Below are 128,405 nucleotides of genomic sequence, written 5' to 3'. Positions count from 1 at the left end.
ATATCAAGTGACTTGAATGACTTTTCCTAACTTGTTTGCAACCAATAGATCATATTGAATGTTTTTATGTAAACTTTGTATTGTTGGGGAAGAACTACCCAATCAGAGATTTATATTTTCATAAATGTTAAATTTAGTTAAATTTTGTTACAGAGTTGTTAAATTAGAAATCTATTGCTGTCTTCAAACAATATACAGTCTTGTGTATGCATTGTTTGTATGAATAAATATAAACTACATAATGAAACTAATGTGGGCTTTCTAATTTTATTTTATTAGAAAACTATATTCCCACTAGTGCAGATTTATATTTAAACAAATAGTATATAGGGAGGCTCAGAAAGTGGTAACAAGGGAGAGAGCCTTCTCAGTCATGGCCCCCCAACTGTGGAATGAGCTCCCCACTGAGGTCCGCTTGGCGCTGACACTGTCATCTTTTCAGCACCAGGTAAAGGCCACCCTCTACTCCCAGGCATTTAATGATATATTACGAGGCATGTATTGTCTGTTGTTTTAGAACAGATCTATTAGGGGGGGAACATTGTTTATTTTAAGCTGTTTACATTGTTTTAATTTTTCTATGTTAAACATTTATACTGTTTTTATTATGCTTTATTTTGTATTTTTATCAATTGTTTTAAACCCCCCAAAGAGCTTCAGCTATGGAGCAGTATAGAAATGATGACGATGATAATAAACAGTAACAACAATAATGAAAATTTTAACTCAATTTCTGTGTTTTGTGCCACTGCTCCACAGTGATAATGAGCAGCAATAATAATAATCTTCATTAAAACCGGTTCCAAAGGTTTTGTGACATACTAATCTCACACCAAGCACTGAACCAAGAGCAGGGATTTATGACTGACCCTCACTGAATTCTACGAGACAAAATATAAGCATTGCAACGGGCATGGTTATTGGGCGGGGTGGAGGGGTTCCTCTTCCTCGTATAGTGCAATCCTATGCATGTTTAGACAGGGAGGAAAAAGTCCTTCAACTCTCAGCATTCATGCATAAGATTGCACTCTTAGAAACAGAGAACACAAGGTTCAGGGGACAGGCTTAGCCCCAACTTCACCTGACTATACGTTTACTGTTGCTGACTACACAACTTTACTTCTCATATAATACTTTGCTTTATACTCATATAATATATGCCCCCGTTCCAGTCTGTCATAAGGCAACACTTGGTATTTATATAGTGAACACTTGCCCTAACCTGCTCAAAGCACTTCACATAAAAACAATGTTGTAATGAAGACTAGTATTATTGGATCCACATTGGTAAGAGAGAGTGGCTTCGCTAAGGCGACAAGGGTGAATTTAGGGCCAAGCCAAGATCTGAGATGTGAACTGTGCACTTTGTAGCTCACATTCTTAACCACTGCAAAAGCAACTAGGCCGGAGAATTCTTAAGAGCGGAATCCTTAAGCAGAAATGGGTGTTGGGAGGCTGAGAGCAATGGACTTTAGTGAGAATGTGGAACAAGGAGTTGTGGGGAGGAAACTTAACAGGTCAAGAGATACAATAAAAATGTAGGCCTTAAACAAGGAGAACATGACATTGGCTTGGGGCCCTTTGGAATACATCTGAGAACGACTGCTGTGGACAGAACCACAATTTTGTTCTGCTTGAAGACACCCATTAGGATTGAGAGATAACAAATTATCTGACACCGTCACCTTGTTTTATGTCTAAATAGGAAAGGTTGCCACCAGATGGCAGACTTGCCTTGCTCTCTCTACTCCTTCCCAAGATGCCTACCATGGCAGTTCCAATGATGTCACAAATCAAAGAGCTCTGTTTACCTTCTCAAAGCCAATGTCCGAATTGGTAATAGCTGTAACAAGTCAAGATTGCACCCCAAATACATTATCATTTTCATTGGGGTAAGGGGAGAACCAAACGTGAAATCCTACTCACCCTCTTATTACGAGGGTCTCGATCACAGCCAATAAACAGTGCTGAGCATAAGTAAATTATTACAGATTTTATCTTCCACAATTTGGCATGATTCTCATTCTTTTCATTCATCAAGAATGTAATAAGTGGGTCTAGACAACTAGTATATTTGTAGAAATGTGAGTTTTCACAGCTGAATTATTTACATCATAGCCTGTGTTATCTCAAAGGTTTTGACAGACTGCACTCCTTTAATTATCTTCAATAGCCCTTTGGCACAGAATGCTATTCCTATTTAACAGATGAGGAATTAAGGTTCAGAGAGAGCGCAAGCGACTTCATGACTGAGCTTTTTGAAACTTTTCAAAATCCACCACTAATGCTGCCTACCTGAACCATATCCTATCTCTCAATTAATACATTTCATGTGGATTTTTCTGCCAAGGAGATTCTATGCAGCTGCTCTATAATCTGAATTGAATAGGATTCTGGAGCAAATTCTAGTGTGCTCATAACAGTTTGCTGGTCACACCTTTTGGGCCTAGATTGGGCCTGTTCAGACAACGTGCTACACCGTGGTTAGGCCGCTAACCCTTTTGCAGTAAATGGTTGGTTAATGGGTATGTTTAAACTGCGTTTATGTAGTCACTGTGGTTAGGAATGGTGCATACAACACACTAAGTCATGGTTCACATGACACATTAAGCCGTAATGTTTAGCTCAAAATGCTTAACAAACATGGCTTAGTGTGTCGTCTGAACAGGGTCTTTGGGTGTGTGTTTCCTAAAATATACTCCATACTGCCCTGCAGCTTCACACTACAAAATAAGATTGTTAATCACAGTCTTTTTGCTAGCAATTTTTCAGCTATTACTTACTTGCTTTATTTATATATCATATATTTAAACTTCCCAACAACCAAAGATCCTTGGGCAGTGTCCAAATTAAAACCAAAATAGCAATAAAATAATGCTAAAACAAGTTGGATTTTTTAAAAAAGATAAAACTAGCAGAATATAATAAAATCAGAAGTAAAACCAGCAGCAGGGAGAAACCAGTGTAGAGGTCTAATAGTGCTAAAAACAGTTTCTAAAATGCCTGCAAAAGTTTTTTTTTTTTTTAAAGTATTCACCTGGCATGAAAAAGATTACAATATAGGTTCCAGGTGAGCGTCCAGGAGAGAATATTCCACAGATGAGGTGCCACCAATAAAAAAACCTCTCTTGGAGTGAACTCATCTTGTTTTGTGGCACCTTTAAGAGGGTCTCAGGTAGGTGGATATGGAAGATATCCTTCCAGCAATCTGCCTCCAAGATGTTTAAGGGGTGGGGGGCATAGCTGCTTTTTCTTCAAAATAAAAGTAGCCAGTTTCAGCACACTTTTTTAAAAAAACCTGAAGAATGTATCATGTACTTTGACCCTTATTGACTAATCTCTTACAAGCTAAGGAACCACTTGGTTTCTAAAAATACTGTTTTGGAAACACTGTAAAAGCCTTACATATAACACAGGCTGGAAGAACCTGGAGAAAACCTACAGCTCATTATGTCAGCATCTCATCAGTTGGAAGAAGAAGCAAAGAAAAGGCATTTGTCATGCAAATGAGCATTCTGGTCCATGTAGGTTATACATTTGCATTATAAACCGAATTAAGACAAGAGCTGCTTTAAGCCTCCTATGTGAAACGTCCCTGGCCTACAAAAGTGCAAAGAAACGCAGGATGATCCTACAATTTGAAATTACCCCATCCCACCCCAGGAGCCTTTCCATATTCTGAATTTGCAGCCTCTGTTGTTTTGTTTTGTTTTTCTCCTTGCAATTAGATTTATTTATTTATTTAATTTATATGCCACATTTTTTCCTCCAAGGAACCCAAGGCGGTGTACATAAGCCACCTCCTCCGCTCCATTTTATCCGAACAACAACAACCCAGTGAGGTAGGTTAGGCTGAGAGTCTGACTGGCCCAAAGTCACCCAGTGGGTTTCCATGGCTAAGAGGGGACTAGAACTTAGATCTCCCAACTCCCAGTCCAACACTTTAGCCACTACACCAGCTCTCTTGATGGATTCTTATGCTTATGACTCAAAACACCACCAACATTTTGGCACAAGGCATGTTTTCGATAAGACAAAAATCTTGCATGCCAAAAGGCTACACAGTGGCACTGGCCTGTAAGCCTAATTGCCTGTAAGCCCCCTTGTCTGAATAGGTCCACCCTGACTCATTAAAATGTGTCTCTTCCTGGCTGCATTCCTTACCTGGAAATAAGTCTGTGACTGAAATCAATGGGACTTGTGTCGCAGAGTAAACATTGTTATGCTCAGGCTATGAAGACCATCCTTGGTTTATCTCTATAGCAGGAGAAACTATTTATTTATTTATTTATTTATTTATTTATTTATTTATTTATTTATTTATTTAATATCCCACCCAATATATGCCCCCAAACCCAAACAACAATAAAGTATCAACCAAAACAATTAATGCAACAATGAAAAGATCCAAATATTAAAACATTAAAAATAATTAAGAGCCAGCTTAAGAATCAGTGCACCAGATTTGGAATGGAATGCCTGTTGCATAACATTTAAACCTGGCATTTAAATGTATACAGAGAAGACACCAGGCAGATCTTCCTGGGAAGTCCATACCATAGCTCAGGGCAGGGGGGAGGGGGCCGGGGGTTACTGCAGAGAAGACTCTTTACCTTATTGCAACCATTGCACTATTGTGGAATGGTTGCAGCCAGAGAAGAGCCTCTGAAGGCGATCTTCAATTGATCTGGCAATTGAGCAGAATCATAGAAGAAAGTACTCCTTCAGGTAGACTGGTCCTATGCTTTTTATGGCTTTAAAGATCAGAACCAACACTCTGAACTGACTGGCAACCAGTACAGATGATAAAGCTCTGGAGTAATATGTTCAAACCAGCCAGTCCCAAAGTAGCCTCACCGCTCTATTCTGAACTAACTGAAGTTTCCAGACCATCTTCAAGGAGTAGCCCCAAGCGTACCAGTGCATGGATCACTGTAGCCAGGCTGTCGCTGTCCAGATAAATGCATAGCTGGTATATCAGCTAAGATGAAAGGCACTTTGTGCCGCTGAGGCCTCGAGTGATAGAACCAAATCTATGGGCACTCACTGTGCAGCAACTTCTGTACATCTATTTGTTCTTAAACGCACACAAGAGCAGTTCTGGACTAGAGTTTCATTCTGGTCATTTGGCAACTGTATTACTTGTGATTGTAGGGAGTTCCACTGCTGGTTCCAGGTTTTGGAGGGCCCTTGGGCAAGACACCCTTATTGGGGGCCCTCCCTCAGTGAGTATATCTTCTCACTGCCATCGTCACTACGCACTGCTGCTCTTCATCCTCTTTCTCTACCACGTCCTTACTTGACAGGCAGAGAGCTTGTGAGCCAATGGCATCTACGGCTTCTCCTTCCCATCATCACCATCACTGTTGTCTGGGGCAGAAGCAGGTGAGCAAACAGATTGCAATGATGAAGACGAGAAGCAACTCCAGGGGACTCTAGTCAGGGGACCCCCGCTGGGGTGTGCAGTCCATTGGCAGCTGCCTAGCCTAATAGTTTTGCCCTAGCAAATGCCACACCCAAAGCAGTTGTTCCATGATTACATGTGGACAATGCTGATGGCATTACTTTGAGGAGAAACGGTGCAGGTTTCTTTGGCTGCAGTCCTATGTACTGGGGTGGGCAAAAGGGAGACTGAGATTTCCTGGTAGATCTCTGACTTGCACTAGATGGGCACAAAAGCAGTAGATCCTGGGCAAGGTCCCTGAGCGGGTGGTGGCGGGCCAGCTCCAGACACTCTTGGATGAGACTGATTATCTGGATCCATTTCAGTTGGGCTTCAGGCCTGGTTTTGGCACGGAAACAGCCTTGGTCGCCCTGTATGATGACCTATGTCGGGAAAAAGACAGGAGAGGGAGTGTGACTCTGTTGATTCTCCTCAACCTCTGGATCCATTTCAGTGGCTTTTGATACCATTGACCATGGTATCCTTCTGGGACAACTCGCTGAGCTGGGAGTGGGAGGTACTGCTCTGCAGTGGTTCCGCTCTTATTTGGCAGGTCGGATACAGAAGATGGTGCTTGGGGAACATTACTCGGCCCCGTGGACTCTCAAGTATGGGGTCCCGCAGGGCTCGGTTTTGCCCCCCATGTTGTTTAACATTTACATGAAGCCGCTGGGTGTGGTCATCCGGAGCTTTGGAGTGTGCTGTCATCAGTATGCTGATGACTCGCAGCTCTATTTCTCCTTTTCATCTTCAGCAGGAGAGGCTGTGGATGTGTTGAACCGGTGCTTGGCTGCGACAATGGAGTGGTTGAGGGCTAATAAACTGAAACTCAATCCAGACAAAACTGAGATGCTGTTAGTAGGTGACTCCGCTGACAGGATGGGGGGTGTTCTACCGGTTCTGGATGGGATTGCACTCACCCTGAAGGAGCAGGTTCGTAGCTTGGGGGTTCTTTTAGATCCATCATTGTCACTTGAGGCTCAGGTGACCTCAGTGGCACGGAGTGCCTTCTACAAACTCCGGTTGGTGGCCCAGCTATGCCCCTATCTAGACAGGGATAACCTGGCTTCAGTTGTCCATGCTCTGGTAACCTCCAAGTTAGATTAGTGCAATGCACTCTACGTAGGGCTGCCTTTGAAGACAGTTCGGAAGCTGCAGCTCGTGCAAAATGCAGCGGCCAGATTGATTTCGGGAACCAGAAGGTTCGACCATATAACACCTGCTCTGGTCTGCTTGCACTGGCTGCCTGTATGTTTCTGAGCCCAATTCAAGGTGCTGGTTTTGACCTATAAAGCCTTACACGGCTTGGGACCACAATACCTGATGGAACGCCTCTCCCGATGTGAATATACCCAGTCACTACGTTCAACATCTAAGGTCCTCCTCCGGGTGCCTACTCCAGGAGAGGCTCGGAGTGTGGCAACGAGGGACAGGGCCTTTTTGGTGGTGGCACCCAGACTGTGGAATGATCTCCCTGACGAGGCTTGCCTAGCACCAATGCTGCTATCTTTCCGGCACCAGGTTAAGACTTTCCTCTTTGCCCAGGCATATGGCGGCACATCTTAATCACCCACATGTTTAGTTTTTTTAACGGTTTTTAATGCTTTATGTGTGTATGTTCTGTGTTTTAGAATTTAAAATTTTGTATACTCGTTTTTATCTTAATTTTAGAATTTCTGTAAACCGCCCAGAGAGCCCTGGCTATGGGAGCAGTATATAAGTGCAATAAATAAATAAATAAATAAGCCTGACCCACCCCACCTTATCCCGAAGAGATTGATAAAAAGGAACGCTTGGGGGAGGGGGAGGGGGGAGAGAGAGAGACCAGGAATAGATTTGCATTTCAAAGGACTTCTGAGCCTGGTTCTGGTACCAATCACAGATTCCTGGACCGAGTACATGCTCAGAGGCACACTGTTCCTTCCTTCTTGGTGTACATCTGTCTGTGCCATCATTTGGCACCTGACTCTTCTCGGTGGATCTCAGGATTCTAGTAAAAACAAAGTAGATCCTGCCAGCCTGAAGTCTACTGGTGGTGCCAGGCAAACTTACCTGAGAGTGGGGCCCATTGGCGTCAATAGGGTTGGCACCTGAGTAGACGCGTGTAGCAGGGCAGTGATAGGCTGCACTCCTATGGACATTCTCATCTTACCTAAGAGTAAGCCCCATTGAACTCAATGGAGCTTACTTCAGAGTAGACACGGCTAGTTGGGCGCCCTGCTCAGAATGGCAGGGTGCCTAATTCCTAAGCTGAAGTCTCCCCACAGAAGGCGGGCTGTGCCGCCCATGCTTCGAAAGAACCCCGTCCCAAGAACACACACACACACACACACACCCCGACGCGATCACAAGAACCTGCTGGGATGGTTACAAAACGCCCCATTGTGTAGTAAAGCCGTCACGTGGGGGCCGTTTGGTGTTCGTTTGGCTGAGGTGTGGGCAAGTGTCGTCGTGCCCGGCCTGCCCGCCGCGCGCCCCCCCCCCCCTCCGGGAGCTGTAATGAGGTTCGGCAGGTTTTCCATCTCCAGCTTGCAGGTAAAGGGTTACAAAGTCTCTTGGAAGTCTGACATGCAAACTTTAAAGAGTTTTTTTTTTTAATTATTATTATTTTCACCGGCGGTCACATGATGCCGGGACACCCAATGACACCAACGACAGTCTGTCTCATTAAGAGGTCATGCAAACTCTCTCTCACACTCACACACACACACTGGTTCCATAGTTGCCATTCAAATGCAGAAGCCCGGCTTGAGTCATGGGAGATTCTCCTCAGCAGCCGGCTTCGCTTCCTGAACAGCGCCGAGGCTGCAGGTAGGAGCGGGGCGCCTTTCTCCCTCGAGGGCTTTTTTTTTTTCCCCCGCTTTCCCGCTGGGGCACCTGGCGGAGCATTCGCGCCCCGCCTTCTCCCCTTCGCCTGCGGTTGGGGTTTTCCTTCTTCCTGAAAGGGCCCAAACTTTGGGAAACTTTTTATTCGTTCCTTTATTTAGTTGACTGCGGTGGGGGAAGAGAGGAGGGGGCTAATGGGGTGACATGGTCTTCTATTCAGCCTTCCCTGGCCTGGTGCCCTCCAGCGGTGTGGGGCCCCCCAGCATCCAACACCACTGGAGAGCACCATGTCGACGGGTACAATGCCAGGCGAACAACGGCTGCCCGACTTTGTACTCTGTGGAAATTCTTCAGAGCTCTTAATAAAACCCATTCGGCCCTGGTTTCTGGAAAGGCAGGGGCTGCAACAGGAATCCTAGAATTGTGGAGTCAGAAGGGACCACAAGGATCATCTAGTCCAACCCTCTGCAATGTGCAGGAAACCAATTAAACCATCTGTGAGAGGTGGCTGTCCAGCCTCTTCTTAAAAAACCTCCAGAGATGGAGGGCCCTTAACCTCGGCAGGTAGACTTTTCCACTGTTATACAGATCTTACAGTCAGGAAGTTTTTCCTTATATTTAATCGATATCTCGGTAGCTGTAACTTATACCATTATTTTGGGTCCTAATTTTTGTAGCAATAGAAAATAGTTCTCGGCCATCTTCTCCCTTGTATGTACCTGAACACTGCTAAAATGTCTCCCACAGAAAGCTGCTTCACCCACAGATTTGAATTCCATTCAACCTAGTCATGACTAAGAGTAAAATCCAACAGAAGTCCTACTTGGAGTTTCCCATCAAGATGAATAGAACTTCAGTTAGTCATAATTTACTTAAATCTCATTCCTTTCAATGGGTCTACTGTAAGTAGGACTTGTGTTGGATTTTAACCTAGGTTTCCTGGAAGTCATGGGAACCAGGAAGTCACAGCTACACTTCTTCAGCCTTTAAAAAAAGAAAGAAAGATTAGTGAATGCAACAAACCGATGTTTGCAACTTTCCGAACCTGGGTCTGCTACAGTGTAATGTGTGAAAGGTCCTCTGACAAGGAATGAACTAAAGTGGCTTGTGATTGGATGGAAGGAGAAAAAGTTTACAGGGGAAGTGGAAGGATGGAGAATGGCTAATTATAAAGTCTGGGAAAATAATACGTATTTGATACTAGATGGGATGCATCTACCAATGGAGATTCTATGTGTCATGTGAAGAGGGGACAATGTCAGAAGAAAGTGGGCCTCTTTTCTCCTTTCCCGGCCCAATGTTCACCAGTGTTTTAATAACCTTGGGATTTCTCTGTCTCCTTATTTCTTGACACCTCAATTAAGGAACTCCCTCTCCTGACTTACTTGCCAAACCCCAAGAATATTTTGACAACTCTACTTGAAGGATGGGATGGGAGGACAAGTCTTCAATGAACACCTGGATTTGATGTTGTTGTGTAGGAGATTGCTTTTATTATGCCTGCTTTTGGGAGGATGGAAAATCAAGAGTCTTGTGGCACCTTAAAGAGTCAGTGAGGAGTTGTGGTTAGAACACTGAAATTAGTTACTTTTGGATGGAGTGCCCTATACATGTGAAGTCAGGATTGTTTTAGAACATAATGGCATGGCTTGTGTTTTCCTACACTCCATTCCCTTTGATATTGTTAGTAGCTGTGTTTGACAACCCTAACATTTATTTTTCTATAAATTATTTCCTTTAGAGATTTGGGGAAACTTACATATACAAATTGGTTGGAAGCATAGTAGATGGTTACACGAAGCTATTTTTTATTATTATTCTATTAGGGTGGAAAGATTTAGTAGCAGTTTTTCTACTCTTGACTTCTTATCCAGTACATTAAAAAGAAAGCTGTTGTTGTCTGCATTTAATAAACAATACAGGCATGTTGTGCTGATAGAACACAATTAAAATGTTTAGGGTGAAATTTTCAGCAGTGCAATCATTGGTAACTCTCTGTAGACCCATGTGTTAGATGGAATTGTAGTGATACAAATATTAACTGGCCCTGTGGCTGTCTACAATGAAGTGACTGAAAATGTTTCCCCTCATCAGTAACTGTACCTAGTATAGATGATAATTGTATGTTTTGCCCCACAGGGCAATTAGAAGAAGGTGGCAGTAAATGTTGTCAATTATAGGGAGCATATTTCACCAGTGCTGAAGGAACTGACCTTCTGCACATATTTCAAATTGCTGGTCTGGTGTTTTAAACCCCTCTATTGTTTGGGCCTTGTGTATCTTGAAGAAGATACTCCCATACAAACATCCCCGCCTTCTGAAGTCAACTAGGAAAGCTTTGCTCTGTGTGAGCCTCATGCGGGGCCTTTTCTGGTGGCTCCACATTTTTGGAACTCCCTCCCTAGAGAATTGTTCAGGAAAAACATAGGAGCCCAGCCAGAGGGAATCCTACTCAAATCTCAGAATCACTATGGATGTCATACTTCAGAAGATTGGATTCGTCATCTGTAACATAAGAATATTACTGGCTCGCTGGGAGAGTTAATAAAATATGGCAAAGTTGCTAAAGGAGTTTTTGAAGGGTGATCTTGCAAGACCTGTCTGGTCAGCACTCTCCTTTGTTTTGGGTTGTTAATGCTTGCAATCTTCTTATCGGTTAGCTGGAACAGAGGGGAAATAGGCAATACAAACAAATCTTGATCTTTATCATGGAGATAAGGGTGATCTGGTTGACACTGTTTGGGTTTCCATTGGCCATGGTAGCTGGGACTGATGGGAGGTGTAGCCCAGCACAGGTTGATGTACCCTATTCAGGCACAATGCCTGAATAAGGCTATAGACTCTCAAGCAAAAGTTCCTGCATAAATTTAGCAGTAATGTAATAATAGGACACATCATCTTGCAGATCAGTAATGGTTTCCCCACTAAATTCCCCCCAACTAATTTTCACCCCACAAGGAGAGAGAGAGAGAGAGAGAAAGAAAGAAATGCCCACCCCCCTGGTTGTCTGGTACCCTGCAAAATCAGTGTTCCTATTCTGGGCTTTTGGGAGAGAGATTGGGAAACCTTTGAAATACATGCACAAGAGTCTTTAAGCATTTTCATCCTTCTCTCACAGGTGTCTAGCCTTGGGTCAAATGCATTTTCACATGCATGCATTTGTAGAAGAGTGCACCTACATGTAAATTCACACGCACACACAAAAACAGAATGCCCATTCACTGGCTCCCTTCCACCACTTCTTTTCATAACAATGACCAAAATGTGTTTGAACTACAACTGTTCTATAATAAGCACAAGCAGATTCATTGTGTGATTAAACATTATAGCCAGTGTAATAACACACCTTGCTTGAACAGCTAGGGCTGGAGAGCTGTTGCAGAGTCCACGTGCACAATGTAAAGGAAGTAGAAGAGAGACACCAGCAATGTGTAATATTGGAAAGAGGCCCTCAGGCGTAGATCCTTGGTGTGTGAGTAGGAATGTTACAAGTACATAAGGAGGGTTGCTTGACAGGTCATCAACTTTAGTACTTTAGAGCGAGTGTCCAAGGTAGTATTTGATTTACTGGAAGGATTTATTTACTTGGCGGTTTTTATTCAATACTATTCCCGCAGGGTAAGTGCTAAAATTTGGAAAACTTTAGAACTTCTAACACTGAATTCTTGGTACATGGAGCTGTGGTAAAGAACCATGGCAGAAAAATGGACTTCCTAACTGAAATGAGCTAATGGCAACATGAAAGTATCTAATTTTTATAAAATACAGCATGATTTATTGATATACAAATCAAGAACATAGACAGCAATATTTGTCAAAGCCATTTCTCAGATTATGGAAAAGAGACTAAATATAAGTTGTTGCTATGTAGAACCATAAAGACCTCTCCCCACACACACAAGCAGCCAATGGATTCCACTTATATTTTCATCCATAAATTAAAGGCAGTGGTAAAGTTAAATGTACTGCTGTATGTCAACAATTAGATATAAATCCAATGTGTTTGTGATATTCAGTACTATTCACTGCTCTTGAAAGGTTGTATTCAGATTATCAGATCCTGACTTAATAAGCTACTCTTTGTTTTTTCTGCCACTTCACTCCATCCTTTGCGCAATGTTCAAAGAAGCCAGGAAGCCACAGTTAACCGCGTGTTCGCCTGATGTACAAATGAGAAACTAGGGTGAAGGCTTTCAAGGAAACCAGGGTTAAGAAGCCAACTATAGTACCTCGATTTGTTTGGAAGCAATTAACTATCATTTCCCAGTTTCCACACTCACGTGAAGGGAGGAGCAAAGTGGGATGGGAGCGCAGGGGCTGAGCATGGATGTGCAAACCTCGCACATATCCTGGCTTGATCATCCAAACCCAGCTACTGTATGTGAGAAATCTTGATTCAAAGCAAACCAGCAAGACAGATTCTTTTATTGTATATGTTATGCCAAAGGCATGGAACAGTTGTATTTACCTCCCTGACCAAATATTTGTTATGCTTTTTTAAGTGTTCCAGGAATATTACGTAACTAAACATCTGTTGCATTACCCTTTTCAGATACTCAATATTGGATTACCAGAACCCACCCAGTTTATGTACAATCATGATTTAAAACAAGAATAGAAGTTATAACAAAAGGGACCTACTGCCACCCCGCCCAATGCCAATTGGCTGTGTAATATGTCAACAGTAGCAATAATAGGTCTATAAAAATAGCATGTCTATTAAAATAGTCATGCAAATGATCGCTACCACTCACGATTGGGTCTGCTGCTATTAAATGTATAGGCCAAAGACATGGAATGTGTGGCCTTCCAGATGTTGGTGGACTGCAACTCCCATCAGCCATAGACAATGGTGAAGTATGATGGAAATTGTAGTCCAACAACTTCTAAAGGGCTACACATTCTCCTGATCCCTGACATAGGGCATCCTTAAGATAAGCACTTACTATCCGATATTTTCCAGTGACAGATGTTTGAAGTGTATTTGTGACTTTGTCCTTGAAACGAGTAAAATTCTGAAGTATTTTGAAATTGGCTGGCCCCTGCTGTGATCTATTTCACATAGCACAATGTGTGCAGGTCTACTCAGATGCAAATCCAATGTGTTCAGGAGTGATTAAGACTACAAAGGGGATGTTGCTGCTGGTCACTTTTTAATTAAGATTATTAAAGATAAGAACACGCAAAAATAAATTCAGCTAGAAATAGGATCCACAAAAGTATAAAAAATGCAAGGAAAACCCAGAGCAGAATCAAGCCCATCTGAATCATGTCTCAGTCATTAAGAGCTCTCTGAAAGAAAGATGCTTTGGTGGCAGGACAAGCTGACAGATGGCGGGTTGGATTTCCCTGGGAAGCAGGTTCAAAAACATAGAAAAGAAAGTCAAGAGTCTAACATCTCCCTGATGCATATGGCTTGGAATACTGCCTGCAGCTCTGGTTGCTGCACCTAAAACAGAACATTGCAGAGCTGGCTGGAATGTACTGGTATTTATGGTATTTTGGTCCCACCCTTTTTTTGCCTTTGGTCCCGCCCACCTCCGAAATGGGATTTAGCCCTCAGGCTGAAAGTGGTTCTGCACCCCTTGCTTTAGCTGCTGTGTGCCTGACAGATATTTAACAGGTGTGGCCTTTCTGATGGCTGCATCTCCATGCTGGGAAAATCCTGCACCTGTTGAAGTTCTGTTTCTGTTTCTTATGCCACAGCGAACTGCAGCTTGGGGAGGAAGAGCAAGACAAAGCTGCTTAATGGTTTAATTGGTGTTAAACAGTTATTTAACCCAGCACATAGAACAAGGCTTTGAAAATAAAGCAGGCTGCACTTCTGTTGTAAAAATTGGGCGAAATCCAACAGAAAACTTATTTAGAGTAGGCACATTGAAATAAATGGGACAACTTAGTCATGATGAATTTAAATCCTATTCATTTCAATGGGTCTACTCTAAGTAGGACTTGCATAGGATTTTACCCAATTAAATGGACTTGTGTCCTAGGGTTGCCTCCAAAGGCAGAAATCCCTTTGCTTAGAAAAGATGCTGATTTTTTTGGTAATAACTACAGCTAGTAGTAAGGATTTTATGTTCTTTCCTTGACATGTTGTGTAGGGTGACCATATGAAAAGGAGGACAGGGCTCCTGTTTCTTTAACAGTTGTATTGAAAAGGGAATTTCAGCAGGTGTCATTTGTATATATGGAGAAACTGGTGAAATTCCCTCTTCATCACAACAGTTAAAGCTGTAGGTGCCCTGCCCTCTTTTAAATCTGGTCACTCTAGTATAGCTCCTGCACTTTAACTGTTGTGATTAGAGGGAATTTCACCAGGTTCTCCATATATACAAATGGCACCTGCTGAAATCCCCTTTTCTATGCAACTGTTAAAGATACAGGAGCCCTGTCCTCCTTTTCATATGGTCACCCTAATGTTGTGTGACCGTATGGATTATTTTTTCCTTTCTTCTCCTTGCTGTGACCTGCTTAAACTCCAGTAGTGTTCATCTATATATCTAGATATAGATATATATTCTCCCTTATCAGCATGTACAGGTAAAGGTTTGATTCCAAATAGCATGCCATGCACGGTTGCAGACAATATGATAATTAACAAAGAATAGCTGCTTATTGTTTGGGTACAAATGCCGAAAACAAAAGCTAAAGAGATTAGTCACCAAGTACTTTTCCTGCTCGCAAGTTGATGATTAAGAGCAAAGGTGCCACTTTGTTTTCTTTCTGGCAGACTTCCTTTGCCTTTTAACAGTTGCAGGACAGGTAGAAAGTTAGTACTAAGCAGTGGAGGCTGGTGGCTCTAATGTCAGTGGGGCTTTCAGTCAGAACCAGTCAGAAATCTATAGGAGCTCTCCAAAGTGACAGCTCCTTTAGAGTTCTCACTGCCCCACTAACATTGGAGCCACCAGCTAATACTGGTACAAAGAATCACAGAACTGTAGAGTTGGATGGGGCCAGGAAGGTCCTCTAGTTCAACCAACTGGCCAATTCAGGAATGTGTCTTGCAGCTACAGCATCCCCATTGGATAGCTGTCCTGTCCCTGGTTAAATATCTCTAGCAAAGGAGACCCCCCATCCCTTCATTGTCAAACAATTCGTAATATATTGGGGGGAGGGGTGCAACTTGTGTCCCTCCAGATGTTTTGGCCTACAACTCCCATCAGCCCTAGCCAACATAGACAATGATGAGAGATCATGGGAGTTGTGGCCCTTCAGAGATTTTTAGCATCTTCTGCAAGTTACCCATCCAGGAGGCTTTGAGGAGGGGGAGGGAAGGGGGCTGGGGCATTTGTCATATGGCTGCTGCCCTGGTCTCCTCCCCTTCCTGCCCCTAGGAACACCCTTTTCCCCACCTCCGCACTCTATTTTGCAAGTACAAAGAGGTAGTGGTGCGGTTTGTGATGTTCTACTGCATTAGACTGTGTTGTTAAGTTTGATATAAAGTTTACTAATAATAATTATTGAAAAAAGTTTAAAGAAGGTACTCTTTGTAGCAGATTGGTAAGTATAAAGCATGAGTGCTGGATGGAAGAAGAGTGCTAATTGGATGTTGGTGTGGAGCGTCTGGATTGGCCATGAGACAATGGGTGGGGTCAGAGGACTGTGTGAGTATATATGCTTCTGCTGACAAGACAGAATATCTTTGGGTTCAGTTTTCCTGTTCTTGCAGAACACTCTAGCAGTTTCCTCGAACATGGTGCCCTCTAGATGTTGTAACATCAACTCCCATTAGCCCTAGCTAGCATGGCCAGTGGTCAGGAATGCTGGGAATTGTACAACTGGTGGAAGGCTGCTCTAGCCCAAGGTGTAAAAAAATGAGGGGAAAGGTTCTGCTATTTGTTAATAATTGTGTATTATCAGAATTTGGTTATTGTTGGCTCCCTTGAGCACTATTTTTAGTGGTAAGACAGGACATCAGTTGGAGGAGGAGGAAAAGAAGAAGTGCTTTTCTGTGAACTGAAGCCACCTTCTGCATATGGAAAGGAAGAATACTTTGGACCTAGTCCTGTATTTGCAAACTCTAAGAGGAAGTTATGAGTGGTTCTTGTTATTTTTTCAGTTGGATTTTGTAAAACATTCCCCCTCATACAATCTGCTTTCCCATTCAGTTTCTTTTTTTCCTTTGACATTTTTGTACTTTGGTGGCAATCCCATCAGAGATAAAAAGTGTGGGCACACTCAAACACGTACAAATGGTCCCCTGGCCTAGTGCTTTTCCAGTTGCTGTTGGTATGTATATCAATCGGAAATATGTGTGTGTATGTATGTGTGTCCCATGCATATGTGTGTCCCATGTGTATGATCTTTTTATGACACAATATATCAGGTCTATGCACTCATCCACACCTCTCTTCCCTCTGAGACTGGAAATTAAAAAGCCTTATAGAAATGCCTGAGGATCACCAGTTAGTTGCCCATGATATGCAGGTTCTAGCCAAGGTTCTTCTTTAATGTATAATAAAAAGTTAATTATCACTATAAAGTCACTATCAAACAGTAGTAGGTTCTGTTAATACTGAGGTAGTTTGCCTTAATGTGGTCATGACTTAGTTGTCCTTATTCTCTCAGTAAACACCAGAAAGAACTGGTAATTACAAGCACATTGTCCTAAGCTAGCTTTTCAAGGAAAATTTCCAACCTTATACCAGTGGTTCAGATAACCAACTCTTCACAGCATTGGTTATTTGCATTGGTTATTTCAGTCAAATAACCAACTGTTGGTTTAAAAAATCTCCCACCGCACAACATGATAACCCACTGTGGGTTAAATAACCAACTGTCAACTATTTAAACCATCGTTTGTTATCGTGTTGTCCAAAACCAGTCGTTGTCTCAGCGGGGAGCTCAAGCCAACTGAAGTCTTATGTAGGCTAACAAGACCTGCAGTGCACTTAGCTCTGGCACCTCTGGAGGAATTGACTGGAGTATTAAAAGGCTCATCTAATTTTGTAGTCCTAGACTTCTGTGAGACTGGAGAGATGGAGGTTCTGCCAAGGATTTGTCCTGTGAATCAAATGGTGAGAAGGTCTCAATGAGCACCTTCATTGGCTTCAGGCAGGCTCATGTGGTCAAAGGCAGGCCTTCAGGTTCTCAAGACATCTCTGATATGGTATCTGTGACTGCCATCTTTTCTTCTACCATGCTGTTGCACATTTAACAGCTGCATTGTAAGCAAAAACTCAATAGCTGAATCTTTCTGTTATTGCATTTCCATTCTGGGAAAACCTTCTCCTGTACAAGACCTAGATGGTGCCATTCTTTTTTTACTACTTGATCTGCTGCGCCTGAGAAAACCCACAGAGCTGTTGATTTAATGTTGTTTCAGTAGAGCCTCCATCAGCAACATGTTTTGCCAGGGTGAATATTCGAATCTGGACATAATCTACTTGCATGCTTGCAGTTCATTTTGACATCAGTGGGGCTACTCTGTCCTACAGTGTATCTGAAGAGGGAAAGGAAATAAGGTGTCCTGGATTTCAGTGTTTTGAATGATAAACACACTTCATTTCTACTGCTCGGTGTTTGAAAGAGGTTATTGTCTCTTTAAAGGTAAAAGAAGCCCTTGTTATCGTATTGATGCTTGTATTTTCGGCCTGCCTGTTCTGGGTGGGGCATGGAAAAGGCAATATTTGCCTGCTGTGTAGTTCTATTCTTTTCATGTTTGTTTTTTGCATTATCTTTCCCCTCCATGAATTTACCAGATGCCTTATGGATTTATGTCAGGCTTTCACAACAATTGTCAGAATTCATGGAGACATTGGATGAATTTTTAAAAAGTAGCCAGTAGCATCTTGTTTGTATTGCTAAGATATGAGTTCAAATGCCAACATATGATTCAAAATGAGGGGAAAGTGCAGTTGTTGTTGTTTTTAATTAAGCCCAGAAGAAGTTCCTTCATCCAGATCCATAAGAAAGCCTCACCAAATTATTTTTGGGATGTTTCTTCTACCCCAAGCTAAATTCCAGTGTATCTTGTGGTAGTGAAATGTCCATATTTATTTATTTATTACATTTATATACCGCCCCGTAGCCGAAGCTCTCTGGGAGGTTTACAAAAGTTAAAAACAGTGAAGATTAAAAACAAACATACAAAAAAATTAAACCATCAAAAAACATAAAAACAACAATTTTAAAACAAGTATTCTGGGGTCAGTTAAAAAAAAAACCCCTCAGCACATGTCCTTATCTGCCTGGGAGAAGAGAAAAGTCTTGACCTAGCGCCGAAAATATAACAATGTTGCCACCGGACGAGCCTCGTCAGGGAGATCATTCCATAATTGGGGGACCACCACTGAAAAGGCCCTCTCCCTTGTTGCCATCCTCCAAGCTTCCCTCAGAGTAGGCACTCTGAGGAGGACCTTAGATGTTGAGCATGGTGTAGGGGTAGGTTCATGTCAGGAGAGGTGTTCTGTCAGGTATTGTGGCCCTAAACAAAAGCCAGGGTGTGATGTTGGAAATCGTTTGCTTCCCTGGATTAGCTCTTGTTTGAAAAATGCCATGGGACATTTTATTTAATCCCAGTGGCTGGAACAAAATGTCTGCCTGCTTGCCCAGCTGTTGAAGGAACAAGCTTCTTTTGGAGCAAAGTCTGGCAGCATGTAATAGCTCAGCCTTTCCCAATCTGGTGTTCTCCAGGTGTTTTTGGTCTACAATGCCCAGCATTCCTGACTATGGGCTATGATGGGTGGGGCTGATGGGAGTTGAAGTACAAAACACCAGGAGGACACCAAGTTAGGGGAAGGGTGACATACTTTATACTTCAGCAATGAGGAATTTTCTTCTTTTTTCTAATAAGGGCCACATAACCCCTGCGGTTAATCTGTTGGGGGTTGCATGCCAGCAGTTGGCAGGACCACCCCATTTTCACTTCCTTTCCTTTTCTCCCTCCTCCCTCTTCCTCCCAACGGATTTGCAGTGGAGGCAGGCGACTCTGATGTCAGTGGAGCTGTGAATCCACTCTAGATTTCAGTCAGAACTCTAAAGTTGCTATCCAAGGTGCTGAATCCAACCCCCACCATAGGTTCAGCACCTGGGACAGCTCCTTTAGACTTCTGGCTGGTTCTGATTGAAACCCAGAGTGGATTCACAGCAGCCAATGGTAGGTTGCCAGGTCAAAGTCAGGTGGCTCTTGACTAAATTCTGAATTAATCATGTGCAGACGGCCTTTGAAATTAGACTGAGGGTTATATCTGCTGAAACTCTGGTGATTTATACAGTGCTTTAAAGTACTCAAACTAGAAAGCCAGCCTGTAACCTAAATATCAGTGCTATTCCCAGACAGAATAGAGAATTCAGCAGCTAAGGCTTCTCTACACAAATTTGTTAGCAAGTGACCTCTCTGAATATATCCCCATACATATGCTCAGATCTATGTGTCCAAAGGACCCTTTGGAGTTGGTTGTGCCACATCTAGGTAGATTTATTCCAATTGCCCCCCCCCCCCCCCCGGCAACACACACACACATTGATTCAAACAGGGAGGTTGGTTTTATCGAGCAGGAATCAAACCGCCCAGAGAGCTTCGGCTATTGGGCGGTATAGAAATGCAATAAATAAAGTGTACAAATGATCGATCGTGGGGAGTTCACTCACTGCAATAATAATGAGGAGTCTCATCTTCTAATGTGGATTCAATTAGTTCATACAAGATGAACACTCCTAAATATACTAATCAAGGAAAATATACAGCAAAAATAAGGTAACCTGTCCATAAACAGGGCTTGAAATGTCATAGTCAATGTCCTTGTACACCACATTTTCCACAATAAGTTGTGCTTCAAGTGGTTCGCAAAACAAACCAGTGCAAACAAAATGTAGAGGAAATGTTTATTTATTTGTTTGTTACATTTCTGTAGTCTCTGGACAGTTTAAGAGAAAGCTTAAAACCATAAAATACATTAAAATTGTAAAATATAATATAAAACTGTAGGCTTGTGGCTTTGAGTAATTCTGACAGTGGGTCCAACAGGGCTGATACAGGATGGACCCAGATCCAATCCCACCAGTGCTTCTCGGTGGCTGCTTAAAACTGTCTGATCACTGTCCTTAATACCAATTTTGGTGGAATAAAAACAACCCTGGGAGTATGGAAATGTGTCTGGGTGTATTCAAATCTGTTTCCTGATGACTATGCCTTAAGCTAATCATGAGGCGTTTCATTTGGGGCTGTTTGGTGAATTCATATATATTTTTATCTCTTCCTGCCTGCGTGACCACATGCACAAGGTCCCTTGAGAAGACCACTAGCCAAATGTGCCCCATTAGCCCAAGATCCAAGCCCCATGGGCTCATATTGATGTCAAGTGCTGAGATGAGCTTCTTAAAGCAACAGTGTCATTTCAGGTCAAAAAACGGCATGACCTGGCTCTTCTGGTCTGTATCAAATGGATTGCCAACACACCCCTTTGGTGTACATTTGTCCCCTGTCTGCTGTTGTGAGCAGGGTTCCATATGTACCTTCAAAGAGGTGGGGGGGGGAGGGATGACTTGGATTAAACGACCTGGTGGAGTATGGAAGCAGGGGTAGGTAGCAGAAGTTGCCGCTGCATTAAGGAATTTAAATGCATGGCTCCTCTCTTTTCTGATGCATTCTCCCTTCTCTCAAAAACACACACCAAAAACACACCTGGGAAAGTGCTCTTTAAAAACAGAAGTGAAACTAGAGGGTGCATATTTTCTCTCCCAGCAACCCTACTTCAAAGCCATGCAATATCTCAGTAGCTAAATTACTGAGATAAATTTACAGATAAATTAATAACAATATGAAATCTATTTCCTCTTTCCCCTTTCTCCTTCATACCCCTTCCAGAACAAGAAATGGCTGCCTTTTTAGAAGCTTGTAAACTTTCATCATGATGTGACAAGAAAGACTGGACTGAACACACGCCCCTCTTTATTTCCTATCAAAAACATTTACAAGAAACAACAGCCTTAATTAACTGTCCACTCATGATTTTATTATGTTGACTTCACTACAATAATGAGATTGCTTTCCATGTTTTGGGCTAGTGTGGAATAGCCAAGATTATATGTTTGCATAGCCTGGAAAATACAACCAAGACACTTGACTGTATCTACCCCAAAGTGAATAAAATGCAGCAGTATTTCCAATTACTGTATTTCTATGTGAAGGTTTTCCATACAGTGAGAAAAGTGATGGAGAAACCCAGGCCAGGGTCAAGGGTGGTTGGGTGGCAGCTGATGACCCACATCTCAGCAGGGGCCCACTGACAAGAGGCCCCTGGAGTTACTCCTCTACACCAGCGGTCCCCAACCTTTTTGATACCACGGACCGGTTTGGTGGAAGACATTTTTTCCACGGACCAGGGGGAGTTGAGGGGATGGTTTTGGGAAGCCCCCCCCCACTCCAGCATACTGGTTTCGCTTTGGCTGGGTGAGCGCCCAGCTGAAGCGAAGCCAGGATGCTGGGGCGGGCGGCTTCGGAATGGCGCACCCATGAGTCGCTCTCCCAGAGTGGCTTCTGGCCAGGCGCACCGTTCTGTAACCGCCCCAGCCCAGCCCAGCATCCTGGCTTTGCTTCATCTGGACAGGCGAGATGGCGCCCCGCACCCAGGTACACTGGGGTGGCTGGGTGAAAGCAGCTCACCTGCACTGCCTGGTTCCGTGGCCCTGGGGTTGGGGACCCCTGCTCTACACCATGGCAACCTGGTAGTGGTGACAAGGAGGAGCAGAGGATACCATGGTCTAACTGCTCAATGGCTCTCCACTGGTCAGTCAAGTAAGTGGTAGGAATAATGAGAAAGAGGATGAGGATGACAATGGAACCAATTACCTAGGGAGGTTGTGGCCTCTCCCACAATAGAGGCTTTCAAGAGGCAGCTGGACAGCCATCTGTCAGGTATGCTGTAAGGTAGAATCCTGTAATGGACTTGATGGCCTTGTGGGCCCCCTTCCAACTCTACTATTCTATGATTCTATGAGTAATAACAGCTGGTGGTAATGGCAGTGAGAAGATGGACTCACTGAAGGAGTCCACTCCCATTGAGAGTGTCTTGACTTGACGGCTCTCCAAAACCTGGAACCGACACCTTGAGAAGCCTTAATTGTTTTAAGTCCAGCTACTGTTAAAGTCTTAGGAGTGGGGTCGAGGTGTCTGGCAACTCTACAGCAGGGAGTTAAAGAATAAAGGGGAGTATTTCCTTATGCCCACATGCCACTCCTGCTCATTTTTACAGTCAAGTTATAAACAAGCCCTGATTGGAAAAGTTTGCACACGACTTAGGAACATGGGCATCGAAAGCTACCTCACTATATTTGAGCCTGAAGTAATTATGTGCCGTTTTAGTTGGTAACTTTGGATGAACAGAGACCCTATTCTTCTCAAAGGGTGGAGGGGGGTGGGGAATGGATTAAGTGGCAAGTTGGCTTGACTCCAGACAATACTAAATCTCTTAAAGGAACAAATGCTTTCTTCAGCTTTTAAGCATTGTTCCAAAGCAAGGCTGCGAAAGACTGTAAATAACATTAAGATAAAGAAATCAAACACCTTTCCATTCAATAGCAGGATGAAAATAGAAACTCTGTTTCACAGAGGCCTCTCAGTTATTGTGCTTTGCCTGCCTATGGATTCCAGCCTGCCCTGTGATCAATAATGTGGCTTTACAATGCACTGCAGAAATAATTGCTCTGATTTGAACATTGTACTCCAAATTGTTGTGGATTATGAGAATGCAAGTCCTCTTGTCACATCTCTCCTAAATCTGTCAAGGAAATTGTCTGGAGAACAATATCATAGGCATGTGATACAGATTAAATTATGCTTGTTCTGCACAGTTGTTAAATCCTGTATTTATTTATTTATTTATTTATTTATTTATTTAAAAATGGGACAGAATTTAATATGATGGTGCACTGAAAGAAACACACTGAAGTGGGGAGGGATCATTTCATAAGTTCTTTTATGGTAAATGTTGAGATGTTTCTTTGCATGCAGGACCATTGTTGGAGGGGCTGGGGGCTGCTATCTCCACCCACAGTCAAATTGAGTGGGGTGAACTGGGAGGCTCATGTGCTTATTGAAATACCATTCTCAAAGAGCCAGGGTGTTCTGGCAAGTGTCTCAATCATCAGATGGAGCCCTACTCAAAGTCATTCGATTGTTGGTTGATGATGTGCTTAATGCTAGAAGGTGCAGGGCCTTCTCAGTGGTGGCATCCTTGCAGACAGATTCCTTCCCACAAGGGGCTTGGGAAGCCTGTTTGGTTTTGGTTTTTAAGAGGATGGTTAAACTATTGTTCCAGTGAGCATCTGGGGATATGTGATGTCTAATTCTAGTCTTCAGAGGTTACATTGGAATCTCCTCATAGTATGGGTTCTGAATTCTACTTTTGTGTGTGTGTGTGTGTGTGTTTTAATCTTAATGTGCTTTTATTGTATTTGTTATCCACCTGAGACTTTTTGAATCATGTGTCAGGATACAAATTGAAATAAGTGATATGATTATTTTGGAGGCTAGGGACTCATTTACCCAAGTTTATTTATTATTTATTTTTTAACATTTATATACCACCTGATCTACTAAAAAAAATCAAAGCAGTGTATAATGATTTAAAACAATAAAAACAAGAACATCAAAAACAGTAAAAAAAACACATTGGAACAAAACTTTTTAAAAGTACACAATTTAAGAGGCTAAATTGAAGTTAATGATCTTTAAGCTGATTGCATTATTCTGGAGAAAACGTTGTATAGCACTTCTTAGCCTTTTGTAGTACTAAGTCATTAATACTCGTAGTAGCATCTGTTCTCAAAAAAACGTCGTTTCATGATTCATCACACCTTGCAATAGTCATTTTCAACCACAACTGGGTACATTCCCATGTAGGGTTAGCACCTCTTACACCAGATGGAAACTTTTACATCTCCCATTTTTGGGGAGACAAGGCAGCTGCAACTACTGCTAACTGGTCACCCCTTGGTTGTTTCGTCTGCCTTTTTGCTCATCTGCTGTGTGGAAGACCTGGGGATCTGTTTGCCACAGGAGGGAGGACTAGGAAATTGGACATGGGAGCAGGTGCAGTTGTCTTGTCTAATGCTGCACTGGGAGACATAAAGGTCTGCATCTGAGGTAAGAAGTTAACAGAGCTCTTCTACATGAGGAATTTTTTGAGTACTCGTCATTCCTCATTCACAGTTTTTAAGGGTTCTTTAAATGATGTTGTGACCCTCTCATTTCACTTCTGTTTTTAAAGAGCACTTTTCCAGTTTCTTTTTTTTTTTTTTAGACTAGGGAAAATGCAGTATTATTTCTGAAAGCAAAACAAAATGCATTTCTCTACTTGTGCAATTACATTATTCTGGTATATTGCACAGCACCACCTAGAGGTTATATAGTGGAAAAGTAGAAAGAAAAAGTCCATTGTGTAGAGCTTGGATCTCAATTCTACAACCAAACCAAAAGTAGATTCAGTAACAGCCTTGCGTAGAATGTTTTTTATCTAACAAACCTCAGAGAGTACGCTCTTTGAGTCAGAGACCTATCTTGTATGCTCATGTTGAAATGCACATGGGCACTGAGTTAAGAACATTTTAAAATCTCTTATGTGCAGGACAGTCTTTATCCTGCTTGATATCAAATAATTCTGTAAACTCTAGAGTATCCACAGTTGGATTTTGTAGTTTTTTCTTATGGACCAAAATAGCTACTGTTGGTTTTTCTGTAAATATTGTTACTCTGCTTTGAAGAGGGATGAGGTAGAGCTGGGAGGCAGTGACTTCATAGAATCATAGAATAGCAGAGTTGGAAGGGGCCTACAAGGCCATCGAGTCCAACCCTGTGCTCAATGCAGGAATCCACCCTAAAGCATCCCTGACAGATGACCAAGGCCATCCCAACAGGCCCATATGTGAGCTGGGGATGTGAATCCAAGTCTAGGCCAAGCATATAGTTGATTAGGCCAACATTGTTTCCTATGCCTAGTACTCTTCAGTGGAAAGATACAATGGAAGTTATGACCTGGCTGTTTTTCCTAACTATCCAGCTGATTATGTTTTTCTTAGCCTGAGCAAGAGAGATAAGTACAAGTGAGACCAGTAATGATATAGTGTATCTTCCATCCTAAAAGTTCTAGCCAGTTAGGGGTAGGGATGTATGCATTGTATAAAATCATTCATTCTGCGTTTCACGGATTGTCTGGTGCCTTTTGTTCCATGATCCACTCATTGACATAACTGGACGGGGGTTAGTTTCCAAATTTGTACAAATTCGCATTTGTGGAAATTCGTATTTGCGAAAATGCACAAATTGTCCCAAAATGTGCAAAAAAAACCACAATACACATTGAACCTGAGGTGGGGGTGAGTGTTTTGGCTGTTTTGTTTTGTTTTTAAAATGCATATTTTTCTATTACTAAATTTATGCAAAATTCCAGAAAAATAGGAAAACAGTTCACAAGTCTGAGGAATCCACCTCACTGGGGGAAAACCAGTCCGCAGCAGAATCCATGGATGGGATTCTTAAAAATCTGAACTCATTTGAGTCCGTTGCGGGTTTTCCCAATAACCTTTAACTAGCCTTTCCAGCTCTCATATCCCCCCCTTTTCTGTAACTAAACATTGTATAGATGCTTCATAAACAATCCTCATTGGGCTTTTTATTAGGCTGTTTGTCCCTTAGCATTATTTTTCAAATAAATTTTTGGTACTTCTGGATTCCCCTGATCAGACTGATTTCTGCATTTTGGTTTTCAGTGGCCCTGTTTCAGCTACAATGCTGTCGACAGTCACCACCTGTGTTTGCTATTGGAAGGAATGCTATGTCCATACATGCACACTTAAATTTTAAGATATGCATAGACAATGGTTTTTTTTTCTTTTTAAAGGAGATATGACAGCCTTTGATACTAATGATTTAAGATAACTACAGGGAGTGGTGTATAGAATTACAGCATGTACTTGCTGTGTTTTGTGTTGAAAAGACTGATGGTTTTCAACACCGTAACCTGTGAAGCAAAATACTTACAAATCATCAGTCTGGTTCACCCATTTTGCCTGTAAAGCTGTCCTGCACTCAAATGACCCTCTCCTGCTCCTGCTTTGCCTAACCCACCCAACATTATTAATCTAGAGGATGAGTATTACCAGATTCTGGCACTTTCTCTTCCAGTTTCGCTGGGAACCTTATTCTTGGACTTGACAAGCCACTGTTCATAGTATCCATATTGATGGCTGTATCGTAGCCAGCCAGGGTGAGCATTCTGCAGAATCAAGTATAGCCTGAAGTATTAGAATTTGGGTTTCACGACTTCATGTTGGCGATGGGAAACTATATTTTTTAATGTTTTTCCCACATTAAAACATGAACACAGCCTGCCTGTATGTAGCAACCACTATATCAGGAGAGAAGGGAGATTAGTGTATGCCTTTCAGATGTGTTAGCTTGCTCCACCTTTTTGTGTTTTCATGTTGGGAAAACTAATTAACACACACACACACACACACACACACACACACACACACCTATAGATTGAAATAGTGCAACAAATTAGACTACTTTCTTCATAATCTTCAACTAGTATCTTAGCTTTCCTTTATGGGGCACATGCAATTCTGTGGTTTTTGTTTTTATTAGATTCTGGACACTAACCAATGAACTCATGAAATCTTTTAATTTGTGTTTTGCCTTCCAGCTTTAAGATTTGATAGTCATTTATTATCCTCTCTAAAGATTTTCCAGTCTGTCAGCATTGAAAATGTCCTCTTTCAGCTGTTATCTTTGTTTCCTTTTGAAATAACAAATCGAGACAAGAACACAGATATTCTTCTCTGCCCCTTGTCCATTGCAGGACTAAATATCCTACTTAATCTTTTAGGAATTAGCATTATTCCCTACCCCACACCTTTCAAAATCCTGTTTAAGTCTCTTAAAGTCTGTCTCATGATGATGGGGTCTGCAGATCATTACTTCTATAAATTTCATGACGTTTCACCACCACCACTTGTTCTAGTGTGATGGTGGGCAGGTGTGTGAAATTTGCAAACAGTTGTTTCGTGTTCCTGATTTGGACATTGAAGGCAAATTTTACAGATAAATTCTGTCTATTGCAAATTCTTCCATTTGGAAGAGATGGAACAACTGGAGCCCTGCAATGCAATGTTACAGCGTAGGGTGCTACTGTTCACAGTTCCAGCCATTTCTTTCCATTTCCCATCTGGGTTTCTGGATTTGCCCAGCACCACCACCATCCCATGCTCTATTGAGCATGCCCAATTATCATTAGGCATTCATGGTGTTTCACTTTTAGGGTTTTCTTCTAAAAGTTGTTTTTTGCTTTTGTTTTGTGGTACTTCCGTCAACCCCAGGGAAGCTCCAAGTCTGCCATTACCTCCCACTTGAGCATTCGTGATTGGCTACATAAGCATGGGCACCCAAAGACTCTAAGTGGTATTAGAATTCAGATTATTACTGCAGTAAACATGCTTTACTGCAAACAGGACCGGCCCTATAATGAAGCAGCCTGATAAGGGTGGATGAGGCAGTGCAGAATAGGAAAAGCAGTGAATTCCGCCAATCTCCCCACCCATAGGGCCCACTGCACCAACTGACTGGCCAACCAGATGCTCTCTTTCTCCCTCCCTCCCACTGCGAAGTACTGCCACCTCTGTCACCCGCTTGCCCACCAATCTTTTGGCTGGCTGGGAGGCATCTTTCACCTTCCTCCTCAGTGGCAGGGGCCTCCTGGCTGGGTCAACCAAAATATTGCAAGAGGTCTGACTGCACCATGGCCAGGACCCTTGCTATATTTCAGCCAGCTCTATCAGGATGCTCCCACAGCTGGTATGCAGGTAGGGAGAGGGAGAGGAGCCTCCGCATGGTCACTTGCTCCTGCCCACCCAGCCGCTCTCGCAGTGTGCCTCAGCTTCAGGGCCCCTGCAAGAGTTCGCCTCCCACACCAGCAACAGAAATGGAGATGTTGGAAGGGCAGCCCTAGCCCAGCCCCACTCCCACCCAGTACATGACAGGGTCGCTTGCCAGTGCTTCTTGTATTAATTGCCAGGGCAGGGAAAGGAGATCCCAAGAGGGTGGCCACAGCAGCGGTGGGTACAGTAGAGATGAAGGGAACAGCTGGCCAACTGGCTGGCTGAGCAAGCATGGGCAAGTGGGCAGCAGTATCACTTCTCTTCAATCAATCAATGATTTATTATGGTCACAGACCAGCAAAATCAATATAAAACACATAAAAGATAAATAAAAAGTGACATTAAAATGAAATACAGCTTTATAGCGTTCCTTCTCTCAGGAGCATTGCAAAAAAAAAATCTAATTTGCATTGAAGTCATACAAAACGTAGAGACCCTTTCAGTAATATGGGTCCTTGCCTCACTTGAGGTGGCAGTCCTTCTTGGGCCAGGCCTGAATGCAGACAAGACTGAACTGCTCTGATGTTAGTTTACTGTAAAGCAATTGTGAGCTTGACCAAGTAAAGGGTTGGTATTGTTATATCCTGTTTTATAAAGACACTAGATTCATGTACTCTGGACTTCTTTGAGTAAAATAATTTTGTTTGTAATACCAGCGTAGTCCCTCTTTGTCTTATATTAGGGTCCTATGGCACTACCATTTCTCACCCTTACAGAAATTAGTTTTAACAAGTTGTAACCTAATTGAATTTGGTGAAATATCAGCAAAATCAAGTTTATTTTGTTTACCACTAGGTTCACAAAAAGGGCCTTTTCTGCTACACCATGTAACTTTTTAGTAAGCGTACCTTCCCAAGGAGTTCATCCAATATTTATCCTCGCAATAACTCCGTGAGAGAGAGGCTAGACTGAGAGATTGTGACTTTATTTATTTATTTATTTATATTTATTTATTTATTACACTTATATACCGCTCCCATAGCCAGGGCTCTCTGGGCGGTTTACAGAAATTCTAAAACTGAGGTAAAAACAAGTATACAAAATTTAAAACTCTAAAACACAGAACATACACACATAAAGCATTAAAAACCGATTAAAAACTAAACATGTGGGTAATTAGGATGTGCCGCCATATGCCTGGGCAAAGGGGAAAGTCTTAACCTGGCGCCGGAAAGATAGCAGCGTTGGTGCCAGGCGAGCCTCATCAGGGAGATCATTCCACAGTCTGGGGACCACCACTGAAAAGGCCCTGTCCCTCGTTGCCACCCTCCGAGCCTCTCTCGGAGTAGGCACCCGGAGGAGGACCTTAGATGTTGAACGTAGTGACCGGGTATATTCACGTCGGGAGAGGTTGTGGTCCCAAGCCATGTAAGGCTTTATAGGTCAAAACCAGCACCTTACCCAAAGTCACCCAGACATAGGGACTCAAACCCAAGCCAAATACAATATTATGTGTCTGTTCATATTTATTTATTTATTTATTTATTTATTTATTTATTTATTTATTAAACTTATATACCGCTCCCATAGCCAGGGCTCTCTGGGCGGTTTACAGAAATTCTACAACCAACCCTGAGAAGTTTAATAATTGGGGGGGGGGGATTGCCACAATGCCAGATTTTTTTTGTCCCTCAACAACTCCATGATCATTCTTCATATAAGATCCAAATATTGAAGGCCACCCACTTAAATACCTTTTTTACTTTAAAGCTTACTTAGAAACAGCACTGTTATGCATGTCTGAATAGATTCACATGTGGCAAGGGCATCATGTGATTACTCAGTATTTGGGTCTCAATTGGATGCATAAACTAATTTCACTGAAAAACACTGCTTTAGAGCAGTGTTCTTCATCCAAAGCTCTCAGGCCACTGGTGGCTTCCCCATAACCATAAATGTGGCTCTCTGCCCCCTTTCTTTTGTTGCAATAGCGGCTCACTCTTAACAGAGTTTCTGTAGCTATGTCTTGTTGTTTGCTTTAGTGTTGGGCTGGTTGCTGCGATCTGGGCGACTGGAATTGGCTTTGCAGGTGTGGAGTCAGGAGACCTGCCGCTCTTATCAACTGTAAGGTGGCAGGAGGAAGAACAGAATACAGAGGCAACCAGCCAATTAGCTGGGCGGGGGGAGCCCAAGAGGCAATGAGCAATGTGATTGGCTAGCTGCACAGATACACTGTGCAGGTTCTGAAGGTGAAAGAGCAATTGAATGTGCAGATGAGAAAGACAGCAATATAGATATGCACTGAGAGATTTTTCAGCACTGAGTAGATTAGAGCACATTATTATTATTATTATTATTATTATTATTATTATTATTATTATTATTATTATTGAATTTATATCGCACCTTTCCCCCCTGCCACAAGGAACCCAAGGCAGCATTCATAATCCTCCTCTCCATTTTATTCTCACAACAACAACCCTGTGAGGTGGGTTGGGCTGAGAGTCTGTGATTGGCCCAAAGTCACCCAGTGGGTTTCTATGGCCAAGTGGGGACTAGAACCTGGATCACCTGACTCCCAGTCTGACACTTTAGACACTACACTGTGATAAGAAAAAGATCCATCCAAATCCAAAGACCAAGTGATCCTGTCAGAATTTTTCTGACTGGTGGATTGGTGATTGGCTGATGAGGCCTTGCTTGGATCACGTGGTGGGAGATTGAGAGGAAGAGCGGCCTAGAAAAGGCTCATGGAGCAGGACCCACAGTGGCTCCTGACTGGAAAATAGTGTTTTAGAGGATCTGCCTGTCCTATTAAACCCTTCACACATACAAGGCATCACTTCAAGTTGCAGCCATCCACTAATGAACATCCATGCATGAAAAAGACCGTCGTCTTACAAGGAGGCCTCTTGGTTGACTGTGACCTCATTGTTTTTTTGTGGATTATGTGCAGCTTCTTCATATCGGAGAAATCAGGAAACATACAGTACTCATTAACTGCAATGTCAGCAGCACCAAATGCTCCCTCTGCTCCCTCAGGCACAGTGTGTGTGTTTTAATCAGTGTTTTACTCGAGCTACAGCAAAAGCAGTCGTAATTAATCAGCAAAATACATGATTAATCACAGTAATTAATGAATTTAATGCTTTCACCCCTAATTATTGCTCTCATATTCATGAATCAGGACAAACTGAGGCAGTCACAAGGAAGCAACTCATACAAGGTCACCCTGGAAACCGAGCAGAGGAATACACTGCACATAACCACAAATTATCCTGCAAATGGAAAATACACTATATTTGCCTGCTGGATGTTTTCTAAGCTACTGGTACTAAATTAAGCTTGCATTCTGTAAACCTAGATATATTCCTTGCTCTAAGCAGAACGTTCAAGTCTGGAGGCAACAGAATTCCCTCAGGCCATGCTGTGCTACAGCTTTGCTTGTGCGCTCTGCGCAAATGGCTGCCGTTGAGAGGTAAATATCATGCCCCACGTTTTGACCACTAGATGTAAAATGTCCCAATTTCCATACATATCTAGTAACTGTGTCATCTAGAATATCTATGGATATTATGCATGGTGTGGAGAATGTGGATAGGGAGACATTTTCCCCCTCTCCCATAATACCAGAACACAGGCCATCCCATGAAGCTGTTTGGTGGGAGATTCGAGACAGATGAAAGGGCTTACTTCTTCACACAGTGCATAGTCAACACTGGAATTCACTACCTTAAGATGTAGTGATGGCCACCAATGTGGATGGCTTTAAAAGGGGGTTAGATAAGTTCCTGGAGCAGAAGGCTATCACTGGCTACCAGTTCTGATGGCTATGTGTTACCTCCAGTATCAGAGGCAGTAAGCCTATATACCGCAATTGCTGGGGAACATGGGTGGGAGGGTGCTGTTGCACCATGTCCTACTTGTGGGTCGACACCTGCTTGGCCACTGTGTGAGCAGAATGCTGGACTAGATGGATCCTTAATCTGATCCAGCATAGTTCTTCTTATGTTCTTATGCTAAACTTAAACTACTGGGCTATACAGGGACAGAAAGGAGGAGGGACTGTTTCTCAGTGGTAGACCACCTTCTGTGTATGCATGTGGTGCCTGGTTAAATCCCTGGCATCTCCAGGTAGGGCTAGGCCAGGATCCTCCCTGAAACCTTGACAAGCTGCTGCCAGTCAGTGTTTTCAGTGAGGGTCTGGCATGGTCCAGCGCTGAGTTTGTTGTTATAGTTGTTTTTAAACAACAGCATCCTTTGCTCCTTTGCGCAGCATCGCCCCAGCCCAATTGCGCAAATGTCTCCTCTTTTTTTAAAAAAATGGCACCCGCAAACATCCCTCTTTACTTCTGGGACAACTTGCTGGCGTGTGGCCCCTGAGGGAAGATCCCTCCCCAAAGGGCTGCAGGTGTAGCTGAGCCCCTGGTCTCCAGAATATTCAATGAAGCGATACTAAAGCAATTACCTTGCTTCTGCTTAAGAATTAATTACTTTTTTGTTATTATTGTAAGCTCTTAGTAATACAGTAGCAATTGCAAAGCAAAGATCCGAGTCTCTTATCTGAGTAACAAGCTACCTGAGCCCCAAAGAACTCTCTACTTAAAAGTAATGACAAGGTACAAAGGCGACTTGAGACAAACAAGTGAGGATCCCGTGGAGGGAGGCAGAAGGCATGCTGATTAAGTCTCTCCTGTTTACACAATGAGGACGCCACCTTCCTCGGTAGAGCCTACAGCTGTTTTCTCCAAAGTGCATCACTCCAGGAGAGTGCAAAGAGCCAGCCAAGGCAGGGATTTTGCCCTTGGAATGCAGCTTGACTTGCTAAGCCATAGGGACAACTACAGCAGGGGAAATAAATAGGCATTGGGCAGAGCAACACTGACACCAGCGCCTGTGGAACTGCATCAACTTTACACTAATGAATGCAGTTTCTTCCTCCCCCACCCCACCCCACCCCACAAACTCCTGACAACTGGCACACTTTTCTGAATTAAAAATTGAGGGCACAGATGACCAGAAAGGTTTGTTGGTAAAAGGTTTGAGTGAGAATACAAATTGCCCACACTCAAAAGAGCTCACACTCACCCCACACCCTGCCATATCTCTGCAGGAGTCCCTGTTCTGGGTGTGCCTCCTAATTGGAGACCTAAATGAATTAGTCATCCCCATATGCAGTAGGTTTACTCCTTCCCAACAGACTGACTGAACAGAGGGGAAGGACTGTAGCTGTAGAACTCCTCCTTTGCATGCAAAAGTTTCCATGTTCAATACTGCAGGTTCATCTGCGTTTATGGCTGGAAAAGACTCCTCTGTGAAATCTTGCTTTGTTTGTTTTCTCATGGCACAGCCCTGATCCCCCAAGACACAGTTTGGGTAGTACTGGATTGATGATTCCAGCTGCAGCCAAAATCTTCTAGTTAATTTTATTTTAAAATGTGGCCTGTCGTTTTTAAGCTCTCGTATTCACAGAACAGAAATGTAAAACATGTAAAGGGTTAACAGGAGTCAATGTAATAAAAGGGGGGGAGCGATGTTTGCACAGATAAACCTGCCAGAGCAGACAATGCTCTATTTGCATTCATGAAAACTCACAAAAAGATCTTGCCAATGCGGAAGTCCAAAGGTTAAGACTTCAGTTGCACATCCCCAGGCTGAACCTGAGGGTCAGGTTTTCCAGTGTTTTAAACGCCAGATTTAGAACTCCTGTATGAAGACCGAATACAAAGGTCACACACTTTTGAATGTCTGGTTTATATTGTATCATTCAAAGGAATCATTTTACTTTCAAAGAGCTGTTGTGAAGTGCACATTCCCAAGTTTGTCCATGAACTCACTGGAGAGCTTTAGGCAAGGCAGTATTTATTCTCTTGGACTCAGCCTCCCTGTTTGCAATATGGAGCCGGTAAGGCTAAACTACCTTGCAGGGTTGTTGTAAAAACTAATAACATCTATGAGTCAGATTGCCAACTCCTGAATGACACAATTCTGGATCTGGGCAGGGTCCTGAGAAGAAAACCTTGCAGTTTGTGGGGGGGGGGGGAAGGTGTCAAAGTGACAGGGGTGTCACAACAGTGGAACCAGCAACAGCTGGGGGGAGTTGAAGCAATAGTTCTTCTTCTCCTGTCTTGCACCACTAGTACTTTAAAGCAATATAGAACATAGGTGTGCATGGGGATGTCCAGATTTTGTGACATCTGTCCCGTGCGTGTTTTGTGGATTGTGAGGTGTCATTCATTCACAGTTGGATTTGAATTTTGCCTCCATTATGCAGAAAAATATGTAAATTCCATAAGAGAGTTCACAGCAATTTACATAATTTATGTTAGTACATAACATTTAACATATTGCTCCCATTCCAATCACTTTTCCCCATGTATATTTTCCAGCGTGGCATATGTCTCTGCAGAAACTTGAATATTTTCCTGCGATTGAATGTCCATAAATTTGGGGGAAATTAAAAAAAAAAAATAATCCTGAAGATGGCAGACCCAGTGCGGACTGGGGAGGCTGGTCCACAGCAAATCCTACAGTTCGGATTCTTAGAAATCCAAACTCATTTTAGTCCATCTCGAATTTCTCCAGCACCCCTAGGTGTGCATCACTTTAGACAAATCCTGAACCAAACCAGGCAGCTTCAGAAAAATTCAGAGCTGGTCTGAAGCAAAGCAGCTATCTTCCGAAACAGCCCACCTCGTATCTTCAGACTCTCTTCAAAGATTCTTTGGGATGCATAGACCAAAGCATTGTGGGTGTGAAAGTGGTTGTATTTCTCTCCGTATAAGGAAAATGCCTGGGAAAGGGTGTAGTTTTTTGACTGACGGCTCTAGCTTCAAATGAGGGAATAACTTTACAAGGGGCTCTCTTTTCTTTAGTTTCTAAACACAGAGCTTTGGGTGCAGAAGGAGCAGAAAATGCGGTGTCAACTGAGCAGAAAATAAAAATAAACCCTCAAACTATTTTTCATTCATCAAAACTCCCTGCCTCACAGTCTGAAATGTTGCAGGTTGTGTACCTAGAGTCATCGCTACCATGGATGTCATTTTCATACTAACGGCCCACAAAACCACAACGGTGTGTAAGGGGAGGAAATCTCTTTTAAACATTCCCAAACTTTAAAGACTTTTCTTGCACATAAAAATGCTTTGCAAGGGGCCGCTGTGCTTGAAAACTTCAACCAGCTATGTCAAACAGTAAAAAAAAGTTATAGCCCACACATACACTCTTTATAAGCAATGGGGGGGGTGTAGCTTCAGATTTTCTGAAGCAAAATTCCAATTCAGACCTGAGGCAAAGTGGCCATTCTCCAAAACAGTCCAAGCCAAATTGACCAGCTTTTCAAAGTGGCAACCAAACCAAATATTCATTCCACACCACTATTATTTGATGATAATATTTTAAGCCATAAACTTCTTTCTTTATTAATAAAATCATCTTGAATTCTTCACAAGCTTTATGTTTGCACTTGCCATATACTTAAATAGGCACTTTCTCACTGTGGGTGAAGACTTGTCTACTTCCAAATGTTAATTTATCCATCCTCATACAAAATACAGCTATTTAAAATATCCATTGAATAGTGCCAAACAGTGTCTCACACAACCAATCATTTCCCCCAAAAATATAGAAGAAGCATGAAATTATTTTACAGGAACTTGCTTTTTATTATTTCTTATAATAAAGAGTCAATGGGATGCAAAAAATAATATTCCAGGTGCCCAGTCACCTCTGACAACCTAGTTGCTAAATAGAACAGAAATCAGGCGTGTCATCTTTGCAAATGTAATGTAAGATACCTGGTAATTATTTCTGGGCGACATTATATTTTCACACAGAGAATGTCATTGTAAGGAGAAGAGAGCATGTACACCTTTTAATCCAGATACTCACACTGTTCTGCAGATGTTATGGTGCACATATTGAAAATGTAATGTTTATGGGATAATGTGAGCCGAGTCGTTTCCAGTTATTACTATTAATGCAGTGTCTTTCATTATGGACACACCTCTTTACCTGCCATTGCTTCTGTGCCATTAAAAACAGGATGAATTTTAGCTATTAGCAGGTGAAACTTGAGTAAACGTGATCACTTGTTAATGTTTGGATGAAAGCGGTTATTAAACGCATTGCGTAAGGGCTAGTTTAAAATGTTGGCAAGTAACTATCAGTCTGTGTGGAGCTCTGCAGAGTAACATACACAAATGACTTTAAGGGCAATAGGGTGATTATATTCAATTCTGGCTACCCATTTCAGCTTCTTTTTAGTTTAATGCCAGACCTGAACCGCATTTTCTTCTTCTCATCTTGGCCATGACCTTGCCTTTAGATAAGCCATGATTCTCTGGAGTCCCGCACCTGACTGCCTGTCTGCAATATGAGGATAATGCCTTACAAGGCTTTTCCAGCGATTACTGAGTGAATGGATGTGAAGCACTCTGACACTTGAGATGTGCTAAATAAATGGGAAGTATTTTATTATTATTGTTAAAACAAGCACACCTAACATATGTTCAAGGGCATGGCAGAACACAGCACATCAACATTGTCCTTTTAATAGAGTCTGGTGTGGGACCTGAGGGAATAGGAGCTGACAGCTTCTTCAGCAGAGCAACTCAAATGATTGCCAGTTCGTTTTTTGCATGTGTACGTTGCACTTCACAAAGAAATAACTCTCCTCACAATTGCAGGAAGAGATCTGTTGTGGATTGTTTTGCTTAATAAAATCTCCATGGTGCGCATGAACACATACACACACAGATGTAGAACTCTAATCGTACAATATCTTGGTGCTAGAACACATTTTTTCACCATAACAAGTCCTCTCAACACTTCTGTATGTTGTGGCTTCCTTTTGAAATAAAACCAGGATAGAATATGTAGGAAGTGAGAACTTGTGGCTTAGTTTTGATTCTATTCATCACCATAGCACAGCGTCCCAAAAGCATTTATTTTGCAGCATCCTGGTCCTATGACCAGTGAGCTGGACCGTGCTGGACCAAATGTTTCAAGTAAAATTACTGGATAGGATCTCCTTTCATCAGCTGGTTTCCTTGCATGCAAAAGTGGAGATTTTGATTATGCTTTCTAGTAACTACTTTGGAATTGGAGATCACAATCTGTCCTGCCACAACCTCAGAAATTCAAAAAAACAAACAAACCATACTTTATTCTGTAAACTAAAGGAACAGACGGTCAGTGCTAGAGGAAAGGTAATGGCAGAGTCTTCTTTAGGAGGAAGATATAGTTGCTCTCAGATGTCGCTTAGAGAATTCTATTTTATAAAGCGACTAAAGGAGCTAATGAGGAAAAAGAGTGCTAACTCCTTTGTATTATTTTATACCTATTCATGAACCAAGGACATCCCAAGGACACAGGGCTGGTTGGGCCATGCTGGAAGCTATAGGACTTTTTTCTTCTGTCTAAACATGCATAGGATTGTGCCCTAAACCAATCTTTGGGAGATGGGAGGCGGGTTTCTTGTCTTGAATAACTTCTCATAATTTCAGTGACTAACAAATTCATGAGTGGTGATCATAAATAAGGTGTTCATAGCTTTGTATTTAAGCCCTGGTAGCCAGTGCTTGGTAGCAATGGGCAACAGGGAACTGCATACAGCTGTACGTGAGCTGGTGAACAACTGCCTGAGAGCTCTGTCCCTCCTCTGTGCATAGCAGAAAAATGTGCTGAGCTGGCGGAGGAGGTACAGAGCTCCATGTCCCACCACTGCCAGCCCCATGGTGCCTCCTGTTCTGTTTTGTTCTTAAATTAAACCAATGCAATGCAAACCACCAGCCTGCAGTACCCTCTTTATTTCCATTTATGCCCCAGAGTGACACGTGAGCCTCATAAGCATTTGTGGAGAGAAGTCCTATGTTCCCTGGGTGAGTGTCCCAGAGACTGTAAGACTCTTTAGATTACCCCTTCCGAGGTCAGAGCCAATGCTCAACCTGCGGAAGGAGCGGTCGGAGATCTACCTGCACTCCCCTGTGCCTGTTGCCCTCTGAGCTTAGAAAAGTGACCTTGGAGCAGGAGGAAAGTTGGCATTTCACTGGGCAGGGTGGGGGAGAAGACCCGAGATGCCAGGATACCATTTATCCTGAGCTGCTTCCAGCCTCCTTTCCCCACCACCTCCAAAACACTCTCACTAGACTGGCTAAAAAGCCCATCCAGAAAAAGCTTCAGAGCGGGAGGGGAGGCAAAGATCACCTCCTCCGATCTTCCCAACCTGCATTGGATGATCAGATGCTTCCCAAGTTTGGGTGCTTCCAATCACCAAGGATGCAATAGAGAGGATAAGAAAATAAAAATCGCAGGTGGCTGCAGCTTAGGTCTGTGTGCCTCTCTGTGTTCACACATATATATCAAATGAGTGTGTGCGTGTGGCTTGCTGGTGGAAACTTAGACAACAAAAGCACTATCCTAGATTGGTAATGCTCTCTTACTACTTCTGTGATACTTACTTAACCAGGCGGAAGGATGGTGGTCTGATAGTGGGCAATGTCATCTTGACTCTCTTGTCATGGTGTGGTCATCTTTTGTTGAGGAGATGCCTCTGTGGCTTTCAATAGCTTTAGCCCTCTGCAAAGGTGGGAGAACTATTAAAAGGGTTTGCCTCCCAAAGATACCTGAGGGCTCTAGAGGAATTTCTGCCTAGCATAGTTCATGCTCCCATCAATGTCCTCATCCAGAGTGTGGGGAACCTGTGGCCTTCCAGATCTTATTGTGCTCCAACTCTCATCAGCCCCAACCAGCATGGCCAATGATCAGGGATGATGGGAGTTGGACTCCAGCAACATTTGGTGGGCCCCAGGTTCCCCACTCTTGCCCTGATCACTCCCTGAAATGTAGAGGTGACTTGATGAGTTGACATGATTGTGCGCTCTCCCACCAAGCAGAGCCCATGTGGCTTCCTGGCATGCAGCTACCTGAGTTAAAGGCAATGAAGCAACCTGGAAGACTGCTGAAATTCAGTTGAAGGAAAAGTCTTGACAATCTGACTGAATGCAAGCCTGAGCTCACTATGGAGTCCATCCTGTGGTGGTGGTGGTGGTGGTGGTGGTGGTGGTGGTGGTGAAGAAGTTTTTTTCCCTCCACCACTATTGCATCCTCTCAGTGTCATCCAGCAGAGGTGTTCTGAGTGGCTCATGGCCTTTTGCAATCTGCCCAAAGGGGGAATTTGGTGGAACCCTCAGTAGCTTACTGTGACACGTTTGTAAGACAAGATAAAGTCACTTGCATCCACCATGACTTGGACTTATGGCAATGATAGTGGAGCTGTCCAGAGTGATGCTTTTCTGGTCCTGTTTTTCTGAATGATTTTCATTTGTTGGGTCTGAGGCTGTAGACAAGATACTTGGCTGAATCTGTTTTGCCACTTGTATGCTTAATCGTTGTCCCTCATGGCTTCTTAAATGTAGCAGGGAAGGAATGTCTGGCTAGATCCAAGAGTTTGTAAATGTCTTTTTGAGACAGAGCGTGGTCCCAGATTCTTTAAAACATGTGATAATTCAACCACTACTAGAAAAAAAAAACCTAGCTTAGGCCCAGGAAATATCAGCATTTATAGGCTGGTAGCTACCATCCCCTTCCTGTGGACAAGATGCACAAGAGAATGAAAGTCTTGGATAAAAATGATTTTCTCAATCTATTTCGATTGGGCTTCAGACCTGGTTTGGGACAGAAACTGTAGGATGACCCTTTGCTAAAAGAGGGGTTGAGGCAGTGTGACCCCACTCACCCCTTTGGGACCATGTCTCTTGGAAAAGTTGCCAGCACTGTTCTTCAGAGACCCAGTCAGGCCCAAATGCCATGCTTAAGGGGTCTGCCCCAGGCATTGTGGGAGGGGATGTCACTGGAGGTCGCCCATGGTACAGTTTGTCTGATCGCCTTGCACAAATAGGGTTTCTTTCCCCACTAGCCATCTGTGAAAGCAAAAATGGGAAGAAATGTAGGGCAAAGTCAGTGTGCCAGCCTCTTCCTCTCAGTCCACCCTCTTCCTTTCAATCCACAGAGCTAGAAGCTAGGACAACAGTAGTCTCTGTGGACTACCCTCATCCTTAGCAGCTACCAGGAAGCTCCCCGTCTGTGTCCACAGTTAATAATAGACAGGTATTCATCCAGTTCTGAATGGGATGGACTTGGGCCAATCAGCCCAAGTCACTGACAAGCCACTTACAATAGGAGAGAGTGTACAAGATGACCTAAATGGTGAAAGCTGTCTTGGAGCCATCTAACTAGCTTGGTGTGTTTACGTTTAGGCCACAGGGGCTAAGTTCCAGCTGGTCCTGAACCTGCCTCCATGTGACTGTCACATGAGGAAATGAGATACTCCAATTCATAAAATAATGCCCAAATGAATCAGGATATGCCAGACTGTCTTAGGGTAATTGTCCTTGGCTGAAAATTGGTCTGGCAGCTTCTCCGCACAGTCTGTCATTAATCTTCAGGAAATAGCCTGTACTTTTTTCTTTTTTTATGACAGGGTTATCCCTTTGTTATGCCCCCCCTGTGCCCCTCTGTAACCGATTCTTCCATTCCAGCTGATGGGTTTATGAGAGCAACCTGGGAGCTTTTTTTTAATGGTAACAAAACATAAAGGCATCTCAGTTTGTCATTTATCTCACTTTGGAGTATCAGGAACTTTCATTAACAGCTCGAAAAATGACAAGAATGCCTATGCATTTAGTCAGCAAAGTGCAGAAAGCAACAAAAATCAAGAACAATTAGGTTCTTGTTAGAAGATGGAGTCAACATTTTGTTGTATTTCTCTTTTGTTATGTTCTATCTCTACATCACTCTGCCATTTCCCTCCTGACCCCCCACCCACCCCCCGCGCTCTGTTTGAAATGTAGGTTGTATGCTTTTTGGGTCAGGACACCTTCTCTTGCTTATATTTCTCTCTAAATCTCTGGAGGTTCTGAAACTTCTGTGATGGGAATAAAACAGCTTCAGGGCATGCTCTATCCCTCTCTCATGATATTTTTGGAATGTCCCCAGAACCCATTGGAACAAGTTGCAGAGGTGTTGCTAAGCTCTTAAAAGGATTTGGTGGCCAATTCCAAGAAGATACAAATCTGCATGAAATTTGCATGTTTGTTGATATCTATATATGCAAATGTAGAAATCATTACTAGGATTTCTTTAAATTTCACTGAAGGCCAGGCCAGCCAATTAATTTTTCATCCAAATAATTTCAAATAAAATAAATTCTTCATTTAATTTTCACACTGCCCCAGATAATCTTAAATCAATGGAAAAAGTTAAATTAAGCTTAACTGACATGCAAGGAGAAGTTGTTTGTTTGGAGGGTGTATTATAGCATTTGGGGGAGAGTTAACTCTTCCTTTTCCAGCTGTAATCTCTCTTGAAAATCACCCCCTGCATGGCAATTGATCTAAGAACAAAATCTTCCATTGGCTCGAATGGACTCTTGGGGCTCTGGGGAAGAGGTCCTGGGAAATAGATTTAGGACCAGGGCACCATACGTCCAGGAGTAGCTATGCCCTGTCTATTTTCTATCACAACCAAAATGCTTCTATCTGGACCAAAAACCCACTGCAAGAAACAGTGTTGCCATTGGGTTATTCCACATCTCCTCTACCTCATGCAAATAAATTTACAGAGATAGATACAACTTTAGGCCACGATCCAACATTTACCAATGAATCAGGTTCTGCTAAAATCTGCAGGACTTACTTCCAAGCATGCATGGTTGGGGCAGGGCACCTTCTCTTGCTCATGTTTCTCTCTAAAGTTCTGGAGGTCCTAAAACATGTGAGTTGGAAGTTGAGGGCATCTCAGGCCAGGCTCTATCCAGCTCTCATGCTATTTTTGGAATGTCCCCAGAACTAAGTTGAGCCCATTTGTTTTTTTGAAGTGCCCTGTAGAACACAGAAAAGAGATGTCACTACGCACTGCTACAAGTAAAACATGAAGAGAAAATAGGATCCTGCTTTCGTGGATTTAAGTTCCGTCTCCGTTTTGTTCTTTATGCTGCCTTATTTTATTCTGCTGTTGCTTTTCATCATGTATGTAATCGAAAAAACGTGTAGTGGTGTTACTGTGTTTTGTTTTGTTTATTATTAGTAGTATATTGTAAGCTATTTTGGGTTTTACTTTTTAAAGGATAGCGGGATATAAGCTTTTAAATAAGAAAATATAAACGTTAGTAACATCCAGGCTAAAAAGGCTACCTTCTTGGTTTTCCCCCTTTGATCCTTGCCTCATAAGGAAGAGGGTGTGCTGCTTAATTGCGAAAAGCACAGGCTGGTTTCATGTAACGGTGCATAACAAAGGCGCCCCAGTCTAGGGTGTGAATTCCTTGAGGAATGCATTCCTTTACCAAAGCAGGGTAATCTTTCTTTCCATAGCCTGCAAGAGAAAAGAGAGCAAGCTGAGCAAGCTAAAGCATTGGACTTGATCGCCAGTGAAAGCTGAACATACAAATGCAGGCCAGTGCCTTCCTTCCCTGACCCACCGACTGCAAAAGATCAAATGCCAAAACTACAACAGCTTCCATGACCAGTTTTGTTCATTCTCATGCTGGGTGTGGGGGGGGAGAGCACACTATAAACTACTGTGCACCCAAGGAAGGTGCCAAATCTGGTTTAGCATTTTTCATTGAGATTTTAACCACATGACGTGGAGGCATTGTGTAGCAAGTACTGGGAGCTGCCATAGAGTAGGTTTTTGGTTGTTGGGTTTTTTTTTACTTTTAAAAACAGGCTTCTAGAGGATTCAAATTAAATCAGTCTCCAGTTCATCCAAAAATCAAAACATTAGCAGTTTCACCTAGGATAGAGTCAGTGCTCATAACACTTAGCATAATCCAGTTGCCCTCTGCATCCCGCTCCTCTTCTCTTCTCCTTTGCATGCAGGAATTTCCTTCTACCACCTCCCCCATTGGCAGCCCTCCCGTGAGCAGGAAACTGGGCTAGAGGTGTGCTGCATGTGCCTAAGAGCGACTGGTCTTCCTGCTACTGTTTGTGTGTGTCATTTTCCAAAGTACATGAAATCAAGTATGAAAAAAGACTGAAAGAGTTCAAACTATTTCACAATGCAACAATGTATAGAAAGTATTTAGCATGTATGTAAGGCGTGGGCAACTTATGTCTTTTTGGCCTCCTACAGTTCCCATCATCCCCCACCCTTGGCTATGCTGCCTCGGGCTGGTGAGAGTTATGGGCCAGAACATCTGGAGGGACCCAAGTTGCCCACCCCGAAGTTCTGTAGTGCATTTAAAATACTTCCAAATGCTATGTAATACTGAACGTTCAAAATACTTTGCACACATTATTTCAGTAATCCTTAAACAGGCCTGCATAACGTGTGACCCATCAAACTAAACATGGTGTGCTAAGGGCTCAGTTTTGTTGACTGGAATTTCAAATGCAAAGGTCTTGTCAAGCATAGACCACAGTCCATGGCTGGTGGCTCCATTCCGCTTGATGGAGGCCTGCCTTGTGCAACCAGGTAAGGTACACCTGTGTCATTATCCCTTCAACACAGGCTGCAGCTGAGAGAAAAGCAATTTCCCCAAAGCTACCTGGTCAGTTATAGCTGAAGTGAGATTTGAACTTGAAACCTCTCTGTTCACACACTCTGCTGCCTTAACTATACCCGTATGCTTATTGCCAACACATGCAGGGTGTATTCAATAGCTCCTTATGGCAGCTGTCTCGAATGCTGGAGATCTTTTGTCGTTGGCAGTGGTGGTTAAAAAAGTCATCTGATTCACACAGTGAGCAATGATCAGGAATGGCTTTCCACATGGGGTTGGGTACCGCATAGAAAAATTTAAAATGGCAGTTGCAATCTTAACATATGCAGTTCATGATCTTGAAGGGAGAAAGCAGAGGGAGAAGGAAGAGTTCTACCCAGCGTTCACCATCCCCTGCTCTGCTAGCCCTTCCTGTATAATCTAGGTGTTTGGAGTTTGCTGGCTGTCATGTTGTGATGCGTGAAAGGCTCTCCTGTATATGCTCAGATCAGAAGCATTGGATTGTTATTATTTGACATGTTGCCGGAATGGATCTTGACCAGCCTTCCCCAGCCTGGACCCTTCTAGACGTGGCTGGAGATGACGGGAGTGGCCATTCAACACATCTGGAGGGCATCAGATTGGGGAAGGCTGGCCTTCACCTTCACAGTAAAAGTCAGGAGCGAAACCATAATTCAAATTAAGCTGTGGTCAAACCTGTCAACAGGTAGTATTAATGTGCAGTGTTAATGAGGAGGCAGAAATAGACTAATGTGCACCCTCCTGAAATGCGATGTGGAGACCCACGTGTAACAAACAAAAAATGCATAACATGCTTTTTCATGCATGCATTTCTACTAAGTGCTGTTTCTCCAACCCTGCAGTGTTTTCTAGCAGCAGTGCTTTTGATAGTCAGCAAATGACCAGATGGATCTGCTGTTTTTAAAACTTGTTACTTCCGCATGTTGCAATATTTTTAGGACAAAAGACCATGAAGCAACTATTTTCACTGGGTGGAATATAATATTGCAGTCTCCCCCAACATTGTGCTCTCCAGAGGTTTTAGACTACAACTCCCAGCATTCCTGACTATTGACTATGCTGGCTGGGGCTGATAGGAATTGAAGTCCCAAACATTTGGAGGGCACCAGGTTGAGGAAGGCTGTAGTATTGGCACTTTGTGGCTTGGAGAGAGAGAGAGAGAAGATATTTTCTTTTTGGTTTCTTCTCCAATATTTCCAACCAATTTTATAAAGTCATGCATAAAAAATCTAGGCAGAGGCTATTACCCCAGCTACAACGGAACCTCAATGGAATATTTCAGCCAGTGAAAAGGGTTCATTTCAAGGAAGGGATCTTTTAGGAGACATTCAGACATTAATATGTTGTTCCATCAACCAAAATTTGGTGTTAGAGTCTATTTACAAAAGAAAAATTCATCAACTAAAATTTGAGGTGAGTCTTTACTTTATTAAAAACTTATTAAAATGTTTATCCCATCGGGTCTCCAATGCAGCTCATTAAAAAAAAAAAAAAGCTCTTCTAAAACATTAAGCTCAAAAAAATTAAAGAGAATACCATACAGCAGGGAGGGACACTGAGACTACAATCCTAAATGCATGTATAAAAAGGGGGGGGAAAGTTCTCCATGCTGGCTGGGAATGGTGGGAGTTGTAGGACTTTTTTCTGTGTAAGCATGCATAAGATTGCACCCTTAAGCAGAATTTTAATAGGGCAGTAGGCAGATAAAGCCAGGTGGCTAATTCTTGGGAACTCCTGATAATACTGGCTTCACCTGGAACCTTAACAAGCTAGGGGATTAATGGAGTTTTCTAAGGCAGGGAGGTCCATTGTACAAGTGCCAGCACTAAAAAGGTCATATTCTGCATACCCACCTGCCACATCACCACATTGAGTGTCATTATTGTTGTTTGGAAGGTGGGGTACAAATGAAATAAATAAAATAATAAATCTCACATGTCAGTAGTACACAATGCAATCAAATGCTCTATTCTTTAGGTTCTGGGGGGTAAACAAAAACTGGGGAAGGAAACAAGGTGGAATTCACTTACATAGTCCACAAATAGCCAGCACCCTACGGCAGTCGCCTGCTGAAGACCTTTTTATTCTCTCAGTATTTTAACACTTAATTTTAACTTAAATTTAAATTTTACTGTTCTAACTCTGTATTTTAATCATATCAATTTTTGCTGCATGGTTTTATCCTGGTTGTGCTTTCTATACTGTATTTTGTATTTGTGTTTTTAACCTGTTGGTTGTTTTATTATGGTTTTAATTTTTGTGAACCGCCCAGAGAGCTTCGGCTATTGGGTGGTATAAAAATGTAATAAATAAATAAATAAATAAATAAAGTTCTTAGTGGAGGGAGGAGAGGGGTGCCTTTTCAAATTTAGAGGAAAAAAGGTGGTCTACAATTTGCCTAGACCACAGGAGAGTAACTTCTGGCTTTCCAGATGTTTTGGCCTATGACTCTAATGACCCCTTGTTGTTTGCTATGCTGGCTAGGGTTGTTGGGACTGCCAAAAAAAAGCCTGAGGAAGGACCCAAGGCTCCGACACGTGTCGGATTATTTTATCATATTAAATGACATCCTCTGTTCTACCCTTTTGCCTTTGGCTTTTTTTGGCATCTCCGTGAGGGTTTCCTTTTATTGGGACTTGTAGGTCGAAACATCTGGAAGCCCACAAGTTGCCCACCCTGTCCTTGACAAACTGAGAAGAAAGGGAAATCTCTTCTTCCTTGTCACCCACCCTAGGGAGATGAGGGGATACCCTGTAACCTGTCCCTGGTTGGAAAAACAGCAGCAACAGTAGCCATGCAGCACATATTTGCCTTCTCACATCGCTTCTTATTTGAGACTTTCTGCCCAAACTAAAAACTGCTCTCTTGGTGCTCAAGTTAGTAGTACACTAGTAAGCAACCCTAAATTGTCTCATTTGTGTAGGAGAAAGCAAAAGTCTTGTGTTCAGATGAAAATTCTTGCATGCCTGGCAATGCATATGAGAACTCTCAGGTTGGTTGGGACCAGAACGATCTCTTATACGATTGCCTGTGCAGTTCTGTCTGGAAAGAAAGAAAAGGGAATTGAGCTGCAATGTGGCTGGAAGAAACTTCTTTCATATTTTATCTTTTATCAGCAAGGAAAGTATGTGCCTATAAATCCTAGGCAGAAATATTTAATGTGTTAGTGTAAAGAACGTGCATATCTGACTAGATAACTCAGAAATTTTGAAAATGCCCTGAGGGCAGTTCTTATCAGTTTCCTGAAAGAACTTTAAGGAATACTGACGAGATGAAGGTTTATAGAATGCTATAAATAGCCACTTTTAAATCAAAAATTGTTGTGCAATTGCATATTTCGGAACTTGCAAGTGTATTACCTTTTTAAAATCCTCAAATGGCTCTGGACCCAGGATATCTAAAAGAGCATCTCTTCTACAATTCACATATTGCAGAGCTGAGTTATGCTTCAACTTCATGCATTCCAAAAACTGAAGGGACCAATACAATAGTTCTGTTCTTTCCCCATGCCCTAGCCCCAACATTAGCTTATTTACATTATATTTACACATTGTGTCTGATTTAGATATTGGTAATAATTCCATATTCATGGTCTACTGTTTTCGAGGAATCAACCTTTTCTCATTTTTTTTTCCAGGTTAAAAGTTGTGTAAGGCAGAAACTCAACCAGTTCAATTCCCATTACTATATCTATATGCAAAGATGAAGTTTACCTGCTTGCCATGTAGTTATTAAAAACTCAAGAAAAAGTGGCAACTAAGCATCTATCCTATTTCTACATTCATAGGAGAATGTAGCCCTCAGCTCAACATCTCCAGTGGCCCATTAGCCAGTCTAGATTCCCAGTTTTCAAATAAAAAGAACAAGTTTTCAGCCCTTTCAGAACTTCAAGATATAAGACAAAATGATTGCCCTCATTCAAATTGTATTGTGACGCATGGACAATCACTTTGTCCAATTATTTTGCAAGAAATAAGTTTGCTACCACCTTTTAGCATGTTTAGCCAATGAGTGGGGTTGCAGCTATGATCCCCATTTGACCATAGAGAATGGAGACTTGTCTGCTGAAGGGACTTTCTGGTTCATTTTGACCCTCCCTTTGGCCAATGGCGTAGCTGATCTGAGCTCCTCCGGAAGACACAGAAGATCCTCCCCACACCCTGGTAAATTGGGGGGCAGCCCCAGTTGCCCCAGTGATGCCTGCTTTTCCAGAGGTCTGCGGGGTTTTCCTGGTCCTCTGGTCACCCTACTCAGTAATGCAGTGAACTGGTGGCCATTTTACATGCTATGGAGGGTTATTATGAACATAGTGTAAGAGAATTATATTTTTCTAGTACATAATTATTTAGTTTATTATATTTATGTTTTGCCATTCCTCCAGGAACTAAAGACTGGCCCAGATCATCCAGTAAGAAATGGGAGGGATTTGCTGGACCTCCCATTTGTGTATGTGTGTGTCCTGTTTGGACACACACATCCCAGTTGTGTATGTTTGTGTCCTATTTGGCTGTTGTGTCTCAGTGAGCCAGCCTGTTCCTTTTTCTTGAGTGTGTGTGTATGTGAGAGAGAGAGCACTTTGATATGTGTTTATGTTTTCTGTGTCTGAATACTGTATGTTGTAAGAGGTGAAGTGTGTGTTTATATCAGTTGTTTTTATGCTACTCATACTTATTTTACTCTTTTTAGAATGTTTTAATATGCTTTAATTTGTTTTAATGGAACATTTGTAAGCCACCATGGAATATTACTGATGTACAATACTGGTTTACATAGTTGTTTAATAGTGCTAATAGACTACACTGATTACAGTATTTAGCTGTAGAACACTGATATATGAAAAATTAAAATCTTGAGGTATCTGAAGGAATACCTTGTCACAGGTAAGAACATTTAGTTCTCCTTGTGTAGGCCTTGCCAAGATTAGCCTTTCCTTAGATGTGCCATTACATTGTCAGGAGATGACAAGCGTAATAATCACTGGATTATTTTGCTTCCTTTCCCTCAACGTATTTTCTTATATAGAGGATATTAAGCCATACATACCGAGGCTGATCCAACAAGTTTGGAACAATGCTTCCTCTGTGTGTGTAGCATGAATTGATGCGTGAAAAGCCCATAAGTGTTCATTTTGACATTTGGCAAGTTCAACCTCCAATACAAAGTCATGGTGCTTCCAGATGACAGCCAACTGGCAAATGGAGCACCAGCACTGGAAGTGTGGCAGGAAGCCCATCAGAGAAGAAGATTCCTAGCTCAGGATTTTGGTGTTATGGTAGTTGTTAAGTCTCTGCCATCTGGTAATCTTGCTAATCAGTTTGGCAGTCTAACAGCCATTTAGAATGTGGAGTAGCATTAGGTGTTTCTAGATGAGGCTTTTATTGTGCCATTTTATGGGGGTGGGGGCCCTAGCAATGATATCTTCCACTCGTAACCTTCCTGAGTTTTCCCACTGCTTCTTCCATCTTCCCCTGTTCCTGGGTTGTATTATGCAATGTCTGAATCTGGAACTCAGGGTTGTTTAGGAACATATAACCCAGGGTTTTAACCTAAGGTTTGTTGTTGGGTTAAAACTTTGTTGTTTGTTACTTTCTGGTGTTAGTCTAACTTAAGTTATGATTATTTCAATGGGCCTAATTTAAGCAGGACTAACATGGATACAAGCCAGAGACTGGCCCCAGGTTAACAGGATCGTTGGGGCCTATGCTTTCAGGTGCTTCAATTCCATGTGCCCAGAGGCAACCTAATGTTTCAGGCCACCCAAGCAGCTCTTTAGGCCTCAATATTGTAGGGTGACCATATTTGGGAAACCAAAAAAGAGAACACCTAATGTGTGTGTGGGGAAGCAGCTTTCTGAGTCCTGCAGAAAGTACATTATTCCCCCGCCACCTTAAAGAACCCAATTGGAGTGGAGGAGGGGAAAAGTTTTCATTCTGCACCACCACCATCCACTCCAATTGGGGCCTTTTCTATAATGTCCACGAATGACCCACTTTCCCCTTTAAGACCTCAATTGGAGCTCGGGGTGGGGGAATGATGTGCCTCAAGGAAGCATGTCATTCCCTCCTGCCATGCTAATGGCAGCCTTAAAGAGGAAGGTGTGTCTTTCCAGGACATTATTGAAAATTATAGAAAATCCCCCCTGACACCATGGAAAGAACAAAAACCAGGACAAATCCGGGCAAATCCTGACAGTTGGTCACCCTACAATATTGAGAGGCACCAATTTAGCACACTTGGTCTAAGAACTCCATCACAAGAACCCTTGGTGTTAAGCAAGGGCATCATTCTCAGGGTAGCTGCTTGCAGCTGTAAAATGTATTGGACCAGCCCATTTCCAATAGTACAATGGTTGCTGGAGGAAGTTGTCTGGAGTACAAGTAGCCAGGAATACAAAATCATTTCTCTCTCTCTCTAAGCTCAAAACACATAGTTGTTGCCATGATGAGTCCAAGGAATAAAAGATGACCATCAGATAATGTGAAATCTGTTATTGGGAAACTGACCAAAGGGTTATGCAAGCTTTCAGATCATGATGTCTGTCCAAAAGCCCAACCTGGAGGGGAGATGTGGTTTGAGCACAATGTGTTGCACTAGAAACTGATGGTCTGGAAAGGTTCTCAGTGATGACAGTAATGCATGTAGGTGCATCTAAACTGGGTAAACAAGATTTGGTGGCTTAGCACAAGGTTAGACAGCTTGAGTAGCCTCCATCAAAAAAGGCACAACCCTCCTTCTTCCAGTGATTTATATTTCCCACCTGTGCTATCCCACACTTCTTACTTGTTTGGGGTTGGGGAGAACAATAGCATCCTATCTAAAGGTTGACTCTCTCTCCTGATGGTGGTAGGAAAAATCCATTTATGATGACCTTGGGCATACACTTCTATTTCCAGACCAACATTCAAATCAGAAGTCATGTTTACTTATATTACATTTTTAGCCATCAGCTCTTCAAACTTACCTTGGATGCTGAACATCAAGCTGCATTTGCTTCTGTTCATTCACCTCCAGGACAATTTTTCCTTTCCCCACCCACCTCTGTTACAGCTCCATGTTGCTCTCTTCAGCAAAGCTTAAAAAATGCAAATAGAGACAGCATTCTGTTGATAATGCAAACACCAGAGTCCAAAGAGAATCCATCTGATTTGCCTATTTGTTGTTCCAACTTTAAGCAGCTGACAGCAACATTAGAAACCTAGGAAGTTCAAAGGTAGCTCAAACCAGAATCTGCAATAGAAACCCGCTGTACTGTAGTGTAATAGGTAAAGTCCTGAATTCTGAGCGGGGAGATCTGAGTTCAAATCCCTGTTGAGCCATGAAGTTCACTGGCTAGCTTTAGGTAAGTGAACAACTCTCAGTTGAGGGCTGGCACCTAGGGTCAGCATGGTTGGGTGTCTGCTGAGGCCCACACTGAACAGGGGCCCACTGACATGAGCCCCCTGGACTTGCTCCTGCTCTTCACTATTGCAACCTGCTTGTTCACCTGCCTCTCACTCTGACCCAGACAATGGTGGAGGTGAGGAGGAGCAGTAGGTGCCATGGCATACTTGCTCATTGGCTCTGTCTGTCCAGCAAGCGAGGAGTAGCGATGCTGAAAAAGAAGTTAAGGAACAGTAGCTGGTGATGACAATGGCAGTGAGAAAGGAGGCTCACTGAGGGAGGGGCCCACTGAGGGTATCTTACCTAAATCCTGGAGCTGGCACTATCTCAGAGTCACAAACCTCAGAGGATGGTTGTGGCTTAGATTTAGATTTCATCCCCATTTAAACTCACCTAGAAACATGGGTCCATAGGTGAGACGTAAAATAGTTGCCAGAACTGGCTGGCGAAGCAGCACTGGACCATCTTTTAAGCCAGTGGAATGGGAAAGGTGTCATTCCTGAATTGAGAGCCATGTCCATCCTAAATCATGTCGACCAGCCCAGTTCAGCGACCATCAGTCCTCCTCTCTAATACTCTAAGGCCACAGACACCTCTGCAGAATATAGGGTAAAAAGAGAGCAGGTGGCGATGGGCTAGAAGAAGTGGACATTAGCATATGAGATTTTATGTATCTTCTTCTTTTCGTTCACTTTTAGCTATTGTTTTATTTTAATTGTTTTAATGAATTGTGTGCGCCATTCTGTGATTTCATAATATGGGGCAGTACTTAAATATTTTATATCAGTAATAAGTAATAGATCATATCTTAGTGCCCTGGACAAAGTTTATCAACCCTTCTCAGAATTCTTACAGGTTGGTGCCCGGTCTCACAACACTAGACAGAAACTCCCATCATGCACCTCAACTTTCAACTCCTCCACCCAGGGATGGAAGGCAAAAAGCACCATACACAGGTAAGCAAGGGAGCGAAAGGGTGGGGGTACCACATCCCAAAATATGGCTGCTTTCTCTCATATTTCTCCCCACACCACACAATATTTGTTAAGTGTGTACTAGTATCCTCTTTCCTCCTTCAACAGGTACTGCCTATGTAGAAGACCCTGCTATGTATGCCCTGTGCAGAGTAGGTTTGCCCTGAGCCTCCATTGTGTGAGTATGAAAGCTATGGGGAACACAGTCCCATTCCTTGGTGAGCACCAATCCCTCACCCCTTTTTGTAAGTGCCAGGAATGGCCTAAGATATTTTGCTGCCTGAGGCAGAGCAACAAATCATGCCCCTCCTCCTCCTCCTGGGTCAAGATGCATAAGACACAGGACCCCTCACATTTTTGGCACATGGGGGGGGGAATCCCTCAAGAACTTCTCCCTGTTTGCAGTAAAAACAGAATAATAGTAAATTAACCCAAAGTTATTTGCTGCCTTTTTAGGACACCCCCAATCTGTTGCCTGAGACAGCCACCTCCCTCTGTCTAAGGGTAGATGTCCAAAGACCATTTTTGTCTTTCAGGATCAGACCCTGGTAACATGCAGTAGCACAAGCAAAAATGGCAGATTTAACTGCAGAGAAGGATACGCATTGTCTCAAAGGCCTGGTTCAGACAACACGGCTAAACCATGCTGCGTAACCACAAAATGGTTAAGAGATTCCCTTAACCATTTTGTGGTTAAGCAGCATGGTTTAGCCGTGTTGTCTGAACCAGGCCAATGACTATATTTCCCCAATGGATGAATGATACTCCTAATGTATCAGGGCAGCACCAACAAGGGGTGTGTGGGCAGGCTGAAGCAAGGGAATGGGTAGAATGGCTATTCTTCCCCTTCTCTCATAGCACTGGAACCCAGGGGCCATTCCACGAAGCTGAATGATGGGAGATTCAGGACTAACAAACTATACATTGCAGCTGCTGGCCATTATTCATTCCTTGGTTCTCCACAGGTAGACCCCAACAAGGGCAAAAGCAAAGATGTTTTCCACTCCCCATTCCATGCGGACTACAAGGAAGATCTGTAGCAAGACTAGCAGCAGCGTCCGGTGTGAATCCAGCTGTTATCCTGCATGGTTGTCGACCACCTGTGTCTAGTTGGGCTCCTGTACCTTTGCAAGCTGTTCGACATTTATGCATGGAGAAAGCTGAACCCGTTGCTCTGCTATCTGTCACACAGGTTTCAAAACAAAAAAAAGTTGCCAATGCTGTTCATCTATCCTGCTTTCAGAATGTGTTCCATCACTGATGCTACTCAATAAAAGCTTGGACAATTTCAGTTGCTGTTCTGTGATAATATGGGGTGATCAAATAGGGTTTTTTAAATTCTTATTTAAAATGATGTCTGTTCTGCTTTGCAGCTAAAAGACATAGTGGGAAAGGTGGCTAACAACAAATTCATAAAAATGAATTTTAAAAGCCATGAATTTTTTTAAAAAAGGTATAAGATGGGGTGGCAACCTGCAGCTCTAGGGCCACATGTGGCCCTCAACCTAATTTCCTGTGGCTCTCAGCTTAAGTTTAAAAGCCCTCTGCATCTGATCAGTTCAGACATTTGTCTTGTGTGACCTGTTCCTTCCTTGGCAACTCATTGAGTAGGAAGGAAGGAGAAGAGGGGACGTGGCAGAAAGAGGGAGAGAAAAGGGGCAAGCCACCAACTGAGAGCAAGGGGGCTACCTGTCTAAAAAATGTTTCTATTTATAAGCCCCAGGTTGCATTTACAGCAGCCCGTGCGAATGCTCTGCCATCTGCCATGCTAGTGAGGAGATTCAATAAAGATTCTTCATTGCAACCTTGCTCTCCCTGTGCTTCCAAGGGATTTAGAAACAGTAATGTAGGTTTTATTATATTGTAATTTCCATCAGGATATGAGGAGAGAACTAATTGCACCTTGATTATCTGAGTTTCCTGGCAGAGACAATCTGTTTTATGTATCTTACTGTTTAGCTGTTTAGTGTATTCTGTGTGGAGGCGCTCTTGTTCATATGAAAGGAGCTTAGTAATATTTTTCTAATGTTTTCCTTTCAAAATCCTTTCAACATTCCACCAACACCTTTTGCATTGCTGAGCCAGGGCTTCCATTAATTGGGCTACAGAAAAGATGACTACCTTAATATGGGATATTTCTGCTACTCTTAGTTGAGAATCCGCTTCCTTCCTGGCTGGGTATGAAAACAGCTAACTCTGGATCTTAGCAGGCTGGATGTCAATCAAGTTTATTTATTACTTTTTTCCAAAAAGAAAGAAAGAATAATCTTGGCTTTCTCCATCACATACAAGAGATATGTCTGCATACGTGTGTATACATGCATGCATGTTTTCATAGTCTCATTTCTTTCCTTCCCCCTCTCCTCCTTTCTCAAGCGCTTGAAGCTGGGATTATGGGATATAAATGACAAATTGCACCCCCCAGCTGAATGTTGAGCTGCCCTGTATAGAAACGCTGTGAAAATAAGGCCGATCAAGTCATCTATTTTCTGCCCTTTCTATTGTGTATTTCTGCAATAGATGGAATGTCCACTCCCCTGAGGGCAAGAGTCACCAATCAGCTGCTTATGCTCACTTTGCAACATGGCAGCCCAGTGTGGTATTGCCATGCTACTAGCTCTCAAGCTTCATATAGAGTCAGCTGAGCTACCCAGTGTGGATCTCAGGGCCGGCCCTACCATTAAGCAAGGTGAGCCAGTCGCCTCAGGTGGCAAGTGCTGGGAGGCTGCAACAAGTGCCCCTAAGCTAGCCTGCTGCATTCAGATTCAGTGGAAAACATTGTCCTAACGTCAGTATTCAAGACCAATTCATCTGCCAGTCCAATCAGCTTTTGTACATGGAATGGGAGTGGGCGCCATCTTATTCTTTGTCTCGGGCAGCAAAATGTCCTTGGCCAGCCCTGGTGGATCTTCTTAGTATAGGCAGTTTGTCTGCCTCTTTAACCAAGCTGTCATTCTGATCCACCCAAATCATTCTGCAGCATATTATTGAGCCTCTATCTGAGGAAGGCTTTTGACCTAGAAGAGGAAACCTTTAAATCGGTCTTCTCCAACATGGTGCCCTACGGATGTTTTGGACTATCGCTCCTGGAATTTCTGACCATTGGCCATGGTGGCTGAGGCAGATGGGAGTTAAAGTCCAAAACATCTGAAGAGCACCAAGTTAGGGAACAGTGCTTTAAATCTTCTTGATATTGCTTAAAACATTAATCATATTAACTGCATGATGTACAGGCGGACAATGCAATTTTCATTTAGTTATCAATGATTATGATATTTAGGTCTCATAGCCACAGTGGTCCTACTGTGGGCAGATTGGAGACCTCTCCCAGGCCTTATGCACAAGTTGGCTTCCTTTGTGAGAAGTATCACCAGTACAACTGATATATATTTTGTAGTTACTAGGTTTTGCTGAAGTGGTCCATTAGCTCAATTAGGCTGGATTAGCTCAATTAGGCTGGATTAGCTCAATTAGGCTGGACATTCCTCTCTTTTTCAGAGCTGGTAGAGTGTTTGCTATTTCAAAGTGTTTGCTATTTGAGGTCTAGTTTAAAGATAAAGAACCCTAAGATGGGAGAGGCCTTGAAGTTGCCTATCAACAGTTAGGAGCCCAGACAGCAGACTGAGCAGGCACACAGATCAGCTAGTCAGTCTTCTCCACTATGGTGAGATGCCTTGTATTTGACTTTAAATAATGCTTATTATTTCTCAATTTGCACCTGTACATATAAATGTGCACATGCAAATTAGCGTCCTCTTTTTGAGTGATTCATTTCCTCTTGTTTGGTGATGCATAAGTGGCCACCCTAATCAATAAGCTTTCCGAGGTCACTCTAAAGTAGGACACTGTTGTTATCCTCATTTCCCCCAAAATTGGGAAGGGCAGAAGTGAGGAGTGGTTTGCCGAAGCTCCCTAGTGAGTGTGTGGCTGAGGGATGATTGATCAGGGTATCTTACTAGATCATCTCTGTGAGATGGGAGTAAAAGGCACTGTGCAGGGCTGATTCTAGAGAGTGGTATAGGGGGATTTCTGTTCCACCCCATGGCTATTAAGCTGTGAGGTGCCACAAGGCTCTATTCTATCCCCCATGCTGTTTAACATCCATTGGGTGAGATCATTAGAGGTTTGGGGGTTAGGTGCTATCAGTATGCTGATGATACTCAGCTCTACTTTTCCTTGTCGGAGACAGCTGGGGAGGTGAAGGTGCTGGGCCAGTGCCTGGAGGCTATAATGGGCTGGATGAGGGCCAATAAACTGAAGCTGAATGCTGATAAGATGGAAGCTCTGTGGATTGGTGGTTCCTGAGTCTGGGAATTGGGTAAGCAACCTGTTCTGGATGGGGTTGCACTTCCTCTGAAGGAGCAGGGGTGTAGCTTGGGAGTACTCCTAGAACCATCCTTGTCAGCAGAAGCCCAGGTGGGACTCCTTGGCCCCAAGTCCTTGGGATCATACAAGACATACATTATGGTGGGATGTGGGAGAGGGCTTTCTCTGTTGTGGCACCCCAGTTGTGGAATACCCTTCCCTTGGAGGCACGACTGGCGCCGACACTGACTTCATATTGGTGCCAAGTTAAAATATGGCTCATTATCAAAGCTTCGAGGGCTAAATTCTCCATGGACACGCTTAGTTTTAATTGTTTTTATTGCTTTTTTAAAAAAAATCTACTGGTTTTAATTTGTTAACAATGTAATATTTTTTAAGCTGTGTATATTACGTTTACATTGTTCTGATTTTATCTGTACACTGTCATGAGATCCCAGTAATATAAGGTGGGATACAAATGTTTTAATAAATAAATAAATAAATTTGCATTCGGAACATTCCAGCTTAGCCATTAGCAGCTAGACATGCTCCAATAAAACCAGGGGCAGGGGAGAAGATTGGTAGCTTAATATGTACCCAACTTCTTCATTAAACAGGTCTGCTAATGGTGTACATTAAGGCCCAAGCAATGGCTCAGAAGTAAGATTTAATTAGTTTTACACGACGTCTGTGTTATGTTCCCCAACCTCTTTGAAAAGCCAACGTTCTACCAAAGGTGGCAGAAGAAAGAAGCAGGTGCTTATTTTGTGTGTGTTTGTGTGAATAAGGACAGCTTAGAGTGAATAGCTATCTGGAGCTCCATGTTAAGAGGAAGTACATCAATGAATACCAGAAAATAGGAACAAACCAACGAGGACAATTGTTGCCTCTAGGAACTCACAATAAGGGAATGAAGGCAACTCAATGCTAGATGGAGTTGTGGTCTGAACCAACAAAGCAATTTTTTAAGTTGTCAAATTTTATTGTGTGTGTTTTTAAAAAGATATAAATTACATTTAAAAAAAACAGTGATAAAAGCACAACCCTGTTCTCTGCAAAATAATTTAAGGCCTGGGACTGCTCGCACTTTTTGCGGTGCCTCTGTGTATCAGATAAGATTCCTGTTGGGCAAAACAGAGGCAGAAAAACATGCCCGTGGAATGAATAAAAGCAAAACATGTGCACAAGTCAGATGATATGGCAAAAGCACATTGGTGACATCAGCCACTAGGAATGCTAGTCAGACAGGCTATGTTACTACACAACATTAGTTCACCTCCAAACTGGCTCTGTGTTGCAGGTTCTGGTCATGTTTTTTTGGAGTGCAGCAATGTTGATGGCCATCATGGTCTTGATAGACCACATGCCAATGCTTCCAGTAATCACATATTGTAACTAGGCTAGGCTAGACAAATAGAGTGGCTTGTCAGGCTGTGTTTCAGGCAGCCATGGGGGGTTTTGGAAGCTTTTTCAGGGTTCCTCAATGAGAGGATTGGCAACAGAGAAGCTTCTCTGAAAAGTATTTGCCTACTGCAACCTATAATCAATACAAAGCTGCAATGAAGTGTTGAGTGAATTCTAGGGTGCACTCAGCTCAGGTGGGGCAACAGGCCCAGGACCCCTGACTGGCAACCTGTGTGAATATTGATCAAGCCCTAGAACACATCCCTGAATGCCCTATATTGTGCAGAGGTCCTATGGGAAAGGCACCACAGAGGTGGGGTGGTTTTTTTGCCGTAACCAAATTGATAATGAAGTGTTTCCTGAGACAGTTACAAAAACACCCAATTGGCACTACAGTATAGTTGGTGCTTCCATAGGCAATGGCACAAATAGGAGGCAATCTCTGAAAATTACAGATACCTCATGAAGGGAGGTCCTTCATGATAGAAGCCATATATCAACCCTCAAATTTCCCACCCTGCAACCTGTGCTATTTACAGTCTTTCTCACTCAGCCGTCAGGTTCCTCGCATTATCCAGCACTCTTTCACAACTCTTAATTTTCTCACATAGTTCAGCATCTCCTGAATATCTATTATTAGTAAAGTTCTATAGCAGCCAGGATGGTGCAGTAGCTGGTGTTGGTTGTGGTACAGGTAGGCAACTTGCAGCCCTCTAGATGTTTTGGCCCATCATTCCCATCAATCCTAGCCAGCAAAGGGCAAGAGATGCTAAGAATTGTAAGCCAAAATGTTTGGAGGGGCACAAGTTGTCCAAACCTGCTATAGACTCATTTTATGGCTTTGGAAAAGCCATTCTCCCTTTATTCAGAAGCTGGTCACTCCAGATGCTGTTGAACTCCAATGTCTGTCATCCCTGACCATTGGCCCTGCTGGCCAGGGCTGTTTGGAGTCCAACAACATCTGAAGTACCTCAGCTTCCCCACTCCTGCCTCATATGAAACTTAAGAGATGTACAGGAGGGGGAGAGGCTATCTTCAGCAAAGAGCTTCCAAGTTCACTAGGTCTACTGTACAAATATGCAGGATAGGAAATGCCTACCTTAGTAGTGGGTTTCCTAAACCTGGTAACTAAGGCAGAGAGGTGATGGTGGTACTAGTAGTCCTTGGCTAAAATCAGGAGGTAAACTTCACTTTTACACTGAAGAAATTGAACGCACATTTTCTTGCCCAGGTCCAGAGTAATGGGCAGGCAGCCTCCTTGCAACAGGAAGTTAACCTAGTTCCTTTCTTCCAACAGGATTCAGGAATTGAGAGGTGCTTTCTGGGCAATGGTGCTGCTGCTGGGTTTCTCTGGAATAAGAACTGGGGCAAAAAATGTTTGGTTTGCATATTAATACAAACAGATTTGCCTATCCCAAACTAATTATCAAACAGAATGCAGTTCTCTTTTGGCTTTAGCACTTCTCCAAATTTTGCAATGTAGTTCTCCAATCAAAAAATGTGTAGCAAAATACATATATTTGGAGATGCATATACAAAAAAAGGCACGTATTAGGGGAAAGGGCTTACAAAAAATGTGCCTATGTGGGAAACATATGTACAAAATGCTTAAGAATTTTCATTTGCACACAAATCCATAGAAATTTTCATGTGAATTTTAAGAAGAACATTTGCAAATGGAGTGGAAATGGAATAGAATTTATTTGTGCTTGAAAATATGAGAATGTTATGGAGAGTGAAACAGACAGATTTGTCCATCTGGAAATCTCAGAATAACATTGCTCTCCACAAATGGGAAGAGAATCTGACTGCATTACGATGATGGTGATTTCATCTTTCAAGGCATAACAATGATTATAAAGATACAATAGATAGATATCTTTTAATAATCAAATCCCATGACAGTATATATATATATATATATAATGTAATATAATATCTATCATTTCAGATGCCACTGCTTATCCAGATGTTAAAATCATGGTCATCCAACTCCTACTGATTTATTAGTAAGTAGGCTTTTAAATTACATTTTCCTGTTGCTGTCTGCATGAAGATTGTACTTTGTATACAATTTTAGCTTGCTGAAATTGCTTTGTTTTTCTCCTCCGAGGCAATGTTTTTCTCTGATTGAGGGAGATCCCTTCTGTGACAGCAGTCTTCAAAACCAGTATCTGGATGATGAGGGCATGCTCTCAGACTGGGAAAAACATATGAGAACAAACTTGAAAGGCCAAAATGTACCCTTCCTTGGCCTAGAACTAAGAAATGGCCCACGGAAAATGTGCAACGTTCCCCCCAGAATTCTAGCTGTGGGAATCCGTAGCCATTTCTAAACTCTCTGCTGCGGAAATAATTTAGGCCCCAAGTGTAAGACACAGGGTGTCCACCAATGCATCATTCAAAGAGATGAAATGCATCACCAAAACAGAGGGCACAGGTTTGCATAAAATGTGCATATGCTGATTTATGTGGATAGATGCAAATTAGGAAATAATTACTAGAATTCAAATAGCAATACACTACTTCTTACTGTAGCCTGGGAGAGTGTGACAAGATGATCTGTGTGCTTGGCTCAGTTTCTTGTCCATGGCAGGATGTACATTACTGCTTTAAAACAGTTTATAACAGTCGTGACAACTGTTGGGGCCCAGGACACACTACACGTACAGTTTTCAAACAGTTTTCAAAGTGTTGTCATATCCTACTTGGTGCAGATCTGACCCATGTCCTGTCCATGGGCGACTTCAAAGCCCCTTCACTCCCTTCTTAGGGGTGTTTATCTTTAGAACAGAGTCTCATACCACCATCTACTGACAGAAAGAGGATACCACATTTGTTAGCTTTATGATAGGAAGAAAAGTAGGTCAAGCCCACCAGCTCCGGGAAATTATTAACTTACAGTTAATACATACAGTTACTCAGAAGTCCAGGTATTCAAATTTAGGGAAAGGCTTATCAAAAGCCCATTTCTCTCTCCTGCCCCCACAAAACAACCTCCTTTGTCTTGAACATCTGACTGGATTAAATATTTTGAAAACTTTCTCAGGAAGATTTGAAGCGCTTTCCAAGTTTGGAAGTCTGAAAGACCGTGTTTCATTTCTTTCAAAACCCACTGAGCAGCGAAAAATGGTACAAACACACACACACCCCCCGAAACATTGGCAATGTTTTTGATCCTCCTCTTTTAGATGAGCAGGTTTTAACAATGGGACAAGTCTCCTCTTCCTTCTGCTTTTACAATATTCCCTCATAGTTTATGTATTGCAGATAAAAAGGCAACACCTTCACCACATGAAGCAGGCAGCAGTAAGAATAGGTGAATGTTTATGCTGTAGTAATGCAATTTTGCTACGTTGTCATTACAGAAGTCTGAATGTGGTTCTCCCAGCTCCTACCTCGCTTTTCGGGAAAAGTTTATGTTTAACGCCATGTCCTGCTTTCAGCCTTGACTGCGAGATGGTGCTGGTTAATATTTAACAAAGGAAATACTGTCCATTTCTAGTTTTATCCCATTTGGTGGCAGGAAAATGCCCTTGATTATCATCCATTATATTGCAATATTTTGCCCTCCAGATCACCCAGTAAATCTCCTACCTCTTTCCAGTATATTTCTTATGAAAACTACATCCCTAAAATTCTTTCTAATCGATACAGTTCTGTCTTTAAAAAAGAAGAAGAAATTCAGGGTTCTTATCCAAGCATTGTGTCAAAATTCCATATGATGAGAAGAAAGTGCTTTAAAAATACGCAAGCTAGTTTTTAGGGGGGGAAAACAGCAGATGAAAGCTGTGCTTCCCACCTTAACCTACCCACCATTTGAGTTGCATTTATTGATTACTGCTTCCCTAGCTCTTTATCTTGGAAATCTTCAAAACTGACTGTGAGCTAACATTATCCTGCCTCACACTCCTCACCAACTAACTGTATTCTTTTAGACACAAACTACACAGGTAAACTTTTTCAACAGTTCAGCTGTTTTTAAAAGCAGTGACCTTAAATGAGCCTTCCCCAAACTGGTGCCCTCCAGATGTTTTGGACTACAACTCCCAACATTGCTGGCCATTGGTCATGCTGACTGGGGCTGATGGGATATGAAGTCCAAAACATTTGGATGTGGTTGGGGGAAATGATCTTACCAATGATAGTCAATGGAAACCCCTTTATGTGTTGCAAGATCTCAGTTGACAGCATCTGGGGGGGTGGGGGCTTTTCAGTGGTGTCACCCAGAGCCTTTGGAATTTCCTGTAGAGAAAGATCTTCGTTGCCCCTTCTCTGATGGTCTTCCATTGCAATATGAAAACTTTGTAGTTAGCGCAGTTGTTAGTGATTTTGGTGAATTTTGGTTGATGGGCTTTCACTGCTATTCTTAGAGTTTTATCCTTCTGGGTTTTGTGACTGTTTCTTCTTTGATGTAATGATGATGTTTCAAAGCTGCAATCCTATACTTATTTACCTCGGAGTAAGTCTCTTTGAAATCAATGGGATTTACTTCTGGGTAGACATGTATACAATTGCAATGTTGATGTCCTATTGTATCTTGATTGTATTCTTATTGCATTTTGCCTATTTATACATTGTAGTTATATATTGCCTATTTATTTATTTATTTATTTATTTATTCTTGCATTTCTATACTGCCCAATAGCTGAAGCTCTCTGGGCGGTTCACAAAATTATCTATATATTGTCTTCGTTAGATGCCTTGAACTTTTTGGAAAAATAGAATATAAAAGTTTAAAGTCATGTATTGTAGCAGAGAGCTGATGTGGTGTAACGGTTAGAGTGTTGGACTGGGAGTCGGGAGATCCGGGTTCTATTCCCCACTCATCCATGAAGTTCACTAGGTGACTTTGGGCCAGTCACAGACTCTCAGCCCAACCTACTTTACAGGGTTCTTTTGAGGATAAAATGGAGAGGAAGAGAATCATATAAGCCACCTTGGTTTCTTGCAAGAGAGAAAAAAGTGATATGAATGTAATAAATAAATAAAATAGATGTATACAATAAATAAACAAATTTGTCCCATTGATTCCAATGGGACTTCAGCTCAACTAGTTGGATCTGGAGATGTGCCAGCATGGAAATCATCCCAAAACAGGGATAGGTAACATGTGTCGCTCCAGCTGTTATTGGACTGCAACTTTCTTCAACCCTCACTATTGACTAGGCTGATGGACGTTGCAGTCCTGAAACATCTGGAGAGCCTCAAGTTGCTCATCCCTGTTCTAAAAGCATGGCCTGGAAGGCAAGTCTTGTTTTCAAAGAAGGGAGAATCTGAAAATAAAATATGTTCCTATTTAACTAGCATTGTAAGGAATGGGATGAATGAGTTCTGCAAAAGTAGCATCATCATTGGTTTTCCCATATTTGAGCATAGGAATTGGTTCTCCATTTAATATAACACATCTTTTTTCAAACACAGGCGGAAAACAACTGCCTTTCCATTGTTGCAGCATTTCGTATCATGCATGAAATATTCATGTGCACTTTCTATCTTTCAGATATTAACAAAGAAGGATCCAGATGGGGTGCAGGTGCTGTAAAATGATACAAAGGTACAGTATCACTTCAGGCATGGCTAAAATAAAATAAAAATTCATTGTTTCGAAGCACCTTTCAGCTGTTTTGAACATAAGCTCCTATCTTCCCCAGCCAGCATGGGCACTAGTCAGGAATGTTGGGAGCTGTAGTCCAAAACAATTGGAGGACTTCAAGTTGGCAAAGGCTGTTTCTGAAGATTTTTATAGAATCATTGAATAGTTGGAAGGGGCCTACAAGGCCATCGAACCCAACCCCCTGCTCAATGCAGGAATCCACCTTAAAGCATCCCTGACAGATGGTTGTCCAGCTGCCTCTTCGGCCTTCAAAGTTCTCGTTTGAATATTTGCTCCTACCACCAACAGCTATACCTGCGGAGGCTCCACCTGGGCCCTAGGCTTCAGGGCCCACCACAGCGGCCCTCCAACTTGTTTTGCAGCTTAAGTGAACATTGCTTTTGTTCTATTAGAAAAAGTCACCAAATTTAGGGTTGTATCTACATTCATGCAAAATAGACCCACTGAAATAAATGGAACTTAAATTAGTTGTGACTGACTTACACCCCCATTGATTTCATTTGGTCTACTCTAAGTAAAGCTGGATCCAGACCTTAGACTGAAAATACTGATAAAGTGCAAGTTTGAACAATTAGACTTGTGTGCTTTCTCATTATAGAAAGGAAATACTAATAGCCTCTCTCAAACTTTATCCAGCTACATCTTTGATCCCCAAGAAGTGCAGACACCTGGATACATCAATGAAATAAACAACTACAAGTCAGATGAGCAAGATAGAGGTAAACTCAAATGCAAGCACAGCAATGACATCCAGGTACATAAAAATGAACTGCAGAATGCCGACTTACAACCAACAGCAAACAGGCACAAATTAAACAACACTAAGGATGTTGTACAGAACCACAGAAGCACCGCTCTTCATGAGGAAGGACTTGGGAACTTTGTTGAAAAGTGCAACTTCAGCATCAACGGCATCCATTCCTACTCTGGTGTAAATCTCAACCCAAATCCCAACACCGACAAAAACAAAGAGATCAGCACACACATCTGTTCTGGTCAGCCGTTGGATTCTTCAGCCAAACGGGTCTCCCACCTAAAAACATGTGATAACCATGAGATCCGAACAACAGAAAATCAACCAAAGCTATCTCCAGAGACAACAGGAAGCATGCTGTATCAGGAATCTCAGAGTACAAGTGAAGACGTTTCTCCCACTCAGAGTGACATATCAGAGGCCCAAGACAATGGCACACATTTGCCTGGCCCAAATGATCCCCCAAACACCAGTCATGATGGGAAACAAAGAGCTGCTGGAAGTGAGAGTCTGTTAAACAATCACACACGCAGAGGCCAAAGCACACAATGCAAGGCCATGTGCAAACCATTGTGCGCATCTGAAAGCTGCAATTCAGGAGACGAAGCCTGTAGGACAGGCCCTTTAAATGTATGTTTCGAGGACAAAACATCCAAGGATAACCCATCTCTGCAGACTGAGACAGATGCGGTGGAAGAAGCTAAATATGTGTGCCACAAAGAGATTAATGGAGAACTCGAGGAGGAGGAGGATGCAGAGATAGCAGAGGCTCTCGCGGCCCTTGAGGCTGCTACAGCAGGAGAGGACTCTGAGGAAGAAGAGGACTATTAGTTGACCACCTAATAATAAATGTCTCTTCAGATGCTGCATGAGTTGCCACATTGGGGGCCTGGCCTGCCTTTGGGGACAGTGCTGCAGGCCTTTGCCCAAGACACTCATAACAGGCAGAGGGAATATAGTTTTAGGCCAGGTGAGCTAATTAACAAGAGCAGCCACTGCCACACCAGCATTGCATGTTTTTCAAGTCTATGCTGATGTACCACCATCAACATCACCCAGCCAAACACTTATGTACCAGGCCTCTACCCTAGGAGTGAGCAGAAGGTAGGCCAAGTTCAACCAGTAGATTGGCATGGGTTTCTGACTCCCTGCCAATTGTTGCTAATAGGAACAACAAAATGACTTTTCTCATTGAAATTAGGCTGCTGAAATGAAGAAAGCTTGGGGTAAGCAGAACTGGACTTTAGTGAGAAAGGACTCTGGTCTCAGTTCAGTTCTGGTACTGAACACAAATTCCTTGGCTCAGAATGTGCTCAGAGGCACCCCTGGGGGTTTTTCATTCTAAGTGTACATCTTTTCCACCTGGCTCTAGTTGATGGATTGTGGGGTTCTAATACAAAACAAAGTCCTGAAGGCTTCCCAACCTTACTCCATCCACACTATGAGCTACCTGCACCTCCTACCAGCCAAGCTAATCTCTTCCTTCCAAGATGGCAGCTGCAACTGTAACAAATGCATATGCTGCAAGGAAGGTCACCATATATAATTCACACAGAAAGGAGCCCAGCTAATATGAAATAACCCCACTCACTTAAAGAAAACATCATGTTGAAACTTTGTCCTGCCACACTTTCAGGCAGTACAGGACTTTTTCTTGATCCTCCAGGCTTTACGTACTTGAGGGTCTTCCACTTATCTCAAAGCACACCTGCCAAAAGGCAGTTTCAGCTAGGGCTCATCCAGAACTCTGGGTTTTGGGGTGAGCTTTTCAGCAGTGCCAAAAATACCTGCCCTTTTCGACATTGTTTTTTTCTTTGTGGGGAGGACAGAAATGTTCACTTGCTCCTTCACACTGACTTCAGTGATGTCGCCACATAGCCCAATCTAATTGAATGCATAGTGTTGTCATTCTTCCCAGTCTCTTCTCAGTCATTCATGATTAAATCAGGCCACAGCTAGGGAGAAACAATGGGGCTGAACAGGACTGGGGAAAGAAATGAATATCCTGTCTTAACAGTACACATGTTTACTTAAAGGTAAGGCCTCCTGTACTGAAAGCGGTTTAACCTAGGAAAGGGCATACAGGATTCCATCCAAAGGGGGCAAGCCTATTGTTTCCAGCCCCAATTATTGTAAACCACTGAACTCTAAGGTTTAGAATCGTCCAAAGCAAGAGGCACAGTGGAGGCAATTTTCCCTTCCTGTCCTCCCACTTTGCATTTTTGCTAGATGGGCTATATGCTTTTCACCCATCTAGCTGACGCATCTCAGAGGGGGAGGGAAGGAGGCTGAAGAGGGCTCAGGATACCTTGTATCCTGGTCTCTCCAGTCTCCTCCCTACCCACTGAAATGCCCCCTTTCTTCATCCTCTGAGATCGAGCTCCCAACCTCAGAGAGCTGGTGGTGCAGTTCTTTATCCACCTGCTGTGGGCAGGTGGGGACAGAGCATGGCTTCCCTGTTCCATGGTCTGAGTGCTGTATTCAACTTTGGATGTGGGAATCTAAAATATCTTATGGCCCCTTAGATGCTGTCTAAGGGGGCCATAGGATTGTTCCCTCTCTTTTGGGAACACTTGCTAATTTTTACCCAAAAATCTCAATTGGAGAATATTTAGCTAAGCTGTCATTTCATGTTATTTTTCCGTCTATAAAGCTGTGTGTTTTTTTTTAAAAAAATGATTAAACATTTCTCTTGAATCTCTAGCCACATATTCCCAATTCATACCAAAACATTTGGGAAGAGCCATAGCTCAATGACAGAGCATCCAGTATCCGAGGCAGTAAGCCTGTGTGCACCAGTTGCTGAGGAACATGGGTGGGAGGGTGCTGTTGCACCATGACCTGCTTTGTTGGTTCCTGGTCGATAGCTGGTTGGACACTGTGAACAGAGTGCTGAACTAGATGGACCCTTGGTCTGATCCAGCATCAGGGCTCTTCTTATGTTCATGCAGGAGGCCCTGGTTTAATCCCTGGCATCTCTAGTTAGAGCTATAGAAAAGAATCTTGCCTGAAACCCTGGAAAACTGCTGCCAGTTAGAGTTGTCAATACTGGTCTAGATGGACCAATGGCCTGACTCAGTGTAAGACAGTTTCTTAGTCAATCCGGGCACATTCTGCACTGCACAGGTTTCATTTCACTACAGTCCTTCTTTCTGCTGAGCCCTAATGGTGCCTCCCATTCAAACTCTGGTGCTGTGTGTACATGCAGCAACAGGTGTTATCCAGCCACTTGGCAAAATGCATCAGGTTCCATAGTCCTAATTATCATCAGGGCTAATTTCCAGGCTTGACTAGCAAGAAACAATCATGCCATGCCTTCCATTCCATGGATTCTTGCTGAAGTCCAGCCTTCCCCAATCTGGTGCCCTCCAGATGTCCAAAACGTCTGGAGGGCCCCAGGTTGGGGAAGGCTGCTGTAGGATGAAACTGTATGAGACTGAGGAATATTCATGTTGCAGTCTTAGGTGTGACCGTGCACAAATTAATATGAACCTCAAATTACAGACGCTTCCAAGCTCAGGACAGGTTTGCACATGCATTTGTATTACTTGATTTCTCATCACTCAATTTGCTTGCAGAAGAACACATGACAGGACTCCATTAAAAAGCATTGTTTGGGGTGACCTGAATGTTCTCTGTCTTGTTTGTATTTACTTATACAACAGTATCAACCTGAACAAACTTCAAAATTAAAGGCACTTATCAACTGCCAAAATACTTCCCCAGGAGCATTATTGTTCGAAATGCATATATAAATCAGGATCCTTTACAAATATAATAAATTTGTCACTTTTACACCCTTAGAGATCTTACCACTTATTTGTGCATCACTGTAGTTCCATTTCTGCCTTGAAATAGTTCAGTTTTAGGGCTGGCTAAAACACATAGTTAAAAGACGACAGCAACATTGAGAGAGTCCATCAAGTAACTTCTTTTTGTCTGAAGGGTCAAGGATAGTGTCCAACACAGGCCTTGTGTGGGCGGCCCAAGGCCACCATTTGTGGTGCATGTGGGTGGCAGCCCCTATTGCTGGTGGTTGCGATGTAGCACTCCTGGGGGAAGTTCTGTAATGAGCAGAAATGCTCCTTTCCAGAAGGGGCAGGTCGTGGTCCCTTCCAGAAATGAGAACTTCCACTTGTTTGGGTGCTTCCCCCACCCCCCACCCGAAGCGTTACTTCATGGCTGCCAGCAGTATAATCATAGAATCCTAGAAAAGTAGAGTTGGAAGGAGCCTATAAGGCCATCGAGTCCAACGCCCTGCTCATTGCAGGAATCCACCTTAAAGCATCCCTGACAGATGGCTGCCCAGCTGCCTCTTGAATGCCTCTAGAGTGGGAGAGCCCACAACCTCCCTGGGTAATTGGTTCTATAGCTATACTGCCCTAACAGTCAGGAAGTTTTTCCTGATGTCCAGCTAGAATCAGGCTTCCTGTAACTTTAGTCCATTATTCTGTGTCCTGCATTCTGGGAGGATCGAGAAGAGATCCTGGCTCTCCTATGTGTGACAACCTTTTAAGTATTTGAAGAGTGCTATCATGTCTCCCCCTCAATCTTCTCTTCTCCTGGCTAAACATGCCCAGTTCTTTCAGTCTTTCCTTATAGGGCTTTGTTTCCAGACCCCTGATCATCCTCATTGCCCTCCTCTGAATACGCTCCATCTTGTCTGCATCCTTCTTGAAGTGTGGTGCCCAGAACTGCACATGCCCTCAACTGCCCATGCAAGGCCCATCTGATTCTCGGGATTGCCCCCTCCATGTTCAGAGACAGCACTCCAGCCTCAGAAGGAAGAATCAGAGATATGCCCCTCCTCCCATGCTGCCATGGAAAGTACCCTGCTGGCTACTCTCCAAGGTCAGAAAAGCAACCTAAGAGAGAGGGGAAACAAAGCATTTCAATGCGAGGGGAGAAGACCAGGGAGGCTGGTATGCAGGTTATCCTGAGCCTCTTTCAGCTTCATTCCCTCCCCTCCAAAAAAAAAAAGCCCATCTAGCAAATGGGCAAAAAAAGCACATCTAGCAAATGGGCAAAAAAAAGCCCATCTAGCAAAAAATTGAGGGCAGAAAGATGAGTGTAAATATCACCTCCAGTGCTCCTAATGCCCTACCTAGGAGGATCAGAAGCCTCCGAGTTTGGGGGCTTCTGATCATCAAGAGGGCAATCAATAGGATTGCACCCTAAATTAACATTAAATCTAGGGCAGGCTGAAGATAGAGATAAATGGAAGTCATATTTCTCCTGTGATCTTTTGAAGCCTGATGGTGGAGAGGCAGGTGTATGGACGCAGCCCTCAAAGCAGTACAGTGGGGAACCATGCGGACATTAACTGGGCTGAACTAAAGATTGTGTGGTTGCAGAAAGGATTAGCTGCTAGCAAATCCAGTTTAGTACCAGATTGCTTGGTGCCTTATGAATGAAAAACATTCCTTCAGTTTCCCCGTGACAGTATTGACGACGTTTGAGAAATACTTGGTATATCCTACCAGAAAATATTTATTCCTTAACTATTGGGGAGCTATTCCCTTGGATTTCAAACTACTGCATTCAACTTCACTTTGCTAGTTTTGAGGTTGGATGCTTTAAGAGAAGTAATAAATGAAAACGACACAGCACCTGATGTTGGACTCAAGTTTCACTTACAGTCAACCATTCCCTTCTGATTTTATATTTGAGAAGAATCTATTGTAAGCTGTTAATAAATTCTTTTAAATATAAAGGCCTTTTATCATGTGTTTTTTATACTCAGAAACTTTTCTAAACTGACATCACCATTGCCCCTAAAACATTTGGAGTTAAAACCTTTACAAGCCTTAGAATCATGATATATTTGTGTCGCCATATCTCTGTCCTAGGTTCTATCAAAGGTGTGTGCTCAGGTCTCCCAGTGAAGTGTTTACAGAAGTGTGGAAGACCAAAAGCACAAACACAAAATCAGCAGAGGAAAAGAGTCAACATTTAAAAAATCATTGCCAAGCTGATCAAAAAGCCTATCTGAAAAGTTCTTATGGCCTTGCCAAAGGGGTGGGGAACCTGAGGGCCAGGGGCCAAAGCCAGCCCTTGTAGGGTCCCAATCCAGGTTCATGAGCCAGCCCCTCCCTTTCACCTGACCCCCAATTGTCTGCTGATTAACTCGTGGTTTCCTGGCTTTTGTGCAGTCCCCTACCCCCGTTCCTAAAAGATTGAAATGTCTCTCCTTAAGTTAGTGGCTGTAAAAGCTTTAAGCTAAAATATGCTGGTGTTTTGGATGTGTTTTGTGGATTTGTCCACACACACCCCTTTTTGCCTTTGTCTGGCCTACCACTGAAATGCCGCCCCCAAGTGCTTCTCTGATTGAATCCACCTCAGGCCAAAAGAGGTTCCCCACCCCTTCCTTAGCAAATGGGCTGATTGAATGGATCTGGCTTCTTTGACAGGAGGAGGTTCCAGGGCCTTAGGGGCCGCCACCACAAAGGCCCTCCTGCCAGTAATGGCTGATCTCACCTCTAATGGTGGTAGCACCCACAAATGTCTTCATTCCCCGATCTGAAAACACAGGGAAACACAGATGGAACAATTGCTGCTAAAGCAAATTGCATACTCGCATATGCAATAGCAGCATACAAGGTTAGGAATGAGATAACATTTTCAAAGGTCTGACTCAAATCAAGTCAGATTGATTCACACATTCTGTTGTTTATCTCATATCTTACAGCTGGACCCTAGTTCTAGCGTAAAGCAATTTTTGTGCCAGAAGTGGAATGAGTCATTATTTGTGAATTCATTCTCTGCCTTACTAACAGTCTTCTCTATTGTTGTACACACCAATTTCCCTCTGATATCAGTTGAACACAACAATAAGAATGGTTGTATTGTATGTAACTGAGCTAGCCAACAGTTACAATTACAGGTTGCATTCTGTTATACTGTCTTCAGTGATGAACCACAACCTCACCCTAAGTAGGTTGTCCCACCAGCTCCATTCCACATTTTGGAGCAAAGAGGATAGATCTAGATAGATATGCTAAAAGTGTCCAAGAAGGAATTCAATTGTTAAATAACTTACACAAACACACACACACATTTCCCCCTTATTTAGAATTAGACTTAGGGTGCAATCCAATGCATATTTAGACAGAAAAAAAATGTGTAACTCCTAGCATTCCCCATGCATGAGATGGCACCATTACTTACTTTTCATAAGATTTCCCTGCAGCGTCCTTTTGGTAGGGTTGCTTTTATTCTAGAACTAAAGCCATGGTAGGCAACTATTCACAAACTGTGGGAGAAGCCTGCACATTTTGGCACAAGCTGGGCCGGAATGCAATTTATGCATGGTCTGGAGAATGTGGATAGGGAGACATTTTTCTCCCTCTCTCATAATACTAGAACCCGGGGTCATCCCATGAAGCTGATTGGGGGGAGATCTAGGACAAATAAAAAGAAGCACTTCTTCACACAGCACATGGTTAAATTATGGAACTCACTACCACAGGATGTAGTGATGGCCACCAATTTGGATGGCTTTAAAAGGGGGTTGGATAAATTCCTGGAGGCAAAGGCCATCAATGGCTACTAGCCCTGATGGTTGTGTGCTATATCCAGTATTCAAGGCAGTAAGCCTGCGTGCACCAGTTGCTGGAGAACATGGGCGGGAGGGTGCTGTTGCACCATGTCCTGCTTGTTCATCCCTGGCCAATGGCTGGTTGGCCACTGTGTGAACAGAGTGCTGGACTAGATGGACCCTTGGTCTGATCCAGCATCAGGGCACTTCTTATGTTCTTACTGTGGTGTTAATACAGCTATGCCAATGTGCATGCACGTATGAGAATTTGACGTGGTTCTGTAAGAAAAAGAAGTTAATTCCTGAACAACAAAAACACATATATGATGTCTGTGGCTCCTCAGAGTTTTTTTGTTCTTGGGAAGAACCTTCCAGAAGCAAAGCTCCTTAGTGCTTGGGAAAAGGAGCTTGATAGAACAAATGTTATCCAAACATTGCCCTTTTTTGCTCTGGATTAAATATCTTCATCATGGGATAGTCATCTGGTTTGAAAGCCTGAGCATAGTCATGGACTTCCTGCCCATTGGGAATCACATCAGGTCTGTCTTGGCTACTGTGAAACAAAAGCAAATCGTAAGTTACGATTCCTAAGATATCTTATGGGTAAGAACTATGTAAAAATAAGAATAGTCCAAGCCATGGTAATTTATCGGTAACTACCTTGAAGGCCAATCTTTTGAATGTGTGATGTTACATGTCTATAGATTAGGCATGTGCTCCGCTCCTATTAGAAGTGCAGAAGCAGGAGAGAATTGGCCTGCTCCGCCTTGCCCAGAGGTGGAGTAGAAGCGGACCGCGGACCCCTAGAAGCAAGGCGAAGAGAAGCGACCATTTTCGGAGCGCTTCTCTTTCCGCGGAGCGCTCCGATCGCCATCTTGAAACATTTCGCCCATAGATAACTGGGTTGTTTTTGAAGCTATCGTTCTGAAAATTCTTGTGCTTAGACAGTCATGGATGGAGGTCATTTTGAGACTACTCTCACCTCTCTGCGTCGTGTGGGTCGCGCGCTAGAATTTTTTTAAAAGTAGGGTAAAGGCGGGAAAAAGATTACCTTTTCGATTGCTGAGGGGCAGAGTCAACTCCCGGTCATGATCACATGATGCCAAAGTTGGAGGAGGGGATAGGCAAAACGGGTAACTTGGGATTCTCTGAACGGACTTTTCCCAGTGTTTTTTAAAACAGTAGCCCCACCAAATGCACAAATACAACCTGTGAAATCATATACTAAGCCAATAATAAGAGATAGAAACACAGCACTGCTACCCACCCTAACTTTGGGGAACAACTGAAAAGATGTGGTGCAAGGGGATGAGCTCCCCTAGGGCATCTCATTGTGGACATGCCGCCACTCTCCTGTACTTGGAAGGCCATCAGAGCCTTCCAAAGAGAGTAACCCGGTGGAGCAATGCCTATCATGAGTTGAAGTGAGCGGTCTACTTCTCTTAGTGGTGGAGCGATGCCTATCACGAGTTGAAGTGACAGTTCTACTTCCTAGCGGTGGAGCAATGGCTTTCATGAGTTGAACTGACAGCCTTGCTTCTTAAAAGACTGGTTGACCACCAGTCAAATTGGCAGCTGCTGCTTCCCCCTCCCCTGGGCACGTCCCCCTATTGCTGGTAAAAGACAGATATAGCCTTTTTAAAAAAGTTCTTCTTGCTGTTTATTCAGCAACACTGCTGCTTTTAATTCCACCCCTCCTTCGTTTATTTATTTATTTATTTATTCCATTTTATATGCATTACTGGCTTATCCTTGGCTCACTTCCTTATGCCCCCAGAAATGTCTGCTGCCTGCCTGCCTGCCTTCCCTCTCTCCTCCCCTGCCCGCCTTGCAGGGATGTTGTGTGTGTCTGGCTTTGACTCAGGGGAGAAGTCCTTCCTGCGCTCACTTGGAGTTTTGGAAGTTCCAAATCCATTTTTCAAGTGTGGAAGAAGATTCATATAGGCTTATCTCTACTCCCCAATTCATGGCATGTTGGGATTTCCTTTGAAATGGCCCCATTGAGAGGTCTGCAGGTTTTTTGTCTGCAAAAAACAGGGGATGATGGGACTGCCTTGAGTCTTGGCGTGCGGCATATGTATCCCTGGATAAGCTGTCATGGTGGTGAATTTGAGTTTTTTTTTTAACGTGCAAATTGACGGAGCTATTGGAAAGGGTGTTGGATTTTCATAAATTCCCCAAAAATCAGGGGATGATGGGACTGCCTTGAGTCTCAGCATGCGTATGTATCCCTGGATAAGCTTTCATGGTGGCGAGTTTGAGGTTTCTAACGTGCAAATCGATGGAGCTATGGAAAGGGGTGTGAATGGGGTGCCCGATTTTCAAAAATTCCCCCAAAATCAGGGGATGATGGGATTGCCTTGAAACTTGGCATCCATGTGGACACATGGATAAGCTATCATGGTGCCGAGTTTGAGGTTTATAACGTGCAAATTGACGGAGCTATCGAAAGGGGTGTGACTTAGGGTTATGGGTGGTGCGTTAGAGGTTAGAGCCCCACCAAAAATCAGGGGATGATGGGACTGCCTTGAGTCTGGGCGTCCATGTGGACACATGGATAAGCTGTCATGGTGGCGAGTTTGAGGTTTCTAACGTGCAAATTGACGGAGCTATCCCAAGGGGTCTGAATGGGGTGCCCGATTTTCATAAATTCCCCCAAAATCAGGGGATGATGGGATTGCCTTGAAACTTGGCATGCATGTGTATACGTCCATGAGGTGTCATGGTGCCAAACGTGAGGTTTCTAACTTGAACCAAAAAAAAGTTGTTTACTTTTTTAGCTTTCAATGCAACCCTATGGGGGGGGGAAACGGAGCTCCGATCCGGATCCGGAGCTCTGAGCGGAGCGGAGCGGAAATGGGCGGAGCGGGGGCGGAGCAAAGCGGCCCGATCCAAAAATCACGGATCTGGAAGTGAAGCAGAGCGGGGGGTCCATGCACAACCCTACTATAGATAATGAATGTGTAGTTATGGTTATGTGTTCCTGTTATATCTCCATGTTTATTCTGAGTATCAGTAGTGTGAGAGTAAAATGACTGACAGGAGGAATGATGGATTTGAATGTGTGTGATGATTACCTGCAAGTAGGAAGAGGATAAAGTGTGCATGCTATATAAGCTGCGTGCTGTTCTATGTAAGTGAGATAGGGTTTAGAATTTGTGATGAGATAGCGATGGGGATATAGATAGGATTTTAGGATTGAAAAAGGGAGGTCTGTGGTGATTTGTGAAGTTATTGTTTGAGAGGGTGATAATAGAATACTGTGTATGAGAGGGCATATATTGATAGAGCCATTAAGCGTTACTTGTTTATTATTCAACAACTTACTGTAATTAATAAAGCTTTCTTTGTTTATAAAATCCTACGCCTTCTGCTCCTGGCAATGTAAGAGGGAGATAATAAAGGGAACAGTGCAAGATTGCAGATGACACCACATTGATGGCTGAAAGCGAGGAGGAGCTGAGGAGCCTTATGACAAAGGTGAAAGAAGAAAGTGCAAAAGCTGGGTTGCAGTTAAACCTCAAAAAAACCAAGATTATGGCAACCAGCTTGATTGATAACTGGCAAATAGAGGGAGAAACGTGGAGGCAGTGACAGACTTTGTATTTCTGGGCGCAAAGATTACTGCAGACGCTGACTGCAGCCAGGAAATCAGAAGACGTTTACTTCTTGGGAGGAGAGCAATGACAAATCTCGATAAAATAGTTAAGAGCAGAGACACCACACTGACAACAAAGGTCCGCATAGTTAAAGCAATGGTATTCCCCGTAGTAACCTATGGCTGCGAGAGCTGGACCATAAGGAAGGCTGAGCGAAGGAAGATAGACGCTTTTGAACTGTGGTGTTGGAGGAAAATTCTGAGAGTGCCTTGGACTGCCAGAAGATCAAACCAGTCCATACTCCAGGAAATAAAGCCAGACTGCTCACTTGAGGGAATGGTATTAAAGGCAAAACTGAAGTACTTTGGCCACATAATGAGAAGACAGGACACCCTGGAGAAGAGGCTGATGCGAGGGAAAGTGGAAGGCAAAAGGAAGAGGGGCCGACCAAGGGCAAGATGGATGGATGATATTCTGGAGGTGACAGACTTGACCTTGGGGGAGCTAGGGGTGGCGACAGCCGACAGAAAGCTCTGGCGTGGGCTGGTCCATGAAGTCACGAAGAGTCAGAAGCGACTAAACGAATAAACAACAACTGAGCATTAAAGATCCTGGTGGCCACAAAATCTAGTGTGTGAGACAGAAAGTGATTCCTGCTGGGATGAGAAAGAAAAAGGTAATTCTCACTGAGGAGAAGGCAGGAACACCACAGAATGTTTGTTTACTTGGAAGTAGGACCTCTGGGTTTCAAAGAGATGTATTCCCAATTGAGCATGATTCAGATTGCAACCTATATCCAAAATTCCACAGCTCAAGGGTAACAGTTTATCAGAAAGAAAACCTTAATGGTTTTAATAAGGAGAGGATGACTCCAGGGTCAAATTGTACCCTATTGGAAACACAGTTGCCCACCTCCCCACTTGGCAACCCAGAGATAAGAGGGGGTTATGAAAGGGGTGGCCACAGTTACAACTGGACTTGCTAGCAGGTCACTGTGGCCTGGGAAGGCCTGGGCCACCATCCCGTTCTGCATCCAATGCTGTAGTGTAGAGCAAATGTCTGGCCAGAGCTGTATGATCTATACAAGGAGTAAATCTTTGGCTTTAGCTAAAGCCCGTGGTGGTGGTGGTTATATTTATTTTTATCCCACCTTTTCCCCATTACTGGGACTCAAGGCAGTTTACAAGATCAAAACATGTACAACAAATACATATAAATTACAAAAGTTAAAATAGAATTAAACCTACAGTAAAAATAAAAACACATTAAAAAAAATTAAAAAACTGTAACAGGTTAAAATACATTACATTTACATTACATTACATTCCAATACATTAACACAGATCTGGTATAGTTCCAAAAGCCTGCTGAAACAAAAAGGTTTTTGCCTGCCTCCGAATCTGTAGCACAGAGGGAGCCAGCCTAGCCTCCATGGGAAGGGAGTTCCAGAGCCTTGAAGCAGCCACGGAGAAGGCCCTCTCCCGTGTACGAATCAGGCGTGCCTGGGATGTTGGTGGGACTGAGAGAAAGGCCTCCCCAGAAGATCTCAGAGCTCGGGCATGCTCATATGGAAGAATATGGACTTTTAGAACTAGACTAAACCTAAGTATGTGTAACTGTCTGCATGTATATCCTTCACATCAGCTTTGCTGCTTTCTCTCCCCTGCCTGTCACTCTGGTATCTCTCGCTCCACTAGAATTTACTTGATAACTCCCCCCTCGCTTTGTGCTTATTGCATATTTCCCCTCCATTCCTCCCACATGGTCATATGGAATAGAATAGATTAGAATAGATTATTCCTCCTGCCTCACACCTCCATTTTACTGAGTGATGGTCCAAGATCACCCAGTAAAAAGAATGTAAATCCGGACCTCTCGTGGACTTTGATGGTGCTATCTAATAAAAGTATAGACGTTCTAGCAGTAGCCATTATTTCGCCCAACATCTACCACTCAGTTGCTTTTGTTCTTAAAAAAATGTTTGGGAGACAATAAATGCAGAATCAGAAGAAAGGAGAGGCAAAACACAAGATTCTGACTTCCTAAAATAGCCCATCCACCCAAAATTTCTACTTTCAGGTTTGATCCTGCAAAACACCAGTGTTTTGATATGTATTGCACACAGGCTAAAATAATCGCCAAAACCACAGAATCATTGTTTTTTCTACATTGCTCCTACCTAGCGTATAGGAGAGCCATCTGCAGGATTATGGCATTATTGCAGCTATTATCACATTTCAAATTTAGCTGAAGCAATGGAGTAAGATTATTAATGTAACTAATTTTTTTAAGCAATAGCCCTGGTCCAGTTGGCATCACAGCACCTTTATACGCTCTACAGTTTACGGTAAGGTTATATATGGATACAAAGTCTGAGTTATGAAATAACTGCAGTGGATACCTTTGCATTTGGAATTAACTAAGTGGGACCTCCGATGTCCGCTGCTCCTGTTCAGTGTGCCAGCCATGCCCTTCTCCAGTAACTACTTTGGAATTGGAGATCACAATCTGCCACAACCTCAGAAAAAAAAAAAAAAAACCTTTATTCTGTAAACTAAAGGAACAGACAGTCAGTGCTAGAGGAAAGGTAATGGCAGAGTCTTCTTTAGGAGGAAGATATAGTTGCTCTCAGATGTCGCTTAGAGAATTCTATTTTATAAAGCGACTAAAGGAGCTAATGAGGAAAAAGAGTGCTAACTCCTTTGTATTATTTTATACCTTTTTATGAACCAAGGACATCCCAAGGGCACAGGGCTGGTTGGGCCATGCTGGGAGCTACAGAACTTTTTTCTTCTTTCTAAACATGCATAGGTTTGTGCCCTAAACCAATCTTTGGGAGATGGGAGGCGGGTTTCTTGTCTTGAATAACTTCTCATAATTTCAGTGACTAACAAATTCATGAGTGGTGATCATAAATAAGGTGTTCATAGCTTTGTATTTAAGCCCTGGTAGCCAGTGCTTGGTAGCAATGGGCAACAGGGAACTGCATACAACTGTACGTGAGCTGGTGAACTACTGCCTGAGAGCTCTGTCCCTCCTCTGTGCATAGCAGAAAAATGTGCTGAGCTGGAGGAGGAGGTACAGAGCTCCATGTCCCACCACTGCCAGCCCCGTGGTGCCTCCTGTTCTATTTTGTTTTTAAATTAAACCAATGCAAAGCAAAGCACCAGCCTGCAGTACCCACTTTATTTCCATTTATGCCCCAGAGTGACACGTGAGCCTCATAAGCATTTGTGGAGAGAAGTCCTATGGTCCCTGGGTGAGTGTCCCAGAGACTGTAGGACTCTTTAGATTACCCCTTCCGAGGTCAGAGCCAATGCTCAACCTGTGGAAGGAGCAGTCGGAGATCTACCTGCACTCCCCTGTGCCTGTTGCCCTCTGAGCTCAAAAAAGTGACCTTGGAGCAGGAGGAAAGTTGGCATTTCACTGGGCAGGGCGGGGGAGAAGACCCGAGATGCCAGGATACCATTTATCCTGAGCTGCTTCCAGCCTCCTTTCCCCACCACCTCCAAAACACCCTCGCTAGATTGGCTAAAAAGCCCATCCAGCAAAAGCTGCAGGGCGGGAGGATGGGGAGGCAAAGATCGCTTCCCACCCTGCATTGGATGATATGACACCTCCATGTTTGGGGGCTTCCAATCACCGAGGATGCAATAGAAAGGAGGGGACCTGACCACCTTTACAAAAGACATTATATATAATTAAGCTTTGCCTGTGAATAATTCCCCTGCGAGTAGCTTCAATGGCTCCACATGCCAGTACTTGATCTGCCAGTAGCTTCAGCTGCCATTACTTCTCCTGCCAGTACCTTCAATGGCTTCACCTGCCAGAAATTAACCTGCCAGTAGCTTCTCCAACGTCACCTAGCAGTACTTCCACCGCCAGTAGCTTCAACAGTTTCAACTGCCACTATTTCCCATGCCAGTAGCTTCAATGGCTTCACCTGCCAGTACCTGATCTGCTAGTAGCTTCAACGGCTTCACCTGCCAGTACCTGATCTGCTAGTAGCTTCAACGGCTTCACCTGCCAGTACCTGATCTGCCAGTAGCTTCAACGGCTTCACCTGCCAGTACCTGATCTGCCAGTAGCTTCAACGGCTTCACCTGCCAGTACCTCATCTACCCGTAGCTTCAACTGCTTCACCTGCCGGTACTGGATTTGCTAGTAGCTTCAACAGTTTCACCTGCCACTATTTCCCATGCCAGTAGCTTCAATGGCTTCACCTGCCAGTACCTGATCTGCCAGTAGCTTCAACGGCTTCACCTGCCAGTACCTGATCTGCCAGTAGCTTCAACGGCTTCACCTGCCAGTACCTGATCTGCCAGTAGCTTCAACGGCTTCACCTGCCAGTACCTGATCTGCCAGTAGCTTCAACGGCTTCACCTGCCAGTACCTGATCTGCCAGTAGCTTCAACGGCTTCACCTGCCAGTACCTCATCTACCCGTAGCTTCAACTGCTTCACCTGCCGGTACTGGATTTGCTAGTAGCTTCAACAGTTTCACCTGCCACTATTTCCCATGCCAGTAGCTTCAATGGCTTCACCTGCCAGTACCTGATCTGCCAGTAGCTTCAACGGCTTCACCTGCCAGTACTTGATCTGCCAGTAGCTTCAACGGCTTCACCTGCCAGTACCTGATCTGCCAGTAGCTTCAACGGCTTCACCTGCCAGTACTTCCTCTGCCCGTAGCTTCAAGGGCTTCACCTGCCAGTACTTCCTCTGCCCGTAGCTTCAACGGCTTCACCTACCAGTACTTCCTCTACCAGTAGCTTCAACGGCTTCACCTACCGGTACTGGATCTGCCAGTAGCTTCAACGGCTTCACCTGCCAGTACCTGATCTGCTAGTAGCTTCAACAGCTTCACCTGCCAGTATCTGATCTGCTAGTAGCTTCAACGGCTACACCTGCCAGTACCTGATCTGCCAGTAGCTTCAACGGCTTCACCTGCCAGTACCTGATCTGCCAGTAGCTTCAATGGCTTCACCTGCCAGTACCTGATCTGCTAGTAGCTTCAACGGCTTCACCTGCCAGTACCTGATCTGCCAGTAGCTTCAACGGCTTCACCTGCCAGTACCTGATGTGCTAGTAGCTTCAATGGCGTCACCTGCCAGTACCTGATCTGCCAGTAGCTTCAATGGCTTCACCTGCCAGTACCTGATCTGCCAGTAGCTTCAATGGCTTCACCTGCCAGTACCTGATCTGCCAGTAGCTTCAATGGCTTCACCTGCCAGTACCTGATCTGCCAGTAGCTTCAACGGCTTCACCTGCCAGTACCTGATCTGTTAGTAGCTTCAATGGCTTCACCTGCCAGTACCTGATCTGCTAGTAGATTCAATGGCTTCACCTGCCAGTACCTGATCTGCCAGTAGCTTCAATGGCTTCACCTGCCAGTACCTGATCTGCTAGTAGCTTCAATGGCTTCACCTGCCAGTACCTGATCTGCTAGTAGCTTCAATGGCTTCACCTGCCAGTACCAGATCTGCTAGTAGCTTCAATGGCTTCACCTGCCAGTACTTCCTCTGCTAGTAGCTTCAATGGCTTCACCTGCCAGTACCTGATCTGCTAGTAGCTTCAACGGCTTCACCTGCCAGTACCTGATCTGCCAGTAGCTTCAATGGCTTCACCTGCCAGTACCTGATCTGCCAGTAGCTTCAATGGCTTCACCTGCCAGTACCTGATCTGCCAGTAGCTTCAACGGCTTCACCTGCCAGTACCTGATGTGCCAGTAGCTTCAACGGCTTCACCTATCTGTACTTCCTCTGCCAGTAGCTTCAACGGCTTCACCTGCCAGTACCTGATCTGCCAGTAGCTTCAACGGCTTCACCTGCCAGTACCTGATCTGCTAGTAGCTTCAATGGCTTCACCTGCCAGTACCTGATCTGCCAGTAGCTTCAACGGCTTCACCTACCTGTACTTCCTCTGCCAGTAGCTTCAACGGCTTCACCTGCCAGTACCTGATCTGCCAGTAGCTTCAACGGCTTCACCTGCCAGTACCTGATGTGCCAGTAGCTTCAACGGATTCACCTGCCAGTACCTGATCTGCCAGTAGCTTCAACGGCTTCACCTGCCAGTACCTGATCTGCCAGTAGCTTCAACGGCTTCACCTGCCAGTACCTGATCTGCCAGTAGCTTCAACGGCTTCACCTGCCAGTACCTGATCTGCTAGTAGCTTCAATGGCTTCACCTGCCAGTAACTGATCTGCCAGTAGCTTCAATGGCTTCACCTGCCAGTACCTGATCTGCCAGTAGCTTCAACGGCTTCACCTGCCAGTACCTGATCTGCCAGTAGCTTCAACGGCTTCACCTGCCAGTACCTGATCTGCTAGTAGCTTCAACAGCTTCACCTGCCAGTACCTGATCTGCTAGTAGCTTCAACGGCTTCACCTGCCAGTACCTGATCTGCTAGTAGCTTCAACGGCTTCACCTGCCAGTACCTGATCTGCCAGTAGCTTCAATGGCTTCACCTGCCAGTACCTGATCTGCTAGTAGCTTCAACGGCTTCACCTGCCAGTACCTGATCTGCCAGTAGCTTCAATGGCTTCACCTGCCAGTACCTGATCTGCCAGTAGCTTCAATGGCTTCACCTGCCAGTACCTGATCTGCCAGTGGCTTCAATGGCTTCACCTGCCAGTACTTCCTCTGCTAGTAGCTTCAATGGCTTCACCTGCCAGTACCTGATCTGCTAGTAGCTTCAATGGCTTCACCTGCCAGTACCTGATCTGCCAGTAGCTTCAATGGCTTCACCTGCCAGTACTTCCTCTGCCAGTAGCTTCAATGGCTTCACCTGCCAGTACCTGATCTGCCAGTAGCTTCAACGGCTTCACCTGCCAGTACCTGATCTGCCAGTAGCTTCAACGGCTTCACCTGCCAGTACCTGATCTGCCAGTAGCTTCAACGGCTTCACCTGCCAGTACCTGATCTGCCAGTAGCTTCAATGGCTTCACCTGCCAGTACCTGATCTGCCAGTAGCTTCAATGGCTTCACCTGCCAGTACCTGATCTGCCAGTAGCTTCAACGGCTTCACCTGCCAGTTCCTGATCTGCTAGTAGCTTCAATGGCTTCACCTGCAAGTACCTGATCTGCTAGTAGCTTCAACGGCTTCACCTGCCAGTACCTGATGTGCTAGTAGCTTCAATTGGCTTCACCTGCCAGTACCTGATCTGCCAGTAGCTTCAATGGCTTCACCTGCCAGTACCTGATCTGCCAGTAGCTTCAATGGCTTCACCTGCCAGTACCTGATCTGCCAGTAGCTTCAACGGCTTCACCTGCCAGTACTTCCTCTGCCAGTAGCTTCAACGGCTTCACCTGCCAGTACCTGATCTGCTAGTAGCTTCAATGGCTTCACCTGCCAGTACCTGATCTGCCAGTAGCTTCAACGGCTTCACCTGCCAGTACCTGATCTGCCAGTAGCTTCAACGGCTTCACCTGCCAGTACCTGATCTGCCAGTAGCTTCAACGGCTTCACCTGCCAGTACTTCCTCTGCCAGTAGCTTCAATGGCTTCACCTGCCAGTACCTGATCTGGCAGTAGCTTCAACGGCTTCACCTGCCAGTACCTGATCTGCCAGTAGCTTCAACGGCTTCACCTGCCAGTACTTCCTCTGCCCGTAGCTTCAACGGCTTCACCTACCTGTACTTCCTCTGCCAGTAGCTTCAACGGATTCACCTGCCACTACTTCCTCTGCCAGTAGCTTCAACGGCTTCACCTGTCAGTACCTGATCTTCCAGTAGCTTCAATGGCTTCACCTGCCAGTACCTGATCTGCCAGTAGCTTCAATGGCTTCACCTGCCAGTACCTGATCTGCCAGTAGCTTCAATGGCTTCACCTGCCAGTACCTGATCTGCCAGTAGCTTCAACGGCTTCACCTGCCAGTTCCTGATCTGCTAGTAGCTTCAATGGCTTCACCTGCCAGTTCTTCCTCTGCCAGTAGCTTCAATGGCTTCACCTGCCAGTACCTGATCTGCCAGTAGCTTCAACGGCTTCACCTGCTAGTACCTGATCTGCCAGTAGCTTCAACGGCTTCACCTACCTGTACTTCCTCTGCCAGTAGCTTCAACGGCTTCACCTGCCAGTACCTGATCTGCTAGTAGCTTCAATGGCTTCACCTGCCAGTACTTCCTCTGCCAGAAGCTTCAATGGCTTCACCTGCCAGTACCTGATCTGCCAGTAGCTTCAACGGCTTCACCTGCCAGTACTTCCTCTGCCAGTAGCTTCAATGGCTTCACCTGCCAGTACCTGATCTGCCAGTAGCTTCAACGGCTTCACCTGCCAGTACCTGATTTGCCAGTAGCTTCAATGGCTTCACCTGCCAGTACTTCCTCTGCCCGTAGCTTCAACGGCTTCACGTGCGAGTACTTCCTCTACCAGTAGCTTCAATGGCTTCACCTACCTGTACTTCCTCTGCCAGTAGCTTCAATGGCTTCACCTGCCAGTACCTGATCTGCCAGTAGCTTCAATGGCTTCACCTGCCAGTACCTGAACTGCTAGTAGCTTCAATGGCTTCACCTGCCAGTACCTGATCTGCCAGTAGCTTCAATGGCTTCACCTGCCAGTACCTGATCTGCCAGTAGCTTCAATGGCTTCACCTGCCAGTACCTGATCTGCCAGTAGCTTCAATGGCTTCACCTGCCAGTACCTGATCTGCCAGTAGCTTCAATGGCTTCACCTACCAGTACCTTATCTGCCAGTAGCTTCAATGGCTTCACCTGCCAGTACCTGATCTGCCAGTAGCTTCAACGGCTTCACCTGCCAGTACCTGATCTGCTAGTAGCTTCAATGGCTTCACCTGCCAGTACCTGATCTGCTAGTAGTTTCAACGGCTTCACCTGCCAGTACCTGATGTGCTAGTAGCTTCAATGGCTTCACCTGCCAGTACCTGATCTGCCAGTAGCTTCAATGGCTTCACCTGCCAGTACCTGATCTGCCAGTAGCTTCAATGGCTTCACCTGCCAGTACCTGATCTGCCAGTAGCTTCAACGGCTTCACCTGCCAGTACTTCCTCTGCCAGTAGCTTCAACGGCTTCACCTGCCAGTACCTGATCTGCTAGTAGCTTCAATGGCTTCACCTGCCAGTACCTGATCTGCTAGTAGCTTCAATGGCTTCACCTGCCAGTACCTGATCTGCTAGTAGCTTCAACGGCTTCACCTGCCAGTACCTGATCTGCCAGTAGCTTCAATGGCTTCACCTGCCAGTACCTGATCTGCCAGTAGCTTCAATGGCTTCACCTGCCAGTACCTGATCTGCCAGTAGCTTCAACGGCTTCACCTGCCAGTACCTGATGTGCCAGTAGCTTCAACGGCTTCACCTATCTGTACTTCCTCTGCCAGTAGCTTCAACGGCTTCACCTGCCAGTACCTGATCTGCCAGTAGCTTCAACGGCTTCACCTGCCAGTACCTGATCTGCTAGTAGCTTCAATGGCTTCACCTGCCAGTACCTGATCTGCCAGTAGCTTCAACGGCTTCACCTACCTGTACTTCCTCTGCCAGTAGCTTCAACGGCTTCACCTGCCAGTACCTGATCTGCCAGTAGCTTCAATGGCTTCACCTGCCAGTACCTGATGTGCCAGTAGCTTCAACGGCTTCACCTGCCAGTACCTGATCTGCCAGTAGCTTCAACGGCTTCACCTGCCAGTACCTGATCTGCCAGTAGCTTCAACGGCTTCACCTGCCAGTACCTGATCTGCCAGTAGCTTCAACGGCTTCACCTGCCAGTACCTGATCTGCTAGTAGCTTCAATGGCTTCACCTGCCAGTAACTGATCTGCCAGTAGCTTCAATGGCTTCACCTGCCAGTACCTGATCTGCCAGTAGCTTCAACGGCTTCACCTGCCAGTACCTGATCTGCTAGTAGCTTCAACGGCTTCACCTGCCAGTACCTGATCTGCTAGTAGCTTCAACGGCTTCACCTGCCAGTACCTGATCTGCCAGTAGCTTCAATGGCTTCACCTGCCAGTACCTGATCTGCTAGTAGCTTCAACGGCTTCACCTGCCAGTACCTGATCTGCCAGTAGCTTCAATGGCTTCACCTGCCAGTACCTGATCTGCCAGTAGCTTCAATGGCTTCACCTGCCAGTACCTGATCTGCCAGTGGCTTCAATGGCTTCACCTGCCAGTACTTCCTCTGCTAGTAGCTTCAATGGCTTCACCTGCCAGTACCTGATCTGCTAGTAGCTTCAATGGCTTCACCTGCCAGTACCTGATCTGCCAGTAGCTTCAATGGCTTCACCTGCCAGTACTTCCTCTGCCAGTAGCTTCAATGGCTTCACCTGCCAGTACCTGATCTGCCAGTAGCTTCAACGGCTTCACCTGCCAGTACCTGATCTGCCAGTAGCTTCAACGGCTTCACCTGCCAGTACCTGATCTGCCAGTAGCTTCAACGGCTTCACCTGCCAGTACCTGATCTGCCAGTAGCTTCAATGGCTTCACCTGCCAGTACCTGATCTGCCAGTAGCTTCAATGGCTTCACCTGCCAGTACCTGATCTGCCAGTAGCTTCAACGGCTTCACCTGCCAGTTCCTGATCTGCTAGTAGCTTCAATGGCTTCACCTGCAAGTACCTGATCTGCTAGTAGCTTCAACGGCTTCACCTGCCAGTACCTGATGTGCTAGTAGCTTCAATTGGCTTCACCTGCCAGTACCTGATCTGCCAGTAGCTTCAATGGCTTCACCTGCCAGTACCTGATCTGCCAGTAGCTTCAATGGCTTCACCTGCCAGTACCTGATCTGCCAGTAGCTTCAACGGCTTCACCTGCCAGTACTTCCTCTGCCAGAAGCTTCAACGGCTTCACCTGCCAGTACCTGATCTGCTAGTAGCTTCAATGGCTTCACCTGCCAGTACCTGATCTGCCAGTAGCTTCAACGGCTTCACCTGCCAGTACCTGATCTGCCAGTAGCTTCAACGGCTTCACCTGCCAGTACCTGATCTGCCAGTAGCTTCAACGGCTTCACCTGCCAGTACTTCCTCTGCCAGTAGCTACAATGGCTTCACCTGCCAGTACCTGATCTGGCAGTAGCTTCAACGGCTTCACCTGCCAGTACCTGATGTGCCAGTAGCTTCAACGGCTTCACCTGCCAGTACTTCCTCTGCCCGTAGCTTCAACGGCTTCACCTGCCAGTACTTCCTCTACCAGTAGCTTCAATGTCTTCACCTACCTGTACTTCCTCTGCCCGTAGCTTCAATGGCTTCACCTGCCAGTACCTGATCTGCCAGTAGCTTCAATGGCTTCACCTGCCAGTACCTGATCTGCTAGTAGCTTCAACGGCTTCACCTGCCAGTACCTGATCTGCCAGTAGCTTCAACGGCTTCACCTGCCAGTACCTGATCTGCCAGTAGCTTCAATGGCTTCACCTGCCAGTACCTGATCTGCCAGTAGCTTCAACGGCTTCACCTGCCAGTACTTCCTCTGCCAGTAGCTTCAATGGCTTCACCTGCCAGTACCTGATCTGCTAGTAGCTTCAACGGCTTCACCTGCCAGTACCTGATCTGCTAGTAGCTTCAACGGCTTCACCTGCCAGTACCTGATCTGCCAGTAGCTTCAACGGCTTCACCTGCCAGTACCTGATCTGCTAGTAGCTTCAATGGCTTCACCTGCCAGTACCTGATCTGCCAGTAGCTTCAACGGCTTCACCTGCCAGTACTTCCTCTGCCAGTAGCTTCAACGGCTTCACCTGCCAGTACCTGATCTGCTAGTAGCTTCAATGGCTTCACCTGCCAGTACCTGATCTGCCAGTAGCTTCAACGGCTTCACCTGCCAGTACCTGATCTGCCAGTAGCTTCAACGGCTTCACCTACCTGTACTTCCTCTGCCAGTAGCTTCAACGGATTCACCTGCCACTACTTCCTCTGCCAGTAGCTTCAACGGCTTCACCTGTCAGTACCTGATCTTCCAGTAGCTTCAATGGCTTCACCTGCCAGTACCTGATCTGCCAGTAGCTTCAATGGCTTCACCTGCCAGTACCTGATCTGCCAGTAGCTTCAATGGCTTCACCTGCCAGTACCTGATCTGCCAGTAGCTTCAACGGCTTCACCTGCCAGTTCCTGATCTGCTAGTAGCTTCAATGGCTTCACCTGCCAGTACTTCCTCTGCCAGTAGCTTCAATGGCTTCACCTGCCAGTACCTGATCTGCCAGTAGCTTCAACGGCTTCACCTGCTAGTACCTGATCTGCCAGTAGCTTCAACGGCTTCACCTACCTGTACTTCCTCTGCCAGTAGCTTCAACGGCTTCACCTGCCAGTACCTGATCTGCTAGTAGCTTCAATGGCTTCACCTGCCAGTACTTCCTCTGCCAGAAGCTTCAATGGCTTCACCTGCCAGTACCTGATCTGCCAGTAGCTTCAACGGCTTCACCTGCCAGTACTTCCTCTGCCAGTAGCTTCAATGGCTTCACCTGCCAGTACCTGATCTGCCAGTAGCTTCAACGGCTTCACCTGCCAGTACCTGATTTGCCAGTAGCTTCAATGGCTTCACCTGCCAGTACTTCCTCTGCCCGTAGCTTCAACGGCTTCACGTGCGAGTACTTCCTCTACCAGTAGCTTCAATGGCTTCACCTACCTGTACTTCCTCTGCCAGTAGCTTCAATGGCTTCACCTGCCAGTACCTGATCTGCCAGTAGCTTCAATGGCTTCACCTGCCAGTACCTGAACTGCTAGTAGCTTCAATGGCTTCACCTGCCAGTACCTGATCTGCCAGTAGCTTCAATGGCTTCACCTGCCAGTACCTGATCTGCCAGTAGCTTCAATGGCTTCACCTGCCAGTACCTGATCTGCCAGTAGCTTCAATGGCTTCACCTGCCAGTACCTGATCTGCCAGTAGCTTCAATGGCTTCACCTACCAGTACCTGATCTGCCAGTAGCTTCAATGGCTTCACCTGCCAGTTCCTGATCTGCCAGTAGCTTCAACGGCTTCAGCTGCCAGTACCTGATCTGCTAGTAGCTTCAATGGCTTCACCTGCCAGTACCTGATCTGCTAGTAGTTTCAACGGCTTCACCTGCCAGTACCTGATGTGCTAGTAGCTTCAATGGCTTCACCTGCCAGTACCTGATCTGCCAGTAGCTTCAATGGCTTCACCTGCCAGTACCTGATCTGCCAGTAGCTTCAATGGCTTCACCTGCCAGTACCTGATCTGCCAGTAGCTTCAACGGCTTCACCTGCCAGTACTTCCTCTGCCAGTAGCTTCAACGGCTTCACCTGCCAGTACCTGATCTGCTAGTAGCTTCAATGGCTTCACCTGCCAGTACCTGATCTGCCAGTAGCTTCAACGGCTTCACCTGCCAGTACCTGATCTGCCAGTAGCTTCAACGGCTTCACCTGCCAGTACCTGATCTGCCAGTAGCTTCAACGGCTTCACCTGCCAGTACTTCCTCTGCCAGTAGCTTCAATGGATTCACCTGCCAGTACCTGATCTGCCAGTAGCTTCAACGGCTTCACCTGCCAGTACCTGATGTGCCAGTAGCTTCAACGGCTTCACCTGCCAGTACTTCCTCTGGCGTAGCTTCAACGGCTTCACCTGCCAGTACTTCCTCTACCAGTAGCTTCAATGGCTTCACCTACATGTACTTACTCTGCCCGTAGCTTCAATGGCTTCACCTGCCAGTACCTGATCTGCCAGTAGCTTCAATGGCTTCACCTGCCAGTACCTGATCTGCTAGTAGCTTCAACGGCTTCACCTGCCAGTACCTGATCTGCCAGTAGCTTCAACGGCTTCACCTGCCAGTACCTGATCTGCCAGTAGCTTCAATGGCTTCACCTGCCAGTACCTGATCTGCCAGTAGATTCAACGGCTTCACCTGCCAGTACTTCCTCTGCCAGTAGCTTCAATGGCTTCACCTGCCAGTACCTGATCTGCTAGTAGCTTCAACGGCTTCACCTGCCAGTACCTGATCTGCTAGTAGCTTCAACGGCTTCACCTGCCAGTACCTGATCTGCCAGTAGCTTCAACGGCTTCACCTGCCAGTACCTGATCTGCCAGTAGCTTCAACGGCTTCACCTGCCAGTACTTCCTCTGCCAGTAGCTTCAACGGCTTCACCTGCCAGTACCTGATCTGCTAGTAGCTTCAATGGCTTCACCTGCCAGTACCTGATCTGCCAGTAGCTTCAACGGCTTCACCTGCCAGTACCTGATCTGCCAGTAGCTTCAACGGCTTCACCTACCTGTACTTCCTCTGCCAGTAGCTTCAACGGCTTCACCTGCCAGTACTTCCTCTGCCAGTAGCTTCAACGGCTTCACGTGCCAGTACCTGATCTGCCAGTAGCTTCAATGGCTTCACCTGCCAGTACCTGATCTGCCAGTAGCTTCAATGGCTTCACCTGCCAGTACCTGATGTGCCAGTAGCTTCAATGGCTTCACCTGCCAGTACCTGATCTGCCAGTAGCTTCAACGGCTTCACCTGCCAGTACCTGATCTGCTAGTAGCTTCAATGGCTTCACCTGCCAGTACCTGATCTGCCAGTAGCTTCAATGATTTCACCTGCCAGTACCTGATCTGCCAGTAGCTTCAACGGCTTCACCTGCCAGTACCTGATCTGCCAGTAGCTTCAACGGCTTCACCTGCCAGTACTTCCTCTGCCAGTAGCTTCAATGGCTTCACCTACCTGTACTTCCTCTGCCAGTAGCTTCAACGGATTCACCTGCCACTACTTCCTCTGCCAGTAGCTTCAACGGCTTCACCTGTCAGTACCTGATCTTCCAGTAGCTTCAATGGCTTCACCTGCCAGTACCTGATCTGCCAGTAGCTTCAATGGCTTCACCTGCCAGTACCTGATCTGCCAGTAGCTTCAATGGCTTCACCTGCCAGTACCTGATCTGCCAGTAGCTTCAACGGCTTCACCTGCCAGTTCCTGATCTGCTAGTAGCTTCAATGGCTTCACCTGCCAGTACTTCCTCTGCCAGTAGCTTCAATGGCTTCACCTGCCAGTACCTGATCTGCCAGTAGCTTCAACGGCTTCACCTGCTAGTACCTGATCTGCCAGTAGCTTCAACGGCTTCACCTACCTGTACTTCCTCTGCCAGTAGCTTCAACGGCTTCACCTGCCAGTACCTGATCTGCTAGTAGCTTCAATGGCTTCACCTGCCAGTACTTCCTCTGCCAGAAGCTTCAATGGCTTCACCTGCCAGTACCTGATCTGCCAGTAGCTTCAACGGCTTCACCTGCCAGTACTTCCTCTGCCAGTAGCTTCAATGGCTTCACCTGCCAGTACCTGATCTGCCAGTAGCTTCAACGGCTTCACCTGCCAGTACCTGATCTGCCAGTAGCTTCAATGGCTTCACCTGCCAGTACTTCCTCTGCCCGTAGCTTCAACGGCTTCACGTGCGAGTACTTCCTCTACCAGTAGCTTCAATGGCTTCACCTACCTGTACTTCCTCTGCCAGTAGCTTCAATGGCTTCACCTGCCAGTACCTGATCTGCCAGTAGCTTCAATGGCTTCACCTGCCAGTACCTGAACTGCTAGTAGCTTCAATGGCTTCACCTGCCAGTACCTGATCTGCCAGTAGCTTCAATGGCTTCACCTGCCAGTACCTGATCTGCCAGTAGCTTCAATGGCTTCACCTGCCAGTACCTGATCTGCCAGTAGCTTCAACGGCTTCACCTGCCAGTACCTGATCTGCCAGTAGCTTCAACGGCTTCACCTACCTGTACTTCCTCTGCCAGTAGCTTCAACGACTTCACCTGCCAGTAATTCCTCTGCCAGTAGCTTCAACGGCTTCACGTGCCAGTACCTGATCTGCCAGTAGCTTCAATGGCTTCACCTGCCAGTACCTGATCTGCCAGTAGCTTCAACGGCTTCACCTGCCAGTACCTGATGTGCCAGTAGCTTCAATGGCTTCACCTGCCAGTACCTGATCTGCCAGTAGCTTCAACGGCTTCACCTGCCAGTACCTGATCTGCTAGTAGCTTCAATGGCTTCACCTGCCAGTACCTGATCTGCCAGTAGCTTCAATGATTTCACCTGCCAGTACCTGATCTGCCAGTAGCTTCAACGGCTTCACCTGCCAGTACCTGATCTGCCAGTAGCTTCAACGGCTTCACCTGCCAGTACTTCCTCTGCCAGTAGCTTCAATGGCTTCACCTGCCAGTACCTGATCTGCCAGTAGCTTCAACGGCTTCACCTGCCAGTACCTGATGTGCCAGTAGCTTCAATGGCTTCACCTGCCAGTACTTCCTCTACCAGTAGCTTCAATGGCTTCACCTACCTGTACTTCCTCTGCCAGTAGCTTCAATGGCTTCACCTGCCAGTACCTGATCTGCCAGTAGCTTGAATGGCTTCACCTGCCAGTACTTCCTCTAACCGTAGCTTCAACGGCTTCACCTGCCAGTACTTCCTCTACCAGTAGCTTCAATGGCTACACCTACCAGTACCTGATCTGCCAGTAGCTTCAACGGCTTCACCTGCCAGTACCTGATCTGCTAGTAGCTTCAACGGCTTCACCTGCCAGTACCTGATCTGCCAGTAGCTTCAATGGCTTCACCTGCCAGTACCTGATCTGCCAGTAGATTCAATGGCTTCACCTGCCAGTCCCTGATCTGCCAGTAGCTTCAATGGCTTCACCTACCTGTACTTCCTCTGCCAGTAGCTTCAACGGCATCACCAACCTGTACTTCCTCTGCCAGTAGCCTCAATGGCTTCACCTGCCAGTACCTGATCTGCCAGTAGCTTCAACGGCTACACCTGCCAGTACCTGATCTGCTAGTAGCTTCAACGGCTTCACCTGCCAGTACCTGATCTGCCAGTAGCTTCAATGGCTTCACCTGCCAGTACCTGATCTGCCAGTAGCTTCTATGGCTTCACCTGCCAGTACCTGATCTTCCAGTAGCTTCAACGGCTTCACCTGCCAGTACCTGATCTGCTAGTAGCTTCAACGGCTTCACCTGCCAGTACCTGATCTGCCAGTAGCTTCAACGGCTTCACGTGCCAGTACTTCCTCTACCAGTAGCTTCAATGGCTTCACCTACCTGTACTTCCACTGCCAGTAGCTTCAATGGCTTCACCTGCCAGTACCTGATCTGCTAGTAGCTTCAACGGCTTCACCTGCCAGTACCTGATCTGCCAGTAGCTTCCATGGCTTCACCTGCCAGTACCTGATCTGCTAGTAGCTTCAACGGATTCACCTGCCAGTACCTGATCTGCCAGTAGCTTCAACGGCTTCACCTGCCAGTACCTGATCTGCCAGTAGCTTCAACGGCTTCACCTGCCAGTACTTCCTCTGCCCGTAGCTTCAACGGCTTCACCTGCCAGTACTTCCTCTGCTAGTAGCTTCAACGGCTTCACCTACCTGTACTTCCTCTGCCAGTAGCTTCAACGGCTTCACCTGCCAGTACTTACTCTGCCCGTAGCTTCAACGGCTTCACCTGCCAGTACTTCCTCTGCCCGTAGCTTCAACGGCTTCACCTGCCAGTACCTGATCTGCCAGTAGCTTCAACGGCTTCACCTGCCAGTACTTCCTCTGCCAGTAGCTTCAATGGATTCACCTGCCAGTACCTGATCTGCCAGTAGCTTCAACGGCTTCACCTGCCAGTAACTGATGTGCCAGTAGCTTCAACGGCTTCACCTGCCAGTACTTCCTCTGGCGTAGCTTCAACGGCTTCACCTGCCAGTACTTCCTCTACCAGTAGCTTCAATGGCTTCACCTACCTGTACTTACTCTGCCCGTAGCTTCAATGGCTTCAACTGCCAGTACCTGATCTGCCAGTAGCTTCAACGGCTTCACCTGCCAGTACCTGATCTGCTAGTAGCTTCAACGGCTTCACCTGCCAGTACCTGATCTGCCAGTAGCTTCAACGGCTTCACCTGCCAGTACCTTTTCTGCCAGTAGCTTCAATGGCTTCACCTGCCAGTACCTGATCTGCCAGTAGCTTCAACGGCTTCACCTACCAGTACTTCCTCTGCCAGTAGCTTCAATGGCTTCACCTGCCAGTACCTGATCTGCCAGTAGCTTCAATGGCTTCACCTGCCAGTACCTGATCTGCCAGTAGCTTCAACGGCTTCACCTGCCAGTACCTGATCTGCCAGTAGCTTCAATGGCTTCACCTGCCAGTACTTCCTCTGCCAGAAGCTTCAATGGCTTCACCTGCCAGTACCTGATCTGCCAGTAGCTTCAACGGCTTCACCTGCCAGTACTTCCTCTGCCAGTAGCTTCAATGGCTTCACCTGCCAGTACCTGATCTGCCAGTAGCTTCAACGGCTTCACCTGCCAGTACCTGATCTGCCAGTAGCTTCAATGGCTTCACCTGCCAGTACTTCCTCTGCCCGTAGCTTCAACGGCTTCACGTGCGAGTACTTCCTCTACCAGTAGCTTCAATGGCTTCACCTACCTGTACTTCCTCTGCCAGTAGCTTCAATGGCTTCACCTGCCAGTACCTGATCTGCCAGTAGCTTCAATGGCTTCACCTGCCAGTACCTGAACTGCTAGTAGCTTCAATGGCTTCACCTGCCAGTACCTGATCTGCCAGTAGCTTCAATGGCTTCACCTGCCAGTACCTGATCTGCCAGTAGCTTCAATGGCTTCACCTGCCAGTACCTGATCTGCCAGTAGCTTCAATGGCTTCACCTGCCAGTACCTGATCTGCCAGTAGCTTCAATGGCTTCACCTACCAGTACCTGATCTGCCAGTAGCTTCAATGGCTTCACCTGCCAGTACCTGATCTGCCAGTAGCTTCAACGGCTTCACCTGCCAGTACCTGATCTGCTAGTAGCTTCAATGGCTTCACCTGCCAGTACCTGATCTGCTAGTAGTTTCAACGGCTTCACCTGCCAGTACCTGATGTGCTAGTAGCTTCAATGGCTTCACCTGCCAGTACCTGATCTGCCAGTAGCTTCAATGGCTTCACCTGCCAGTACCTGATCTGCCAGTAGTTTCAATGGCTTCACCTGCCAGTACCTGATCTGCCAGTAGCTTCAACGGCTTCACCTGCCAGTACTTCCTCTGCCAGTAGCTTCAACGGCTTCACCTGCCAGTACCTGATCTGCTAGTAGCTTCAATGGCTTCACCTGCCAGTACCTGATCTGCCAGTAGCTTCAACGGCTTCACCTGCCAGTACCTGATCTGCCAGTAGCTTCAACGGCTTCACCTGCCAGTACTTCCTCTGCCAGTAGCTTCAATGGATTCACCTGCGAGTACCTGATCTGCCAGTAGCTTCAACGGCTTCACCTGCCAGTACCTGATGTGTCAGTAGCTTCAACGGCTTCACCTGCCAGTACTTCCTCTGGCGTAGCTTCAACGGCTTCACCTGCCAGTACTTCCTCTACCAGTAGCTTCAATGGCTTCACCTACCTGTACTTACTCTGCCCGTAGCTTCAATGGCTTCACCTGCCAGTACCTGATCTGCCAGTAGCTTCAATGGCTTCACCTGCCAGTACCTGATCTGCTAGTAGCTTCAACGGCTTCACCTGCCAGTACCTGATCTGCCAGTAGCTTCAACGGCTTCACCTGCCAGTACCTGATCTGCCAGTAGCTTCAATGGCTTCACCTGCCAGTACCTGATCTGCCAGTAGCTTCAACGGCTTCACCTGCCAGTACTTCCTCTGCCAGTAGCTTCAATGGCTTCACCTGCCAGTACCTGATCTGCTAGTAGCTTCAACGGCTTCACCTGCCAGTACCTGATCTGCTAGTAGCTTCAACGGCTTCACCTGCCAGTACCTGATCTGCCAGTAGCTTCAACGGCTTCACCTGCCAGTACCTGATCTGCCAGTAGCTTCAACGGCTTCACCTGCCAGTACTTCCTCTGCCAGTAGCTTCAACGGCTTCACCTGCCAGTACCTGATCTGCTAGTAGCTTCAATGGCTTCACCTGCCAGTACCTGATCTGCCAGTAGCTTCAACGGCTTCACCTGCCAGTACCTGATCTGCCAGTAGCTTCAACGGCTTCACCTACCTGTACTTCCTCTGCCAGTAGCTTCAACGGCTTCACCTGCCAGTACTTCCTCTGCCAGTAGCTTCAACGGCTTCACGTGCCAGTACCTGATCTGCCAGTAGCTTCAATGGCTTCACCTGCCAGTACCTGATCTGCCAGTAGCTTCAACGGCTTCACCTGCCAGTACCTGATGTGCCAGTAGCTTCAATGGCTTCACCTGCCAGTACCTGATCTGCCAGTAGCTTCAACGGCTTCACCTGCCAGTACCTGATCTGCTAGTAGCTTCAATGGCTTCACCTGCCAGTACCTGATCTGCCAGTAGCTTCAATGATTTCACCTGCCAGAACCTGAACTGCCAGTAGCTTCAACGGCTTCACCTGCCAGTACCTGATCTGCCAGTAGCTTCAACGGCTTCACCTGCCAGTACTTCCTCTGCCAGTAGCTTCAATGGCTTCACCTGCCAGTACCTGATCTGCCAGTAGCTTCAACGGCTTCACCTGCCAGTACCTGATGTGCCAGTAGCTTCAATGGCTTCACCTGCCAGTACTTCCTCTAACCGTAGCTTCAACGGCTTCACCTGCCAGTACTTCCTCTACAAGTAGCTTCAATGGCTACACCTACCAGTACCTGATCTGCCAGTAGCTTCAACGGCTTCACCTGCCAGTACCTGATCTGCTAGTAGCTTCAACAGCTTCACCTGCCAGTACCTGATCTGCCAGTAGCTTCAATGGCTTCACCTGCCAGTACCTGATCTGCCAGTAGATTCAATGGCTTCACCTGCCAGTCCCTGATCTGCCAGTAGCTTCAATGGCTTCACCTACCTGTACTTCCTCTGCCAGTAGCTTCAACGGCATCACCAACCTGTACTTCCTCTGCCAGTAGCCTCAATGGCTTCACCTGCCAGTACCTGATCTGCCAGTAGCTTCAACGGCTTCACCTGCCAGTACCTGATCTGCTAGTAGCTTCAACGGCTTCACCTGCCAGTACCTGATCTGCCAGTAGCTTCAATGGCTTCACCTGCCAGTACCTGATCTGCCAGTAGCTTCTATGGCTTCACCTGCCAGTACCTGATCTTCCAGTAGCTTCAACGGCTTCACCTGCCAGTACCTGATCTGCTAGTAGCTTCAACGGCTTCACCTGCCAGTACCTGATCTGCCAGTAGCTTCAACGGCTTCAGGTGCCAGTACTTCCTCTACCAGTAGCTTCAATGGCTTCACCTACCTGTACTTCCACTGCCAGTAGCTTCAATGGCTTCACCTGCCAGTACCTGATCTGCTAGTAGCTTCAACGGCTTCACCTGCCAGTACCTGATCTGCCAGTAGCTTCCATGGCTTCACCTGCCAGTACCTGATCTGCTAGTAGCTTCAACGGATTCACCTGCCAGTACCTGATCTGCCAGTGGCTTCAACGGCTTCACCTGCCAGTACCTGATCTGCCAGTAGCTTCAACGGCTACACCTGCCAGTACTTCCTCTGCCCGTAGCTTCAACGGCTTCACCTGCCAGTACTTCCTCTGCTAGTAGCTTCAACGGCTTCACCTACCTGTACTTCCTCTGCCAGTAGCTTCAACGGCTTCACCTGCCAGTACTTACTCTGCCCGTAGCTTCAACGGCTTCACCTGCCAGTACTTCCTCTGCCCGTAGCTTCAACGGCTTCACGTGCCAGTACTTCCTCTACCAGTAGCTTCAATGGCTTCACCTACCAGTACTTCCTCTGCCAGTAGCTTCAATGGCTTCACCTGCCAGTACCTGATCTGCCAGTAGCTTCAATGGCTTCACCTGCCAGTACCTGATCTGCCAGTAGCTTCAACGGCTTCACCTGCCAGTACCTGATCTGCTAGTAGCTTCAACGGCTTCACCTGCCAGTACCTCATCTGCCAGTAGCTTCAACGGCTTCACCTGCCAGTACCTGATCTGCCAGTAGCTTCAACGGCTTCACCTGCCAGTACCTGATCTGCTAGTAGCTTCAATGGCTTCACCTGCCAGTACCTGATCTGCCAGTAGCTTCAACGGCTTCACCTGCCAGTACTTCCTCTGCCAGTAGCTTCAACGGCTTCACCTGCCAGTACTTCCTCTGCCAGTAGCTTCAATGGCTTCACCTACCAGTACCTGATCTGCCAGTAGCTTCAACGGCTTCACCTGCCAGTACCTGATGTGCCAGTAGCTTCAACGGCTTCACCTGCCAGTACTTCCTCTGCCCGTAGCTTCAACGGCTTCACCTGCCAGTACTTCCTCTACCAGTAGCTTCAATGGCTTCACCTACCTATACTTCCTCTGCCCGTAGCTTCAATGGCTTCACCTGCCAGTACCTGATCTGCCAGTAGCTTCAATGGCTTCACCTGCCAGTACCTGATCTGCTAGTAGCTTCAACGGCTTCACCTGCCAGTACCTGATCTGCCAGTAGCTTCAATGGCTTCACCTGCCAGTACCTGATCTGACAGTAGCTTCAATGGCTTCACCTGCCAGTACCAGATCTGCCAGTAGCTTCAACGGCTTCACCTGCCAGTACTTCCTCTGCCAGTAGCTTCAATGGCTTCACCTGCCAGTACCTGATCTGCCAGTAGCTTCAACGGCTTCACCTGCCAGTACCTGATGTGCCAGTAGCTTCAACGGCTTCACCTGCCAGTACTTCCTCTGCCCGTAGCTTCAACGGCTTCACGTGCCAGTACTTCCTCTACCAGTAGCTTCAATGGCTTCACCTACCTGTACTTCCTCTGCCAGTAGCTTCAATGGCTTCACCTGCCAGTACCTGATCTGCCAGTAGCTTCAATGGCTTCACCTGCCAGTACCTGATCTGCTAGTAGCTTCAACGGCTTCACCTGCCAGTACCTGATGTGCCAGTAGCTTCAATGGCTTCACCTGCCAGTACCTGATCTGCCAGTAGCTTCAATGGCTTCACCTGCCAGTACCTGATCTGCCAGTAGCTTCAACGGCTTCACCTGCCAGTACCTGATCTGCCAGTAGCTTCAACGGCTTCACCTGCCAGTACTTCCTCTGCCAGTAGCTTCAATGGCTTCACCTGCCAGTACCTGATCTGCCAGTAGCTTCAACGGCTTCACCTGCCAGTACCTGATCTGCCAGTAGCTTCAATGGCTTCACCTGCCAGTACCTGATCGGCCAGTAGCTTCAACGGCTTCACCTGCCAGTACCTGATGTGCCAGTAGCTTCAATGGCTTCACCTGCCAGTACTTCCTCTGCCCGTAGCTTCAACAGCTTCACGTGCCAGTACTTCCTCTACCAGTAGCTTCAATGGCTTCACCTACCTGTACTTCCTCTGCCAGTAGCTTCAATGGCTTCACCTGCCAGTACCTGATCTGCCAGTAGCTTCAAAGGCTTCACCTGCCAGTACTTCCTCTGACCGCAGCTTCAACGGCTTCACCTGCCAGTACTTCCTCTACCAGTAGCTTCAATGGCTACACCTACCAGTACCTGATCTGCCAGTAGCTTCAACGGCTTCACCTGCCAGTACCTGATCTGCTAGTAGCTTCAACGGCTTCACCTGCCAGTACCTGTTCTGCCAGTAGCTTCAATGGCTTCACCTGCCAGTACCTGATCTGCCAGTAGCTTCAATGGCTTCACCTGCCAGTACTTGATCTGCCAGTAGCTTCAATGGCTTCACCTACCTGTACTTCCTCTGCCAGTAGCTTCAACGGCTTCACCTACCTGTACTTCCTCTGCCAGTAGCCTCAATGGCTTCACCTGCCAGTACCTGATCTACCAGTAGCTTCAACGGCTTCACCTGCCAGTACCTGATCTGCTAGTAGCTTCAACGGCTTCACGTGCCAGTACCTGATCTGCCAGTAGCTTCAATGGCTTCACCTGCCAGTACCTGATCTGCCAGTAGCTTCTATGGCTTCACCTGCCAGTACCTGATCTGCCAGTAGCTTCAACGGCTTCACCTGCCAGTACCTGATCTGCTAGTAGCTTCAACGGCTTCACCTGCCAGTACCTGATCTGCCAGTAGCTTCAACGGCTTCACGTGCCAGTACTTCCTCTACCAGTAGCTTCAATGGCTTCACCTACCTGTACTTCCTCTGCCAGTAGCTTCAATGGCTTCACATGCCAGTACCTGATCTGCTAGTAGCTTCAACGGCTTCACCTGCCAGTACCTGATCTGCCAGTAGCTTCAACGGCTTCACCTGCCAGTACTTCCTCTGCCAGTAGCTTCAATGGCTTCACCTGCCAGTACCTGATCTGCAAGTAGCTTCAATGGCTTCACCTGCCAGTACCTGATCTTCCAGTAGCTTCAATGGCTTCACCTGCCAGTACCTGATCTGCCAGTAGCTTCAACGGCTTCACCTGCCAGTACCTGATCTGCCAGTAGCTACAATGGCTTCACCTGCCAGTACCTGATCTGCTAGTAGCTTCAACGGCTTCACCTGCCAGTACCTGATCTGCCAGTAGCTTCAATGGCTTCACCTGACAGTACCTGATCTGCCAGTAGCTTCAATGGCTTCACCTGCCAGTACCTGATCTGCTAGTAGCTTCAACGGCTTCACCTGCCAGTACCTGATCTGCTAGTAGCTTCAACGGCTTCACCTGCCAGTACCTGATCTGCCAGTAGCTTCAACGGCTTCACCTGCCAGTACCTGATCTGCCAGTAGCTTCAACGGCTTCACCTGCCAGTACTTCCTCTGCCCGTAGCTTCAACGGCTTCACCTGCCAGTACTTCCTCTGCTAGTAGCTTCAACGGCTTCACCTACCTGTACTTCCTCTGCCAGTAGCTTCAACGGCTTCACCTGCCAGTACTTCCTCTGCCCGTAGCTTCAACGGCTTCACCTGCCAGTACTTCCTCTGCCAGTAGCTTCAACGGCTTCACCTACCTGTACTTCCTCTGCCAGTAGCTTCAACGGCTTCACCTGCCAGTACCTGATCTGCCAGTAGCTTCAACGGCTTCACCTGCCAGTACCTGATCTGCCAGTAGCTTCAATGGCTTCACCTGCCAGTACCTGATCTGCCAGTAGCTTCAACGGCTTCACCTGCCAGTACCTGATCTGCCAGTAGCTTCAATGGCTTCACCTGCCAGTACCTGATCTGCTAGTAGCTTCAACGGCTTCACCTACCTGTACTTCCTCTGCCAGTAGCTTCAACGGCTTCACCTGCCAGTACTTACTCTGCCCGTAGCTTCAACGGCTTCACCTGCCAGTACTTCCTCTGCCAGTAACTTCAACGGCTTCACCTACCTGTACTTCCTCTGCCAGTAGCTTCAACGGCTTCACCTGCCAGTACCTGATCTGCCAGTAGCTTCAACGGCTTCACCTGCCAGTACCTGATCTGCCAGTAGCTTCAATGGCTTCACCTGCCAGTACCTGATCTGCCAGTAGCTTCAACGGCTTCACCTGCCAGTACCTGATCTGCCAGTAGCTTCAATGGCTTCACCTGCCAGTACTTCCTCTGCCAGTAGCTTCAATGGCTTCACCTGCCAGTACCTGATCTGCCAGTAGCTTCAACGGCTTCACCTGCCAGTACCTGATCTGCCAGTAGCTTCAACGGCTTCACCTGCCAGTACCTGATCTGCCAGTAGCTTCAACGGCTTCACGTGCCAGTACTTCCTCTACCAGTAGCTTCAATGGCTTCACCTACCTGTACTTCCTCTGCCAGTAGCTTCAATGGCTTCACCTGCCAGTACCTGATCTGCCAGTAGCTTCAATGGCTTCACCTGCCAGTACCTGATCTGCCAGTAGCTTCAACGGCTTCACCTGCCAGTACCTGATCTGCTAGTAGCTTCAATGGCTTCACCTGCCAGTACCTGATCTGCCAGTAGCTTCAACGGCTTCACCTGCCAGTACCTGATGTGCCAGTAGCTTCAACGGCTTCACCTGCCAGTACTTCCTCTGCCCGTAGCTTCAACGGCTTCACGTGCCAGTACTTCCTCTACCAGTAGCTTCAATGGCTTCACCTACCTGTACTTCCTCTGCCAGTAGCTTCAATGGCTTCACCTGCCAGTACCTGATCTGCCAGTAGCTTCAATGGCTTCACCTGCCAGTACCTGATCTGCCAGTAGCTTCAACGGCTTCACCTGCCAGTACCTGATCTGCTAGTAGCTTCAATGGCTTCACCTGCCAGTACCTGATCTGCCAGTAGCTTCAATGGCTTCACCTGCCAGTACCTGTTGTGCCAGTAGCTTCAACGGCTTCACCTGCCAGTACTTCCTCTGCCCGTAGCTTCAACGGCTTCACGTGCCAGTACTTCCTCTGCCCGTAGCTTCAACGGCTTCACGTGCCAGTACTTCCTCTACCAGTAGCTTCAATGGCTTCACCTACCTGTACTTCCTCTGCCAGTAGCTTCAATGGCTTCACCTGCAAGTACCTGATCTGCCAGTAGCTTCAATGGCTTCACCTGCCAGTACCTGATCTGCCAGTAGCTTCAACGGCTTCACCTGCCAGTACCTGATCTGCTAGTAGCTTCAATGGCTTCACCTGCCAGTACCTGATCTGCCAGTAGCTTCAACGGCTTCACCTGCCAGTACCTGATGTGCCAGTAGCTTCAACGGCTTCACCTGCCAGTACTTCCTCTGCCCGTAGCTTCAACGGCTTCACGTGCCAGTACTTCCTCTACCAGTAGCTTCAATGGCTTCACCTACCTGTACTTCCTCTGCCAGTAGCTTCAATGGCTTCACCTGCCAGTACCTGATCTGCTAGGAGCTTCAACGGCTTCACCTGCCAGTACCTGATCTGCCAGTAGCTTCAACGGCTTCACCTGCCAGTACCTGATCTGCCAGTAGCTTCAATGGCTTCACCTGCCAGTACCTGATCTGCCAGTAGCTTCAACGGCTTCACGTGCCAGTACTTCCTCTACCAGTAGCTTCAACGGCTTCACCTGCCAGTACCTGATCTGCCAGTAGCTTCAACGGCTTCACCTGCCAGTACCTGATCTGCCAGTAGCTTCAATGGCTTCACCTGCCAGTACCTGACCTGCCAGTAGCTTCAACGGCTTCACCTGCCAGTACTTCCTCTGCCAGTAGCTTCAATGGCTTCACCTGCCAGTACCTGATCTGCTAGTAGCTTCAACGGCTTCACCTGCCAGTACCTGATCTGCTAGTAGCTTCAACGGCTTCACCTGCCAGTACCTGATCTGCCAGTAGCTTCAACGGCTTCACCTGCCAGTACCTGATCTGCCAGTAGCTTCAATGGCTTCACCTGCCAGTACCTGATCTGCCAGTAGCTTCAACGGCTTCACCTGCCAGTACCTGATCTGCCAGTAGCTTCAATGGCTTCACCTGCCATTACCTGATCTGCCAGTAGCTTCAACGGCTTCACCTGCCAGTACTTCCTCTGCCAGTAGCTTCAATGGCTTCACCTGCCAGTACCTGATCTTCCAGTAGCTTCAATGGCTTCACCTGCCAGTACCTGATCTGCTAGTAGCTTCAACGGCTTCACCTGCCAGTACCTGATCTGCTAGTAGCTCAACGGATTCACCTGCCAGTACCTGATCTGCCAGTAGCTTCAATGGCTTCACCTGCCAGTACCTGATCTGCCAGTAGCTTCAACGGCTTCACCTGCCAGTACCTGATCTGCTAGTAGCTTCAACGGCTTCACCTGCCAGTACCTGATCTGCCAGTAGCTTCAATGGCTTCACCTGCTAATACCTGATCTGCCAGTAGATTCAACGGCTTCACCTGCCAGTACCTGATGTGCCAGTAGCTTCAACGGCTTCACCTGCCAGTACTTCCTCTGCCCGTAGCTTCAACGGCTTCACGTGCCAGTACTTCCTCTACCAGTAGCTTCAATGGTTTCACCTACCTGTACTTCCTCTGCCAGTAGCTTCAATGGCTTCACCTGCCAGTACCTGATCTGCCAGTAGCTTCAATGGCTTCACCTGCCAGTACCTGATCTGCCAGTAGCTTCAACGGCTTCACCTGCCAGTACCTGATCTGCTAGTAGCTTCAATGGCTTCACCTGCCAGTACCTGATCTGCCAGTAGCTTCAACGGCTTCACCTGCTAGTACCTGATCTGCCAGTAGCTTCAATGGCTTCACCTGCCAGTACCTGATCTGCCAGTAGTTTCAACGGCTTCACCTGCCAGTACCTGATCTGCCAGTAGCTTCAATGGCTTCACCTGCCAGTACCTGATCTGCCAGTAGCTTCAATGGCTTCACCTACCTGTACTTCCTCTGCCAGTAGCTTCAATGGCTTCACCTGCCAGTACCTGATCTGCCAGTAGCTTCAATGGCTTCACCTGCCAGTACCTGATCTGCTAGTAGCTTCAACGGCTTCACCTGCCAGTACCTGATCTGCCAGTAGCTTCAACGGCTTCACCTGCCAGTACCTGATTTGCCAGTAGCTTCAATGGCTTCACCTGCCAGTACCTGATCTGCCAGTAGCTTCAACGGCTTCACCTGCCAGTACCTGATCTGCTAGTAGCTTCAACGGCTTCACCTGCCAGTACCTGATCTGCCAGTAGCTTCAACGGCTTCACCTGCCAGTACCTGATCTGCCAGTAACTTCAATGGCTTCACTTGCCAGTACCTGATCTGCCAGTAGCTTCAACGGCTTCACCTGCCAGTACTTCCTCTGCCCGTAGCTTCAACGGCTTCACGTGCCAGTACTTCCTCTACCAGTAGCTTCAATGGCTTCACCTACCTGTACTTCCTCTGCCAGTAGCTTCAATGGCTTCACCTGCCAGTACCTGATCTGCCAGTAGCTTCAATGGCTTCACCTGCCAGTACCTGATCTGCCAGTAGCTTCAACGGCTTCACCTGCCAGTACCTGATGTGCCAGTAGCTTCAACGGCTTCACCTGCCAGTACTTCCTCTGCCCGTAGCTTCAACGGCTTCACGTGCCAGTACTTCCTCTACCAGTAGCATCAATGGCTTCACCTACCTGTACTTCCTCTGCCAGTAGCTTCAATGGCTTCACCTGCCAGTACCTGATCTGCCAGTAGCTTCAATGGCTTCTCCTGCCAGTACCTGATCTGCTAGTAGCTTCAACGGCTTCACCTGCCAGTACCTGATCTGCCAGTAGCTTCAACGGCTTCACCTGCCAGTACCTGATTCCAGTAGCTTCAATGGCTTCACCTGCCAGTACCTGATCTGCCAGTAGCTTCAACGGCTTCACCTGCCAGTACCTGATCTGCTAGTAGCTTCAACGGCTTCACCTGCCAGTACCTGATCTGCCAGTAGCTTCAACGGCTTCACCTGCCAGTACTTCCTCTGCCAGTAGCTTCAATGGCTTCACCTGCCAGTACCTGATCTGCCAGTAGCTTCAATGGCTTCACCTGCCAGTACCTGATCTGCTAGTAGCTTCAACGGCTTCACCTGCCAGTACATGATCTGCTAGTAGCTTCAACGGCTTCACCTGCCAGTACCTGATCTGCCAGTAGCTTCAACGGCTTCACCTGCCAGTACCTGATCTGCCAGTAGCTTCAATGGCTTCACCTGCCAGTACCTGATCTGCCAGTAGCTTCAACGGCTTCACCTGCCAGTACTTCCTCTGCCAGTAGCTTCAATGGCTTCACCTGCCAGTACCTGATCTGCCAGTAGCTTCAATGGCTTCACCTGCCAGTACCTGATCTGCCAGTAGCTTCAACGGCTTCACCTGCCAGTACTTCCTCTGCCAGTAGCTTCAATGGCTTCACCTGCCAGTACCTGATCTGCCAGTAGCTTCAACGGCTTCACCTGCCAGTACCTGATCTGCTAGTAGCTTCAACGGCTTCACCTGCCAGTACCTGATCTGCCAGTAGCTTCAAAGGCTTCACCTGCCAGTACCTGATCAGCTAGTAGCTTCAACGGCTTCACCTGCCAGTACCTAATCTGCTAGTAGCTTCAACGGCTTCACCTGCCAGTACTTGAACTGCCAGTAGCTTCAATGGCTTCACCTGCCAGTACCTGATCTGCCAGTAGCTTCAATGGCTTCACCTGCCAGTACCTGATCTGCTAGTAGCTTCAATGGCTTCACCTGCCAGTACCTGATCTGCCAGTAGCTTCAATGGCTTCACCTGCCAGTACCTGATCTGCCAGTAGCTTCAACGGCTTCACCTGCCAGTACTTCCTCTGCCAGTAGCTTCAACGGCTTCACCTGCCAGTACCTGATCTGCTAGTAGCTTCAACGGCTTCACCTGCCAGTACCTGATCTGCCAGTAGCTTCAATGGCTTCACCTGCCAGTACCTGATCTGCCAGTAGCTTCAACGGCTTAACCTGCCAGTACCTGATGTGCCAGTAGCTTCAACGGCTTCACCTGCCAGTACTTCCTCTGCCCGTAGCTTCAACGGCTTCACATGCCAGTACTTCCTCTGCCAGTAGCTTCAACGGCTTCACCTGCCAGTACCTGATCTGCCAGTAGCTTCAATGGCTTCACCTGCCAGTACCTGATCTGCCAGTAGCTTCAACGGCTTCACCTGCCAGTACCTGATCTGCAAGTAGCTTCAACGGCTTCACCTGCCAGTACCTGATCTGCCAGTAGCTTCAATGGCTTCACCTGCCAGTACCTGATCTGCCAGTAGCTTCAACGGCTTCACCTGCCAGTACCTGATCTGCCAGTAGCTTCAACGGCTTCACCTGCCAGTACCTGATCTGCCAGTAGTTTCAACGGCTTCACCTGCCAGTACCTGATCTGCCAGTAGCTTCAATGGCTTCACCTGCCAGTACCTGATCTGCCAGTAACTTCAACGGCTTCACCTGCCAGTACTTCCTCTGCCAGTAGCTTCAACGGCTTCACCTACCTGTACTTCCTCTGCCAGTAGCTTCAACGGCTTCACCTGCCAGTACTTCCTCTGGCAGTAGCTTCAACGGCTTCACCTGCCAGTACCTGATCTGCCAGTAGCTTCAATGGCTTCACCTGCCAGTACCTGATCTGCCAGTAGCTTCAATGGCTTCACCTGCCAGTACCTGATCTGCCAGTAGCTTCAACGGCTTCACCTGCCAGTACCTGATCTACTAGTAGCTTCAACAGCTTCACCTGCCAGTATCTGATCTGCTAGTAGCTTCAATGGCTTCACCTGCCAGTACCTGATCTGCCAGTAGCTTCAACGGCTTCACCTGCCAGTACCTGATGTGCCAGTAGCTTCAACGGCTTCACCTGCCAGTACTTCAGTAGCTTCAATGGCTTCACCTACCTATACTTCCTCTGCCAGTAGCTTCAACGGCTTCACCTGCCAGTACCTGATCTGCCAGTAGCTTCAACGGCTTCACCTGCCAGTACCTGATCTGCCAGTAGCTTCAATGGCTTCACCTGCCAGTACCTGATCTGCCAGTAGCTTCAACGGCTTCACCTGCCAGTACCTGATCTACTAGTAGCTTCAACAGCTTCACCTGCCAGTACCTGATCTGCTAGTAGCTTCAATGGCTTCACCTGCCAGTACCTGATCTGCCAGTAGCTTCAACGGCTTCACCTGCCAGTACCTGATCTGCCAGTAGCTTCAACGGCTTCACCTGCCAGTACCTGATCTGCCAGTAGTTTCAACGGCTTCACCTGCCAGTACCTGATCTGCCAGTAGCTTCAATGGCTTCACCTGCCAGTACCTGATCTGCCAGTAACTTCAACGGCTTCACCTGCCAGTACTTCCTCTGCCAGTAGCTTCAACGGCTTCACCTACCTGTACTTCCTCTGCCAGTAGCTTCAACGGCTTCACCTGCCAGTACTTCCTCTGGCAGTAGCTTCAACGGCTTCACCTGCCAGTACCTGATCTGCCAGTAGCTTCAATGGCTTCACCTGCCAGTACCTGATCTGCCAGTAGCTTCAATGGCTTCACCTGCCAGTACCTGATCTGCCAGTAGCTTCAACGGCTTCACCTGCCAGTACCTGATCTACTAGTAGCTTCAACAGCTTCACCTGCCAGTATCTGATCTGCTAGTAGCTTCAATGGCTTCACCTGCCAGTACCTGATCTGCCAGTAGCTTCAACGGCTTCACCTGCCAGTACCTGATGTGCCAGTAGCTTCAACGGCTTCACCTGCCAGTACTTCAGTAGCTTCAATGGCTTCACCTACCTATACTTCCTCTGCCAGTAGCTTCAACGGCTTCACCTGCCAGTACCTGATCTGCCAGTAGCTTCAACGGCTTCACCTGCCAGTACCTGATCTGCCAGTAGCTTCAATGGCTTCACCTGCCAGTACCTGATCTGCCAGTAGCTTCAACGGCTTCACCTGCCAGTACCTGATCTACTAGTAGCTTCAACAGCTTCACCTGCCAGTACCTGATCTGCTAGTAGCTTCAATGGCTTCACCTGCCAGTACCTGATCTGCCAGTAGCTTCAACGGCTTCACCTGCCAGTACCTGATTTGCCAGTAGCTTCAATGGCTTCACCTGCCAGTACCTGATCTGCCAGTAGCTTCAACGGCTTCACCTGCCAGTACCTGATCTGCTAGTAGCTTCAACGGCTTCACCTGCCAGTACCTGATCTGCCAGTAGCTTCAACGGCTTCACCTGCCAGTACCTGATCTGCCAGTAACTTCAATGGCTTCACTTGCCAGTACCTGATCTGCCAGTAGCTTCAACGGCTTCACCTGCCAGTACTTCCTCTGCCCGTAGCTTGAACGGCTTCACGTGCCAGTACTTCCTCTACCAGTAGCTTCAATGGCTTCACCTACCTGTACTTCCTCTGCCAGTAGCTTCAATGGCTTCACCTGCCAGTACCTGATCTGCCAGTAGCTTCAATGGCTTCACCTGCCAGTACCTGATCTGCCAGTAGCTTCAACGGCTTCACCTGCCAGTACCTGATGTGCCAGTAGCTTCAACGGCTTCACCTGCCAGTACTTCCTCTGCCCGTAGCTTCAACGGCTTCACGTGCCAGTACTTCCTCTACCAGTAGCATCAATGGCTTCACCTACCTGTACTTCCTCTGCCAGTAGCTTCAATGGCTTCACCTGCCAGTACCTGATCTGCCAGTAGCTTCAATGGCTTCACCTGCCAGTACCTGATCTGCTAGTAGCTTCAACGGCTTCACCTGCCAGTACCTGATCTGCCAGTAGCTTCAACGGCTTCACCTGCCAGTACCTGATTCCAGTAGCTTCAATGGCTTCACCTGCCAGTACCTGATCTGCCAGTAGCTTCAACGGCTTCACCTGCCAGTACCTGATCTACTAGTAGCTTCAACGGCTTCACCTGCCAGTACCTGATCTGCCAGTAGCTTCAACGGCTTCACCTGCCAGTACTTCCTCTGCCAGTAGTTTCAATGGCTTCACCTGCCAGTACCTGATCTGCCAGTAGCTTCAATGGCTTCACCTGCCAGTACCTGATCTGCTAGTAGCTTCAACGGCTTCACCTGCCAGTACATGATCTGCTAGTAGCTTCAACGGCTTCACCTGCCAGTACCTGATCTGCCAGTAGCTTCAACGGCTTCACCTGCCAGTACCTGATCTGCCAGTAGCTTCAATGGCTTCACCTGCCAGTACCTGATCTGCCAGTAGCTTCAACGGCTTCACCTGCCAGTACTTCCTCTGCCAGTAGCTTCAATGGCTTCACCTGCCAGTACCTGATCTGCCAGTAGCTTCAATGGCTTCACCTGCCAGTACCTGATCTGCCAGTAGCTTCAACGGCTTCACCTGCCAGTACTTCCTCTGCCAGTAGCTTCAATGGCTTCACCTGCCAGTACCTGATCTGCCAGTAGCTTCAACGGCTTCACCTGCCAGTACCTGATCTGCTAGTAGCTTCAACGGCTTCACCTGCCAGTACCTGATCTGCCAGTAGCTTCAAAGGCTTCACCAGCCAGTACCTGATCAGCTAGTAGCTTCAACGGCTTCACCTGCCAGTACCTAATCTGCTAGTAGCTTCAACGGCTTCACCTGCCAGTACTTGAACTGCCAGTAGCTTCAATGGCTTCACCTGCCAGTACGTGATCTGCCAGTAGCTTCAATGGCTTCACCTGCCAGTACCTGATCTGCTAGTAGCTTCAATGGCTTCACCTGCCAGTACCTGATCTGCCAGTAGCTTCAATGGCTTCACCTGCCAGTACCTGATCTGCCAGTAGCTTCAACGGCTTCACCTGCCAGTACTTCCTCTGCCAGTAGCTTCAACGGCTTCACCTGCCAGTACCTGATCTGCTAGTAGCTTCAACGGCTTCACCTGCCAGTACCTGATCTGCCAGTAGCTTCAATGGCTTCACCTGCCAGTACCTGATCTGCCAGTAGCTTCAACGGCTTAACCTGCCAGTACCTGATGTGCCAGTAGCTTCAACGGCTTCACCTGCCAGTACTTCCTCTGCCCGTAGCTTCAACGGCTTCACATGCCAGTACTTCCTCTGCCAGTAGCTTCAACGGCTTCACCTGCCAGTACCTGATCTGCCAGTAGCTTCAATGGCTTCACCTGCCAGTACCTGATCTGCCAGTAGCTTCAACGGCTTCACCTGCCAGTACCTGATCTGCAAGTAGCTTCAACGGCTTCACCTGCCAGTACCTGATCTGCCAGTAGCTTCAATGGCTTCACCTGCCAGTACCTGATCTGCCAGTAGCTTCAACGGCTTCACCTGCCAGTACCTGATCTGCCAGTAGCTTCAACGGCTTCACCTGCCAGTACCTGATCTGCCAGTAGCTTCAACGGCTTCACCTGCCAGTACCTGATCTGCCAGTAGCTTCAATGGCTTCACCTGCCAGTACCTGATCTGCCAGTAACTTCAACGGCTTCACCTGCCAGTACTTCCTCTGCCAGTAGCTTCAACGGCTTCACCTACCTGTACTTCCTCTGCCAGTAGCTTCAACGGCTTCACCTGCCAGTACTTCCTCTGGCAGTAGCTTCAACGGCTTCACCTGCCAGTACCTGATCTGCCAGTAGCTTCAATGGCTTCACCTGCCAGTACCTGATCTGCCTGTAGCTTCAATGGCTTCACCTGCCAGTACCTGATCTGCCAGTAGCTTCAACGGCTTCACCTGCCAGTACCTGATCTACTAGTAGCTTCAACAGCTTCACCTGCCAGTATCTGATCTGCTAGTAGCTTCAATGGCTTCACCTGCCAGTACCTGATGTGCCAGTAGCTTCAACGGCTTCACCTGCCAGTACCTGATGTGCCAGTAGCTTCAACGGCTTCACCTGCCAGTACTTCCTCTACCAGTAGCTTCAATGGCTTCACCTACCTATACTTCCTCTGCCAGTAGCTTCAACGGCTTCACCTGCCAGTACCTGATCTGCCAGTAGCTTCAATGGCTTCACCTGCCAGTACCTGATCTGCCAGTAGCTTCAATGGCTTCACCTGCCAGTACCTGATCTGCCAGTAGCTTCAACGGCTTCACCTGCCAGTACCTGATCTACTAGTAGCTTCAACAGCTTCACCTGCCAGTACCTGATCTGCTAGTAGCTTCAATGGCTTCACCTGCCAGTACCTGATCTGCCAGTAGCTTCAACGGCTTCACCTGCCAGTACCTGATGTGCCAGTAGCTTCAACGGCTTCACCTGCCAGTACTTCCTCTACCAGTAGCTTCAATGGCTTCACCTACCTGTACTTCCTCTGCCAGTAGCTTCAATGGCTTCACCTGCCAGTACCTGATCTGCCCGTAGCTTCAACGGCTTCACGTGCCAGTACTTCCTCTACCAGTAGCTTCAATGGCTTCACCTACCTGTACTTCCTCTGCCAGTAGATTCAATGGCTTCACCTGCCAGTACCTGATCTGCCAGTAGCTTCAATGGCTTCACCTGCCAGTACCTGATCTGCCAGTAGCTTCAACGGCTTCACCTGCCAGTACCTGATCTGCCAGTAGCTTCAACGGCTTCACCTGCCAGTACCTGATCTGCCAGTAGCTTCAACGGCTTCACCTGCCAGTACCTGATCTGCCAGTAGCTTCAACGGCTTCACCTGCCAGTACCTGATCTGCTAGTAGCTTCAACGGCTTCACCTGCCAGTACCTGATCTGCTAGTAGCTTCAACGGCTTCACCTGCCAGTACCTGATCTGCCAGTAGCTTCAACGGCTTCACCTGCCAGTACCTGATGTGCCCGTAGCTTCAACGGCTTCACGTGCCAGTACTTCCTCTACCAGTAGCTTCAATGGCTTCACCTACCTGTACTTCCTCTGCCAGTAGCTTCAATGGCTTCACCTGCCAGTACCTGATCTGCTAGTAGCTTCAACGGCTTCACCTGCCAGTACCTGATCTGCCAGTAGCTTCAATGGCTTCACCTGCCAGTACCTGATCTGCCAGTAGCTTCAACGGCTTCACCAGCCAGTACCTGATCTGCTAGTAGCTTCAATGGCTTCACCTGCCAGTACCTGATCTGCCAGTAGCTTCAACGGCTTCACCTGCCAGTACCTGATGTGCCAGTAGCTTCAACGGCTTCACCTGCCAGTACTTCCTCTGCCCGTAGCTTCAACGGCTTCACGTGCCAGTACTTCCTCTACCAGTAGCTTCAATGGCTTCACCTACCTGTACTTCCTCTGCCAGTAGCTTCAATGGCTTCACCTGCCAGTACCTGATCTGCCAGTAGCTTCAATGGCTTCACCTGCCAGTACCTGATCTGCCAGTAGCTTCAACGGCTTCACCTGCCAGTACCTGATCTGCTAGTAGCTTCAATGGCTTCACCTGCCAGTACCTGATCTGCCAGTAGCTTCAACGGATTCACCTGCCAGTACCTGATGTGCCAGTAGCTTCAACGGCTTCACCTGCCAGTTCTTCCTCTGCCCGTAGCTTCAACGGCTTCACGTGCCAGTACTTCCTCTACCAGTAGCTTCAATGGCTTCACCTACCTGTACTTCCTCTGCCAGTAGCTTCAATGGCTTCACCTGCCAGTACCTGATCTGCCAGTAGCTTCAACGGCTTCACCTGCCAGTACCTGATCTGCTAGTAGCTTCAATGGCTTCACCTGCCAGTACCTGATCTGCCAGTAGCTTCAACGGCTTCACCTGTAAGTACCTGATCTGCCAGTAGCTTCAACGGCTTCACCTGCCAGTACCTGATCTGCTAGTAGCTTCAATGGCTTCACCTGCCAGTACCTGATCTGCCAGTAGCTTCAACGGCTTCACCTGCCAGTACCTGATGTGCCAGTAGCTTCAAAGGCTTCACCTGCCAGTACCTGATCTGCTTGTAGCTTCAATGGCTTCACCTGCCAGTACCTGATCTGCCAGTAGCTTCAACGGCTTCACCTGCCAGTACCTGATCTGCCAGTAGCTTCAATGGCTTCACCTGCCAGTACTTCCTCTGCCCGTAGCTTCAATGGCTTCACCTGCCAGTACTTCCTCTGCCAGTAGCTTCAATGGCTTCACCTGCCAGTACCTGTTCTGCCAGTAGCTTCAACGGCTTCACCTGCCAGTACCTGATCTGCTAGTAGCTTCAACGGCTTCACCTGCCAGTACCTGATCTGCCAGTAGCTTCAATGGCTTCACCTGCCAGTACCTGATCTGCCAGTAGCTTCAACGGCTTCACCTGCCAGTACCTGATGTGCCAGTAGCTTCAACGGCTTCACCTGCCAGTACTTCCTCGGCCCGAAGCTTCAACGGCTTCACGTACCAGTACTTCCTCTACCAGTAGCTTCAATGGCTTCACCTACCTGTACTTCCTCTGCCAGTAGCTTCAATGGCTTCACCTGCCAGTACCTGATCTGCCAGTAGCTTCAACGGCTTCACCTGCCAGTACCTGATCTGCCAGTAGCTTCAATGGCTTCACCTGCCAGTACCTGATCTGCCAGTAGCTTCAACGTCTTCACCTGCCAGTACTTCCTCTGCCCGTAGCTTCAACAGCTTCACCTGCCAGTACCTGATGTGCCAGTAGCTTCAACGGCTTCACCTACCTGTACTTCCTCTGCCAGTAGCTTCAACGGCTTCACCTGCCAGTACCTGATCTGCCAGTAGCTTCAACGGCTTCACCTGCCAGTACCTGATCTGTTAGTAGCTTCAACGGCTTCACCTGCCAGTACCTGATCTGCCAGTAGCTTCAACGGCTTCACCTGCCAGTACCGGATGTGCCAGTAGCTTCAACGGCTTCACCTGCCAGTACTTCCTCTGCCCGTAGCTTCAACGGCTTCACGTGCCAGTACTTCCTCTGCCAGTAGCTTCAACGGCTTCACCTGCCAGTACCTGATCTGCCAGTAGCTTCAATGGCTTCACCTGCCAGTACCTGATGTGCCAGTAGCTTCAACGGCTTCACCAGCCAGTACTTCCTCTGCCCGTAGCTTCAACGGCTTCACCTGCCAGTACCTGATGTGCCAGTAGCTTCAACGGCTTCACCTACCTGTACTTCCTCTGCCAGTAGCTTCAACGGCTTCACCTGCCAGTACCTGATCTGCCAGTAGCTTCAACGGCTTCACCTGCCAGTACCTGATCTGCTAGTAGCTTCAACGGCTTCACCTGCCAGTACCTGATCTGCTAGTAGCTTCAATGGCTTCACCTGCCAGTACCTGATCTGCCAGTAGCTTCAACGGCTTCACCTGCCAGTACCTGATCTGCCAGTAGCTTCAACGGCTTCACCTACCTGTACTTCCTCTGCCAGTAGCTTCAACGGCTTCACCTGCCAGTACTTCCTCTGCCAGTAGCTTCAACGGCTTCACCTGCCAGTACCTGATCTGCCAGTAGCTTCAATGGCTTCACCTGCAGTACCTGATCTGCCAGTAGCTTCAACGGCTTCACGTGCCAGTACTTCCTCTACCAGTATCTTCAATGGCTTCACCTACCTGTACTTCCTCTGCCAGTAGCTTCAATGGCTTCACCTGCCAGTACCTGATCTGCCAGTAGCTTCAATGGCTTCACCTGCCAGTACCTGATCTGCCAGTAGCTTCAACGGCTTCACCTGCCAGTACCTGATCTGCTAGTAGCTTCAATGGCTTCACCTGCCAGTACCTGATCTGCCAGTAGCTTCAACGGATTCACCTGCCAGTACCTGATGTGCCAGTAGCTTCAACGGCTTCACCTGCCAGTTCTTCCTCTGCCCGTAGCTTCAACGGCTTCACCTGCCAGTTCTTCCTCTGCCCGTAGCTTCAAAGGCTTCACGTGCCAGTACTTCCTCTACCAGTAGCTTCAATGGCTTCACCTACCTGTACTTCCACTGCCAGTAGCTTCAATGGCTTCACCTGCCAGTACCTGATCTGCCAGTAGCTTCAACGGCTTCACCTGTAAGTACCTGATGTGCCAGTAGCTTCAACGGCTTCACCTGCCAGTACCTGATGTGCCAGTAGCTTCAACGGCTTCACCTGCCAGTACTTCCTCTGCCCGTAGCTTCAACGGCTTCACGTGCCAGTATTTCCTCTACCAGTAGCTTCAATGGCTTCACCTACCTGTACTTCCACTGCCAGTAGCTTCAATGGCTTCACCTGCCAGTACCTGATCTGCCAGTAGCTTCAACGGCTTCACCTGTAAGTACCTGATCTGCCAGTAGCTTCAACGGCTTCACCTGCCAGTACCTGATCTGCTAGTAGCTTCAATGGCTTCACCTGCCAGTCCTGATCTGCCAGTTGCTTCAACGGCTTCACCTGCCAGTACCTGATGTGCCAGTAGCTTCAATGGCTTCACCTGCCAGTACCTGATCTGCTAGTAGCTCCAACGGCTTCACCTGCCAGTACCTGATCTGCTAGTAGCTTCAACGGCTTCACCTGCCAGTACCTGATCAGCCAGTAGCTTCAATGGCTTCACATGCCAGTACCTGATCTGCCAGTAGCTTCAACGGCTTCACCTGCCAGTACCTGATCTGCTAGTAGCTTCAACGGCTTCACCTGCCAGTACCTGATCTGCCAGTAGCTTCAATGGCTTCACCTGCCAGTACCTGATCTGCCAGTAGCTTCAACGGCTTCACCTGCCAGTACCTGATCTGCCAGTAGCTTCAACGGCTTCACCTGCCAGTACTTCCTCTGCCAGTAGCTTCAATGGCTTCACCTGCCAGTACCTGATCTGCCAGTAGCTTCAACGGCTTCACCTGCCAGTATCTGATCTGCTAGTAGCTTCAATGGCTTCACCTGCCAGTACCTGATCTGCCAGTAGCTTCAACGGCTTCACCTGCCAGTACCTGATGTGCCAGTAGCTTCAACGGCTTCACCTGCCAGTACTTCCTCTGCCCGTAGCTTCAACGGCTTCACGTGCCAGTACTTCCTCTACCAGTAGCTTCAATGGCTTCAACTACCTGTACTTCCTCTGCCAGTAGCTTCAATGGCTTCACCTGCCAGTACCTTATCTGCCAGTAGCTTCAATGGCTTCACCTGCCAGTACCTGATCTGCCATTAGCTTCAACGGCTTCACCTGCTAGTACTTCCTCTACCAGTAGCTTCAATGGCTTCACCTACCAGTACCTGATCTGCTAGTAGCTTCAACGGCTTCACCTGCCAGTACCTGATCTGCCAGTAGCTTCAAGGGCTTCACCTGCCAGTACCTGATCTGCCAGTAGCTTCAACGGCTTCACCTGCCAGTACCTGATCTGCTAGTAGCTTCAATGGCTTCACCTGCCAGTACCTGATCTGCCAGTAGCTTCAACGGCTTCACCTGCCAGTACCTGATCTGCCAGTAGCTTCAACGGCTTCACCTGCCAGTACCTGACCTGCCAGTAGCTTCAACGGCTTCACCTGCCAGTACTTCCTCTGCCAGTAGCTTCAACGGCTTCACCTGCCAGTACTTCCTCTGCCAGTAGCTTCAATGGCTTCACCTGCCAGTACCTGATCTGCTAGTAGCTTCAACGGCTTCACCTGCCAGTACCTGATCTGCCAGTAGCTTCAACGGCTTCACCTGCCAGTACCTGATCTACCAGTAGCTTCTACGGCTTCACCTGCCAGTACTTCCTCAGCCAGTAGCTTCAACGGCTTCACCTGCCAGTACCTGATCTGCCAGTAGCTTCAACGGCTACACCTGTCAGTACCTGATCTGCCAGTAGCTTCAATGGCTTCACCTGCCAGTACCTGATCTGCTAGTTGCTTCAACGGCTTCACCTGCCAGTAACTGATCTGCTAGTAGCTTCAATGGCTTCACCTGCCAGTACCTGATCTGCCAGTAGCTTCAACGGCTTCACCTACCTGTACTTCCTCTGCCAGTAGCTTCAACGGCTTCACCTGCCAGTACCTGATCTGCCAGTAGCTTCAATGGCTTCACCTGCCAGTACCTGATCTGCCAGTAGCTTCAACGGCTTCACCTGCCAGTACCTGATCTGCCAGTAGCTTCAATGGCTTCACCTGCCAGTACCTGATCTGCCAGTAGCTTCAATGGCTTCACCTGCCAGTACTTACTCTGCCAGTAGCTTCAATGGCTTCACCTGCCAGTACCTGATCTGCTAGTAGCTTTAACGGCTTCACCTGCCAGTACCTGATCTGCTAGTAGCTTCAACGGCTTCACCTGCCAGTACCTGATCTGCCAGTAGCTTCAACGGCTTCACCTGCCAGTACCTGATCTGCTAGTAGCTTCAACGGCTTCACCTGCCAGTACCTGATCTGCCAGTAGCTTCAATGGCTTCACCTGCCAGTACCTGATCTGCTAGTAGCTTCAATGGCTTCACCTGCCAGTACCTGATCTGCCAGTAGCTTCAACGGCTTCACCTACCTGTACTTCCTCTGCCAGTAGCTTCAACGGCTTCACCTGCCAGTACCTGATCTGCCAGTATCTTCAACGGCTTCACCTGCCAGTACCTGATCTGCCAGTAGCTTCAATGGCTTCACCTGCCAGTACCTGATCTGCCAGTAGCGTCAACGGCTTCACCTGCCAGTACCTGATCTGCCAGTAGCTTCAACGGCTTCACCTGCCAGTACTTCCTCTGCCCGTAGCTTCAACGGCTTCACATGCCAGTACCTGATCTGCCAGTAGCTTCAATGGCTTCACCTGCCAGTACCTTATCTGCCAGTAGCTTCAACGGCTTCACCTGCCAGTACCTGATCTGCTAGTAGCTTCAACGGCTTCACCTGCCAGTACCTGATCTGCCAGTATCTTCAATGGCTTCACCTGCCAGTACCTGATCTGCCAGTAGCTTCAATGGCTTCACCTGCCAGTACTTCCTCTGCCAGTAGCTTCAATGGCTTCACCTGCCAGTACTTCCTCGGCTAGTAGCTTCAATGGCTTCACCTGCCAGTACCTGATCTGCTAGTAGCTTCAACGGCTTCACCTGCCAGTACCTGATCTGCCAGTAGCTTCAATGGCTTCACCTGCCAGTACCTGATCTGCCAGTTGCTTCAATGGCTTCACCTGCCAGTACTTCCTCTGCCAGTAGCTTCAATGGCTTCACCTGCCAGTACCTGATCTGCCAGTAGCTTCAACGGCTTCACCTGCCAGTACCTGATCTGCTAGTAGCTTCAATGGCTTCACCTGCCAGTACTTCCTCTGCCAGTAGCTTCAATGGCTTCACCTGCCAGTACCTGATCTGCCAGTAGCTTCAACGGCTTCACCTGCCAGTACTTCCTCTGCCAGTAGCTTCAATGGCTTCACCTGCCAGTACCTGATCTGCTATTAGCTTCAACGGCTTCACCTGCCAGTACCTGATCTGCTAGTAGCTTCAATGGCTTCACCTGCCAGTACCTGATCTGCCAGTAGCTTCAATGGCTTCACCTGCCAGTACCTGATCTGCCAGTAGCTTCAACGGCTTCACCTGCCAGTACCTGATCTGCCAGTAGCTTCAATGGCTTCACCTGCCAGTACCTGATCTGCCAGTAGCTTCAACGGCTTCACCTGCCAGTACTTCCTCTGCCAGTAGCTTCAATGGCTTCACCTGCCAGTACCTGATCTGCTAGTAGCTTCAACGGCTTCACCTGCCAGTACCTGATCTGATAGTAGCTTCAACGGCTTCACCTGCCAGTACCTGATCTGCCAGTAGCTTCAATGGCTTCACCTGCCAGTACCTGATCTGCCAGTAGCTTCAATGGCTTCACCTGCCAGTACCTGATCTGCCAGTAGCTTCAACGGCTTCACCTGCCAGTACCTGATCTGCTAGTAGCTTCAATGGCTTCACCTGCCAGTACTTCCTCTGCCAGTAGCTTCAATGGCTTCACCTGCCAGTACCTGATCTGCCAGTAGCTTCAACGGCTTCACCTGCCAGTACCTGATCTGCTAGTAGCTTCAATGGCTTCACCTGCCAGTACTTCCTCTGCCAGTAACTTCAATGGCTTCACCTGCCAGTACCTGATCTGCCAGTAGCTTCAACGGCTTCACCTGCCAGTACTTCCTCTGCCAGTAGCTTCAATGGCTTCACCTGCCAGTACCTGATCTGCTATTAGCTTCAACGGCTTCACCTGCCAGTACCTGATCTGCTAGTAGCTTCAATGGCTTCACCTGCCAGTACCTGATCTGCCAGTAGCTTCAATGGCTTCACCTGCCAGTACCTGATCTGCTAGTAGCTTCAACGGCTTCACCTGCCAGTACCTGATCTGCCAGTAGCTTCAACGGCTTCACCTGCCAGTACCTGATCTGCCAGTAGCTTCAATGGCATCACCTGCCAGTACCTGATCTGCCAGTAGCTTCAACGGCTTCACCTGCCAGTACTTCCTCTGCCAGTAGCTTCAATGGCTTCACCTGCCAGTACCTGATCTGCTAGTAGCTTCAACGGCTTCACCTGCCAGTACCTGACCTGCTAGAAGCTTCAACGGCTTCACCTGCCAGTACCTGATCTGCCAGTAGCTTCAACGGCTTCACCTGCCAGTACCTGATCTGCTAGTAGCTTCAATGGCTTCACCTGCCAGTACCTGATCTGCCAGTAGCTTCAACGGCTTCACCTGCCAGTACTTCCTCTGCCAGTAGCTTCAACGGCTTCACCTGCCAGTACCTGATCTGCTAGTAGCTTCAATGGCTTCACCTGCCAGTACCTGATCTGCCAGTAGCTTCAACGGCTTCACCTGCCAGTACCTGATCTGCCAGTAGCTTCAACGGCTTCACCTACCTGTACTTCCTCTGCCAGTAGCTTCAACGGCTTCACCTGCCAGTACTTCCTCTGCCAGTAGCTTCAACGGCTTCACCTGCCAGTACCTGATCTGCCAGTAGCTTCAATGGCTTCACCTGCCAGTACCTGATCTGCCAGTAGCTTCAATGGCTTCACCTGCCAGTACCTGATCTGCCAGTAGCTTCAATGGCTTCACCTGCCAGTACCTGATATGCCAGTAGCTTCAACGGCTTCACCTGCCAGTACCTGATCTGCTAGTAGCTTCAATGGCTTCACCTGCCAGTACTTCCTCTGCCAGTAGCTTCAATGGCTTCACCTGCCAGTACCTGATCTGCCAGTAGCTTCAACGGCTTCACCTGCCAGTACCTGATCTGCCAGTAGCTTCAACGGCTTCACCTACCTGTACTTCCTCTGCCAGTAGCTTCAACGGCTTCACCTGCCAGTACCTGATCTGCCAGTTGCTTCAATGGCTTCACCTGCCAGTACTTCCTCTGCCAGTAGCTTCAATGGCTTCACCTGCCAGTACCTGATCTGCCAGTAGCTTCAACGGCTTCACCTGCCAGTACCTGATCTGCTAGTAGCTTCAATGGCTTCACCTGCCAGTACTTCCTCTGCCAGTAGCTTCAATGGCTTCACCTGCCAGTACCTGATCTGCCAGTAGCTTCAACGGCTTCACCTGCCAGTACTTCCTCTGCCAGTAGCTTCAATGGCTTCACCTGCCAGTACCTGATCTGCTATTAGCTTCAACGGCTTCACCTGCCAGTACCTGATCTGCTAGTAGCTTCAATGGCTTCACCTGCCAGTACCTGATCTGCCAGTAGCTTCAATGGCTTCACCTGCCAGTACCTGATCTGCCAGTAGCTTCAACGGCTTCACCTGCCAGTACCTGATCTGCCAGTAGCTTCAATGGCTTCACCTGCCAGTACCTGATCTGCCAGTAGCTTCGACGGCTTCACCTGCCAGTACTTCCTCTGCCAGTAGCTTCAATGGCTTCACCTGCCAGTACCTGATCTGCTAGTAGCTTCAACGGCTTCACCTGCCAGTACCTGATCTGCTAGTAGCTTCAACGGCTTCACCTGCCAGTACCTGATCTGCCAGTAGCTTCAACGGCTTCACCTGCCAGTACCTGATCTGCTAGTAGCTTCAATGGCTTCACCTGCCAGTACCTGATCTGCCAGTAGCTTCAACGGCTTCACCTGCCAGTACTTCCTCTGCCAGTAGCTTCAAAGGCTTCACCTGCCAGTACCTGATCTGCTAGTAGCTTCAATGGCTTCACCTGCCAGTACCTGATCTGCCAGTAGCTTCAACGGCTTCACCTGCCAGTACCTGATCTGCCAGTAGCTTCAACGGCTTCACCTACCTGTACTTCCTCTGCCAGTAGCTTCAACGGCTTCACCTGCCAGTACTTCCTCTGCCAGTAGCTTCAACGGCTTCACCTGCCAGTACCTGATCTGCCAGTAGCTTCAATGGCTTCACCTGCCAGTACCTGATCTGCCAGTAGCTTCAATGGCTTCACCTGCCAGTACCTGATCTGCCAGTAGCTTCAATGGCTTCACCTGCCAGTACCTGATCTGCCAGTAGCTTCAACGGCTTCACCTGCCAGTACCTGATCTGCTAGTAGCTTCAATGGCTTCACCTGCCAGTACTTCCTCTGCCAGTAACTTCAATGGCTTCACCTGCCAGTACCTGATCTGCCAGTAGCTTCAACGGCTTCACCTGCCAGTACTTCCTCTGCCAGTAGCTTCAATGGCTTCACCTGCCAGTACCTGATCTGCTATTAGCTTCAACGGCTTCACCTGCCAGTACCTGATCTGCTAGTAGCTTCAATGGCTTCACCTGCCAGTACCTGATCTGCCAGTAGCTTCAATGGCTTCACCTGCCAGTACCTGATCTGCTAGTAGCTTCAACGGCTTCACCTGCCAGTACCTGATCTGCCAGTAGCTTCAACGGCTTCACCTGCCAGTACCTGATCTGCCAGTAGCTTCAATGGCATCACCTGCCAGTACCTGATCTGCCAGTAGCTTCAACGGCTTCACCTGCCAGTACTTCCTCTGCCAGTAGCTTCAATGGCTTCACCTGCCAGTACCTGATCTGCTAGTAGCTTCAACGGCTTCACCTGCCAGTACCTGACCTGCTAGAAGCTTCAACGGCTTCACCTGCCAGTACCTGATCTGCCAGTAGCTTCAACGGCTTCACCTGCCAGTACCTGATCTGCTAGTAGCTTCAATGGCTTCACCTGCCTGTACCTGATCTGCCAGTAGCTTCAACGGCTTCACCTGCCAGTACTTCCTCTGCCAGTAGCTTCAACGGCTTCACCTGCCAGTACCTGATCTGCTAGTAGCTTCAATGGCTTCACCTGCCAGTACCTGATCTGCCAGTAGCTTCAACGGCTTCACCTGCCAGTACCTGATCTGCCAGTAGCTTCAACGGCTTCACCTACCTGTACTTCCTCTGCCAGTAGCTTCAACGGCTTCACCTGCCAGTACTTCCTCTGCCAGTAGCTTCAACGGCTTCACCTGCCAGTACCTGATCTGCCAGTAGCTTCAATGGCTTCACCTGCCAGTACCTGATCTGCCAGTAGCTTCAATGGCTTCACCTGCCAGTACCTGATCTGCCAGTAGCTTCAATGGCTTCACCTGCCAGTACCTGATCTGCCAGTAGCTTCAACGGCTTCACCTACCTGTACTTCCTCTGCCAGTAGCTTCAACGGCTTCACCTGCCAATACCTGATCTGCTAGTAGCTTCAATGGCTTCACCTGCCAGTACTTCCTCTGCCAGTAGCTTCAATGGCTTCACCTGCCAGTACCTGATCTGCCAGTAGCTTCAACGGCTTCACCTGCCAGTACCTGATCTGCCAGTAGCTTCAACGGCTTCACCTACCTGTACTTCCTCTGCCAGTAGCTTCAACGGCTTCACCTGCCAGTACCTGATCTGCCAGTAGCTTCAATGGCTTCACCTGCCAGTACCTTATGTGCCGGTAGCTTCAACGGCTTCACCTGCCAGTACCTGATCTGCCAGTAGCTTCAACGGCTTCACCTGCCAGTACCTGATCTGCCAGTAGCTTCAACGGCTTCACCTGCCAGTACCTGATCTGCCAGTAGCTTCAACGGCTTCACCTGCCATTACCTGATCTGCCAGTAGCTTCAACGGCTTCACCTGCCAGTACCTGATCTGCTAGTAGCTTCAACGGCTTCACCTGCCAGTACCTGATCTGCTAGTAGCTTCAACGGCTTCACCTGCCAGTACCTGATCTGCTAGTAGCTTCAACGGCTTCACCTGCCAGTACCTGATCTGCCAGTAGCTTCAATGGCTTCACCTGCCAGTACCTGATCTGCTAGTAGCTTCAACGGCTTCACCTGCCAGTACCTGATCTGCCAGTAGCTTCAATGGCTTCACCTGCCAGTACCTGATCTGCCAGTAGCTTCAATGGCTTCACCTGCCAGTACCTGATCTGCCAGTAGCTTCAATGGCTTCACCTTCCAGTACTTCCTCTGCTAGTAGCTTCAATGGCTTCACCTGCCAGTACCTGATCTGCTAGTAGCTTCAATGGCTTCACCTGCCAGTACCTGATCTGCCAGTAGCTTCAATGGCTTCACCTGCCAGTACTTCCTCTGCCAGTAGCTTCAATGGCTTCACCTGCCAGTACCTGATCTGCCAGTAGCTTCAACGGCTTCACCTGCCAGTACCTGATCTGCTAGTAGCTTCAATGGCTTCACCTGCCAGTACTTCCTCTGCCAGTAGCTTCAATGGCTTCACCTGCCAGTACCTGATCTGCCAGTAGCTTCAATGGATTCACCTGCCAGTACCTGATCTGCTAGTAGCTTCAATGGCTTCACCTGCCAGTACCTGATCTGCCAGTAGCTTCAACGGCTTCACCTATCTGTACTTCCTCTGCCAGTAGCTTCAATGGCTTCACCTGCCAGTACCTTATCTGCCAGTAGCTTCAATGGCTTCACCTGCCAGTACCTGATCTGCCAGTAGCTTCAACGGCTTCACCTGCCAGTACTTCCTCTACCAGTTGCTTCAATGGCTTCACCTACCAGTACCTGATCTGCTAGTAGCTTCAACGGCTTCACCTGCCAGTACCTGATCTGCCAGTAGCTTCAAGGGCTTCACCTGCCAGTACCTGATCTGCCAGTAGCTTCAACGGCTTCACCTGCCAGTACCTGATCTGCTAGTAGCTTCAATGGCTTCACCTGCCAGTACCTGATCTGCCAGTAGCTTTAACGGCTTCACCTGCCAGTACCTGATCTGCCAGTAGCTTCAACGGCTTCACCTGCCAGTACCTGATCTGCCAGTAGCTTCAACGGCTTCACCTGCCAGTACTTCCTCTGCCAGTAGCTTCAACGGCTTCACCTGCCAGTACTTCCTCTGCCAGTAGCTTCAATGGCTTCACCTGCCAGTACCTGATCTGCTAGTAGCTTCAACGGCTTCACCTGCCAGTACCTGATCTGCCAGTAGCTTCAACGGCTTCACCTGCCAGTACCTGATCTACCAGTAGCTTCAACGGCTTCACCTGCCAGTACTTCCTCTGCCAGTAGCTTCAACGGCTTCACCTGCCTGTACCTGATCTGCCAGTAGCTTCAACGGCTTCACCTGTCAGTACCTGATCTGCCAGTAGCTTCAATGGCTTCACCTGCCAGTACCTGATCTGCTAGTAGCTTCAACGGCTTCACCTGCCAGTAACTGATCTGCTAGTAGCTTCAATGGCTTCACCTGCCAGTACCTGATCTGCCAGTAGCTTCAACGGCTTCACCTACCTGTACTTCCTCTGCCAGTAGCTTCAACGGCTTCACCTGCCAGTACCTGATCTGCCAGTAGCTTCAATGGCTTCACCTGCCAGTACCTGATCTGCCAGTAGCTTCAACGGCTTCACCTGCCAGTACCTGATCTGCCAGTAGCTTCAATGGCTTCACCTGCCAGTACCTGATCTGCCAGTAGCTTCAATGGCTTCACCTGCCAGTACTTACTCTGCCAGTAGCTTCAATAGCTTCACCTGCCAGTACCTGATCTGCTAGTAGCTTTAACGGCTTCACCTGCCAGTACCTGATCTGCTAGTAGCTTCAACGGCTTCACCTGCCAGTACCTGATCTGCCAGTAGCTTCAACGGCTTCACCTGCCAGTACCTGATCTGCTAGTAGCTTCAACGGCTTCACCTGCCAGTACCTGATCTGCCAGTAGCTTCAATGGCTTCACCTGCCAGTACCTGATCTGCTAGTAGCTTCAATGGCTTCACCTGCCAGTACCTGATCTGCCAGTAGCTTCAACGGCTTCACCTACCTGTACTTCCTCTGCCAGTAGCTTCAACGGCTTCACCTGCCCGTACCTGATCTGCCAGTAGCTTCAATGGCTTCACCTGCCAGTACCTGATCTGCTAGTAGCTTCAACGGCTTCACCTGCCAGTACCTGATCTGCCAGTATCTTCAATGGCTTCACCTGCCAGTACCTGATCTGCCAGTAGCTTCAATGGCTTCACCTGCCAGTACTTCCTCTGCCAGTAGCTTCAATGGCTTCACCTGCCAGTACTTCCTCGGCTAGTAGCTTCAATGGCTTCACCTGCCAGTACCTGATCTGCTAGTAGCTTCAACGGCTTCACCTGCCAGTACCTGAACTGCCAGTAGCTTCAATGGCTTCACCTGCCAGTACCTGATCTGCCAGTTGCTTCAATGGCTTCACCTGCCAGTACTTCCTCTGCCAGTAGCTTCAATGGCTTCACCTGCCAGTACCTGATCTGCCAGTAGCTTCAACGGCTTCACCTGCCAGTACCTGATCTGCTAGTAGCTTCAATGGCTTCAAATGCCAGTACTTCCTCTGCCAGTAGCTTCAATGGCTTCACCTGCCAGTACCTGATCTGCCAGTAGCTTCAACGGCTTCACCTGCCAGTACTTCCTCTGCCAGTAGCTTCAATGGCTTCACCTGCCAGTACCTGATCTGCTATTAGCTTCAGCGGCTTCACCTGCCAGTACCTGATCTGCTAGTAGCTTCAATGGCTTCACCTGCCAGTACCTGATCTGCTAGTAGCTTCAATGGCTTCACCTGCCAGTACCTGATCTTCCAGTAGCTTCAACGGCTTCACCTGCCAGTACCTGATCTGCCAGTAGCTTCAATGGCTTCACCTGCCAGTACCTGATCTGCCAGTAGCTTCAACGGCTTCACCTGCCAGTACTTCCTCTGCAAGTAGCTTCAATGGCTTCACCTGCCAGTACCTGATCTGCTAGTAGCTTCAACGGCTTCACCTGCCAGTACCTGATCTGCTAGTAGCTTCAACGGCTTCACCTGCCAGTACCTGATCTGCCAGTAGCTTCAACGGCTTCACCTGCCAGTACCTGATCTGCTAGTAGCTTCAATGGCTTCACCTGCCAGTACCTGATCTGCCAGTAGCTTCAACGGCTTCACCTGCCAGTACTTCCTCTTCCAGTAGCTTCAAAGGCTTCACCTGCCAGTACCTGATCTGCTAGTAGCTTCAATGGCTTCACCTGCCAGTACCTGATCTGCCAGTAGCTTCAACGGCTTCACCTGCCAGTACCTGATCTGCCAGTAGCTTCAACGGCTTCACCTACCTGTACTTCCACTGCCAGTAGCTTCAACGGCTTCACCTGCCAGTACTTCCTCTGCCAGTAGCTTCAACGGCTTCACCTGCCAGTACCTGATCTGCCAGTAGCTTCACTGGCTTCACCTGCCAGTACCTGATCTGCCAGTAGCTTCAATGGCTTCACCTGCCAGTACCTGATCTGCCAGTAGCTTCAATGGCTTCACCTGCCAGTACCTGATCTGCCAGTAGCTTCAACGGCTTCACCTGCCAGTACTTGATCTGCTAGTAGCTTCAATGGCTTCACCTGCCAGTACTTCCTCTGCCAGTAGCTTCAATGGCTTCACCTGCCAGTACCTGATCTGCCAGTAGCTTCAACGGCTTCACCTGCCAGTACCTGATCTGCTAGTAGCTTCAATGGCTTCACCTGCCAGTACTTCCTCTGCCAGTAACTTCAATGGCTTTACCTGCCAGTACCTGATCTGCCAGTAGCTTCAACGGCTTCACCTGCCAGTACTTCCTCTGCCAGTAGCTTCAATGGCTTCACCTGCCAGTACCTGATCTGCTATTAGCTTCAACGGCTTCACCTGCCAGTACCTGATCTGCTAGTAGCTTCAATGGCTTCACCTGCCAGTACCTGATCTGCCAGTAGCTTCAATAGCTTCACCTGCCAGTACCTGATCTGCTAGTAGCTTCAACGGCTTCACCTGCCAGTACCTGATCTGCCAGTAGCTTCAACGGCTTCACCTGCCAGTACCTGATCTGCCAGTAGCTTCAATGGCATCACCTGCCAGTACCTGATCTGCCAGTAGCTTCAACGGCTTCACCTGCCAGTACTTCCTCTGCCAGTTGCTTCAATGGCTTCACCTGCCAGTACCTGATCTGCTAGTAGCTTCAACGGCTTCACCTGCCAGTACCTGACCTGCTAGAAGCTTCAACGGCTTCACCTGCCAGTACCTGATCTGCCAGTAGCTTCAACGGCTTCACCTGCCAGTACCTGATCTGCTAGTAGCTTCAATGGCTTCACCTGCCAGTACCTGATCTGCCAGTAGCTTCAACGGCTTCACCTGCCAGTACTTCCTCTGCCAGTAGCTTCAACGGTTTCACCTGCCAGTACCTGATCTGCTAGTAGCTTCAATGGCTTCACCTGCCAGTACCTGATCTGCCAGTAGCTTCAACGGCTTCACCTGCCAGTACCTGATCTGCCAGTAGCTTCAACGGCTTCACCTACCTGTACTTCCTCTGCCAGTAGCTTCAACGGCTTCACCTGCCAGTACTTCCTCTGCCAGTAGCTTCAACGGCTTCACCTGCCAGTACCTGATCTGCCAGTAGCTTCAATGTCTTCACCTGCCAGTACCTGATCTGCCAGTAGCTTCAACGGCTTCACCTGCCAGTACCTGATCTGCCAGTAGCTTCAACGGCTTCACCTACCTGTACTTCCTCTGCCAGTAGCTTCACCGGCTTCACCTGCCAATACCTGATCTGCTAGTAGCTTCAATGGCTTCACCTGCCAGTACTTCCTCTGCCAGTAGCTTCAATGGCTTCACCTGCCAGTACCTGATCTGCCAGTAGCTTCAACGGCTTCACCTGCCAGTACCTGATCTGCCAGTAGCTTCAACGGCTTCACCTACCTGTACTTCCTCTGCCAGTAGCTTCTACGGCTTCACCTGCCTGTACCTGATCTGCCAGTAGCTTCAATGGCTTCACCTGCCATTACCTGATGTGCCAGTAGCTTCAACGGCTTCACCTGCCAGTACCTGATCTGCCAGTAGCTTCAACGGCTTCACCTGGCAGTACCTGATCTGCCAGTAGCTTCAACGGCTTCACCTGCCAGTACCTGATCTGCTAGTAGCTTCAATGGCTTCACCTGCCAGTACCTGATCTGCCAGTAGCTTCAACGGCTTCACCTGCCAGTACCTGATCTGCCAGTAGCTTCAACGGCTTCACCTGCCAGTACCTGATCTGCCAGTAGCTTCAACGGCTTCACCTGCCAGTACCTGATCTGCTAGTAGCTTCAACGGCTTCACCTGCCAGTACCTGATCTGCTAGTAGCTTCAACGGCTTCACCTGCCAGTACCTGATCTGCTAGTAGCTTCAACGGCTTCACCTGCCAGTACCTGATCTGCCAGTAGCTTCAATGGCTTCACCTGCCAGTACCTGATCTGCTAGTAGCTTCAACGGCTTCACCTGCCAGTACCTGATCTGCCAGTAGCTTCAATGGCTTCACCTGCCAGTACCTGATCTGCCAGTAGCTTCAATGGCTTCACCTGCCAGTACCTGATCTGCCAGTAGCTTCAATGGCTTCACCTGCCAGTACTTCCTCTGCTAGTTGCTTCAATGGCTTCACCTGCCAGTACCTGATCTGCTAGTAGCTTCAATGGCTTCACCTGCCAGTACCTGATCTGCCAGTAGCTTCAATGGCTTAACCTGCCAGTACTTCCTCTGCCAGTAGCTTCAATGGCTTCACCTGCCAGTACCTGATCTGCCAGTAGCTTCAACGGCTTCACCTGCCAGTACCTGATCTGCTAGTAGCTTCAATGGCTTCACCTGCCAGTACTTCCTCTGCCAGTAGCTTCAATGGCTTCACCTGCCAGTACCTGATCTGCCAGAAGCTTCAATGGCTTCACCTGCCAGTACCTGATCTGCTAGTAGCTTCAATGGCTTCACCTGCCAGTACCTGACCTGCTAGAAGCTTCAACGGCTTCACCTGCCAGTACCTGATCTGCCAGTAGCTTCAACGGCTTCACCTGCCAGTACCTGATCTGCTAGTAGCTTCAATGGCTTCACCTGCCAGTACCTGATCTGCCAGTAGCTTCAACGGCTTCACCTGCCAGTACTTCCTCTGCCAGTAGCTTCAACGGCTTCACCTGCCAGTACCTGATCTGCTAGTAGCTTCAATGGCTTCACCTGCCAGTACCTGATCTGCCAGTAGCTTCAACGGCTTCACCTGCCAGTACCTGATCTGCCAGTAGCTTCAACGGCTTCACCTACCTGTACTTCCTCTGCCAGTAGCTTCAACGGCTTCACCTGCCAGTACTTCCTCTGCCAGTAGCTTCAACGGCTTCACCTGCCAGAACCTGATCTGCCAGTAGCTTCAATGGCTTCACCTGCCAGTACCTGATCTGCCAGTAGCTTCAATGGCTTCACCTGCCAGTACCTGATCTGCCAGTA

General features: G+C 46.8%; 1 protein-coding gene across 1 annotated transcript; it reads left to right on the top strand.

Annotated features, from left to right (window-relative positions):
- The first annotated feature begins 8,185 nt into the window (after positions 1-8,185).
- Positions 8,186-69,727, top strand: C10H4orf19 (chromosome 10 C4orf19 homolog). Its single transcript, XM_063135710.1, has 4 exons — positions 8,186-8,254; positions 59,625-59,682; positions 63,177-63,230; positions 63,927-69,727. Exons 3-4 carry the CDS (start codon positions 63,199-63,201, stop codon positions 64,873-64,875), a joined length of 981 nt encoding a protein of 326 aa, XP_062991780.1. The 5' UTR covers positions 8,186-8,254; positions 59,625-59,682; positions 63,177-63,198; the 3' UTR covers positions 64,876-69,727.
- The last annotated feature ends 58,678 nt before the right edge of the window (positions 69,728-128,405 follow it).

This window comes from Elgaria multicarinata, chromosome 10 (assembly GCF_023053635.1).
Source record: "Elgaria multicarinata webbii isolate HBS135686 ecotype San Diego chromosome 10, rElgMul1.1.pri, whole genome shotgun sequence".
In the NCBI taxonomy this organism is placed as follows: Eukaryota; Metazoa; Chordata; class Lepidosauria; order Squamata; family Anguidae; genus Elgaria; species Elgaria multicarinata.
Note: the sequence above shows the minus strand (reverse complement) of the source record. Positions and strands in the feature narration are given on the sequence as shown.

Coding starts and splice junctions, on each gene's coding strand:
- C10H4orf19 (XM_063135710.1), top strand. CDS start 63,199: ATGGGGTGCAGGTGCTGTAAAATGATACAAAG. Junction 63,231..63,926: donor TGCTGTAAAATGATACAAAG/GTACAGTATCAC, acceptor AACTTTATCCAG/CTACATCTTTGATCCCCAAG.